Source organism: Tenrec ecaudatus, chromosome 16, assembly GCF_050624435.1.
Source record: "Tenrec ecaudatus isolate mTenEca1 chromosome 16, mTenEca1.hap1, whole genome shotgun sequence".
Classification (NCBI taxonomy): Eukaryota; Metazoa; Chordata; class Mammalia; order Afrosoricida; family Tenrecidae; genus Tenrec; species Tenrec ecaudatus.
Window position 1 is genome coordinate 14730591 of NC_134545.1, and position 140314 is coordinate 14870904.

General features: G+C 57.7%; 1 protein-coding gene across 2 annotated transcripts; it reads left to right on the forward strand.

The window, feature by feature from the left end:
• The first annotated feature begins 33564 nt into the window (after positions 1 to 33564).
• RBM19 (RNA binding motif protein 19) lies at positions 33565 to 106635 on the forward strand. Of its 2 annotated transcripts, none has more exons than XM_075534082.1 (25): positions 33565 to 33709; positions 36699 to 36881; positions 37710 to 37829; positions 38023 to 38061; positions 38258 to 38450; positions 39859 to 40115; positions 41905 to 41988; positions 42569 to 42647; positions 43249 to 43320; positions 44468 to 44671; positions 45548 to 45678; positions 47603 to 47724; positions 48538 to 48634; positions 49248 to 49358; positions 50021 to 50221; positions 51089 to 51212; positions 56219 to 56367; positions 57583 to 57643; positions 59728 to 59807; positions 61131 to 61186; positions 62526 to 62642; positions 83894 to 83999; positions 92988 to 93108; positions 104117 to 104229; positions 104719 to 106635. In XM_075534082.1, exons 1-24 carry the CDS (start codon positions 33674 to 33676, stop codon positions 104194 to 104196), a joined length of 2823 nt encoding a protein of 940 aa, XP_075390197.1. In that variant the 5' UTR covers positions 33565 to 33673; the 3' UTR covers positions 104197 to 104229; positions 104719 to 106635. The 2 variants fall into 2 exon arrangements, with proteins under 2 accessions (XP_075390197.1, XP_075390198.1); XM_075534083.1 differs by having other exon boundaries at positions 41908 to 41988.
• The last annotated feature ends 33679 nt before the right edge of the window (positions 106636 to 140314 follow it).

The window sequence follows — 140314 nt, forward strand, 5'->3', positions numbered from 1 at the left end:
TTCTCATTGTTGGGGTGAATCAAAGGACTCTAGAAGATTCTAGCCCGTCTGCTTCCCAAGCCTGGGAAGGGGGCCAAACAACCTCCCCAGCTGGGGCCTAATTGCCTCTGATAAGAAGGATGCAGAGAGGTGAATTCTGAAAATTACACTAATTCTGGGGTCCTTGAGAGGTCACCTGGCTCAAGGTTGACGTCCTGCTTGGGGATGACTGCAGGGCTGGCCAGCAGGAAGCTGAGTGGAGACTTGGGATGAGGGTCCAGGGAAATCGGAGTCTGGCACACCCAGAGCATCTAGGTCTCCTGATGCTGCTGTAACAGAAATCCCAAGAGTGAGTGGCTTTAAAGAACAGACCTGGACTTCCTCAGTTCTGGAGGCTAGACGTCCCAAATGAGGGCTGTGTGAACTCCTTTCTTGTGGGTGGTGGTTGAATAGAACTGCCCCCACTAGGTTTCCTGCGCTCTGATCTTTACAGGAGCAGATTGCCAGGTGTCTTGATTTCATGTTGCTGTGAGAGACTTAATACTGCAAGAGGGTAAATTTAACAACCAGAACTTTATTCCCAGTTTAGGAGCCTAGAAGTCCAAAGCCCAGGTCTCTCTAGCTCTTGGGGAAAGCCATCCCTCTCTGTTGGCTCTAGGGGAGGAGGTCCTGGACTCTGTTCAATAGCTGCAGCTCTGGAAATCTCCATATGTCTCAGAAATAATCCCTGGGTCTAGGAGGTTCTGGGCACATGGACCCCCAGGTCCAAGGGACATGCTCTACTCCTGGCGCTGCTGGGGTTGCTCCTTCTCCCCCCTCACTTTTCTCATAAGGTAAGGCAGGCCACACCTGAGAGAGGGGTCACCTTTACATTGGCTCACAGCCCAGACCTGGGGGGAGGAGCTCGCGAGGAACTTGCATCTGGATCAAGAGGCAGCTCTGCAAACAGAACAAGGGACTCTGATGTGTGGTCTAAAATCAGGAAAGGTGTGTCAGGGTTGCATCCGCTCAGTTTATTCAATCTGCCTGCTGAGCCCAAATGGGAGGAGCTGGCTAATCTGAAGAAGATTGCAGCGTCAGGATGGGAGGGAGGCTTACGAACAAGCTGCAGTGTGCAGATGACACAACCCTGCTTGCTGAGAGTGAGGAGGACTTGAAGCCCTTGCTAATGAAGATCAAGGATAGCAGCCTTCAGGATGGATCGCAATTCCACTTCAGAAGACTAAACTCCTCATAATAGATACCAGTTGGACCATGGGCTAAGAGGACAACCAGATCTGTCTTGGCAGAAGTACAGCCAGACAGCGTTCCTTGGAGACCATCAAGGATTGCAGCCTGGCCGGATTACAACGCGGTGTCAGGAGGACACAGACTGCTGCTACCGCCGCCACAGTGTTTCCTTCTGTTGAGGGTCACTGGACTCAAGGGCCTCTAACAACAACACTCTAATCTTCTTACAACTGCTTGGCCATTCACAGCAGATTCTATGAGGCCAGGGGAGAGGGGGGATTACATTGTGTGAGATCTCAGCACGGGGGGAATTACTGCTTCTTAATAGCCAAACCACGGAGAATTCTGGCCCAGGCAAGTTGACACAAAACCTATCCCAGAATGCAAGGCCCTAGGATATTCCTCTCTGCAGGTAAGCAGCCATAGGTTGTGGGGACCTCCCCCGAAATTTCACACCTACTATATGCATCCACAGCTCTAGAATACCTACTATGTGCATGCACAGCTCTAGGACACCTACTATGTGCATGCACTGCTCTAGGGTGCCTACTAGGTGCACATATTGCACCTATATGCATGCACTATTCTAGAGTGCCTACTATGTGTATGTACAGCACCTACTGTGTGCCACCACTGCGCTAGAGCACCTACTGTGTGTCCATACTCAGCACAGTTCCCAAAGGAGCTGGCCGAACAGGATTCTGGCTTTCAACGTCAGGCTTCTGATCTCTCAATGGGAACACACCGAGAGGACATGACTCTGGGCTCTGCTGATGCTGCTGGGGGCCATTCCTTTTCACAGGTCCTCCAGCAGAGTCACCATCACCATCAGCTTCTAAATGTGCACAAAGGTCCGGAGTGCTAGACAAGGCAGGTGGCGTCCATCCTTCCAGCTGCCCCTTCAAAGGGGAGGATGAGGCGCCCACCCTATGGACCTTGGCGAGCCCAGGGCAGGGGAGGGAGGATGGTGCCATGCAATGCGGCGATTGCAGAGAGAGAAGGGTGCCTGGCTTGAAAACCTCCCTGGTCGTGGCTGGACCAGAGTGGCTGGCATGCCTGATAACATCCCATCCTGAAAGCAACACCCATTTGCCAGCTTGTCACCCTGTGGCGCTGGCTGTCCTGCGAGGTCGCCGGGGCTGGACAGGTCTCAGCGGCACTTCTAGACAGACAAGCTGAGGAGGGAGGAGAGAAGTCTGATCTACTTGTGGAAACTGTCTCCAGGTGCCGTGGTTCCGACTCATAACCACCCTAAGAATCACAGGAGGGAATAGCGCTCAGTCCCCGGGAGCTGGAATCCTGGTTTGGGTTGTAAGCAGAGGGGGGGGGTGGGCAGAGGGGCATCTTGGGTTGTGAGCAGGGAAGGGGCAGATGGGGAGTCGCCCAGCCCCTAGCTGCAGCTCCCCTGCCTCCACCTGTGGCTCCCGCCGCCCCCTGGCTGGGCCTGACAAGCTTTGCATGTTAGCACTTTTCCAAAGCACTGTCCACTTTGGGCCTGGTGGCGAGGCCCCTGAGTGGTCATGTCCTTTGACAAATGCCAGTGCTGACAGCCGAGTGCTGTTCTACAAACCTGGCCTCCTGTCGCTACCCGGTGATGCTGGTGAAGCTGGGGGAGGGGGGTGGTCTGAGGGAAGTCATTGACCAAGGGCAGAGAGAAGGTGGGGGGGGCGTGTCACTGGGTGGGCCAGTTCTGGGGCCTGGCAGTCCTGGGTTCAATGCCTCTCTCTGCTTGTTCTCCCTTCACTGTGTCTTAGCTATGCTCCTTAGGCAAACTCACTTTTTTGGACCTCCATCCCCCCTAATTCTTAGTGATTACCTGCTGTGCCGTGGCTAAGATGGTGTGTGGGCCCAGCTGGTCTGTGACCGCTCAGGGGTTCCGCAGTTAGAGTGATGTGGTCTGGCAGTTAGATGATGATGTGGTTGCCCCCCTGCCCCCACCATGCTATATCTAATATAATCAGCCAATCGTGGCAGGTGGGGTGGGTGAGATGCTTTGGGGGAGGGGGTGGGCAGCAGGGCTGTAGAGATGGGAGAAGCTACTCGCTCATGGCTGCCACCCACTTCGGACTCTTGAACCCTGATCCCTTCCCTCCTCCCAGCTGTCAGGCAGCACCCCCCACCCCCGGGCCCAGCTCATCCATCACTCCGTCCGTCTCTCATCCATCTTCCCTGGCACCACCCACATCCATCATCTGTGCAGGGACCATGAGCCCGGCGATGAGAGTGTGGTCCTCACCGGGCTGCTGTCTGCTCCACCTGCCTCTCCTCACAGCCTCCCAGCCCCAGGACCTGCTCTCCCTCCTACATTTCCTCAGCGGCCCCCAGAGAGAGGATGCAGGTGCTGCTGGGGCAGAGATGGGTGGTCCTACTTCCCATCACAGGACCCCAGGGTCTAGGGGTGAGTGGGTGAAATATCCTTCCTTTGAGTTCTCTGCGCTGTCAGAATGCTTCCAAGCTGACACCAGAGGCAAACCACACACAGGCATTGAGAAGAGACTGGTATCCTACCCTGGATAGAGCCAGTGGGTGTATTTCCTCTTTGCCAGGGGTGTCTGGGTAAGAGCAGGTGGGGGGAGATGCTAATAAGCTTATCATGGGCTCCCAAACTGATCAGGCGCGCCTCTCTCTCTCTCTCTCTCTCTCTCTCTCTCTCTCTCTCTCTCTCTCTCAACCTTGGAGTTGATGCTGACTCATAGCGACCCCCAGGAGGAGAGTGAGACTGGGACTGTTGGCAGGCGTGGAAAACCTTGTCTTTCTCCCAAGGGAGAAGGCAGTCCCCTTCCCCCTTTTCACAAAGCTACTCAGCACATTCCTCCTGACAATGAAGAGCGTGGGGCCTGGGGCCCGTTATCCAGGCTAAAGTAGTGGAAGGAGCTACTTTGATAGAACTTGCTCCTCGCCCAAAGATGTCCCTAGCACCTCCCCGGGGGGTGGCTTCGCCCACTGTGGGAAATGCCGGGCTGTTAACAGGGCTAACCCTAACCGTGGTTGTGAAAACCTGAAACTAGTGTGTGTGTGTGGGGGGGGGGGTTGATGTTTGCCACCGTGCTCAGCAACATGGGGAAGGGGGTATCTCGTTCCTCTGGAGAGGAGGGCCAGGCATGCAGTGTGTCCTTTGAGGCTGAGGTCTCTGTGCATGGAAGCTCCCTGGAGCAGAAACAGAAAGATTGGACACCAGACGTGGGGTGAAGGAGCAACAGAACCAAAAAGGCAGAGCAGGGCGCTCCCCAGCCCAGATGGCAAGGACCTCCCATCAAGAGGGAACGCCTCCTGGGTAGTACTTAACTGGGAAGCTCAGTTTGCTGGCAGGGGGAGCTAGAGCCAAATGCCTTTGGAGTGAGGTTGATGGTGGAGTGGTGTGCCCTGGGGGTATTTATTGGCAGTGCAAAGAAAGCTCTGTCCCATTGCCTGAGCAGGACAAGAGGCCCAGGCTTAGAAGCCAAGGACCACAAAGCTGCTTGCCGCCAGCTGGGTCCCAACCAAAGAACTGTATCTTGAGCATCTCTCATCCTGAATTGTAACCTATCGACTTCCCAATAAGCTTCCTCATGAGGACCGTTTGAGTTCTTTGTGGTCACTACAATAAATGTTGAACCAGCTGAGAGGCAGGGAGGGGGGGTGACGGACCAGGAGATGTCACAATTGGCAAAGGAGAAAAGGGGGCGGAGGCGCACCTGACCCCGCCACGCTAGAATGGGCTGGTTCCGAGTTGGACCCTCCTTTGCCCTTATGCAGTCGGAGAAGCTCGCATGCCACCACCAGGTCACGTGGGACAGAGCGACTGTCATCCACAGGATCCAGGAAGCCTGGGCACTTAAAATTTCACACACAAACACAGATGGACAGAGAATTCTTTCTCATGCTTAATCAGGCTGTGGGGAGGGGCAGACACTTCAGGGGACTATTGAAGGAGAAATGCCGGAACCCTTTAAGAGGGCTGGGCGGTTCAGTAAAGTGCTAAATACCAGATACCTCCGCACACAGGCCTGGCACTCTGCTTCGGAAAGGCCACCGCTTAGAACTGCTCCATAGGGCTTCCTATCTGCACACGGGGACACCGTGTCAAATTGACTACAGGGCAGCAACCAAGGGCCTGATCTCCTGCAATCCCTAAATTGGGCGGCCTTTATCGCTCTCTGACTCTATCCCGGCGGAAACGTTAATGCAGCGACAGACCTAGAGACGGCCCCCAGGCGTGGACGGTGGGACACTGACCATCTCACACTCCCAGTCACACCCTGACCATCTCACACCCCCAGTCACACCCTGACCATCTCACACCCCCGGTCACACCCTGACCATCTCACACCCCTGGTCACACCCTGCATCGCTGTCGCCAGCGGAAAGTGACTGTACTCCGTGTGCATTCACAGAAGCCCCGGTGGGTTATGCTAACTGCAGAGTCAGCAGTTCCAACCCGCCAGCCGCTCCGCGAAAGATAGATGAGGCTGTCTACTCCCATAAAGAAACTCATGGGGTGGGGGGCGCGGGAGCTCAGTTCTACCCGAACTCGCGTCCATGGAGCTATTTGAGATTCGAGGTGACTCTCTGGGACGCTGGAGTGGTCTGAGCTGTATTGAAAGTCATGCCCCCTGCCCTGGGGTCTATGCTGAGCCCTTGAGCCCCCATGTGTTCCAGAGTGGAACTGCAGGCTGCCAGGTTGGCTTGGCTGGTGGTCTTCGTGGGAAGCAGACTGGTAGAGCCATAGGGCTGCAGGGGGCTGGTGGTCCCATGCACACCCTTTGTGCCACCACCCAGAGGGTTTAAAGAACGTGTGACCAATTCATTTGAACTTGGAAATACGCATAGCCAGGATATAATGAGCCCCGATGGTGTCATGGGTACGTCTTGGGCTACTAAAGGCAAGGTCAACAGTTCGAAACTCCCAGCCTCTCTGCGGGGAGAAGACGAGGTTTTCTACTGTAAAGAGCTCATCTCAGGAACTGACGGGGCAGTTCTGCCTCTCTTAAGAGTCTCCACGAATCAGAATTGATGCAAGGGCAGTGATTTTGTTTGGTTTGTTGATGCCCATAAGGAGTTTGTCTCGAAGACCCACAGGGACTGTCCTATAGGGCTACGGCTATGAGTCGGCATTTTCTTGAGGGCGGTGAGTGTTTGCTTTTTACCCAGGAAAAGTTCATGAGAAATGTACCTTGTTGATGAATCATAAACTGAAAAGCCCAACTCACTGCCAACCGGTCAACACCTGGAGACCGCAGAGGCTGAGGCAGAGCTGGCCCAAGGGGCTTCCAAGACTGTTGTATTTGATACACACTCGCCACCTCTGTCTGCCACTGAGCAGCTGGTGGGCTCGAACCACCGACTTTTGGGTGACAAGCGGAGTGTTCACCCCTGAGCCTCCAGGGCTCGTTGATGAATAATTCAAAGGCGGAAGGAAACCACTTGGTCTCAGGTTCTGTTTGTTTGTTTGTGAAAAGGTGTCCGCTCTGTGTGGAGATAGTTTGCCCTGTTCCTTAGAAGGATAGAGCAACTTGGTTCTGAATCTGGGAGATTTGGGAGGTGCTGTTTAGCTCCGGAAGGCCTAACACCCCCTTTGGGGTGCTCCTGCCTTTAAGAACACCCCCTCGGGACTATCCAAAGTTACGTTTAAGTGTTGAAGCTAGCACCTCTTAGAGCTGCTGCGGAGTGTAGGGAAGACAGCCCGTGCCCTTGCCCACCTCAGCCCCTCTATCCTCCCAGGCCAGCACATGGGACCCACAGCATCCCCAAGCTCCAACCGCCCCTCCCATCGGCCCTCCTGGGATGTCTCACGTTGACATGGCCCATGCTGCCCAGCCCAGCGGGCGCTCAGCAGGCCTGCTGCCCTGGCCCTGACCCCAGCTCTCAGAGAGGTTGAAAGGCCACCCTGAGATAACCCAGCCTCTGGCCCCCACCCTGCAGAAGATCAGTTTAAAAGGATGAAGGACCCCACCAGCAGCAGCAGCAGTGGCGGCGGCCTAGTTAGGGTCCCATCAGAGTGTCCGTGAAGGCAGCTGCCCACTGAGCGTGTCTGGGGCAGGGCAGAGCCCACCGTGTGCTGTGACTTGTAGCTAGGCCACAGCTAGGAAGGGAGCCCCGAAGTCAGGCCTGAGCCCCTTGGAGCCTCAGCTGTGAAGTGGGGGTGATATGCTACCAGTGCCTTCCTCCCAAGGCGTGCGAGAGGATTCGAAAATATGACAATGTGCGCACAAACACAGAGCTGTGGTCACTCGTTGGACTGCTAACTGGTAGGGTAGCAACTTGAAACCACAGGAGAAAGATGGGTTTCTACTCCCATAAAGATTGATCATCTCAGAAACCCATGGGGGCAGTTCTACCCGGGCCTGTAGGGTTGCTTTGAGTGGGCATTGACTTGCTGGCAGGGAATAAGTATAGATGTATACACTATATATATAAAATGTATGCTGTATATATAATTAAAATATATGTGTATACACAAATAAAATATAGTATATATAATATACTGTATATTTACGTATAAATAACATATACACTCTATATGTTTATATATAAGTAAAGTATATAATAGATACTGCATATATGATATATAGAAAACAAAAACACCCAAACCACTACCATCAAGCTGTTTCCGACTACCAGAAACCCTGCTTCTGGGGCTCTAAATCTTTACAGAAACAAATAGTCCCTTCTTTCTCGCTTCGAGCAGCTGGTGGGCTTGAACCAACAGTCTTGTGGTTAGCAATGCAACGCTTGCTTGACAGCGTCACCGGGGTGGCTCCTGTATTTGTGTCGGAACGCACATGTATTATATACTCCTATCAGTGTACCCACACATGGTTGTACCTATATATGCTCACCTGCACCTGCCCTGTCTGCTGTACTGCGGAGGCTTGCATGTTGCTATGTTGCTATGGTGCCGGCAGCCGTACGTATTTGAAAAGGGCCATTCAAATGCCAGCAGGGTCACCCACTGTGGAAAGGTGAGCCCTGAGATTGAAAAGCAATTTCACATGACAGAAGCAGAAATGACCGACCGGACATGCCTGAGGGCCAGGGAATGCTTGATTCAGGGAATGCTTGATTCTGGTGTCCGGTGTCCGGAGGGGGGGGGTGTGGGTGGGTGTGTGGGGGGGGGGAAGAGAATCAGGTACCCCGAGTAGTAGCCCGCTGGATGGAGACTCGCAAGAGCATGCAGGTGTCCGCACAGGTGAGAACAGGGCTGGTAGTTATAGTGAGCAGACTCTTCCCTGATGATCCAGTCTCTCCAGCTTGCTGGGAGAGTGTCACCCAGTTAGAGAGGCCGGGTGTCGGATGGGACGTACTCTTGCGATGAGTAATCAGGGTGCAAGTTCCCAGAAGCGAAGAAAGCATGGCTGGGACTGTGGAAGCCGAGGGGGCGTGGTCTTGTGGATCTTCTTGCCACGCACCTCCAGGGGGCGCTGTGCACGGCAGGCGCGTGCGTGCGTGCGTGCAATAGCAGTCAGCATGGCGGCCGTCCCCACTTTCTCAAGGGTGATGGGGAGAAGGGCGTTGGGCTTGAGGGTGTGGGGGCCCAGGTGCACCCAAAGTCACTGTGCTTTCTAGCCTGCTAAGCCTTTTCTTAAAGTGGCATCATTCATCGATCGCGATGATCCTTTGCCATCCTCAGAAGACCAGCTAGCCGTGGTTCAAAAGCTTCCGAATTCAATTGAAGGAAACTCTCCAGCAGGCCCTTTGGGGGGGTGTTGGGGTGTCTTCAGTCTGCTCCGCCATTCCTGTTGTGATTTGTATGTTTCTGAAAGGGGGAGAGAGACGAGAGACGAGAGACTTGATGGCCTTGTGACAAATTCTTCACTGCCCGTGATGTGTGTCTCTCGCAAGGCTGCTGAGAACCCTGGGCCGTCGTGTTCTCCCCAATTCTCGGGCGGGGAAAACGGAGGAGGCAAGGACAAAAGGACACACCGCTGCCTGTCCAAGGTCACTGGCGGCAGAGCTGGGCATTGAGCAAGATTTCCAGGGCCTGAATGGCGGGCAAGTGGGTGCCTTTTCCGGAAGAGTGAGAGCGACCCCTTGTGGCAAGGACTGCTCTGTGGAAGGTAATTTCTACAGAAGGGCAAGTGTGCTAGGAGCCAGGGAAGACAATTTCCCGGCATATATATATATAAACACCCATGGGGCAGGATCATGGTTTCAATGCGTGGCTGCTAACTGCAAGGTCTGCAGTTTGAGTCCGCAGGCCGCTCCGAGGGAGGAGGAGGAGGCTGTGCCCGCTGCTCTGTCATCCAGGATGGCTTCTAGAGCATGTTAAACGAAGTCACGACCCAGGGCTGCCGCACCTAGTCTTCAAAAGTGGTTCTTCTCCTCACGTCTGTGCCAACTCGATCATCTTCCATGACACACTGTACTTGGAGTTGGGTTTATTTTTTTTATTCCAAATCCCACTGGAATGAGCTGAGACAAGCCTGAGCCCCCACCCAGAGCCACCTGCTTGAATGCTTCTGAAGTACTCTTCCGATTTCACCAGGTGTGTCTCGGCATCCCAAGGGTTCACAGCCAGTAAGATGGAATCCTTGTGTGTTAGTCTGGGTAGACTAGAGAAACAAATTCATAGACATTCATGTGTATAAGAAAGCTTAATATACCAGATCAGTTGAATATTGAGGAAACCTCCTAGTCCAGATCAAGTCCATATGTCTAATATTGGCCCATATGTCCAATACCAATCTGTAAGGCCCTCTTCAGACTCCCAAAACACATGCAATGATGCCAAAGGCAGGAAGATCACAGGCCAGTGGGTGGAAAGCCTTGTGGATCCAGTGGTGGTGGAAGAATCTCAGCACTGGCGTGGCTCTCCACGTGGCTCCTCCAGATCCAAGGCTCCGGCTGCCATCAGCCTAGCTCCATGTGGCTTGTCTGGAGGAAGATGAAGCAGAGTCTGTCGATCTGGCCTCCAGTGAGTTATTACCTTAGCGGCTCCAGATGAGGTCATCAAGCTGTGACCTGATTGACAGGCTAAACCCCACCCCTTCACTCTTAAATCTCAAGTTGACAACAGATTATATAACTACCACACCTAGGCAACGCGTGCAGGGTTTGGGGGGGGTGTCTCTTTATTTTGGGGTTTACTTAGGCTCATACTGTGCAAGACTTTCTTATCTTAGCCTTTTCTTCACTCTCCTACTCCTCAAAACCAAGGAGGTCAATATCTTCATCACTGCCCTTACTGTGTGCTGCTCTGCTTCCTGGGGTATCCTCCCCATCGCTGTCACCATACTTGCCCAAAGCGTTTTTCACTCTTGACAAGTCGGCCTTGTCCTGTTCATAATGCTTGCTGTGATTGTACCAATGTTACGACATGGCTACAGGTTGGCAGGTGGTGGGCTTCAAACACTGTCCCATCTACCTGTGATGGATGACACTTGCCCCCTCGATGTAGCGCCTGTCAGCCAGGTAACCACTGAGCACCTGGGGGGGAAGGGGGAGGGTACGGTTTTATGTCCCTGAAACCTATGGTCCTAGCTGTCTCGGGAGCTGGGTGGCAGCAGAGAGAGGGGAGGGGTGCAAGCAATCAGGGCCCAACATTAAGAAGGGACAAACATGGTGTCTGTTGGTTTTATGGAGAGAAGAGAGTCCTCATGGCTGATGGGGAAGGGCTCGGCAGTTCTAATCCACCCAGCGGTGCCAAGAGACACCTGGTGACTAGGGTACAAAGATGATAACCAAGAATATTCAGGGGTGGGGGGCTGGTGGTGGTGAAGTTCTACTGTCTCACAGGGACAGTGGGAGTCCGAATGGACTTGAGGATACCCACAGCAGTCACATGCAGGGAGAAAGGGAGCCGCCACCTCCCCAAAGGGACATAACTGTTTCATCTTGGCATCACTGCACCTTAAAAAAAACAACAGAAAAGTCCAAAGGCGCCATTGGGTAACCGCAGTCATTCACATCATGCAATAGATGAGCCCACTGAAGGCCATGCCAAAGGACATGAAGCAATTGGGGGAAGAAAATGTTCAAAAGGTTGATGAGAACACAGGCTGAACCAATCATGAAAGACCCAATTCGTCTTTTGATTAAAAAAAGCAAACGGGGCATGTCGGGCCCTTGCAGCCGTGGACTGAAGCCACGCTGCGTGGTTCTCGTTGTGGGGCATGGGCAATTATTGCCAACCTTTCCAAGGTTTTGTTCTTGTTCGTGCTCCCCAAGTGGTGGTCACATTGAGCAGTGGCTCTCAACTTTCCTAATGCAGCGGCCCTTTCATGCAGTTCCTCCATGTTGTGGTGACCCCTCCAACCACAAAATTATGTTCGTTGCTACTTCATCACTGTCATTTTGCTACTGTTAGGAGTCGTCATGTAAATATCTGGATGTATTAGGCGACCCCTGTGAAAGAAAGGGTCGTTCAACCCTCAAAGGGGTCGCAACCCACAGGTTGAGAACCACTGACCTACAGGCCTTTTATTTTTTTTCTCTCGTGAGAAAAATACTGTCCTATAAAAACAAAGCCTCCCAAACCCTTTTGTAATCAGACTATTGGTCCCTCTAAGAAAGTATCTCTTTGGATCTCGGTCCCCCTACCTATAAAAGGAGATTGGGTTGAAGCTTATAAATAGTCCCCATTCCGACTCACGATGACATCACACACCCACACCTCTTCTCCACCCCGTGGTCCAAGGAGAAGTGAACTTCCTAGAGTGGCCCATGGCTGATGTTGCGGGGAGGGGGGCGGGTTGGAGTAGATGGCTAGACCTTTCTTCTGAGGTGCTCCTTGAGTCGATTCAAACTGCCCTTTCCATTAGCAGCCCAGAGCTGAGCCATTTGTGCCACCTGGGGGCCGGCGAGGCTGGACCAGAAGACCTTGAAAGGACTCGATGTGACCCATCACTACCCACATGGCTCATGTTTCAGAAAGTCCTAGAAAATAAAAAGTATTTCTAGTGGGGAGTCAAGTCACTCCTCTGGTGCATTTTCAACCCCTTCTGAAGAAAACTGATAGTTGATTCTGCCCACTTCACAGATGGCCAAGACACTGTCTATGGGAGGTCCTGGAACCTGGTCCTGCGCTGTGGCTAGAATGCCTAGAGACAGGGACTTTGCTGCCTGTCCAAGAGCAGGGTGGCCTGAGGGTAGACCCTTCCAGGGGTTGTGATTATGTCTCTGATCTGTGTCTTCCCAAGGATTTAAATCTTACAGGCACACGTACAAATAATTTTAGAAAGAGCGGTACAAAGCTGGTTCCTAAGAGACAGAGGTTTACATACGTCCCAGGTAGCCAACTTTTCCAAAGTTACCTCCTCATTCTCTCTAGTATCAACTCCCTCTCCTCCTCCCAACTTTGAGTCCCACAATTCAGATGTGCTGCAACATCTGGGAACTCAAGGCAATGGCTCACATGGATGTGTGGGGAGGCGGGCAAGTCCCAACGCCATGGCTCATGTGTCGGGCTGGAGGCTGCTTCTGACTTGAGCGATTGCAGAGGCTGCTGAACACAGATTGGCAGGTCAGATGATAGGCTGCTGGCTCAAGTTCCATGAGCTGGGAGCCAGATGCAAGAGCCAGAGCATTCTCACCTGTCATTGGCCCCATTCTACTTGAGCAAGGCAGTCTGAGGATCTAAAGTTGTGGGTGAGGATGGTGACTTGAATCAGGCCCTATTCCTGCCTCATTAACGTAACACTTTCAAATGGGGCAGTCATCACAGGCCTAGACACTTCACCCAATGAGCGATCATTACATCGGTCTCTAAACTGCCTCATTAGTCGCATAACTGCCAAACCACTGAAAGCCATGATCCAGTTAGGTGGACACATAACCTTCACCATCAGAGGCTTTATACATCTTATTTGCATAGCCCCACCCACTAGCTTTATCTCTTCCTCCCAGGACCCCCACACACAGTCCTCGTGGGAGTCCCAAAGGCTAAGGCGAGAAGGGCCCCCTTGAAGTATTCAGGGTACAGCAGTGCAGCCTGCCTCAATATTGCTCTGTGGGAAAACGGAGCAATAGCAACCTACTTTGACCCTAAGGAGCCCTGGTGGCACAGTGGCTAAAGCACTGTCACCGCCAAACTGAAGGTGCATGGTTCGAACCGACCAGCCACCGGTGTACAAAGGATGTGGCCGTTGGCTTCCAGAGGGATGACAGGCTTGGGAACCCTCTGGGGTACTTCGACTCAGTCCTGCAGAGTCGCTGTGACGTGAACCTGACAGAAACGAGGATCTTTAAATCCTACTCATTGGGTTGGGCTGGGGAGGTGACAAAGGTACAGTGGATGCTCCTAGACCACCCTGAGCCTGTTCCTAGGACAGGAGGGGGACTGAGTCTATAGAGGAGGTACCTGTTGACCAGTCCCTGAGCCTGGGAAAGTGCCTCCAGCCAGAATGTCCCACCGACTCGGACATCTTCCTCCCTCCCTGGAGGAGCAGTCCCATCCAGATGGTTAGATAGGCTTTTGGTGACTCTAGCCTGGGGCCTCCTTCAGCAGCATTTTCAATCGACCCACTTTGGTTTCTCCAGCACACCTGCGAGGGACAGGAGCCCGGACCTGGGCCCAGCTCTGCCCCTAGTTCCTAGGAGACCTTGGGCAGTGGCAGGATGTGTCCCATCGCAAGAAACTACGGCTCAGAGAGGGGCAGTGATGGCCCAGAGGCCACATGGCCAGTCAGCACTCCGTCAACCTTCACTCACTCTCTCTCTCTCTCTGCCACGCCGCCCTCTGCCCCAGGTGTAGGCCGGGACCCTGACTGGGATGTACAAAGGCCCCCACCATGGGCCATGCCAGGTTTGCTGAGGCTTGGGGTGGTGGCAAGGTCTGATATTGCCCGCCCCCACCGATGTCTCTGCCAACAGCTGCCCAGCGAGTTAGGCATGAGATGATCCTCAGTCTGTGGCCCACGGGGCAGAGTCCCAGGCCCTGTTCAGATGCCCTGCACCCAGACCTGTCCTCTAACAGGCTCCCAGGTGCCCTGCACGCTGCTCTGGGCCCCAGAAGCTGAAATGCTGGCCGGCACAGATTGATTTCTTACAAGAAGGGGATATGAGGGGTCCTTGTTGTTGATGCGAGGAGATGTCCGTGAACTTGGGGACCCAGTGGGGAGTAGAAGCGTTTTCTAGACTGATGTCCTGCTGACAGCAGACCACCAGCTACCCGCTGGGTTGGAGCTGTCAGCCTTTGTAGTCACAAGCAGCTAACCACCGCACCACCAGGACCCCCTTGAGTCCTAAATGTATCTCAAGGAGCCACGTATGGAACTCGAGGAGGCCTGGTGGTGCGGCAGTTAAAGCACATGGCTGCTTTGAACCTGTGTGGTTTCTCCAGTGGGCAATACCTTGGTTCTTGCTTTGCACAAGGGTCTTTAATGAAGGACAGGAGAAGTTTCAGGTTTTACAGTCTCAAAAGGGCACATGCTATTTTAGGGAAGCATGCCAAGCCGCGTGGAAGTCGTGCTGGGGTTCACCGCTAGACACGAGCAACCTCGGGGAACAGCACATCCACACGTGCAGAACTGAGGCCAGGGAAGCATCGGGGCTCTAGTGGACACTGGGGCGGGAGGCAGTGAAAGGAGGGACACTGTGGGCCCTGAACCCTGGTGTGACCTGAACCCTAAATAGGCCTGGTGCAGGCGCTGAGAGTGCCCGCCCAGGTGGCATGTGTGGGCCTCCTACCTCCACCAGCCTCTGACCAAGCAGCAGGGTAAAAAGAGAAGCCAGGGTATTTCAAACCTCAGGCTGGGGAGACATGCTCAAAAGTATTATTGGTCGACCTCATTGGCTGAATTAAGCCCACCTGGGCCTGTTTGGGCCACCCTGGTGTACTGCCCACCTGGCTGGGGGCTTGAATTGGAGCATGCTCAGATAAGGGGTCCTCCTAGGTGTTTAATGCTCACCCGATTCCTTCCCAACCTCCTCTATGGGGGAGCCTTGGCAAGCATGTCCCTAGCTACCTAACAAACCCATCAGTGGCTCTGTAGGCAGATGAGGCTGTCAACTCGCTGCCATAGAGATTTCGAGCCTTGGAAACCCAATGGGTCCGTTCTACTCTGTCCTTGCAAAAAAGCCACCATGCTGCCAACGAGTCAGTTTTGACTCCTGGGGGTCCTAGAGGACGGGGTACCACCGCCCCTGGGGGTTTCTGAAGCGAAGTCTTGACAGAAGTAGAAAGGTTCACCTGTCTTCCCTCAGAGCGGCTTGTGGTTTCGAACTACTGACCTCGTGATTAGTGGCCCAAAGCATCACCGCTCCTCCCCCAGGCTTCCCATAAGATCACAGTGAGTCAGCATGTACTTGATGGCAATGGGTTTTTAACAGATGTGGGACCCAAGCATACTTCAGAGAATTCGCTCTTCTACCACGACACCAAAACCTCACTGCACCCAGGTCAACTCTGCCTCGGGCGACCCCTACAGCACAGCATAGAACTGTCCCCTGTGGGTTTCCGAGATCGGAACTGCTCACAGGAGTGGAAAGCCTCATCTTTCTCCCTGGGAGGAGGCTGGTGGTTTTGAACTGCTGATTGTGAGGTTAGCAGCCCAACAGGGGACCCACTGGGCCACCAGGGCTGCTAGATGTCACCTAACACCACCCCCACCTGGTGAACTTTCGGGAGACCGGTCATTGCAAACTCTCAGGAGGTCAGTTGTACTCTGAAGTACGAGGGGCGGGGGGAGGGGCTGTGAGTCCCACGGAAAGTTGGTTCTTTGGGCACCCAGGGGAGAGTCAGAGCACCTTGTAGGGCTGTGGAGAGGGCTGACCAGCAGTGAGTGGGCATAGCCATTCACAGGGGTCCGGTGCTTACGACTAGTGTCTGGGGTTGACAAATATTGTTCGCTGTTGTTCCTTGGGTTCCCCAACAAGCAGAGCCTATGACCAAGGTGGGGTCAGCTAGGATGTGATTCTGGGGGTTTGGGGAGGGAGGACGAGAACACAGAGAAGGAGACGCAGTCAAGTCCAAGGGGGTATGAGAGAGCCGGGTACCACCAACGACCCTCTAAGGAACCACATGGATGTCACTTCAAATGTTTTCAGCCAAGACGTGAGGGATGGCACGGGGTGTCTCAGTGAGCCGGCTCCTGCCCCCAAGTGGTCATTTGCTAACATTTGCCTGGGTTAGGAGGATAGGGGACCCTAGTGCAGTGGGCAGAGTCAACAAAGCAGGTCTGAGTGACTCAGAGGGCAGAGAACTGAGCATCTGTCTGCTTGTGGCTGCTCTCCATAGTTGAGGCATCTGGAGTCCAAAGAATGAGGGAGGAGCTGGAGGGGACAGGGGACAGAGAAGGAGCTTGGTCCCTCTGCGGGCTTTATTGGAGCCACTTGTACCTTTTGTCTCTGAAATGCCTGAGACTAATGAGGGGGGTCTGCCCCTAGGGAGCTGAGGAGGCCATCCAAGGTGAAGACACTCCCCCATGCTATTGTGTAATGTGCTGACCAGAGGCCCCCCTTACTGCATAACCCCCTGGTAGAATAAACACCTGTCTCTTCTCCCTACAGAGGAGATGAGACCCCGGTGCCCTGTGGTTCTGTGTCTTTGTTTACCATAACTGCACGCACCCTCGTTCCTAAGGACCCCTTCGGATGTGGAGCTGGATCCCCACAACTAGATGGTTGCTGAGGAGCCCTGGTGGCATGGCGGTGAAGCACCTGGCTTTGCCCCCAAAAGGCTGGTGGTTCAAGCCTACCCAGCCAGCCTGTGAGAGAAAGAGCTGGTCTGGTCTTCTCTGTCCATTAAGTCTAGCCAACCCTCGGGCAGCTCTCCTGAGTTGAAATCGACACCCAGCATCAACTGTGATTGGCGATGATGACGTCAGCTTCCGGCTCATGTGGCCTCACGCACAGCAGGAGGAGACCTCGCCCGGTCCTGTGCCATCCTCACCATCGCTGTGAGGTTTGAGCCCATCGTGGCGGCCACAGTGCCCTTCTCCCTCCTTGAGGGGGCAGGTTCTATAAGGCGGTTGGCAAGTGTGAGATGACGTCATCCATGCAAAGTGCTTGGCAGGCTGCTAAAAGGAAGTCCCAAACTCAACTGTTACCGTAGGAGAACACTCGGCCCTGGGAGTAGTAGGGTCCACCTTAAAACGAGGCATCAGGCCCTGGTGGGGGTGTGGTTACCTGGGGCTGCTAACCTCTTAAGGTCAGTAGTTTGAAACTGAGGTTTCTCCAGCGGGTAACACTTCGGATCTTGGCTTTTCACAAGAAACAATTCACGTGAGACCCATGTGGAATCCAAGTGGGTTATGAAGGATGGAAGAAGTTTCAGGTTTTGCTGTCTCAAAGGCATAGGAGCTATGTCGGGGATGCGTGACAAGCCTCGAAGCCACGCGGGGGGCTCAACTGGTCACCAGTGACCTCGGAACAGCGCACCCACACGTGCAGAATGAGCACAAGCAGGGGAAGCGAGGCTGTGGGCCAGAGTAGGCACACGTGTGCCTGCTGGCAGGAAACCTCGCCCTCCGACCTGCCACTGACCAGGAGCCAGGGTATTGCAAACTTCTGGCTGGCGAGGCATGGTCAAAGGTACTCCATTGGTTGAATTAAGCCCACCTAGGCCTAGTTTGGGCCACCCAAGAGTACCGCCCACCTGGCTGGGGGCTTGACTTGGAGCATGCTCAGTTAAGGGGTCTTCAGCAGTATTTAATGCTCACCAAATTCCTTCCCAACTTCTACTTTGGGGGCCTTTGCAGGCATGGGAGGGACAAGCCCTTGTCCCTAGCTATCTAACAAACCCACCTGCCACTTCTCAGGAGAAAGACGGGGTTTTCTACTCCTGTGAAGAGCTATAGTTCCAGAAACGCACAGGGACAGTTCTATCCTGTCCTAGTGGGTCCGTTACTATGAGTCGGCATTGGCTCAGTGGCAGTGAGTTTGCTTTGGGTTTGGGTAAAACAAGCTCAAACTCACGGCCATGGAGTAGATTCTGACTCTCATAGCAACCCTGCAGGACAGCGGAGAACTGCCCCAGTGGGTTTCCAAGACTGTAACTCTTTATTGGAATAGAAAGCCTCTTTTTTCTCCCAAGGAGTGGCTGGTGGTTTCCAACTGCTGATCTTATGATTAGTAGCCCAATGTGTAACCACTAAGCCACCAGGGTCTCCCTTCCAGGTCCCTTAGGATTTGGACATTATCATTTGGGAACCACTATGAATCCACTAGAAGGTCCCTGGGTGAAACAAGTTATTTATACACAGCTTGGACTGCTAACTTCAAGGTCAGCAGTTTGAAAGCACCAGCCACATCTTGGGAGAAAGATGAGGCTTTCTACTCTCCTAAAGAGTTAGTTTCAGAAACTCACTGGCAGTTCTACCCTGCCCTATAGGGTCGCTATGAGTCAGCATCCACTTGATGGCAGTGAATTTGGCTGTTTTGGTTTGGATAACCTAAAAGTTGGCAGTTCAAGTCCACCCAGAGGCACCAGAGAAGAGAGGTGCCTTTATGCCAATGTTGGCCATGGACACCTAGTGCAACTTATGGGGTGGCAACCCCACGTGCAGCCGAGCAGGACCATGTTCCGCAGGGTTTTTTCAGTGGTGGGATTTTAAGAGTAGATTGACAGCCCCCCCATTGTGTGTAAACAGTGTCCAGGCACTTAAGGGTTTAATCTGTACAAGCCAGCAATTCGCGTGTCGTGCTTCAGAGTCAGCCTATGCTTGTGTAATTTCCTGTTCTCAATTAAACATACATATTTTTTAATTGCCAGACCTTTCTTCTTAGGCACCTTGGGGTAAAGGTCAACCTCCAGCCTTTCAGTAGCAGCCTTATGGTTCACCATGACCTGATGGCACCCCCTGACCTACCTATAAACACACCAAAGCCATGACTACAAACAGGTCGCCGGAGATCGGACGGGCAGCAATGCCATGTGCTGCAGAAGAAGGCTGAGCTCCGAGGATTCCCTTGGCTGTGATGCTTGTGGAAGGAGAGACTCTGGGCCTTTCCTCCCAGCCCTGCCAGGTGGGGTCAAAATGCCAACCTTTGCACAGGTACTTGATCACAAGTCAGCTGAGATGATCGAGAGTTCTCCATGTAGACCCATATGGGTGGGGGCAGGGGGCACTGAACTATAGTCTCTCCAGGATCCAGAGATGGGGAGGAAAGGATTAAGGGCAATATAAATCTTCCCCCAAAATTGGGAGCTGAAAACCAAGTTCCCGTAGTTTCCCCCCCTCTCTCTACCACCTTGCCCTCACAGGGCTACCACTACCACCTCCAGGAAACTGTTTTTGGAAAAGAAGTAGAGTTACAAAAACTACCAGATGTTGGCAAGAAGCCTTGGTGCTTGAACCAGATTAGTAGGTGGTGTTGTCCAGCCCCCCCCCCCCCAGCAGGAGTGCCCTTGGCTGGGGATGAGAAAGGGAGGTCAGGGATCAGGGCAGAGTAGCCTCGGGACCACCCTGGGAAGAGCTGGGGGTTACAGCTCACTGTGACTTGTTCTCCCAGGACAGCTGGACCACCAGGCTAGGAGATGGATACTTGGCAAAATCTTGGTCCAATTAAGGGTAGGGTCTGTGAAAGCATCACTTCCCAGGGACAATTACAGCTCCTGTCCTTGCTCAGGGAAGAAGGCCAATATCGGGTGGGCTCCCAGGTTGCTGGCAAATGGGATCTAGTCTGTCACTCTACTCAGAGACAGAAATGTCTCAGGTTAGAGAGGTGTGACAGTTGGGTATTTGGGTGCCAACATGGCACCCATAAGAAGATATGGGTGGAGTCTGGCCTGTCAATCAGGTCACAGCCTGATGGTACCTCCTGGTGGGTGTGGCCTTCTCATAAGAAGGATCCTGGGATCTCCTCTCTCTCTTCCTTCCTCCCCTCTTCTACCCCCCACCCCCTGCCCCACTTCACCTTCCTGTTGGTGAGCCACATGGTTGAGACCTTCCAGAGCCTTGTGATGTTTCCGCCGCCATTGGATCCACAAGACTACACCCACCAGCCTGCAACCAGCCTACATTCCACATCATTGCATTTGGCCGCTTGAATCTGAAGAGGGACTTATGGACTCGTATCAGACTTATGGAGTAGTATTGGACATCTGGACCAGGTTGGGATGGTTTTTCTGATATAGAACCACTTCTTGATATAAAGCTCTCATACATGTGTGTCTCTGAATTCCTTTCTCTAGTCAACCCAGCCAAACACAAGAGGTGCGTGATGAAGGCAGGCTACTTCCACTCGCTGTGATTGTGGCCATTTCAGCTGGCTGCACACAAGCCCCGTGTGACAGACTAGAGCTGTGGTATGGAGTTTCCTGGGCTGTAATCTTTGTGGAAGCAGATCACCAAATCTCATTGCCATGGGGGTCCCTGGCTGGGCTTGAATTGCCAAACTAGGTTGGCAGCCGGGCACTTCACTGTTACGCCACCAGGATCCCTCCTAATTCCTCACAGAAGTCAGAAAGCCGTGGTAGGGGCATGGCAGTCATGCGACTTGGGCTTGGAACATCTAAGTGGTTGGGGTCTCCCCGTCTTCAAACTCAAGCTCTGGTTCAACTGCCACCCAACAACCATGGCAATGATACAAAAACCAGAAACACAAACTCGCAGCCATCAAGCTGATGCTGACACAGAGCAGCCCTGTAGGGTGGGATAGAACTGCCCTGTGAGTTTCTGACATGGTAACTCTTGATGGGAGCAGACAGCTCTGCATGTCTCCTGTGGATTGACTGGTGGTTTCGAACTGCTGACCTTGTGGATTGTAGCCAGTACAAATGAGGCAAATTAGTCCTACCTGGCAAACACGCAGGCCCCCAGCTGGCCTGTCAATCACCATGTGCACATGAGAACTAGAACTCATAAAGGGTTGCCACCTGCAGTGTGAAAGGGAAACCCAGGTGCTGACATCCTTCCGCATGGGTGCCTTCAGCACACGTCCGCAGGATAAACTTGGGACTCGTCTGGGTTTAGTACGGAATAGCCTGCAATCCCGGAGGCTCCTTCCTGCTGGGAAAAGAACACACACATCCCACATCCCCTTCCTGACCTTTTTTAAGGCTATGGCTGATGACAGGCCTTGGAGCATTGAAGCCTCACCAACACCTCACCTGCCCAGGTGTGTGCAGCCTTGGGCCAGAGACGTGGAGGCGTTGTGCCTCCGCATCTCTGCTTTACAGGTGAGGACACTAACAGTGGAGGCTGTAGAGCGTCGTCTATAGATGACAACCTGCTAAGAGTGTCACTCCAATGGTGAGGCCATGTGGGGTAACCCAACCAGCAGATAAGCTCAGACTGTCTTGTGCTTACTTATCTGTTGTGAACTACTTCACTTTTTTTGTTCGCTCCTCTCCAAGAGTCTGCTCAGGAGCTCAGCAGCACTCAAGCGATCGAAGGATGCGTTGCATTGAGTCCATCTGCCCCCCACAAGGTCTCTTTAAGGTGTGGAAGAGCAAGGGGGTTCCTTGGAGGACTAAAGTGCGCCTGGCCACCACGACCCTCAAAGATAATAATAAGCTTTCCGGGAGAGCATTCAGCGAACATCGACATTCAAGCCGGGTTCAGGGAAGGATGTCATCCAGGGATATCAATACTGGTGTCAGATGGGTGTTGTCTGAAAGAGAAGATCAGAGAGATGTTTACTTGTGTCTTATTGACTAAGTTATTCAACTGTGTGGCCCTCTGCCGACAATGGCTATCCTTGAGAAGAAGGGGAATTCCAGAACGCTTCGCTGGGCTCATACCGAACTTGGACGACGGATGCAGAGGAAGTCAGGTGGACAGAACAAGGGGACGCTGCATGGTTTAAAATCAGGAAAGGTGTGCATCTCACCAGACCTCTTCGATCTGTGTGCTGAGCAATCTGAGAAGCTGGACGATATGAAGAATGTAACATCAGAACGGAGGAAGGCTCACTAGCAATCTGATTATCTACATGAGAGAGAGTATGCCCTGGTCGTGTAGGTTACACGGTGGTCTGCTCATTGCAAGGTCAGCAGTTTGAAACCACCAGCCGCTCCTCGGGAGAAAGACGGGGCTTTCTACGCCCGTAAAGAGTGACAGTCTCAGAAACTCACAGGGCAGTGTTACCCGGTCCCATCAGGTCAACATCGACCTGATGGCAGTGAGTTTGGGTGTCCATGCAGGTGACACAACCTGGAGTACCGAAAACCAAGAACATGAAGTCCTTGGAGATGCAGATCAAAGACCCGACAGCCTTCGGTGGATTACAACCCGGCAGAAAGGAAACAAAGCCCTCTGGACGAGACGCGTAAGCAACTCTGTGATGAACCAAGAGAAGGTTGACCTTGTCGGGGACTGCATGCTCCTCGTGCAGTCCAGTCTTGCTTGACCAGAGGGGCCGTGACGTTGCCTTGGGCACATCGGCTGCACAAAGCCTCGTTACAGTGTTTGAGGGCTAAGATGTCACTTTGCCGACAAGTGAGCCTGACCCAAGCCACGGTCGGTCCTGGCAACCATCTCCTATGCATGTGAGAGCTGGGCGCCGAATAGGGAAGATTGCAGAAGAGTGGCTGCCTTTCGGTGGCCGTGCTGCAAACACCATGAGGATTGAGGAGACCAGGGACAGCCGGAGGCACAAACTCATGTGACTTAGAGGAAGGACGGCCAGGAGGCTCCTTGGTAGTGACACTGATGAGACCTCATCTCGTGTGTCTTCAGAAGAAGACCAGCCCCTGGAGGACAGCCTGTTTTAGTAAAGTGCAGGGCCAATGGAAGAGAGGAAGACCTGCCAGGAGATGGACGACCCTGTGGCTGCGACCACAGGCCTACACGGAAGAGCCAATTGTGAGGCTGGTGCAGGACTGGGCGGTGATTCGTTCTGTTGAGCATGAGGTCGCTATGAGCCGGAACCCGCTCTTCAACACTTGACGACCACCCCCATGACAAAGCAATGTGGAAGGAGGACCAGGGGTGCGACGGTTAGGCTAACCAGGACATAACTGGTGATTCGCTCCTATAAAGATAGTGGTGATGTGGTGGTGGTGGTTGTGGTCACACAGGTCATTCACGATGCATTGGAAACAGCTAGGCGGCAGCTGGTTTGGTTTGGGTAAAAGGTTCGACAACACAAAGGTGAATGCTCAGCCGCAAAGCTGAAGGATCGCTTTTGAATCGACCCAGCAGCTCAGCGGAACAAAGGCCTGGCCACTGGCTTCCATAAAGAACCCAGCCCCCAAACCCTCAGGGGCCATTCTACTGTCACATGGGCTCACTATTAGAGCACAGTCACAAAGGGGGTGGAGTCAGGGGGCAGTGGTGGGTCAGTGGTAGAGTCCTCGCCCTCCATGCAAGAGACCAGGGTTTGATTCCCAGCCCTGTACTCCATGCCCCTCATGCCCCTCATGCCCCTCATGCCCCTCATGCCCCTCATGCCCCTCATGCCCCTCATGCCCCTCATGCCCCTCATGCCCCTCATGCCCCTCATGCCCCTCATGCCCCTCATGCCCCTCATGCCCCTCATGCCCCTCATGCCCAGTGGAGCTTCTGATGGGCTAGAGAGAAAGGCTTGATGATCGCCTTCCAAAACCCACCAGGAGGGACCCTCTGGATCCCGATGGCTTGATCCCTCTGTGCTCGCAGTTGCCATGAGTGGGGACAGATTTTGGAAGTTCACAGGCCCTGCCCTTCACTCCCCAGCCAGGCTCCAGGGACAAGGCTCAAGGCGTGGGCGGTGACAGCAGCTGGTCTCTGTGAGCTCTCCCCGCCACTGCCCCTATCCCCCGTGGGAAGAAATCTCATTACCCCCACTTTACAGAGGAGGAAACTGAGGCACTGGAGGCAAGCCCACGCCCCTCACTTCCACCCTCCTGGTCCGACCAGACCAGTGTGGATGGGTGGGTGGCTTCCCATCCTTCCCCCTCCCCCAGCCCGAGCGTTTCCCCCCCCCCCCCCCCCGAGCTGGGTCCCTGCCAAGTCTTGGCTGTCACCCGGGCGCACCTTTGATCACCAGTCAGCGTTCTTGAAGTGCCCAGCCTCCCAGATGTTGAGCTGATCAAAGGCAGCTGTTGCCTGGGCTCCCCCAGAGCCCACACTTAGACACACACGAGGCAGGGCAGGGCCCTGATGGATGGGAGTCCAGTCGGCAGGCGGAGCCTGGCCCTGGGTGTCTCCCTGTCCCTGCAGGGCTCAGAAGATGCTAAGCTGTCCCTGCAGCAAAGATGCTGAAGCTGGGGACCCAAGTGTGCCGGGCTGAATGGCTGGATGCGGCATCCAGGTGCCCAGTGGGGAAGGAAGCATGACCTCAGGGTGGCTGTAGAGGGGCTGCCTCTGGTTTCCACGACAACGGGGGCTGCCTGCAGTCCCCGGCCCTTGCCTCGGGTCTCTGCCTTCTGTCCTGGCCGCAGATGGCCAAGGGCTGGTGTCTGTGGGTGTAATGGACGAGCCTCAGCAGGACCACACCTTTCCGAGAAGCACTGCTCCCCAGTGGGTTTCCCACCCTGTGAACTCTACAGAAGGCCAGCACGAGCAAGCACTGGCTTCCGTATGCCTTACTTCTCAGTCTGCAGTGGAGGCTTGGGTTCCCTGAGGAAGGAGCCTGGGGGCGCAGAGAAGCAGGTCCTCTGATAGAGTGGATGGAACATGTGAGCCTGTCCTTGCAAAAGGAAGCGCGGAGCCGGCTGGGTGCTCCCCTGGCTCGCTGTGTCCTCTGGCCCTGACAAGAGGTACCCTGGTGTCACAGTGCTCAAAGCACCCAGCTGCTGACTGCTGAGCGCACAGTGGGTGGTTTGAACCTACCAGCCGCTCCAAGAAGCACAGGAGAAGCCAGCCGTATGCTTCCAAAAGGATCCAAACAAGGAAATGCCAAACCACCCACTGACCTCAGGGGGGAGGGGATGCGGGCTCAGGGACCTTTTGGGTTTAAAGGTCCAGGGCTTTCCCCCACAGCACCCCTAGGGCATCTCCCAGAAAGAGGTCCACATTGGGATCCCTGCCACGGTGACAGTTGCGCTCTGCCGCAATGGGGTCACTGGATCAGAACAGCCTGTAGGGCAGTGGGCAGCAGAAACAGGGAGGCCTGGGGAAAATGGGGCATGGGAGAGCAGGTGCACAGTGCGGGCCTGGGAAACAGGAACAGAAGCCAGAAGGGGTGAGGACACAGGGTGCACACGGACTGAGGAGTGTAGCATCCAGCCCCGCAGGGAGAGGGCAAGCGCTTTTTCTTCTCTCACCCATTCCGCAGATACACAGGGCACATGTTTGGGTCACAGAACCTCATGTGCATGACAGGAGCCCTGGGGGTGGGGGGTGCCATGGGTCACACCTGCATTGGCCTGCCAACCACAAGGTCATCGGTTCAAACCCGCCAGACCCCCCAACCCCACTCTCACGGGGGGATAGGGGAGGTGGGGGAAGATCTGCTCTCCATAAAGATTCAGTCTTGGAAAATCCCGAAGGGGATTGGACTCGGGTGGCAGCGGGGCGGTTGTCTGGGTTTGTGAGGAGCGTCACCACCTCCAGGGAGGCCAGGTGCTAGCAGGAGCATCCAAGTGCAGAGAGACTAGCAAGCAAGGCCTGGTGATCGCCCCCAGAAAAGCAGCCACGGAAAGTCCTGCAGACCACAGTTCTACGCTGGCTCACAGAGGGGGTCACTGTCAGGGTCCCCTCGGTGCTCAGCTCCAAGCCCATCATGGTGCAGACATAATATCCTTCCCAACCGAGGGTGCTGTAGGTGGCAGTGGCCTGGTTTCAATAGCTGAGGACACAGGGACCCAAAACACGGCCTGTTTGCTCTGGCTCATCCTAGCTGTCAAGCTAGCCACAGTTCAGACGTGTGCAGGCCAGGTGGTCCACACAGCTCTGATCGTAGACTCCAGTGGTTATCAGTGTAGACCCCATCAGCCCCATTAAGAATGAAGGCAAGGCATACTCACATCTTGGCACTTCCTTATTAGTCTGCCGTTCAAAACCACCAGCAGCCCGCTGAGGGAACGAGGAGGCTTGGTCCTCAGAGAGGTACAGTCTCAGAAACCCACATGGGGCAGTTCTACTCTGTCCTCTAGGGTCACTGCATCGGAGCGGACTCGGTAGCCCAGAGTGGGCTTGGTCTGAGGGTGGCGAAACGACGGACCAGGGTGCTTGGGTGGCACAAGCAATGAAGCCCATGGCTGTGGGCTGAAAGGTTACAGGGACGAGTTCACCTGGAGATACCTTAGAGGAAAGACCTGTTGGATTACTGCGAACATCAGAACCGCTGACACCAGCCAACCGGTTTTTGTTTGCTGTCTGTCTGCCCGCCCAACTGGACATCCACGGTATACAAGAAGTCTCCCTGGGAGTGTTTACACTGCGGTTCACTGTTTAACAATAGAGTCTTTACTCTGCCCATGACGGTAGTGTAAACACTCCACTGTCAGTGACCAACACACCCTGCAGTGAATGGTGGCCTTTTCAATGGGATCACCTGCTTCCCAAACCTGGGCTCTGAACACCTGGCCCCCATCAGTTTCCCCGCTGCTGTCTAAGGCTGCCCTCAAAGCCACCAAATCCTCAGGGTACCAAAAGAGAAAAGGAAATGCAAATCTCACGGGAGCAGAAACGGGTGGTTCTACTTGGAAGGAGCAGTGCGTGAGCCAGGCCATATTGTGTGGGTGGAGCTTCATCCCTCCCTACCCACCTGCCGGCTGGCATGTCCTTCTGTGGGGGCATCCCTCTTGTGAGTGTTTCAGATACCATGAGGGTCCCCCCATCCTGGGCAGGGCTCAACAAAGCTTGCAGACGGGTACCGTGAAGAAGCCTGGCGGCTCTCCAGGGTTCAGAGAATACCGCCAAAGACATCTCCGTACTCACTTCAGTCATGCCACCAGGAAGGACTGATCCCTGGCGGGGGGTGTTGTGTTTGACTAAGCGGGAGGTCAGTGGACAATGAGAGGAACACCCAATGAGACAGGTGGACTCAGTGGCTGCAATAATGAACTTGAACCCACCAACGATCTTCCGGAAAGTGCAGGACCGGGCAGTGGTTCATCCTGTCGGGCATCAGGTCACCATGGCAACTAGCAATGATCTGATCCCGCCCCAGCAAACGTCCCAGGCCTTCGGAGGCCAAGCCCTCCCACCCAAGCTGTTCTTCCTCAGCACTCGCTGCCATCACCCTCCTCCTCTTCCTCCTCCGCCTCCTTCTCTTCCCAGCCTCACTCCTGATACTTTCCTTTCAGCTCTGTTTATCTTTCCGGAGTTCTTCATATCAACCAGCAGGAGGCTATTCAGAAGAGCTAACCACCAGTAAGGCTGGGCACATGGCCCATCGGATGGGGGCTGGGCCCAACTGGCTGGAGCTTTCCAGAAACACTGAGTGCTGAGCAGCATCTCTGCTCAGCCACGCCTTGAGCCCTCCCCGCTCCAGCATGCACGTGACTCCCCTGAACATTACGGCTAATTGGAGGGGAGGGTCTGGGTCCCACTCCCTGAGTGCGGAATGGTTCCCCCACCCACTCCACCACTCACACTGTGCTCCCAGCCTCATCTGTAACATGGGTCCTCACGGACGCGGGCCTGACCTGCGGCTTCACAGGGACACGGCATGTGCAAACAGAACTCAACTCAAGGCCGAGCGGATGCTGACTCACAGCAGCCCTGCAGGACAGGGCAGAACTGCCCCCTGTGGGCTTCCGAACCTGCCCATCTTTAGGGGAATCGATGGGCTCATCTTTCACCCCAAGGAGCGGCTGATGGAGTTGAACTGCTGTCCCGGTGGTTAGCAGGCTGGCACATAGCCCACTGTGGTACCAGGGCTCCTCACACCTGTGCAGTGCTCAGCAGAGACTAGCCCCCAGCGGCCATTCAACAAATGTGTGTGTCTGTCTGTGTGTCTGTGTCTGTCTGTGTGCTCCAAAGGGCTTTTCCAGGGCTCCCTTTTCAGAAGTACATCACCAGACGGTTTTTCTGAGAAACCTGGGTGGGTCTCAAACCTTCCGCCTTGGGTTAGCTGCCAACTGCTGAACTGCCTGCGCCCCGGGTCTGCCCCGGATGCAGGGGAGCCGAGCGGGCAGTGCAGAGGGCCCTTCCAGAGGCAGCGTGTCCCCGCCCCTCCCTAGGCCCCGGCCGGAGGGGAGCCTGGGACAGAGAGGGGCCGATCAATCACCGTGACTTTAAAGCCAGCCTGCTGTCCGGTGCCCCGTCTTCCCAATGTTTCTCTTAGCTACATGGTAACACCCGTTTGTTTAGAACTCGCAGCACATACATCTTGGCAGGGGCTTTGATCCCTGGCAGCTGTGTACGTGTGAGTGAGGCCGGGTCCCAGGGGCACACATAGTCAGCGGCGCTGGAGCCAGGCTGGGTAGGCCTCTCTCATGCCCTCTGCGCCTGGTGAGTCCACCCCAGTGAGGGGCGTCTGGAGGCAGAATTTGGAGCGAAGGCCTGCTCCCCAAGTCAGATCCAGACACGCTCTGATCCGGGTGCACCAGCTTTGCAGCAGCCCTCTCTGGGCCTCACTTAGCTTGTCTGTGAAATGGGCAGCCAACGAGCCCCTGAGGCCAATGAACCAACCCAAACTCATGGCCATCGAGTCGATGCCGACTCACAGCGACCTCACAGGACAGGGTAGAACTGTCCCTGAAACTTTTTTTGTGATTCAAGTGGGTTTTTATGAAGGACGGGACAAGTTTTAGGTTTTATCATTTCAAAGGGCATCAGCAACCTTGTGGAAAAGAGCACCCACATGTGTGGAACTGGGAGGGCATTCCCTGGAGGATCCCAGGGACTGAGGGGTCAAAGGGAGCAAGGGGCAAGAGGGCGCAGAGGAGGGAGCAAGGGGGCCAAGTGTGGGGTTAAGAGAGGCTGTGGGCCCTGAGTAGGCTTGGATCAGGCCCGGATCGGGTGCATGAGGGCCTCAAGCAGGCCCAGATTGGGCCCTGAGGGGGCACACCCAGGCGGTGCATGTGCACCCCACCCTCAGACCTGATACTGACCAGGAGCAGGGTTAAGAGAGTAGGAGAGAGTCCAAGAGTGTGCTCCCTGCCTTTATTCTAGCCCAGCCTCTAGCTGGGGGGAGGCAGGGTTGAAGGTACTGGTTGACCCCATTGCTGGGTGTTGAGCACAGCTGGGTGCTGAGACTGAAACTCTATAAGGGACTTAGAAAGCCCCAACTTTCTTTGTCCCACGATATTCGCTATCACAACAACAAAGTAAGTGGAAACCCCCCCCACCAAGTAACTCACGGCTATCGAGTCAGGGCAACCCTACAGGACAGTGTAGAACTGCCCCTGTGGGTTTCCAAGACTGTAACTCTTTATGGGAGCGAACAGCCTCATCTTTCTCCTGAGGAGCAGCTGGTGGTTTCGAACCGCTGACGTTCCAGGTAGGAACCCAATACATCACCACGACGCCATCAGGATCCTGAAGTAAAATAATGCTCAGGAGAACACTTTGAGTCTTGCACTCAAGTGAGGTCGCAGAGCCGAGGTGCTAGGGACAAGTGCCCAGTCCTCCTGGTCAGCAGCAGGCCCGGAGGCACAGCGACTACATGCACCATCCTCCAAGTCTCTGACCAGCTTCCCCTCTGAGCCTGAGGGTGACACCTGTCGCCCTGAGTTGACTCGGGATTAACTGACCTCCCTGAGGCGAAGCGAGGCGAGGCCAGCACCGAGGACAGATGGAGTGGTGGGCTATAGTCAAGTCATTGGCTTGGGTGGGGCTTGGGTGGGGCTGCACAAGGTGGTGGGAGTGGGGGCAGGTGAGCAGGGAGGCAGGGACCTTGAAGTTGACTTGGAGATCTCGGAGCCCTGGTGGTGTAGTGGTTAAGCATTGGGTGCTAATTGCAAGGTCGGCAGTTAGAAACCACCAGCCACTCCTCAGGAAAAACACAGGACTTTCTGCGCACAGAAAGAGTGACAGCCTCAGGAACCCACAGGGGCCGTTCTACCCTGTCCTCTAGGGTCGCTATGTGTCAGCATTCACTCGATGGCTGTGAATTTCTTCTCTCCCCCTCCCTCCTTTTCTTTAAACTACTTACTGACCAAGTACAGTCAAGGGTTATGCTGAGCAGGCTCCAGCTGGCAAGAAAACCGGGTTCACTTGGGATCCCTGGGTTGTCCAAATGCCTTGTCAACAACCTAACTGACACTGGGAGGCCTGGTGCTGCAGCTGTTCTGAGTTGGGCTGCCATGCACAGGGTAGGCAGTTCAAAACCACCAGCCCCCCAGGTCTTCCTATTCCTGTAAAGTCTCAGAAGCCCACAGGGGGCAGCTCTACAGTGTCCTCTACGGTCACCACGAGTCTCCGTGGGCTCCGTAGCAGCGACTTCGAGTTCCTTGTGTATGTTGTTGCCCTGCCTCCAGGCAGGCACACTGTGAACGTGCGGTGCTCTGCCGCCCTCTGACGGCCCATCTCTAGAATTGCAGGCAGTCGTCCAATGCAGGACCGCGCAGGCCTCCTTTGGCATTTAGCAAGGCCTTCAAAGGTAAATTTGCAAGCAAGGAGGCAGAAAGGCAGTGTGGATGGCAGCTCCTGTGGGCTCTTAGCTTCACCCCGTACTTCCTGGCTCAGTGCACTCGGGGAAGTGACTGCGCATCTCTGTGCTGGCTTCCTCACCTGTGAAAGGTGCGTTGTCATTGCATCCTGGCTTACTGTGAGAGTTACGTGAGCTGCTGGTCCATCTAGAGCCAGGGCCGGCACCTCAAACTCTGGTTTTGGGACCAATGTTAATGATTGGGTTCAAATCCAGGTCTGCACCACGGCACTATCAAAGAGGTCGATTTACAGAATAAATGATACATTATCAAGAGTTCATGGGGAAGGGAGGATAAAATAAAGGGCTGATACCAAGGGCTCAAGTAGAAAGAAAATGTTAAACAGATAATGGCAACACACGTACAGATGTACTTGACACGATAGATACATGTATGAACTGTGATAAGAGCTGTAAGTACCCCCTATAAAATTATAATATACATATATAAAATTATGTTACATATACGTATATAAAGAAACCAGTTACCAAAGACCACCTATTGCAGTGGTTCTCCACCTTCCTAATGCCAAGACCCTTTCATACAGTGCCTCATGTTGTGGTGACACCCCTTCCCCCATGCCATAAAATTATTTTTGTTGCTACTTCACTGTAATTTTGCTACTGCTATGAATCGGGTAACTCCTGTGAAAGAATTGTTTGACCCCCAAAGGGGTCAGGATCCACAGGTTGAGAACCGCTGATCTATTATATGATTCCATTAATATGAATATCCAGACTAGGTAGAATTATGAGGGAGATGGGGAAATATGTCTAAAGTGTCTGATATTTCTTTCTGTGGCGATGGGAATATTCTAAAATTCATTGTGGTGATGGTTACACCTATCTGTGAATCTAAGCGATTGTGGAATTATATACAAAAGTGAAGTGTATGATGTGTGAACTCTATCTCAATAAAGTTGTTGGGGGGAAAAAAAACAAGTCGATTTCTCTCCCCAGAGGACGCGTCTCCACAGATCAAGTTCGCGTGGGAAATCTCAACAATCCAAACAGACTGAGAGTCTCAGCAACCCTGATAAGATGGCATAGAACTGCCCTTCTGAGTTTCCAAGACTATTCTTCTTTATTGGAGTAAAAAGCCTCATCTTTCTCCCCAACAGTGGCTAGTGATCTTGAACTGCCGACCTTGTGGTTAGCAGCACAACACGTAAGACACACATACATAGAAAGCAGATGGTCATCAGGTGGGGAGTTGCCGTGTAATGGATACAAAGTTTCTGTTTGGGGTGATGAAAACCTTTGGAAATGATACAGGCAGGCCCCAGATCACAGATGTGTTCCAGTCTTACATCCTTCTTCAAATCCATTTTGTATCCTAGCTGGGGCGATGATACAGTTGCAAGGATGGCTGTCACATCCCTCTGTGGGTTACCAAATCATGAAAGAATGCCCTCCAGAGCCATAAAAACGTTTTGAACATAGTAACACTTAAGTAAAAAAGTATCGCTATAAGGGGTCTAGCTCCGGCATGAAAGGCTTTATTCCAAACAAAACCTGTTAGAACAGTCTCTGGTCTCCCATCTGTGGGTGGCTACAGACCTGTCCTTTCAGCCACACCCTTGTCTTCCATCTCGTTAGGGGGTCTTACACATCAAAGTCCTTTCAAACCAGTGACTTCTGAGGGAACCTGCAGGGCCAGGTCAATGCAAAGCCCAGAAGTCCACTCAGGAGGTGATGGCAACTGGGTGGGTTTTTTGGGGGTGGTGGTGAGGGGAGGCGGTGATGGTGGCAAAAGGGGGGTCTCTTGATAGATTTTCTCAAAGGATGATTATGGGGGTTTATTAAGAAGAAATTTTAAGAAAATAGAAGACTGCATTGGTGGAAGAAATGCCCAGCAAGTTACACTGAGGATGGTTTTTGTTTGTTCGTTTGTTTTCTTTCATGATAATACAGGGTTGTTCTATAATGATTTTTTCCTTAAGAAACCTGACCCCACCCCACCCTACCTACAGCCCCAATCCTGCACCTTCAGATGTCTTTTCGTTCCCCAAATGCAAAGAATGTTTCAAAGAAACAAAATTAAGAGACCTAGGGGGATGCTCAAGGTGCCGTTTTTGACGCAGTGTAAATCAACGAGCCCAGAATCCCTTGGGGGAAGAGATGGGCCTGTGATTGGGACACATAGATTAGGCTAGACAGAAGAATCCCCAAGAGGCACAACTCAAGACTGTGCCATCCCAGAGCCACCATCTCCATCAAGGAAGGGTGATGTTGATTCCAACTCAGAGGGACGAAACAGGACAGTGAAGAACTGCCCCACGGGGTCCCCAAAGCTGGCATCTTTATGGAAACGGGACTGGAACATCTTTCTGCAGGCTGGGTCAAAGGGCTGACCTCTCCGTTTGCAGCCCAGGGCTTTAACCGCTGTGCCTCCAGCATGCTTTAATTAATCCTGTTCATCCTAATCGAAGAACACAAAACAGCTCACAAGAGGGAAAGTTAGCCAGGATCTGGCTCGCACGTGGCTGACTGGCGAGGGCTTAGAGACTTGGCCAGGCTGCAGCACCGGTGCTGTGAGGTTGGGGATGGGGGGCAGGTCTTGGTGGCAGGGTTGAGTGTCCGCCTAAGCTGAAGCGCTGGCTTCATACTCTGCAGACCGGCGGCGACTCTGGGCAGGTGCAGCTTCAAAACGGGGTGTTTACATCCAATGCATTGTGAGAGTTAGCCATGCTTGCTATCAATCCAGGAATTCCTGGTGAATGGCCTCTGGGTGTCAGTTTCCCCATCTCTAACCGGGAAGCCGGAGTCCCCAACTCTTGGGGCTGTCTGCGGACTTACCGCAATAGTAAAACAGAGTAAGGGCTCCCCGGCCAGGCAATGGTGGGACACACGTGTCAGCTCGCGCCAATATCAGTAAGTGGCGCCCTCTACCGATCGCCGCCGCCTAGGTGGCCGGCCTAAGGGTCTGCGCCTGCGCAGAACGGGAGCGCTCCGGCCGGCGACTTCCTGGTTTGGCCACGCCTGCTTCCGGTCGTGCCGGGCGGGGCGGGGCGCGGCGCGGCGCCTGACTTCCTTCCGGGTTGTCCAACATGGCGGCGCCCACAGCGAGAGCGTGAGTGTGGTTGGTGGAAGCCGCTGTCAAGTTGTGGCAAATTCAGAAGAGGATTCACCGCGCGCCATGTCACGACTGATCGTGAAGAACCTCCCGAATGGGGTGAGTGTCGCGTCTGGACGTGGGGGGTGAAACTCGGACCGCCTTGGAGTTGGAGGGGGCGGTGTCGGCCGGGCATCCTCGGGCTCCCTCTCCGGGGCAGGACTCCGAAGGAAGGAATTCTCCGTCCCAAAGGGCCAGGATCCGTGGCTCGTCCTCACCAGCAATCGGCGATCGACAGGGACTCCTCAGACCCTTAATCCTTAATTCTAATTCTCACTCTCGTCTTTTGCTGCACTCGGTTAACGTCGGGGCAAGCAGGAGCTGTGTTAAACCATGGAGGGGGATGAAGGCTTGGAGCCAGTTAACCTCTAAGCAGCCCAGGCTGGCTTGCCTCTGTTCGGCTCCTGCCCATGGTAGAAACCGGCCCATGACCAGCATTCAGTAAATGAGTCGGAGTGGGTGAGTGGATGTGGTGCTCAGATGCTGGGTCATCAGTACCTGGATCTGTGTAACTGTCCTTGGATGGAGAGCTTCAGCACCACGTGATGGTGGTCTGAGCGCGCATCCCTGAAGTATAAAGTGTGCCATTTGGCTGGAATGAAAGGTCCTGGGTACTCTTGACTCTGGCCCCTGGGAGTCCCAATGGAGAAAAGTGAAGACCGTAAGCCGTGTGTTTATTGCTGTGGGTGTTTATTTTAATTCGGGTGTGAAGGGTAGCCTATTATATGCGATTTTAACATTTCAAAGTCTTTTGCTCCATCCTATAGTGTCTCTCTCTCCTTCTCATTCCCTCGTTCTCACTGGCTTACAGAGTCATCCTCTTTGGTGGCTTGTTTTCAGGACCCCTCTTGCTCCATCCTAGTGTGTCTCTGTCTCTCTCTGGACCCCTCTTGCCCCATCCTATAGTTTCTCTCTCTCTCTCTCTCTCTCTCTCTCTCTCTCTCTCTCTCTCTCTCTCTCTCTCTCTCTCCCTCTCCCTCTCCCTCTCCCTCTCTCCCTCTCTCCCCCTCTCCCTCTCCCTCTCCCTCCCTCCCTCCCTCCCTTCCTCCCTCTCCCTCATTGTCACTGACATCTCTGTCCAAATTAATGTGCTTATTCCTTGTCTTGGGCCATTTGTTCCATGGAGGTTTGGTTCCCCACCCCTATCCCGATGAAAGATGAGCCCAGCTCATTTCTTTCAAAGATCTGTTATTCAGCCCTCCCTCAGCTTTAGATGTTGTCTCTGGTGCTTCACTTGGATGGATAAGGATCTTAAGACCCCCTGCCCAACCAGCTTATTGTACTTCTCAGTGTGTTCAAGTCTCTTACCATTGCTTGTATTACCTAATAGGTGAGAGAAGTCATAGACGTGTTGAATAAGGTAGCTAGCCCTTTGATAAACTTACTGTGTATCAAAGACCCTTTTCTAGGTGCTGGTGAGTCAGCTCCAACTCACCAGAGGAAACATGGGCAGTCCTGTGCCATTGTTGGTTGAGCCCATTGTTGAAGGCATGTTGTCAATCCACCTCCTGACTGGTGGGGGAGGGGGGGCTCCTCTTTTTTGTTGACCCTTTACCAATCACGATGTCCTTTTCCAGTACTTTGCAAAACTCAATGCCATCCAATCATTCAGACTCACAGCGATTCCATAGAACAAGGGAGAACTGCCCTTGTGGGTTTCCAACACTCTTAACTCTTTAAGGGAATAGAAAGCTTGGTCTTTCACTCACAGATCAGGAAGTGGTTTTGAACTGCTGGCCTTGCGGGTTAACAGCCCAAAGTGTGTAGTCACCTTATAGGACAGGGTAGATTTCTCCATGGGGTTTCCAAGGCTGTGAATCTTTATGGAAGCCAACTGCCACACTTTTCTGTCTTCCTTGAAGCTGTTGATGTGTTCAGAACACCACCCTCTTGTTAGCAGCTGAGCACCCACGGCCACTGTGCTAACAGGGTCCCTCCCTGTGGGTAAAAACAAAAACCTGTTTGCTCACCATAACTGTATGAGGTGAGTTTCGTGATTGTACTAAAGGTTTTAAAAAATCCAAAGTACAGAGTCTCTCAATAATATCAAGTCCCCTATATCATCCACTATAACGCTGCCATCTCAGTCCTTAATTGCACCTGGGACGTCCTTTTGTCGTGTAGGGTAACATCAAGGGACTAAGACATGAGCATCTTGTGGGGGGGATGGGATTTTTCTGCCTACTTCAATTAACCACCATTACGTAACTTACCAGGAGCCCTGATGGCTGAGTGATTACACATTAGGCTGTGATCCACAGGGTCAGCAGTTCGAGACCACCTGCCTATCCTTGGGAGAAAGATGAGCTTTCTAAAGTTATGGTCTTGGAAACTCACAGGGACTGCTCTACCCCATCCTATAGAGTTGCTATGAGTCTACATCGACTAGATGGCAGTGGGTTTTTGGTGTAATTCATCAAAAGCCCTCATTAAGTCTCTACTGTGTGCCAAGTTTGGGAGAAAGATGACGCATTCTGTTCCCACAAAGACTGGCAGCCTCTAAAACCCTAGGGAGCAGTCAGTCCTCTGTCCTGCAGGGCCTCTATGAGTCAGAATCAATTCGGTGGCAATGGGTGGCCTCGGGGCCCTTGTGGTGTGCCGGGTAAGCGCCAGGTCACAAACTGACTGGTCAACAGTTCAAACCTACCAGTCACTCCCCAGGAGAAAAATGCAACAGGTCCCGTGAAGTTTGACGACCTTGGAAACCCAATGGGACAGTCTGCCCCCTAGGAATGCTATGGGTTGGAATCGACTGGACAGTGCCCTTTGGTACAAAGGACAATGCTGGACTCCTTTCATGACTGGTCTCCTTATCCTCACAGCAGCCGCTAGGGCAGGGCGATGACATTTCAGCAGCTACTGAGTTGATTTCATTGTCGGTGCACCAGGGTAGGGACTTGCTTAAGCCACACAGGCTGGAAGTGTGGGGGCCAGAGCCCAAGCCGGGTCTCACACCGGACACCCTTCCCGCCACCTCATCTATGAGAGTCCTTGGGAGAGTCTTGTCCCCAGCCACCTCCCCCTCCTCCCGTCACTCCTTTTGTTGTAGATGAAGGAGGAGCGCTTCAAGCAGCTGTTTGCCGCCTTTGGCACACTGACAGACTGCAGCCTGAAGTTCACCAAGGATGGCAAATTCCGCAAGTTTGGCTTCATCGGCTTCAAGTCCGAGGAGGAGGCGCAGACAGCACTGAACCATTTCAACAAGAGTTTCGTCGACACGTCCCGCATCACGGTGCGTTGGCCCCGGGCCAGCCCATCCACTGGACACTGCACGCTGCACGTGGCTCCATGAGACTATCGTTTTCCCCATGGTCACCAGTGGCACCTAGAGAATGCCTTACACCATGTCCTGGGAACAGAGAGAGGGAAGGGCTGAGATACTGAGGAGGGGTGGAGCAGGATAGGGGGTGGCAGAGAACCACATAGAGGGCAGCTTTAAGAGCGTATCATTAATTTCAGTTTGTGAGATGGCCTGTGGAAATATATTCAGTGTGTTTATTTTAAACAGCCCACTCCCAAAAAAAATCCCTCCTTTTAAGACCTCAACAGTGGTCCGAGTGGCCTTAAGAAAGAGGAAGAGGAAGACTGAAGTGGATTTGGAGTCTTCAGGGGCAAACTAGTCCTGGACCCCGTCCCCAGAGATCCTGGTTGGTGGGCGGTGCAGGGTACAGTGCCAGGGGCTGGAGTGTGCATGCCCAACAAGCTGCTGGGTGGAGACAGACCGGTCTGTAGCATTCACTGACTCCGCCCCCGCTTCTCTGTGTGGCATTGGGAAGTCCAAGCATGGTGGCTGCCAGCCTACATGGCCTCCTGTGGGTGCAGTGATGGGGAACACACAGAAGGCCCCAGCTTAGCCTGGGAGAGGGGCTGGGGAGGACTGGGCAGGGAGAGATCCTGGAGGAGGAGAGCTCAGGTTAAAGCTGAGAAGTCATTGGCTAATTAACCAATTGAATGTGCCGCACGGAGACCCCCCTCCCCCCAGCTTGCAGTTGCTGCAGAGCCAGCCCCGTGCTGAGCACCAGGGTCAGAGTGACCGCCCCCATCCCTTTCTCCCACATAGGTGGAATTCTGCAAGTCGTTCGGGGACCCGACAAAGCCCCGAGCCTGGAGCAGACATGCCCAGAAGCCCAGCCTGCCTGAGCCTCCTTCCAAAGGCCCCGTCGCCTCAGAAACAAAGCAAGTATGTCCAAGATCACCCCAGCCTGTTGTCGTTGGCAGGGTGGGCACTGCCCTGGAGGGTGATGAAGCAGGAACCGTGTGGGAACCCCTCTGACGGTCCCGGGAGGAAGCAGCCCCATCTCTCACCTCCCTTCCTCCCCCTCCACCTCCCCCCCACCCCCCGCGGCCCTCACAGCCTCTGCTTCTCTCTGCAGGACGATGGGAAGAAAAAGGTCGCCTGTGAGCTGGAGAAGGTGAGGGCCTTGGTGCTTGGTGACCAGGAAGCAGTGGGGTGGTACTGGGAGGGCGCACAGAGCCCCTGTCTCTTGCGACACCCCCCATTGTCCCCATGGTTCCTTGAGCCTCCCAGACAGGAAGACCCACCCCCCTCTGCCTCTGCCTTCCTCAGAGCCTCACTCCTTCTGACCTTCCCCGCTCCTCTCCCACCAGCTGAAGGAAGACAGCGAGTTCCAGGAGTTCCTGTCGGCCCACCAGAGACGGTCGCAGGCTGCCACCTGGGCCAACGATGCCCTGCCCACTCAGCCCGAGAAAGGGAGGGCCAAGCCTGCTGGCGACTATCTTAACTTCGACTCGGACTCGGGCCAGGAGAGTGAGGAGGAGGGGCCCGAGGAGGGCCAGGAAGGTGAGCGCAGCCTCGGAGCTGGGCCACCATATAAGGGCCCTCGGTGGCAGGTGCTGGGGCACAAGCACCTCGTCACTGCCTCAGCTGATCTTTCCACCTCGTCTGCTCGTCCTTCGTTTGTTAATGAGCCTGTCCGTGTTGATTGAGAGCCGGCTGGCTGGCTGGCAGGCAGGTGTGTGAGGCATTGTGGGCATACTTGCTGAGGGAAAGACCAGGCCACCATGCTGCCCACGGAGCTGTCACTCAGCGAGGTGTCAGTGGTAAATGAGAAGTCAGTCACACGGGCCGTTCTATCATGGCAAGTGGCAGGGCACCAGGAGAGCTGCCAGGGAAGCCTGCGGCAAGCCCCAGGGCCCACTGCTCTCTAAGGGACGCGCAGGGCCAGAGGTGCTGAGGTGAGAATGGAAACGGATCCTGGGCGAGGGCCTGGAGGATGTGAAGTTCTTTCCCACGTCTTCTTGTTTCAAGGAGACGTGAGAACACATGTAACAAACGCACCCTCACGCCCACTTCTGCCTGCGCCTCTGGGGGGCTTTTGTGTCGAGGCATGTGGCCGCGCTTGCTGTCCTTTCCCTGGTCGTTCCATCCCCCTTGGGAATGTGAGCTGGCCGTGGGTCTGCTTCGGGGCTGAGCAGAGACCCGGGGTCTCCCACCTGGCGAGTGGTCTCCAGGGAGAGGGAAGGCTGAGGTTGGGTTCTTGAGCCTCTGGGAACCCCCAGCCACCCAAGGTTTGGTTTGGTTTTTTATTATCGTGGGTTTGGCGGAAGGTCCCACAGTTTTGACCCAGATTGCTCAAGTGGCTTAGACTGTGTCCACTCTGCCTGCTCTGCTTCCAGGAGCCGTGTTTTCCTGCCCCACCCCACCCTGCCACCACCCCAAACTTGTTTGGCCCGACGCTTCCCTTTCAGAAGCGAAAGGACTCAGCACCCCCTGATGGTTGCCACTGAGTCAGTTCTGACTTAGCAACCAGCACCCCCCGTGACAGTGAAAGTGCTCGTTCTGAGTTAAAATCCGGGATAGTGTGGGGAACACTGCTCTGGGCTGATCCTTGGCCTCGTGGTCCCACAGCACCCCAGTCCTCGCAGGTGTTTCCTTATTGAACGGCTGCTCTGCTCTTCAGCTCCCAGGAGACCTTGGGAGAGCCGCTGCAGGGTTTCAAGAGTGTCGTCTCTGGGGCCTGTCCGGGACACCGGGGCCTTTGGAAAGTATGAGGCCCGCAGCTGGGCACTATCGAGTCCCTCGGGCTCCCCTGAGGACTTGCGTCTGGTACAGCGACCTCAGAAGGGGAGTCCAGCCCGAGTGACGCTGCCTGTAGGAGGAGCCGTCCGATGTGGAAGAGGCCCTTCAGGGCAGCCCCCGGGGAGGAAGCGGGAGCCTTCCCGACCTGACCCCCACCTTGTTTCCCTAGACCTCCCCGCAAAGACGGCTGTGCAGAAGGGGCTGTCTGACATGGACTACCTGAAATCCAAGGTGGTGTCAGCAGAGCTAATGTCGTCTTCTGAGGAAGAGGGGGAGAGTGAAGATGAAGCCGTGAACTGTGAGGAGGGCAGCGAGGACCAGGATGCTTCCCCCAGCCCCACCAAGCCCGCTGTGCAGAAGAAGGGGGCCAGCCGGGAGCAAGGGACCGCAGCCGGGAAGGAGTGCCCACAGGAAGCCCGAGTGGAGGTTTGTGGGCACCCAAGGGGCAGTGCTCCTGTGGTTGGGCCCACTCCTCTGTAGGGGTGTGGCAGGCAGAGCGGGGAGCCGAGCTGTGCAGCCCAGAGGGCGTCTCAGGCTGCTGTGTGACGGGACTCAGACTCGCAGGCTCTAAACCCAGAGTTAGGAGTCTTAGCCTTAGTTGGGACACCTAGGGCTGCAAACCTCAAGGTGATTAGTTCAAAACCTCCAGCCACTCTATAGAAGGAAGAGGAGGCTCTCCGCTTCCGTCAAGATTTACTGTCTCAGAAACACTCAGGGGAAGTGCTACTCCTCCTGGAGGGTCACTCTGAGTCAAGATCCTCTGACGGGGCATCCACGGGGCGGAGGGGGGGGGGGTTGGGGTGTTAAACCCATCATTTTCATAGGATTGTCGGAAGGATACCACAGGCCAGAGTCTGCAGCATGCTTGGTGCAACTCCAAACCAAACCCCCTGCCAGCACATGGATTCTGGCTCATGGCAACCCTCTGTGGGGTTTCTGAGGCTGTAGAGCTTTATGGGAGTAAACAGCCCTGATAATCTCCCACCTAATGTCTGGTGGGTTTGAACAGCCAACCTTGTGGTTGGCATCCTATTATCACCCAACAGCGTCTCCATGGCTCCCCTAAATCAACAGCAGCACAGCCCCCTGGGCTTCAGGTCTCCTGCTTACTACCTCTGCCCACCCTGTAGCCTAGGCCCAGACCTCACACTAAACATTTATATTTCCTGGGCCCTGACCTCATCGCAGCTCAGGTGTAAATGGGGGCTTGGACTCTTCCCCCCTCGGCCCAGATTCTGCCTCTGACAGGCACAGACCAGGATGGGCAGTTGCAGGGTGTCAGGCCCTAAGGCAGCTGTGTTCAGTAGTGCATTGCCGCAGCCACACAGAACTCACAGACAACGCTCCAGAGGATGGGGTTTCCCAGGGATGTTAACTGGCTACAACTGAGGTGAGAAATTAAGGGTGCATTTATTCAGTCAGGGTGGTTTCTTCTGTGCTGTGCCCTCAGGCTTCTTGCTGGCACTCAGCCTCTTGGCCTGGCCCAGCCCTGCTCAGACAAAGCTCTCTTAGCATTGCCAGTACATGCCCAGAGGGCATCCCACTCTGCTGTAAGCCTCAGCCTGCAGGCGCTCGCCTCCAGTTCTGTGGGTCAGCAAACCCAGCTCCTCCAGTTAGTGCCCAGAGGCTCCCCACTCCTGAAGCCAGCCTGCTGCCCTCCAGCACCCGGCCTTACTTGCTCTGTGACTGGAAGTCCACCACTCTGTCACATGATATGTCTCCTGGTTCTATGGCTGATGCTCCTCTGGTGTCACAGCCATCACCTGGACCAAGGAGGTCCAGTCTACATGGATCTCAGGGTCCAAAGGACCTACTCCAAACTTGACTCTGCTCTCACTGGTAATGAGATCCCCCTGCCACTGCTCAGTTTACCCCCAGCAGGACTTCAGTCACTCAGGGCTGGATTGTAACATCCAATCAGTTTCGTCCCCTCCTTATACAGACTTATCAGGAAAATGGGGGCCATTTTGTGGGAGCAGTAAAGCCTTTGGCTGGAAGAGCCAGTTTAACACTTACTGACCCACGTAGTTCAGGCCCAAAACATCCCATTCAGCTGGTTCCTCCTATAAAGGCTTATTCTGCTTCCAGGTTCAGCTAACGCGAGTGCGGCCGAGTTTGGGCAGGAAAGCAGGAGTGTGCTAGCCGGTCAGCAGTGTGTTCTATCACCCCCTGGGCTGCCGGGAGCTCACTGTGTCGTTCTGTCTTCTCTGGTCAGCAGATGGAAAAGCCAGCCATCCAAAAGGAGCCCACCACGCCCCACACCGTGAAGCTGCGAGGAGCCCCGTTCAATGTCACCGAGGTACGTGCTCTCCAAGGACAGAGACATGCAGCTACTTGGGCCGGAGGCGAGGGGGCTGCTAGGGCCGCCCCAGCTCAGCCAAGAGCTGGGGGGACCTGGGGGCCAGAACCAGGATGGAGGAACCAGGGCAGTGCGCAGGACGGCGGGGCTCACTCCCCATCAGCTGCACCAGGGCTCAGCAGGCTGCTGTGCTCACGGGAAAAGGCACGCTGCTGTTAGTGGTGCAGGGTCTGTGGTCCTCGAGGGGAGCCCTCGTGGCACAGAGATGAGGCACTCGCTGCCAGCCAGCCAAAACTTTGCGCTTGGGACCCACCCGCTGCTCCGAGAGAGGGACATGGCACCAGGGTCTGTGAAGGTGCCGGCCTTGGAAACCTTCAAGGCTAGTTGAGGTTGGCTGTCCCTGCTCTGTAGGAGCCCGCTGTGGTCCTTGTCACAACTGAGCGCCACCCAGAGGCTCCTGCCAGGGGCAGAACAGGCAGCAAAGGAACAGGCGTGCCCTTTGCTTGCAGGTCTGTCTGAACCAAACTTGTCCCTCTTTCGTGGGATTGATAACAGGGATGACCTTGGTTTCTCCTGACAGAAAAACGTTACAGAATTCCTAGCACCCCTGAAGCCGGTGGCCATTCGGATCGTGAGAAACGCCCACGGGAACAAGACCGGTACGGAAGGGTTGGCGGGGGAAGATGGACCAGTCAGATGAGTGGGGAAGGACAGGGTTAAGGGCAACCATTCCCCCTCGCTTGTGGACCTTGCATCTGTGAGCACAGGACCCCATTTCCCTGGGCTTCCCACTCGGGGGGGAAAGGTCAGCAGGGTTTGGGGGCTGCTGGGCCTGTCCATCAGCAATAGTGAGTGCTGGGGTGTGGGCGGGCGAGTGTCCTTTTCCCGAGTGTCCTCTTGGTACTGCAGCCCCACCAGCCGGGCCATGTCCGGAGCGCTGAGGCAGAGCTGTCTCACTGAGCTGTGTGGATTCGCTGTTAACACGCAAAGGGGACCTCGAGCAGGGGCCCGGCCCAGGGTGAGCATACAGGAAGGCAGAGGGCTCCTGTGGGTGTGACTCCAGATGGAGGAGCTTATCCACAAGCCACGCGCACCGCACTCCACGCTCCTCGCCAAGGGAAGGTGGGCTGGAGGACGGCAGGAATAAGAGAGCGCTTCTCCCCGGTTTGGGTCCGGTCTCCTCGCGCCCCCAGCACAGTGAGTATGTCTGTCTTGGGAGGGTCCCCCACAGCCTTCACCTGTGTCATTTCCACCCCTCAGGGTATATCTTTGTGGATTTCAACAGCGAGGAGGAAGTGAAGAAGGCGCTGAAATGCAACAGGGAGTACATGGGTAAGGGAGCCCGGCGGGCAGAGGCTGGCCGGTAGGGAGGCGGGTTTGAGTGTACCGCTGAGCGCCAGGCCCTGGGCTGGGCTGGGAGACAGCTGGGAGCAGGCAGGTCCAGACAATAGGTGACTGGAGCTGGCACAGGAAGCCACAGAGCAGCGAGCGGCAGGCCAAGCAAATGTGAAACAGAGGTTTGGGCCTCTAAGAGGCAGGAGGCCTAGTGGCGCAGTAGGCTATGCATTGGGCTGCTAACCACCAGGTCAGCGGTTCACACCCTCCAGTTGCTCTCGGGGAGCAAGATGAGGCTGTCTGTTCTCAGGAAGATTCACAGCCTGGGACACCCGCAGGGGCAATACTGCTCTGTCCTCTAGGGTCACTGTGAGTCAGAGACAGCTGCTCGGTCAGAGTGAGTTGGGTTTTTTGAGGCCAAGAGGCAGAGGGCGCAGGCCTTTGTCACCTCCCACTGATGGACATCGGGGACGGGGACACCTCGGGCCCTGGCCTCTGGGCTGTGCAGACCAAAGAGCTGGCCATCTGGCCTCCTGGTCATTTCCAGAAGAGTTTACATTTTCTAAAGTGGGAGAAGGGGGAGCAAGTTTCTGAAAGGACCAGGAGGTGGAGGTGGTGGTTTTAAGTGGCGTGTGGCGTCTCTGTCCCCACAGAGAAGGTGACATTGGGACAAAACCTGACGGACTCGAGGGAGCAGGCCCCTAGGCCGTGGGGGGGGCGGGGGACGGGTTCCCCTAGAGGGGGCGGCACGGGGACACGGGCTTTGACAGGAGATTTGGGCTCTGTCAGGGCAGGTGCAGCAACTGTGGGCAGGGGTCTGGGCAGTAGGTCCAAGGGTGAGTGTGGGGTGTGCACGTGGCAGATATGGGTACCATCAGCAGGACAAGGGGGGCAGCACTGACTGGTAGGTGGGGAGGGCCCAGAATCCTTAGGCTGTGTATCTGTAGTCTGAGCCGGACCAGCCACACATCTGAAACTGAAGTTGAAGAGTAAGAGAGGTTTGAGAACCTTGCGGTTCAGCCCAGTGGTATCCAGTGTGGTCATGTAGGCGCCCTGGCCACGGCGTCTGGGAGAGCCACAGAGAAGAGCTGGAATGCCCAGGCAAGGCCCCCCATGACCTCTGACCCACCATCTCCTCATGCAGGTGGCCGCTACATCGAGGTGTTCCGGGAGAAGAGCGGCCCCGCGGCCCAGGGGCCCCTGAGGAGCAGTGGTCAACCCTGGCAGGGCCGGGCCCTCGGGGAGCACGAGGAGGAGGAGGACCTGGCCGACTCCGGGAGGCTCTTTGTGCGCAACCTGCCCTACAGCAGCAGCGAGGAGGACCTGCAGCTGCTCTTCTCCGCATACGGTACACCCTTCCACACCCCCGCGACCCTCTCGAAGCCCTCTCAAATTTAAGGGGTCGCCTCAGACAAGCCCCCTTTGCTGTTCAGCCTCCCTGCACCCCCACCCTCCCGCCGCACGCCCAGATGCAGAGCAATGTGCGGGCGCTTTGCTGAACTGAGCCAGCTCGGCATCCTACCTTTGCCCTCTGAGGGAAAGCGGGACCCATCTTGGTCTCTGAGCTAACCCACTGGATAGTCGGGGCTGCTGGGGTCAGCGTCGCTGTTGTCACCTGTGAGTCCCCTGTAGGGCGGTCATGTCACAGGAGCCTGCGTGTGTCTGTGGGGTCCCCGATGCCGAGGGGAAAGAGTCAGGGTTCAAATGAGTGTGAGGTTGGGATGCTTCTGGAATCTGTGCCCACAGGCCAGCACCAGGAGGGCTCTGTAACCTGCTCCTGAAGACGGAGTCCCAGGAAATGGGGGTGTGGCGTGGGGGGGGCGGGCATGAAGAAAGGGGGCATGTCTTAGCCAGGTGCCAGGTCCTGTTCAGTATATGCATGCAAGTAACTCCCCGCCGTCATTGGACAGAGGATCAGACTGAGACTTGTGGAGGCCAAGATCTGGACCCAAGACCGGGCTTCAGCCCAGGTTCCTTGGCTTCGAAAGGCTGGTGGGAAAGTGGAATTACAAGGTCATGGCATTTTGTCCATGACCATCACAGCCCCCCTCAGACGGACTTTGGTGGGTGGGGTGCCTCTCAGCAGGCAGAGGCCAGGGCTGCCCCAGAGCAGTTGTTCCGTGCTCTGCCCAGTTACAAAAGCAGCTGCCATTGTACACAGCACTTTCTTACCTGGCACTCAGGCCTGACCTGCGGGAGACTGACACTCCCCTCTTGCCCTCAGGTCCCCTGTCTGAGCTCCATTACCCCATCGACAGCCTGACCAAGAAACCCAAGGGCTTTGCCTTCGTCACCTTCATGTTTCCCGAGCACGCGGTGAAGGCCTACGCTGAGATCGACGGGCAGGTGTTCCAGGTGAGTGCTCGCCAACCGTCCATGGACATGCAGGTGTGGGGGGGACAGAGACCTTGGCCTCAGGCCCGAGGATTCTCTTGGTGATGGCGTGCCAAGCCACCACCTCACGTGAGCTCCTCGTGCGGAAGCACCACAGGGGCAGGGCATTTGGGTCCACCCCTTTCACCAGTCTGCCTCGAGCTCCGACAACTGCCTGGCACAACAGGCACGCACCCGGTCAAATGAGTAACGGCTCCCCATCTCCAGAAACGCCTCCTTCGGAGAGCAGTAAGGAGGAACAGAGAAAGGATGGGGCACAAGCACATGGCCACAGTCGAGTGCTCTCTCTTGACTGTACCAGGCACTGGGATCGCTGGGTCATGTACAGAGTCTCCCCTTACCGTCTTGTTGAATAAGAGACAGCGCAAGAGGATCTGGTCTCTTCTACGCCCTCACCCACATTTGTTCTATTTTGAACCCGGCTGTTAGTGCTGGGGTGAGGCGATGGCTCACCTTTCAAGTGACTCTTTGTTCGTGTGAAGGGATCCCGCTGACTTTTGTCTGTTGATCTTGTACCCTGCCGCCTTGCTGAATTCTAATAACGTTCAGATCCTTGTTAGCAAACCTTTAGGTGATTGCCAGCAAATGCAGTTGTGCTTCTTCCTTGCTAATTCGGCCGTCTTCGTTTCCTTTTCTTCCTGAAAGCTCTGGCTAAGACTTCAAGCATGCCATTAATAAGAGTGGTGGTAAGCCGGCATCTTTGGTTCCTGCCTGCAGGGGGCGTCCTTTCAGTTTCTCGCCATTGGGAGTAGCATTGGCCACTGTATCTGTGTCTGTATCTGTGTATTGTTAGGGGTTTCTCTCCTGTTCCTACTCTGTTGAGTGTTTGTGTCGGGAATGGGTACAGGAGTTGATCAGACGCATTCTCTGTTTTAATTGACGTGCCCATGTGGTTCTTCCCTCTGTCTTATGTACGTGACGGAGTACACTGCTTGTCTGAGGTTGAGCCACTCCATCTTTGCATACCTGGGCCGCCTCCACCTTGGTCACGATGTGTTATATTTCTGGATCCCATTGGCTAGGATCTTGTGGCGTTTGGCCACCTATGTCTATGAGGGGGGTCTGGCTCTCCAATCTCCTGTTTAGTGTTGCCTTTGCCTGGTTTGGGTCTCAGGGTTATGTGTGCTGCATAAACTGAACTCGGGAGTTTGCCGTCCTTTTCTGTCCCCTGGAATAATAGCCGGAGTAGAATTGGTGACAGCTCTTCTCCGAATGTTTGGTGAAACCATCTGGACCTGGACTTTTTCTGTTGTCCTTTTAGGGGTCTGTCTGTTCGGGTTTTCTACTTCAATCTGTATATGATTTTGTAGTGTGTGTCCAGAAATCTATTTCCTCAAGGTTTTCAAATTTGTTACACAGTATTCTCTCTTCTACACCGTATCCTCCCGGGATCCTTTTTATTACAGCGGGTCCTCTGTTGATGTCACCTATCGCATATTCAGCTCGCCATTGGCTTGTAATCTTACCAATCCTTTCAAAGAACTTCTTGAGGATTCTTTTTACTGGCTTTCCATTTCATCGATTTCTACTCTATAATCTTTATTTCTTCTTTGCTAGTGACTAGGTTTATTTTGCTGCTCTTTTGCTAATTGTGTGTGGTGTTGTGGGAAGGTGTTGAATTGTTTTGTTTTTATTTTTATTTTTTGAATTGTTTTTAGTGTGCGCATTTATTACTATGAATTTCCCTCTGAGCAGTTTTTGCGATGTCCCAAAGGTGTTGGTATGTTGTGTTTACATTCTTGTATGATTCACCAGAGTTTTTAAATTTCCTTGTTTGTTTCTTCTATTGCCCAGTATTTTTAGACAGGGTCTTATTCAATTTCCATGTGCTTGATTTTTTATTTTTTTCTCTCTCTTAGTCCACCATCCTCTTGTCTTCCTCCAGGGCAGGATGCTCCATGTGTTACCATCCACCATCAAGAAAGAAGCCAGCGAGGACACCAGCACCCCAGGGTCGTCATCGTACAAGAAGAAGAAGGAGGTCAAGGACAAAGCCAACAGCTCCAGGTCTGTCTCACCTGCTCTGGCCACTCCCAACGGCCTTGCCTCTCACCATACTCTCACTGAGGCCCTTTCCTGATATGCAAACTGGGAAGAATCCTGAGCCCTCACCTCTGAGTTCTTGTAAGAGCGCAATGCAAGGTGCTTAGTTGGCGGCACCGAGCTAGGGCTTGACAAATGTTCCTTGTGACATTAGCAGCTGTCGAGTGGGCCTGATTCTTGGTCACCCCACACACAAAAAAACAAACAGTTGCTCAGCCTCGCCGCAGCCTGACTATTGCACACTGCTTCTTGATCTCTAGGAATCTGGCCTGGAAGGTAGAGCAGTGGTGATTTGGGGCCGGAATTCTTGATCCCCGGGCAGCAGACCTGGGTGGGATTAGCTACCACCCACCTACAGTGGCATAGTGGTATGCATTGGCCCGATAACTAAAAGGTCAGCAGTTCGAAACCACCAGCCGCTCCACAGGAGATAAACAGGGCTTTCTACTCCCTAGTAGAGTGACAGTCTTGGAAATTGACAGGGCAGTTCTACCCTGTCCTGTAGGGTCACTATGCCTTGGACGATGGTGGTGAGTTTCCCTGCAATGGAAGCTTGTGTGCTCCTCTGGCAAAAGTCAGGGTTTACTAATCCTGTCATCTCTGTCATGTAGTCTTTGGGCCCTGGGTGCTTGGCTCCTGGAAGGAGCCTTGGATGGAGTGGGTAGCTCGCCGTGCTCAGAAAGGTCTGCCTGTGAGCCTGCTTTTCCAAGGCCCCGGTTCTGGCTCCAGTTCCCCTGTGGCATGCTGTGACCTCATTGCCCCACCTCTTCCCTTCAGCTCTCACAACTGGAACACGCTGTTCATGGGGCCCAACGCGGTGGCCGACGCCATCGCCCAGAAGTACAACGCCACCAAGAGCCAAGTCTTTGACCATGTGAGTGAGCCCCCGCCCAGCCCCTCAGACTCTGGGCCTGGCTCAGGAGGTGGGACCGAGCCAGTCCAAAGGCAGCAGGAAGCGGGTGGTCCCTCAGCCTCCCCAAGCCCTCCCCCGTCCGTATGGTGCCTTCTCGGGGGGTAGAGGGCGCTGCTGTGCAGGAGGCGGTGCTGATGGGAGCAGTCCTATTCCCCCAGCATACCTGCCTGCCGCTCCCCACAGCTGTCCTAGAACATAGGGGCTGGTATGTGTGCCCCCCTTTCCCCCACACTTCCCAGGTGACGAGACCAAGGCCCCAGGGGCAGGAAGTAGCCCCGGCGCCCTCACTCTGCTCTGTCCCTGGCACACCCCCCTGCAAGAGGCACCCAGCCCTGTGACTCACTCTGCCACCCGTCCCCAGGGCCTGATAGGAGGGACTCTGCTCACTGGCCTACCCCTCCTCTGGGACATGGCTGGTTCTGGCTCGGCCAGGACCTGTGCTTCCAGAGGCTGCTTCTCACACGTGGCTGTCCAGACCTTTCTTCTGCTGCACCCAGGGTGGGGTGGGGAGGGCCACTGAGGAGACCAATGGGAAGACAGAGCACCAAATTCCCCCTGCTTGCCTGATCCACAGGAAACCAAGGGCAGTGTGGCTGTGCGCGTGGCCCTGGGCGAAACCCAGCTCGTCCAAGAAGTGCGGCGCTTCCTTGTGGACAACGGGGTCTGCCTGGACTCCTTCAGCCAGGTGGGTCTCCCTGCCCCGCTCAGCCCCGCTGGTGGGGAATGGCCCAGGGGCTGAGATTTCAGTCTGTCCCCAGGCACTAGGAGTAACCCAGGGTCTCCCCACTCAGATCCTTGTCCCCACTGCCTGCCAGCTACTGCCCATGAACACCTTGCTTCCCTCTGGGGATCCTCACTTTTCTGGACTTGTACTGGAGGTGCTGACCCTCCCCCAGTAGTAACTCCTAGAGCGGGGGGTGGTCCCTGTCATTTCACAGGCTCGGACACAGGCCCAAAGGAGGAGGGTAGCTGGTTGGGACCTGAGTCTGTGGCGGGAGCGTAGACTGAAGCTCTGACTCCCAGAGCAGCTCTCCACGAGCCTATGGTTTTCACCTTAGAATGATGGGTGGGCCCGTGGATGGATGGATGGATGGATGGATGGATGGATGGATGGATGGATGGAAGGAAAAACAGAGACCACTGGTTAGAGGTATGGATGGATGAGTGGGTGGGTTGTTACATGCTGGACCGGCTAGTATAGATGGATAACGGTTGGTTACGTGGCTGGGTAAGTGATGAGATAGGTAGATTAAATAAACACACCAAGGTGGGGTCTCTCAGCTGCAGGTAACCCACCCTGTGCCACTGGTCTGTCACCCCATGGGTGTCTACTCCCTATCCCTGCAGGCTGCCGCCGAACGGAGCAAGACAGTCATGCTCGTGAAGAACCTCCCGGCTGGCACGCTGGCAGCGGAGCTACAGGAGCTCTTCGGCCGTTTCGGCAGCCTGGGCCGCGTGCTGCTGCCGGAAGGTGGCGTCACCGCCCTCGTGGAGTTCCTGGAGCCTCTGGAGGCGCGCAGAGCCTTCCGGCAGCTGGCCTACTCCAAGGTGGCGTCCCCCAGCCCCAGGGCTGAGAGCTCCAGTCGGGGAGGGGGGTGAATAGACCATTGCTCTCATGACCACCCGGCTTCCTCCTGGGGGTGACTGACCCCTGCTGCTCCCCTCTGAGGACAGCAGAGCACCCTCAGTGTCCCCATCTCACTTGGGTCTTGATCCCTGACCAGTAAGATGGTGGTCCCAGGGTTGGGGGGCGGTGGGGGGAGCGCCGCTGCTGTCCTTGGAGGTGGCCAGCTTCCTGCAGCTGGTGTGTGGCTTATTGCAGCTACTTTGTGGTTCTGGGTGGCTGAGCCCACGGCGGCCATGTGGCTCCAGGGCAGGCGCCTGCATTGCCCTATCCCATCCTGGGCCGTGGTGGCGCCCCTCCAGTCTGCTCCTGTCTTCTCGTGGCCTTTCCTCTCTCCCTGTCTGTGAATAGAGCGTTGTAGGAAGAGGAACCTTCCTCCCACGTGATCCAGGATGAGCTCATCATCCTTGGCTTAGTGGTATCTGCAGAGACTCCTTCCCCAAAAGAGCCCCATCCCCAGGCTCTGGGCATTACAACAGAAAATGAGGTCACACACACCAACCCCACCCCAAACGTGCACCTGGCTCAGGGTTCTGCACCAAGCTAGCGGAGCCCGCACAGGCTCCCATTCTGTGAGCAGAATGCCGCCCCCCCTCGCACTCCAGGCCTTGTGTTCTGACGTAGCACGAGGGTGACCTCACCCCGGGGCCCCGAGTGTTGGCACAGGATCAGCCTCAGGATGGACTCCGGGCCCGGCTTCTCCCAGCTCCACACCTTCACGTCTTCATCAGCCAAGCCCCCTCCCAGCCTTGGCTTGGGAAGCCCACACCCTGGCTCCCCTGTCCCTGCAGTTCCACCACGTGCCCCTGTACCTGGAATGGGCCCCGATGGGCGTCTTCTCCAGCCCGACCCCGCAAAAGGGAGCGTCCCAGGACAACACGCCCTCAGACACAGACAAGGCGGAGCCAGAAGAGGGTAAGAGTCTGGCTGAACTCGGTCTGTTGGGGTGGGGAAGGTAAGAGCAGGGGAACCCTCCCATCAGGTATTTGTTCATGTGGTAGAGTGGTAGATCGCAAACGCTTGGATTTTCCTGGGCATATACGTTGTGTAAAGGAGTCCTGATGGCATGGGAGTTCCTCATTGGGCCGCTAACTGCAACATTGGCAGTTTGAAACCACCAGCCGCTCCATGGGAGAAAGATTAGGCTGTCTGCTCCCGGAAAGATTTACAGCTTCAGAAACCCACAGGAGCAGTTCTGTCTTGTCCTGTAGGGTCACTGTGAGTCAGAATCCACTTAGGGTCAGTGAGTTTGGCTTGGGAGTTTGGGCACAGTGTTTTCAATGAAGCTTTAAAACGATGGGCGTTAATTAAATCAGTGTAGAGTTTTGGTAAAAAATGAAACTAGACCTTGGTGTGAAACAGCGCCCCTGGTGTCTGGCGACTGCAAAGACAGGAAAGGGAGCAGAGATTGCCACCAAGCGCCAGACAGGGCCCCCACACCACCCCTTTCTAGTGTGGGGGTGAGTGGCTGACAGGTAGGCTTGTGTGGGTTTTCCTTGCCTGAAGTTGTTGTTGAAGTGGCAGGGCTGACCCTCAGACCCCAGTCTTCCCAAAGACCCTCTGCAGGGGGCACAGCCCCCAAGTCAGAACCCCTTATTCTGGGGACCGTGACTGAGTGTCGGAATGAAAGGCCTGTCATTTTCTGAAACTTGAAAAGGACCATGAGGTCATTTTACCCGGACTCTGCAGTTCCTGCCACTGGCACTGCGTGTGTGTACACGTGTGCATGTCCGCCCGCCCCCACCTGGGTTACTAGGGGCTCTGTGAAATGAGAACGCCGGGTACCGGGCGGATGATAACCTCTCTTCCCATCTTCATTGATCTCATGGAAGGAAGGGGATTTCATTCAAAGAGCAGCAGCGAGGGCGGGACGGGGAGAGAGAGAGAGACAGAAATTGAGACAGATGCTGAGCATTTAGGAGCAAACCTCTGCGGTTGTGAACAGCCCTTTCAATTGTGAGGCTTTTCAGAAAGGGAACCCCCCCCCCAATAAGTTAAGGGCAAGCCTTTCTCTTCCTTACATTCCCCCTCCCAAATGGCAGCCCCAATGTCCTGGTATGGAGAACCCCTGGCCTGAGAGGTTCCCTCCTGTGGGGATGTGCAGTCCCTTGGGAGTCTAAGGCAGGCCTGGCGATGGGGGTTGACAGCCGTGGTGTAAGCCCTCCAGGAGTACCCCCACCAGCCCCCCATCTGTGAGTGAGCCCCGCAGGCTGTCTTCACTTCCCCTTCATGCCTCAAAACTGTCGCCTAAACCCTTCTCTCCAAGAGCCCGCTTTCTTCTGGATCCACACAGTCCCCCATGCTGGGCTACCTTGCCTGCCACTGCAGTCACTGCCCTTGAACCTTAGTGGTCACCCACTGTTCAGCCGGGGGGGCGGTCCTCCCTGACCAACTTGCCCAGCTTGTCGGGGACAGTCTCTGGGGGAGGACACACCCTCCCCAGGTGGCTGCTCTGAGGTGGCCCCAGCCTTCTACCTTGAGCTCCCATACCAACTGCCACCACATGCGTCTGCTCTGTCTGAGTGTCTGTCTGTCTCCAGTGCCCATCTCCTCTGAGCTACCTTGTTCACTGCCAGGTGCCACACTGGCAGAGACCAGAGCCCCGAGGGTCTGTGGAAAAGGAGGGGATGGGGGTCGGGGAGCTGTTGGGGCGGGGTCTTGTGACCACAGGCAGACGCACAGGTGTCATGGGAGTGCCATCAGTACAGGGTGGCCAGGGGCTGGGGTCTCCCACGGTTTTTGCCAGGGCTTTCTTCTCAGGCACCTCTCGGTGGATCCCAGCCTCCCACCTTCCCTTCATCCACAGAGCCTGCAAACTGTCTCTGCCTCCCCCAGCTCAGCGTAGGTGCTTGGTGGGAGCAGCTACACCCTGGACTGGGGGTCAGGCACAGCTGAGGGTCACCACAGGTGGCCCCAGCAGCAGTGTTGCAGGACGCTGAGATGGGAGACTTCTCTGCTTCCACCCTACCCTAGACCCACCCCTCCTCAGCCCCATGTTTGGGTTTGGGGCCCCTACATGTTTCATGAAAGGCCCCTTCTCTAGAGGTCAGTCTGTGGTGGATACAAAGGCAATTTCAGTACTAGAAAGAGGGACCCCCCACTCACACTCACCCCCAGCAACTAATTCCCAGCCCTGCTGAGCCCTCTCAGGCCCTCTGGGTGCCCTGTCTGGTCGTCCCACACCTCTCTCAGGCAGCCCTCTCCCCACTGCCTGTTGGCATGGCCCCCGCACCTCCCCCCACTGTGGCGATCCCCAGCTCCTATGAGCTGGGAGGGAGGAAGCCAGCAGGAAGGCAGAATGGAGATACACCCCCCCCTTTTTTCTTTTTTCCTAGAAAGCTCTCTTGTTCCCTCCTCATCTCAGGGGAAGGGGACAGCGTGTTTTATCTCCCCTCTACCAAGACCCTCACTCACCTCCAAATAAAGGGCTCCAAGTCGGGGGAGGTCCCGAAAAGCTGCTGGCAGCTGATAACAGTCTGTACAGCCAGCAGCCTCTGGGAGGGGGGCGCCCGGGGAGGTCTGCGGCTGATTACAACACAGCCGTCCCTAGGAGGCCTCTGGCCTGGAAGCCCAGCCTGCCCGCCCCTCCTCCTGCTCTGTCTCTGCTTCCTCAGGAGCCTGTGGAGCTTCTCAGGTTCCCTGGTCTTCCCTCTCGGGCGGGAGCAGAGGTGCTTTGTCACATGCCCTGGTCCTGTCACCTTGTGCTATAACTTTCAGGACACTGGGGTGGCCCCTGTAGGGGCAGGGTGGGGGCTCCTCCCAGGAAGCCCCCCTCGTCAAGGCAGTGGTCCTGGGGACCCCCAGACTTGGACATGTGGGGCTGGCTGGCCGTAGAGTAAGAGTGAGAGTGGAGAGGTGGGGGAATGCATTCTCTCTTACCAGACATGCCCACCAGGCCTCCTGCAGAGACCAGGTCCCCACGGACCCCCGGCCACCAGGGCTTTGCCTGCAGGCCTGCCGTGTGCACTGGGGGACCTCTGCCTTGAGAGGTCTCGGACTCGGCCCCAAGGGGGCACTGTGTGGACAGGCCCCTGTTTAGGTGGAAGGAGGGTGCCCAGAGAGGCTGAGTGACTTGCCCAAGGTCACTTCCCTCAGTCCTTTGCCACCTTCATCCTGGTTCCTCCGGCTTTCTGAGAGGCTCAGGGGAGCTACCAGGGCCTGTGCTGAGTTCTAGAACCTTCCCTACTGCTCTGCCTGGTTCTACCCCCACCATCCCCTCCCCCAGCCATGTCAGCTTGTCACAAGCAGGAGAAGCCCGTCAGCCTGGCCAGTACTGTCAGTTCACAGTCCTGGTCGGCCCCAGGCTCCTGGCTCATTCTTCCTGGACTGGGGTTCAGCCAGTCCCCGCGCCCCATCCCTAAACCCAGGCTTTGTGGTGGGATGAGCTCTGTGAGCCGGATTTCATGCATCCCTGCAGAGCCCAGGCCCCCAGGCAGAGGACAAGGGGGGTCCACTGCCTCTCCACTGACCACTGTGCATAGAGATAGTTGCCACACTCCAGAGCCTGTGGAGCTTCTACTGGACGTTGTCCAAACAGGCCAGCCTGCAGTGTTCACGGGATCGCTCTGCTCTCTGGCAGTCTTTCCACCTCTGTCTCTCGTTCCGAAGGAGTCCTGGTGGTGCACTGTTTAAATCACCCCACTGTTGGCAGCAAGGTCAGTGGTTCAAGCCCACCAGTTGGAGCAGGGTGTGGCCATCTACTCCCAAAAGATGGGAGCCCTCTGGGCATCTCTGCTCAGTCCGTGGATTCTCTGAGCTGGGGTTAACTTGGCGATGGTGAGTGGGGTGGGGTTGATCTCGATGGCTTGGGCTGTCTGTGGCTTGGGTTACAGTGGGTGGCGTTGCTCTGCATACAGCTGCTGATCAGAGGGTTGGAAGTTCAATCCAGCCATGGATGTGATAGAAGAAAGGCCCGGCAGAGGACTCTGGAAATCCTCCCACTGGCTGACCACACAGGTCCCCAGGACTCAGAGCTGGGGCACTCCTTCCCCCACTGGACTCCAGCAGTGGGAAGCCAGGGAGCGGGCAGAGGGGCAGGGATGGCATTGCCTCTGAAGGTCAAGGCCCCCTTTCCATTGGTGTGCTCACCGGGCTGGGTATTGGCCGCTGTGTGAGGCGCCATGTCTGCCCCACTTGCCCAAGGAGCTGGGAAGGAGAGGAGCCTTTGTGCAGACAGTCCCTTTGTGTCCTGGGATGGGAGTCTGGCCGTGCATCTGAGGTTCAGAAGAGCCTGTTAGCTGCACGGCCATGCCCATGGCTTTTCAGAGAAGACAGAGCAGCTGGCGTGGGGCGCGCACACACCAGACTGGTGCCGGGAAGGCCAGGCTTCAGGATTGGGTGGAGGGTGGATTTCATCAGTGAGCATCTGGTTGTGCAGAAGTGGAGGTGTGGAGGACGAACGGCTAGTGTGTCAGAGGGCCTGGGAAGAAAGGTCGGGCCATCAGATGCGGCCCCCGGAGTGCTCTGGCACGTGCTCACTGTCTCCAGGTTCAGGGGCCCTGCTGGCTAGGCAGGTAGGGTTTTGCTCAGTGACAGGTGATCAGCTGCCAGCATGAGGCTGAGGGCACGGGGCAGGCTGACACTGCTCTGAAGAGTCTCTGAGCTACGGTTCAGGGGGCTTGTGTGGCTTGGGGTAGGCATAGCACAGGGGGTCCTATAATTTATGAATTCACAGTGGCAGATCCTCCCCCCGCCCCCCTACAGGAGCTGCCCTTGAGGCCGATGGTCAGCCCTGTGAGGAGCAGGCTCCAGAGCGCGTGTGTGGGGAAATGTTATCCTCTCACACCGTTGGAAGCCCCCTCTTCGCACTGCTGCAGAAGGAGCCATCCTGGGTCCTCTGCCGTCCCCACACCCTTCAGCAGGAGTGAGCCCGTCATTGCGAACCAGACATCATTTAACGGGGTTGTTGTTGGGGGGCCTAGTACCAACAGGTGAGACCCCAGCAGAGGACGAGGCAGAGGGCTCTTCTGCGAAGGAAGAGGAGGAAGAGGAAGAAGAAGAGAGCCTTCCAGGTTGCACCCTGTTCATCAAAAACCTCAACTTCAACACGACAGAGGCGACCCTGGAGGAGGTGGGTGCCTGGCCCCCGGAGGAGGGGGACCCTGTGTGCACGGCTGTGTGGCTGCCTCAGCACACATGACCCAGGGTGGCTGACACCTTGGCCTGTTAAATGGAAGCCCGCAGCCACTGCCTTTCGGGATGGCGACACCTCATACACCCATGGGGGCGGGTCAGCAGGTCTCGGGGCACATGGAATCTAGCCCGTGTCATTGTCAGTGTTAGGGGCCTGTGGTCACATGTTAAGGGTCCATAAGGCCACCTCAGTGCTCCTTTGGGAACAGGTGGGAGTCAGGGCAGTGGGGGGTGGGGGCCCTGAGGGCAGAGGGAGAAAGGATGGGAACATGGAGTGGAGAGAGTGGGGTCAGAAGATTCTAGAACGAATCAAGCCTCCATTCTGGCTCCCAGCAGTTACAGTTGAGGTCCATGGGCATAGAAGATGGGGGTCTGCACTGCCCTACTGGACTGGGACCTCCAAGCTGAGTGTTGGAAAGAATCCCCTTTGTGTTGAGGGGCGCTGAGTGGGTGGGAAGGAGGCGGGGGGAGTGGACAGGCAGTATCAGGTTGACGGCCAGGAGCAGGTCCTGGGGAGAAAGATGGCCCAGAAGCTCCCCTCTGAAGGTCTGGTGGTGGGCTCAGTGGACCAAAGATGGTGTCCCCTGAGCCCTGGCATCAGGGTCAAGCTGTCCTTGCAGGAACTTGTGGGGCTGCACAGGTTTCTGAGAGCAGGCTGTCATCTGGCCTTTAAATGGGGAGCCCAAGAGGGCAAATTTGGGGGTCCACAGGATCTTATCAAGGAGTCCCAACTGCTCGGCTGTGAACGGACAGGCCAGTAGTTTGAACCCACCTATCACTCCGTGGGAGAAGCTTGAAGCTGTCTACTTCATAGATTTATGGCCCTGGAAGCCCTAGGAGGCCATGTTCTCTGCTGGGGCCTCTGAGATCAGAATGAGAGCGGGCTCTGTGGCAAGGCCTCTGGGTGTGGAGGTGCCATCAGGGTCCTCGCCCAGATGCTGGCTAAAGGCGTGGGTTTACTTCCTCGCCCTTCCGGCTTCTGTGTCTCTCTGAGCCTCAACTTTCCCATCTTGAGAAGCGCAGCCGTGCAGACTGCGTGAGGCAGTGCAGGGCCCGGCCTTGTCCCCAGCTCCAGCTTGGATCCGTGGCCCGGTGCGCTGGCAGCAGGCTTTGCCCGGCAGCACTGCTGATTCCCGCTGGCCTTCTTTTCCAGGTGTTCTCCAAGGTGGGCGTGGTGAAGAGCTGCTCGGTGTCCAGGAAGAAGGACAAAGCAGGTAGAGCCTCCCTCAGAGAGCTAAGCCACACAGAACCCTTCACAGGGTGAGGGAGCCTGTTTTTGTTGTCACCCACAAGGAGCTAGCATGCAGGGAAGACCCTGCCCACCCAGTCCTACTCCTGCCCCTGCAGGTCAGGGAGAGTGCATGCACTCTGACTGTTGACACCCCCCGACCCCACCCTCGTGCTTACCCCCTCTGCTGAACCTGTTGAAGGTGTGGCATCCACACCCCGACACTCCCTCTGGCTTGTCCTCGAGGTCCCCAAGGCCCTGGACTGTGGCAGACAAGCATCCAGGTGGACCAACGGGGGACACTACCCAGGAAGGACTGATCCGAGCTTGTCCTTGCCTCTCCCAAGGGAAGCAGGCATATGGCTAGGAGCCAGACTGTCTCTGACAGCTCCGCCGGACTCCAGCCACCAGCCTGGGCCTCAGTCCTTCTCTACCCCGGGTTCCTGAAGATGCCGGCACCATGCTTTCTCCTGGCCCCCTGCCACAACCCCGTCAGCCCACTCTGTAGCCTGGCCTCCAGCCAAGTGGGTGCACAGCGCTGGTGCCTGGCCCACATGACCCCCAGGCAGGCGCACTGGGCTTCAGTGGAAGCAGATTGCCACAGCTCTCCAGGGAGCAGTTCAGGGGTCTGGACTGCTATCTTTAAGACAGCTGAGTGCTTGACCACTGGGCTTCTAAGGCTTCTGCCCAAGAGGCCACCACTCAGTGCTAAGTGAGACAGTGTTGTGGGGCTCAGGTGGCCCCTGGGGGGCAGGAGCATTCAGGGCATTGGAAGGGTAGGTGGGAGGCGGGGACAAGGAAGGGCTGCAGAGGCCTCGAGGGGGTTATAGGGACACATGGCATGGGATTAGGGACTCTTTGCTCCAGGAAAAAACCCTGGGTGGCATATGGTTTGCACTCAACTACCAACCAGTAGGTTGGCAGTTCCAGGTCACCCAGAGGTGCCTCCAAGGAAAGGGCTGGCGATCGCTACCTAGAAAACTGCAGAAAAGCTCTGCTTTACACACAGGGGTCTCCACCCAATGGGCCAACCCAAAGACACCGAGTTTGCCTTTGTTCTGGCTCTGGAGGGGCGGGAGCCGTGCTTGGGATGCAGGGGGCGGGGGGTCAGGAGGGGGTGGCCCCAGGGTCTAGGGGTAAGCTGGGCTGCACAAAGCTGGCACCCCGACTAGTGGCCCGCCCTTGCTGGCTGGAAGGTCTCTCTGGGCCTTCAGGTGCCCAGGAGCCTGGGGTCCTTCAGACACACACCTGGTGCTAAGGGGTCCTATGGGATACCCAGATCCAGGGTCAACAGCGAGCCACTGGGGCTCCACGGGTGCAGAGAGAAGCCCTGTGCCGCACTGAGCCCTAGAGCCAGTGGCCTGGGAGGGAGGGAGAGGGTTGGAGCCCCAGGTGCAGCTGTCAAGGCAAAAGCACACTCAGGGGAGAGGCTGGCAAGGTGGAAGGACTCGTGCTGTCGGCACCCCAGCCTCCTGCACTGACAGGCTCAGGTCCCAGCTTCTCTCTGGCTGAACCCCCAGATGTAGAGGGACTGGGCTCCATCTCTGGCCATCCTAGCACGCTTTCCCAGTCAGGCCCAGGCACCAGCCCCATCCGCCTCCACTGAGGGAAGTCCTATGTGGACGGAGGAGCAAACCCTCAAGTCTCCACAGGGTGGTGCTGTCGGTCCCTCCAGGCCATCAGCCAAGTGGGCTAGTTCTCAGCATCTCTGGATTTGGCCCTGGCTTTCTAACCGGAGGTTGTGGGGGAGGTGGGGGTGCACTGGATGGAAGCACTCAGGAATGGCCCACCTAGGGGTTTCGCTGCTTGTTGCAGTAGATAGCAGTGGTCAGCCCCTGGTCCCCCGCCCTCCCAGAGGCAGGATTCCATCATGAAGTTAATTATCATGTCACTCACGTGTTAATTACCAGTATGGGGCCTCAGGTGCTGCTGGGGAACCTGGGGACTGCTGCTTTGTGATGACAAGGATGAAAGGCCAGCCAGGAAGAAGCCCATGGTGGGGGTGGGGATGGGGGGCCCAGGGTGCGTGTCAGCCTGCTCACCGCCAGCCCTCTTCCACCTCTCCTCCAGGAGCACTGCTGTCCATGGGGTTTGGCTTTGTGGAGTACCGGAAACCAGAGCAGGCACAGAAAGCCCTTCGGCAGCTCCAGGTACCACGGGCGCCCCACGCCCAGGGTGGGCTTCCCACTAGCGTCCCAGTAAAACCACAAGGAAGACCCTCCCTGCACACCCGCTCGGCACTGTAGCTCACTCCTTCTGTCCAAGATGACCCACGCCAGCCAGGTCCCTGACCAAGTCCAGCAGAGCAGGCCACTGGGTGAACTCAAAACAGCCAGCAAGCACGTTATTAGCTCCAGCGACTCCACGGGAGGAAGAGGAGACTGCCTGCTCCCTTAAAGAGTGACAGCCTCAGAAACCCACAGGGGCAGTTCGACCCTGTCCTGTAGGGTCGCTGAGTCGGCACCCACTGGAGGCAGTGAGCGTGGTTTTCAATTATGTTCACTATTCTTGGACCTGAGACTCTCCACCAGGGGGTGCAGGCTCCGGTGCTCCCAGGGCCCCGGGGACCGTGTGCATCAGGGGGCCAGACCCACCTGAACCAGAGCAATACTACTTGGGCCTTGTGGGAAAATGGGCCCCAAAGCTCACCCATGGCTTTTTTGTTGTAGTATCATTTATGTTGCCTGGTACTGTTTAAGAGAGACTGAGAATTTATCTTCCAGGGGAACGGGTCACATTTGTTGGCCTGTCTGTCTGTCTCTCTCATATGCTGCCCCCAAATACAAAAGACTAAACTCAACTGCCATCCAGCCAGCCAATGCTGACTCAACAGTGATTCCACAGGACTCCTGTGGGTTTCCGAGACAGTAACTCTTGACCGGAGTAGAAAGCCTGGCTTTCTCCTGAGGAGCTGCTGGTGGTTTCAAACTGTGCACCTTGTAGTTAGCCACCCAGCGCAGATGCCGGCTCCTAAGAAATTCCATCCTGTGCCCTCGGTGACCGGCAGTGTGTTTGGTGGAGCTGTGAGGAATTTCTGGGGGGTAATGGTGCTTCCACGCCAAGACCGGCCTTCCGGGACCAACCCAGGAGCCCAGGTCTCATGGTAACCCGACTGCCGTTCCGAGTTTTCTTTTTTTTTAATAAGAGCATCCCAACACAACCAAACTCGTGTCCGCCAGCCAGGCTGCTGCGGCTCCCTGAGCCTGCAGACGTCACTCGCTGGTGGAGGATTGTAGCCTCCTGAACACCCTGAAGGTCAGGGCCCCATCAGCCACTCGAGCAGAGTGGAGGGCTGGTGTTCCCTGACCACAGCTGCGGCCCAGTGGCTCTCAGCAGAGCTGACCCCTGTGCTTGGTCCAGCCGGGAACAGCCCGTGCGCTTGCCCCTCTGCGAAACTTCGCTCCGATTAAGGTCGAGGACATGGGTGGGTGTTCCAGGACAGCGAGACGAGCGTGTCCCCTCTCCATCCACAGGGTCACGTTGTGGACAGCCATAAGCTGGAAGTTCGGATTTCAGAGCGAGCCCTCAAGTAAGTCCCTGGTACCCCATGTGTCTTGCCTGACCCTCCGTACCCCTCCTCCCTGCACCCCACCCCCCAGAGTCTGCTCGGGCCCTCATCACCTGAGGCTCGTCCTCACAGAGGGAGCCTCACATGTGCCTTGCTGGGCAGGCAGGGACAGGCCTTGGGTGCGAACGTTTTGATGCCCATGCAGTAGATGAACAAAAGCAGGACGAACCGTCAGATGGGGCTCCTCTTGGCGGCATGAAGAAGCCAGGGCTAAGCCCCAGGCTGCCAGACTCGGGCTCTAGGGAGCTGCCCACGGGGCCCCAAGCCAGCCTCCGGCTCAAGAGAGAGGGGTGACATAAATGCTGGAAGGAACCGGACCAGAGCAAGCCAGTCACCCGATGGCCAGCTGCTGGAAGCATGGAGGGTGTTTTGTTTCAGGGTGGGGGGGGTAGGTTGACACTGGCCTCCCCACCCACCTGCGTGTATGTCTCCACGGCCAGCATACTTGAGCTGCTTTCAACAATGTCCGGCACGCTGTCACTGCCGTTTATTCAGGTGACAGCCTGGCCAGGATCATTACTGGCCCAGCCACAGCCAGCCGGTCATTGGCATGGTCCTTCAGTAGTGGATTGACCCAGAGCAGCTGCCACCTCTAACGTCCTCTCTAACGTGGCAGGCGTCTGGCATGGGCCCTCCCTGGTGGCATCAGCCATCACGGGCTGTGGCTCGAGAAGGTTCCAGAGCAGGCTGCTGACAGGCGTGGGCTGGGCACTGCCCTTGCACGTGGGGTCAAGCACACCTACTTGGGTTGTGTGTGCTGTGCCAGCACCCTGTGCTCTCGGCCAGTGGGAAGCTCCCTTTTCTGTACGCCTCGGGGCGTACTCCGCAGTTGCAGTTAGCCTCACGAACCCTTGCTGCCTGCAGGCATGGGCTCAGCCAGAACCATCGAGGCCAGGCTGGGCGGGTGTGGCCCATGTTCTGGAGCAGCACTGGGAAGGGGGGACGGGGTGCACATGCTGGGCCTGCCTGCCCCCATCTGCAGCTGCTGCCCTCCCTGGTCACTAAGCCCACGGAACGTGCCCAGAGCTTAGGGGCTCTTAGCGTCAGGATCTCTGTCGGGAAACCTTCCACAGGAGCCCGGGTATGTCTGCGGAGCCTTTGCAGCTGTTTTGGGTCCAAGAAGTTTCTGACTCATGTCACCCAGGGGACAAATCCTTTCCTCCGAGTTCACCCCCAGGAGTGTTCTACAGACCTAAGACAAGCCAGGGTTCTGGGGAGGAAAAGGGTACAGTCGGGGTAAGGCAGGAGCAGCCACCACTCCACCCCCACCCCCCCATAAGCGGTACCCTCTGCCCTGCAGGCCAGCCACGACATCCTCAAGAAAAAAGCAAGTGTCTAGAAAACAGACAACCTCCAAGATCCTGGTGCGGAACATCCCCTTCCAGGCCAACAGCCGGGAGATCCGAGAGCTCTTCAGGTAGGTGCATGCGGTGGGCAGAATGCCAGCCAGAGGCCAGCAAAGCGGTGGTCTTTGAGAAGTCGCCTTCGGGCTGCCTGTGATGGATCATCCTGCGTCTCAGAGGCTGCTGCCCACAGCCCTGGGCAGAGGCAAGTCTGGCCAGCTGCGCTGCTCGCCCTGAGCCCGAGCCAGGGAGGGCTGGCAGCCAGCTCCCAGGTACCTCCGTCCTTCCAAATGCCTTTGCTGCCCATTCTGATGGCCAGAGAATTTTTTAAACTGGCCTTTGCTGTGGCAGCAGCTGTTCACGGAGCCCTGGGGCTGAGTCTGTGTGGTGACAGAACTCTCTTAGGGTCCTCTTGTCCAGTCTCTCTCCCTCAGGGCCACTGGGTGAGTTTGACCTACGGCCTTTGAGTCAGCAGTCCAAGAGCCCACTCTCCACGTGCCCCCAGGTGCCAGCATTGGGATCAACACTCCGGGGCCTGATGTCCCCGCCACCACCATCTCCATTGCTGCCCGTGGAGAGCCCATTTGAAGGGAAAGTGTAGGCTCCACATGGTGCAAGGACTCTCAGGCTGTCTCAGGTTCCACTGCCCAGCACCAGCAGGCCTGTCTGCGGTCTGAACAGCCCCAGGGCAAGAGGCCCCTACCCCTGTGCCAGTCACTGGTTCGTTTTCCCAGGGTGTTAGGGGTCACCTGGCACCAAGTCCAGAGGCGGAAGCTCTTTTGGGTCCTGGTGGGACCACCGTGTAATGTCAAGTGGGGAAGTGCAGGCTGCCACTGGCTTGGCCTCCTGCCTCCCTGTGTCTAAGGAGGGAGGGGACGCGCTGCTAGAGTCCCCGTGCGTGAGTCAGACACGTGGTCAGAGGAGTCTGCACCGGAGTCTCCTCTCTGCCTTCCCACCTGCTGTCTTAGAGTACCCCCGCCCTCTGCAGCCTGCGGGGCTGGGCCCAGCTGAGTTCTTGGTCAGGGCTTGATATCCAGGGAGTGGAGGGTAACTGGAGCTGCCGCCGGGGGTGGGGGCAGTGTTCTCCGTCTCCCCACACTGGTTGAGCCGTGATCCACCAAGCAGAATGCATGGTGTTGTCCTTAGGCTGGGTGTGCGTCTGCTTTCTCTAAAGTGTCTGTGAGAACCTCCCGGTCCAAACAGGCCTGCGCAGAGGACACTGTCCCACGGAGGCAGCAGTGTGCCTGGCCCTGCATTTCACCTCGGGGGTGGGAGGGGTGACAATAACCAGGAGACAAAGCCCGCTGCCCTGGGGTCAGTGGGTGCTCTGCCCTGTCTTTTGGTCACATTTGCTTTCAGACGCAGGGAATCACCACCCGGCCGTTCATCCTCCTGTCTCAGTCACACTGCTTCGCCCTGCCCTTGTTGGGTGGTGGTTTTCGTAAACCCCCCAAAGGGAAGCCCTGCTTTTGTTGTGGGCTCTGCAGGGGCCATGCCCGTGGCGGCCAGCAGGGGGCGCTGGGAGCCTGCTCCATGAGACAAAGCTTTTCCCAGGGAAGCTGCAGCCCGCGTGGCAGACAAAGCCACAGAAGGGCTCCGAGTGCAGTGCGCCAGCATGGCCCACATTGCTGGGCAGGTCTGGATGGGTCTCCTTACCAGGGGCAACAGCTCCCTTTTCTGGGGTGCCTCAGCAGTCCTCTGTCCCCACTGCTGGCCCAGAGGGAAGCGGGGACTCAGGCCAAGGTGAGGGCACCTGGCATGCCAAGCCTTGATCTCTAGAGAGAGCTGGTGCCTAGCCCTGGGCAGGTGCTGGCCATGCAGAGGACAGCACGACCTCTCACAGAGCTCTCTGGTGCTTCCGGGCAGTGGTGGTACCGAGGAGGTGTGTGGGTAGCCGGGCAAGATCTGACCATGACTGCTGCAGGTGGCAGCTCCCTGGTGCTGGTGGTCAACTGCTCTCATGTTGGCTCCAGCTCCTGGCGACCCCCCACACGCACAGGGACCTGGTCCTGTGCCGCCCCCGTGATCGGATGCAGATGAGACAGGCCTTTGGGATCCAGGGAGCGTCTAGCAGCCAGTTTTCAGACATGGGCTACCAAGCCTCTTATCTAGTCCGTTGTAGGCTGGAAGTCCACCAATACCTGCTCATCCCTGCAAGTGGGGAGGAGGTGTGGTGGTGGTTTTAATCGCAGAAACATGAAAATAAGGCACTGTTGGCTTCTGCCCTGGGGGATGTTTGGAGTCCCTGGCTGTCTGGTACACACTAGTTGGGAGCCAGCAAAGGTCAGAGGTTGGCGCTGCCCCATGGGAGAGCAAGTGCAGGTTAAAGTGACTGTCAGTTATAACCGGCTGTTGAAAGCAGGATTCCTGGTGCAGAGGCCAGGCCCCTTCCCGTGCAACTCCCACTGGTGTAGCCTGGCTTTGGGGACAGGCAGTGGGTGGTCAGGCCTTTCGTCAGGAGGAGACTAACCCTCTGTAGCCACACGGCCGGGGGGAGATTACCCGGCCCTGCTTCCATGTGCAGCATAAACAGTTAAACGCTGTCTGGCTTAATCGAGGCTAATGGAGCCCAGGGAGATGATGAGTAAAAAGGCTGGCCTAGAAACTTCATTTTATCTGCCAGCGTCTATTTTTGTGTGGGCACATGAGCCCAGGGCTGTAGAGGATGAAGGGAAATAGCTGAGCCCCCAGAACTGAGACCTGGCCCCACGGCGTGGTTTGCTCCCCACCAGGAACCTCAAGGTGGGTGGTTGGAGCCCGCCCCGGGCGGAAGGCCTGGCGGTCCTCTGCCAAGGAAGCGCACTGGGGCAGCCCCATCCCCTCACCCTTGGGCACTCCACAAGTCAGAGGTCACCGGGGCTGAGGCACATTTGACTTTCTGCCCCCAACCTGAGCATAGAAAGCTGGCCATCTGGGTTCCAGTCGCACCTGAACTTTTGTTCTTCCCACCCTGGAGGCTGACTCCACGATGCTCGCAGGCCAGGCTGCGAGCGGGGTCTGTCCTGCAGTCCCAGGCTGCGCCGCCCTGCGAGCCACCCCCCTGCCATTCACGCCTCCGTACGAGGCCAGCGCGGGTTCTGTCTGGGCTTGTTGGGCAGGCCGCCACTGGCTCATGGTGGGAGCTGATAATTGTGGCATACACAGCCCAGCACCCCCCGGGGTGTGCGTGGAGGCAGCAGGGAGCCCCAGTGTCCCGGGATCCGTCTGAGCAGGAGCAGAGGCTGTCTGCAGCAAAGAGAGAGCCTCTCCAGAGAGCTGGGGTGCTGGGTTACAGAAGCCAGCCAGCTCTCTGGGAAAGCAAAAGCCTGTCTGAGCGCAGGGGTAGGGGGGCCACAGGGAGGTCAGCTGCCCACTGTACAGACAGACCCTCAGTGGTGGGATAGGGTCAGCTGGGACAGTCTGCACTAGACTGTCCCCTTAGGCAAGAACATCGTGTCTAAGCTCTCCGGGTCTTGCCGTCTGTCCTTGCGTCGTAGTAGCCGTGGTAGCTGTGTCTGTGCCTTTGTCAGGAGCAAGGTCAACGGTGCTGGCATTGGACAGGCGTTTCTCCTGGCCTAGCGTGTCCTTGCTCTTTCCGAGGCTCTGAGAACATGCCAGGCCCGCACCAGGAAACCTCGGGCAAAACCCACCACCATCGAGTCGGCTCCGACACCTGTCACCCGAGCGTGCACCGTCAGAGTGGAACTGGGCTTTGGAGGATGGCCTAGGAGCCAGGACTATGAGCTCTGCTCCCACTGTGCCCAAATTGACTGTGTGCTCTTTGGAAGACGACCTTCCCCCTTTCTGGTCTCCACTTACCGTGGTAGCTTGGAAAGGAGCTGATGCTCCAGAACAATGACTCGGAGCCCCCTTAGCGATGAGATCCGTTGGTACCCTCGCCCCCCCACCCCCCGTCCGGGATAAAGTGTGGGCATCTGCTTGTGCAGCCCTTCTGGACTGTTCCATGGCCCTGTGCCGGGGCAGGTGGGGGAGCAGAGAATGTTTCCTAAGATCTCGCAGCGCCATCTTGGTTTTCTTCAAGCTTGAAGGAGAGAGAGAAAATCTCATGTGAATATCGATGTTTCTCATCATATTTTACCTGAATGAGTAGCAATGAAAACGCGAGACAAGACTGACAGTTCAGGCTCCTCCTGGCTTCAGAGAGCACAGCGTGTTTTCAGAGCGTAAACACAGCATGACTGTGACCAGCAACAGAATCCCACTGAGCCAGCTTGCTGTCGGGGGTTGGGTGCTGCCGCCGTGTTGCCCAGACCCCGTCCTCCCGGCTGCTGGGGTCACCATTAGAAAGACACCCCAATTTGGGTCTGTGATGACTGTCACTTGGGTCGGCCTTTCCCTTCCCCCCCCCCCCCCCCCGGCAACCCCCACTCCCATTGAAAGGAGTTCCCAGTGATGTGGACAAAAGGGGACTGGGGAAGACTAGAGGCAGCCCTGGGACTGGGGAGTCTGGTGCTGAGTGGCTGACGATCCGGAGGTGACTCAGAGCACATGCCGTCCTGACGCTGTCTGTTCTCAGTGGCGGGAGGGACTTCCTGGCCACTGTCCTGTGCGCGCATTGAGGAAGGCCTTTATCAGCATGGGGTGGCCTCCCCACCCCTTGCAGTACAGGCTAGGGCTCTGGTCAGACAGCCCAGCTGTGAGTCCTGGCCCAGACTTGCCCTGGTTTGTGCCAGTGGGTAAACCTGGACTCACAGCAGTGAAATGGGCATGAAGGGTGCTAAAGCCCCAGCCTAGCTCTCCAGTGCTGCTGTGACAGGAGCACCCGGTGGATTTCCTCACTTCAAAGCGCCTCCCACTCGCAGGCCCCATGGAACAGAGCAGGCCTGCCTCTGGGTCGCCAAGGCTGTCGATGCTTACGGGAACAGAAAGCCTCCGCTCTCTCTCGGGGTGGTTTCTACCTGCTGGCCCCCTCTCTGTCTTTCTCTCCTCCTGGGGTAAGTTGTTCCCTGGTTCCTTGGTGAGTGTCTCCAAGAGGGTTGGCTCTGCCTCCTGTTGTCTCCACTTCTGTTTGCAGTCTCATTGTCCTGGTCCTTGTCATGGAACCGAGGCAGCCATTCCCGGGGGACTACGACCGAGGGCGGGTGTTGGGTGGCTCAGCACACTGTCCCATGTGGGGGACCCCGAGGCTTGGTGTTGGGCAGGAGCAGGCAGCCTTGTCTTACTCCTGTGGTTTCCACCAGACCGGCTGTCGGCAGCCCCACACCTAACCCTCAGCGCCACCAGGCATCCCAGCCACGGTGTCCAGGTTCGGGGGTTACATCACCCTGACTTTGTCAATATCAAGTCGAAGATTCATGTTAGCATTCTCTCCACCTGTGGCCACAGAGCCAGCCCCCACGCCAGACAGCTCCAGGTGTGTCACGATGCGGATGTGCTCTGTATGGGTCTCTAAACCGCCTGCAGAAGCCTTGGTGGCGTAGCAGTTAGGCACGTTGAGCGACTAACCACAAGGTCAGCAGTTCAAAACTACCAGCGGCACCTTAGGGAAAAGATGAGGCTTTCTACCCTATAAAGAGTTATAGTCTCAGAAACCCACAGGGGCAGTTCTGCCCTGTCCTGTAGGGTCGCTATGAGTCGGCACCACCTCAGAGGCAGCAAGCTGCACCTCCTGGGATATGTGGTCAAGTCCTGGAATTTCAGGGTGAGCTGCGGCTTCCCACCCCTTACTTTCCCATAGACAGCTCCAGCCCCACCTGGTACCCTCGGGCTCTGCCTTGACAAGCCACATTCTCCGGAGCCAGAGCCGGGGAGGAGGAGGCTGAGGCACTGCCTGGCTCCCTGCCGGCTGACCACCCCAGGAAGCCACTGCTGAGAATTTGCTGACCACACACACTGTGGTCTCCGGGGCTTATCTGTGCTTTTCTAAACAAGTGTGCTAATGTTGGCTGCCCCAGGGGAAAGGCAGCCCGGATCTTTGGAGAAGAGCAGGATGGATAAAAACAGCCCGCTGCCTGGCAGAGGGAGAAGGGAGGGGACGAGGGGTTGGCCTGATGTACCCTGGGAGGGAGTCCAGCATTCTCTCGCTTTGGGGGGTTCCTGATGCATCACCCCACCCCACCCCCGCTGTCTGAGGCCGGTGCTGTTTCCCCTTAAGATCCCATCAGCAGCCTGGGGTGGGTGACATCCCTGCGGAGAGGGGTTCTGGAGTTCTGTGGGGCCTTTTCAGGGGCTGGGGGGTGAGCCTGCCCTGTCTCTCATCTTGAGCTCCCTGTGGCCCCCAGCGTGGGGGTCTGGGGGGGAGCCTGCTCCCACTCACGAGGGGCCGCTCATTTGTGTCTCATTTTCAAGTTATTATCGAGCTGCGGGTCGGGCGGTGTTTTGACAGCGCCTGTCAGCAAGGTGCGAGCGACTGCCATCACCTCCGGTTGGCTGAAGACACCTCTGGCAGTGCGGCGAATAGTGCGCAGGCACCCTTACCCCCACACCCTGCCCTGCCAGGAGGGGAGGCAGGGGCAGGGGCGCTAGAGTGGCGGGGGGAGGGGGGACACAGCCGCAGCCTCTGAGCTCGGGCTTGCTTCTGTTTGACTGCTTAGCCCAGGGACGAGAGTCGGGGGTGCATTTGGGGGTTTTGTTTCTTTTTATTTCTCTTGAGGGAGTAAGCAGCGAGGGGGCTGAGGAGGGGAAGGGACCCCTCCGAGCCAGCTTGCAGGCGTGTCAGCGTTGTTCATGAGATGGAATCAGCAAGGTTCGCACTCCTGGGCCCCGAGCTCCCCGCTCTGCCAGAGTGGGGACACAGCATCAGGTCCCTGTGGGCAGGGGTGGCAGCACCCTGCTCTCCATTCTGCCCTTCAGCAAATCGCTTCGAGGATGCTGGTGTTTCCAAGGGAGCAGAGATGCTCTAAGAAACAGCAGCTCACAGTGTCGAAGACAAACACGTCCCCCACCCCCGCCCCCAGAAGATGCCCTTGGTGTCTCTGCCCCCAGCGAGGCGACAGCTTCACTGCAGGCGAGGAGGGCACTGACCCCAGTGGCCCTTAGCCCCACGGTCACTTAAAGAACCGGTTGCCGCCCGAGTCGGCGCCCTCCCGGTGGCCCCAGGTGTGTTGGTACAACTCTCTGTCCCCTGGGCTTTTCGGCGGCTGGTTTTTCCAAAGCAGATTGCTGGAGTCTCCTTCCAAGGCTCCCCTGGATGGGTTTCAACAGCCGACCTTCTGGTTGCTAGCTAACCACTTCAGTCTCTGTGCCTCCCCAGGGACGAGGGGAGACCCACAAGTGTCCAGCTGTAGGCCAAGTTTACAGGGCTCCTCCATGCTCCCCGCTACCCCTGGGCAGCTCCCGCTCTGCCTGGGCCACCGGCACATGGTGTGGTCCCAACACCGGAGCAGGTGTCTCCTTGTCCTCTTCATCGTCAGCTCCCGGCTATGGGCCTGACCCCTCTCCTTGTCTGGTTGCCAGTTGGCTCTTTGTGACCCCCATGGGGTTTTCGTTGCCTGATTCTCAGAAGTGGGTCACCAGGCCTTTCTTCCTGGCACCTCATAAGTGCTCAGTGTGGAAGGAGGGAGAGAGAAAATGTCAAAAATAGAACAGAGTTGCAAGCGGCCGCCCCCAAGAGCCCTCATTTTCCTGGGCCGTCCCGGGTCGTTTTCCTGGGCCATTCCCACGTGGCTTCCGAAGGGCGCTGGCAATTGGAAGCTTCTGCGCGCTTCCTGTGCCGCCCAGATGCTGGAGCGTCCCGGGAAAGCCCCTCCAGCTGACCCGTAGAGCCGCTTCCTGTGCCCTGGTGACGGAGGGATCCAGCACCAGGGCATGAAACCAGAGCCGGTGATCTGCTCCCAAGAAGCCGTGGGCACGCAGTGTGGCAGCTCTGCTGTGTCATGCCAGGGTGCCCAGCTCGACGTGACTCGGTGGCACCCGGCACGGTTTCTATCTGGAAAAGAACAGAGAACTCGCCGGGAGGGGTGGCTCCCAAGGGCCTGCACTTGAGTTTGCTCCCTGCAGTGGTGGGGGGCATGCAGAGTCCCTGGAAACGGTCTGGGGAACACCAGCCAAGCGGGTGTTGGCTGCAGGCAGATCTCCCTGCGGCCCAGGGCTGGTGGTGGGTGGCCGGGACACATGATTCAGAAACTAGACGGGCCTGTGTTCACGTCCCGGCGTTGGCCCCGTCAACTGTGGTGCATGACGTAGAGGTGTTTGCTGTCCTCGTGGATGGGATCTGGGGTCACATATCTTGCGTGCTCCTGTCGAGATCCTTGACCTTAAGCGAGTTTCTTGCTCTCTCCGTGCCTCGGTTTTCTCGTCTGTACTATGGGGGGGTGATAGTTTACCGACGCCCACGTGCGCCATTGTGAAAACTGAAAGCACCAATGTTCACAATAGCCCACAGATGCGACCAAGCCCAGTGTCCCTCAAGGGGTGTCCAGGCACACCAGGCAGGATGCGGCCACCCCGTGGCCCATGGCCCAGCACCATGATGTGACCAGAATTTAGTGTCACACAGTATGGGGGCCACAAGTCCAACCCCAATATGCTAGTGAGGCCCGGCTCTCTCCCCTAAGCCCGAGTCCCCCTCATCTCAGCCAGTTTCTGAGACCCCAAGCATACCTTGGCCTGCGGCTGCAGCCTTACCCTGGTCTGCCTTCATGGGCACCCAGCTACCTGCCCTCCCTGTGCATCTATTTTTTCTCGGTTATCAGGACTAGGGCCACCCTGCTACCTCCTGCGAGTCAACAACAGAGCCACCTTCACCGAGATAAGGCCTGTCTTGGGGGGACCGGGCGGACGCCGTTCCCTCCAGACCAAGGATGAAGCCAATCGAAGAGTTGTTTTGCTTTTTAAACACTGAGTCAATGCTGACTCACAGGACAGGGTGGAATTGTTTCCAGGAGTAGAAAGCCCCCCCTCTGGCAGAGAGGCTGGTGGTTTTGAACTGCTGACCTTGCGCTTAGCTGCCCCACACATAACGACTCTGCCCCAGGGTTCCTCTTTTCCCCACCTCGCTGTTGCTTTAGAGAACAGTCCTGGTCTGCAAACACAAGGAGCAGCCCAGGGTCCCCGGACTGGTGGTTCCTCCCCAGGAGCTGGCTGTGCCTGCAGCCTTTCTAGCCCCCTTGTTTCTCTCCCACGAAGGAAAGCCCACGGTGAGACCTGTTTAAAAAAATCTTGCTCTTCCAGCCCCCCCACCAGGAGCTACCTCCAGCCTCAGGAACGCAAGATGAATCTTTTGGGAGGAGGCGGCGGGGGGGGGGGTGCATCAAGCCACACGACACTTGTCGTCCTCCTTCCTCCCTTCCCATGACAGACTGTGAAATTATTCCAAGGGACCCAAGTGCGGCAGTGAAATTACCAGGCTGGCCGTATCATGGCAACTGTGCCTGTCTCAGGCTCGGCGCCTTCTTCTGCAGCTGAGGAACTGGCTTGAGAAAAGTCAATTACCGGGACCAGGTAGGGGACCCAAGACAAGAAGTGTTTCCGAGCCCCTCCTGGCTCCCCAAACCCATTAGAGCAGTGGCCCAGGTTGGGGCAAGCCTTGGGCTTGCAGGGAAGCCAACTGGGGAGGGGGCGAGGCGGCCCCCAACTCCAGCAGCATGTGCCACCTGGTACCAGAGCAGGATTCAAGGGCGGCGGTAGTCGGCCAGAGCAGAGGTAGGGAGACCTTCCCTTTGGGCTGTCTTTCTGTTTGCATTCCTGATTTCTGCCCTGACCCGTTCTTGCCTTGAACTATGGTGGGGCACATGGGAGGGGCCCAGGCCCCCCATTTGCCTCGTGTCCAGCAGAACGGAGCACCAAGCCCATGGTCACCAGTCACTTGAGTAAGGATGAGGAAACCCAGAGTTAGGAGTCCTGGTGGCACCACCATTTAAGCCAGCACTCACTACCCAGGAGGTTGGAGGTTCAAACCCACCCAGAGACTCCAGGGGAAAGACCTGGTGGCCGGCTATAAAGATGGTCCATGTAGTCACGGGAGCTGACTTTAGACAGGAGGCACAAATGACGAGGCAGGTGCAGAGCTCCTCGACAGCCGCTGGCAGATCCTTCTGACTCTGCTGCCCATCGGGCTGGTCTTCAGGGAAGCAGACTGCCCGTCTCTCCCACAGAGCAGCTGGTGGTTCCGAACGCCCCCCTCCCTTAGCAGCCCAGCGGTTAAGGAGTGTTCCCTAAGGAGTATGCCCGCCTGGCTTGGGCTCCTCCATCAGTCTCGCCAGGACCCTGGTGTGCTGGCACTGTCCTTGGTGCTGACACTGAGGACAAGGTGGGGTGCGGGGTGACACCTAGTGGCGGTCATGGGAAGGAAGGCCCTTGGGTGCTTCATTCCTCTCCGGCTGGTGACTGGGTTGATTGGACTCCTCCCCGGGGTCCAGGGGGTTCCTGTGCTCCCTGCTAACTGGAAGATCAGAGGCTCGAGTCCACCCAGGGGCCCCTTCAAAGAAAATCCTTGCAGTCTCCTCCCTGAATCAGCTTTGTGACCTTGTGCCCCTCCACCAGGGTCAGCATGGAGAACCCCCCGTGTAGCGCACTGTGCACGGACACGGGACTGCCTCCAGCCTGGTCTGACTCAACAGCACCTTGTCTGATTGGGTTTGTTGGTGGGTTGGGGTCTTGACTGGGGCGATGGGCGATGGGCCCCGTGGGTCGCTAAGCTGATGATAAACTGTGGCACTGGGTTCTCTGAAGCCTGGTGTCCACCTTGAGGCCTGGATGTGTCATAATTCACCTTGTCACCCACTACAGTGTGCCTTATCTGCCCTGTCCCACCCACCTCCAGCCCCCACTGAGGGATGTGTCCCAGCAAGGTGGTGTGTCTCCATCTGTGGTCTTTCAGCCTAAATCTGCACCATCAATGCTGGCCACGCAGTGGACGTCCCTCTGAAGCCCACGGCTTCCCCACCTAGGGAAGGGTGTCGGGCCCAGGCTTCAGTGCAGGCCTTCAGCCCAAGCGATTGACGTGTCCCCAGCTGGCCCTGCACTCAGTGGCCCTGGATTCTGGGCTTTTCTAGTTATGTCAATATTGCATGTGGGTCCCAGAGCCCTGGTGGCACAGAGGGTCACACACTAGGTTGCTGACCACAAGGTCAGTAGTTTGAACCCACTGTCCACCCAGGGAGAAAGATGAGGCTTTCTACTCCCATAAATAGCTACAGCTTCGGAACCCACAGGGCAGCTCTACCCCGTCTACCCTGTAGGGGTCGCTGTGAGTCAGATGATGATGACAGTTTGGTGGGGGGCCTGCTCCAAGGGACAGCACACTGAGGCTCAAGGTCAGGCACCTGGTCTCTGAAATAAAGTTTTATTGGAACACAGCCACATACATCCTCCACAACTCAAATCGTGGCATTGGCAAAACACATTGCATGTACCACGGACTGCCAGAACCAAAAACCGAACTCACTGCAACCCTCTAGAACAGGGTAGGACTGCCCCTGTGGGTTCAGAGACTAACTTTTTATGAGAGTAGAAAGCCAAGTCTTTCTCCCCTGGAGCAGCCAGTAGTTTTGAACTGCCAACCTTGCAGAGCTCAGCCCAAGGTATAACCACTGCACCCCCGGGGCTCCTCCACAGACTGCCAGGCGGGCAGGAGCTGAGCAGGTGGGCAAAGGGACTCTGTGTTGTCTGCCTCACTCCCACCATTGAGTCAATTCCGGCTCCAGGTGACCCGAGGGTCACCAAGGCTGTGGGTCCTTGGTGGTGGGAGCAAGCAGCCTCCTCTTTCTCCCATGGGACCGCTGGTGAGTTCGAGTAGCTGACCTTGCTATTAGCAGCCTAGCTTGTAACCAGCGAAGGATAGGGTTTCCCTTCCTTCTGGATGCTGAGCTCTGCAGGAGTGCAAGGCACTGTCCCCGTGGGGTCACGGGCCCTGGGGCAGTGAGATCATGCAGCTGGCTTGGCTCACCTTCTCTCCTGCCCCCACAGATGGCACGGGCACCCTGGTGTTGTGGGCTGAGTTCTATTCCCACTCGGTCTGTCTGTGTCGGAATCCTAACCCCTCTACCCATGGCTATAGCCGTGTGGGCACGGACATCTCTGGGTCCGTACAGCATGAAAAAGGCAGGTGAGACACAGCACAGGGGGCGTTCTGGGCCTGCTGGAGGTCACCAGACCCCAGGGGCAAGGGGGCTGCAGAAGAGGATGAAAGTCCTTCCCCAGAGTCGGCCTACAGAGGGAGCGCCCTGCGACTGAGCAGGTAGGCCCCTGGATTTCCCAAGTTCAGACCCAGTCACATGACTGCAGGCCCCTGGTCTGGACCCGGCTGGCAGCCTGTGGAAAAAAGGCCTGGCATTCCCTGCCTCTGCCACCCGTGCCCCAGCTCTGCTGTCACGGGGGTGGCATGGACCCTGTGGCTGTGGATCTGGGGTGGGGTTTGGTTCAGGGCGGACAGAAGGGAGGATTGCTGGACGTTGTCCTGGGTGCTCTCCCCCTTCCCTCTTGCAATCCGGCGTTACCGTGGTGATAGCAAGCCTGGCAGTGAGGGAGCCGCAGGCCAGCGACCCAGGGATTCCTATTCCCACAGAGAAACGGGTTCATGTTGTTTTATGTGGGTTTTTTCTTTCTGCTTTGGTTGTTTTTTCTTCCCCTCTTCAACACCCTCCTGTACTGAGCGTAATGACTCCAAAGGGGGTTCCGTTGGTTTTGAATGCCCACCTCTGACTGGCCACGTCCCTGCAACCATTTCATTAGCCGTAATCGTCCACTTTATTCTCTGGTAATGGGATTAGCTGTACACTCCGGGCCGCCGACAACCGGAGGGGGGCGGGCAGCCAACGGGGTTCTATTAACTCACTCTGGCCAGTGGGGCAGCTCCCGGCTCTCTGCCCCTCCACCCACAGAGAGACGCTGCCCCACTGCGTGCCCCATCTCTGGCTGCCTTGTGGGACTCCAGGGAGCTCAGTGATGTGGAGCCCCGCGTCTTTCCTCGGAGTCCCGGGTTGTCGCAGGATCCTATCTCCCAGCCCCTGGGGTCACTGCTGTCTGATCGTGGCTGGAACCCCCTGGGGAGTGATCACCAGGTGGGGCCTGTCGTCTGTGCTCTGCAGCTCCATGAGTGAGGGTGGGTGTCAGAGATGGGACCTACCTACCCCTACCCCCCCCTCTCTCTTTCTTTCTCTGTCTCTCTCCCTCTCCCACTTCTCTCTCTTACACACACACACACACACAAGTCTGTGTAGAGAGGACCTAGAGGCTACAACTTATGAATCAGAAGGGAACCCAGGAGGACCCGCAGCCACACTCAGGAGCTCCAGAGGACAGGACGGACGCTGTGACCGGGTCTCTAAGCCACGGGTCCCTGGCGTCACCCTAATGATGTGGCCTCGTGGTCACCTGCCGATGGAAGGCTCCCATGTCTCCAGGTCCTACTGACATGTCCTGAGGCTGCTGTACTCTGTTCTCTGCCACCTTGCCCCTCCCGGGTGTGTGTGTGATACTGGTCTCTGGAGAGCTGCCCACAGAGTTGTCAGAGGCATGCAGTGGGCTGGATCCCGAGTGGGGAGCACCAAAGCTCTGTCTCTGGCAGCTGGACCAGCCCTGTGGTCGGGGCCTGGGGCCTGCAGCCACCCTGCCGGGCTCTGGTGCACACTGTGTGGAGTCATTGAGTCTCTGGCCAACTTGGGGTTTTGAGCGCCTTCTGGCCTCGGGGGCGGGACTCTGGTGGTCACAGGACTGTCTGTCATCTGCTGGAGTTTGAGTCTCGGGGGTCATCTCCCAGTGCCCTTTGGGCAAGGTGTTGTGATGCTCCACAGGATTTTCATCGACCGGCTTTTGGAAGCCGGTCCCCTAGACTTCCTGCCTCATCTGCCTTCTTTAGGAAGCTCCACGGAATCCATGTGTCCTGGGTGGGGACCTGGCCTACTGGTCCTTGGGTCAGCAACAACCCACGTGCAGGCAGGGTATGTCTCCCATCTTCCAGTTCCGTGTGCACCTCTCACCTGGCGTGTCACATGTATAAGCCACCAAGGGATAGAAAGTGTGCCTGCAGTGGGGGTGCGTGACCCGTGGAAGGACCAAACAAGTAGGGACCCCTTCCCCGAGGCCAGGTGTGTTTGGCCCCTGATTCTTCCCCCCACTGCAAAATGCTGGCAAAAGTGGGCCCCAGGGCCCCTGAGTGACAGGCCACGGGGCTTCAGGTCTGGACCTGCTGCCGGGGCATGGGGGACAGGGGCAGGGAGCTCATGCATCTGCGGCATGGGTCGTGTGCGGGGTGTTGAATAGGATCCTCCCTGCTCTCAAGGCCTTCAGTACTGGCCGAGACCATGTCCTGTGAGTGCTGACCGGCCAGGGGCTCAGGTCAGCACTTCCTGCAGCCTGCCCAGAGCCCCAGGAAGAAGGAGGGGTTGCGGGGAGCCAGCCCTCCTGGCTGAGTTTGTAGAACCAGATGAGCTGGGGCCTCAGGTGTGGCGTCCCCTGTCCCCCAGGCCACAGCTGTCACACCCGCCCAACAGTAATGCTCATGCTTGGACTCATTGCCAGTCTCTTAGAATCTCATTTCTCAGAGGAATCTGGAGTGCCGCTGCTTCTGAAGGGGACAGTCTGCCCATTCTGGCCATCAGCTGATCCCACAAGTACCTGAGGCCCAGCACAGCCAGCTCGCCACCCACCCACCCCACCCCCGACTGCCCCTTCAGGCCGCTGCCTCAGCAAGATTGGCTGCTGCTCCAGGGGCCCCAGCACAGTAGAGCAAAGGCCGCTGCCCTCAGACTTGCTGGCATTGTAGGCTCTGCCTTGAGCAGCACAACCAACTCAGCAGTTCAAAACCACGAGCCGCTCCTCAGGAGACAGATGAGGCTTTCTCCTCCGTAATGCGTCTCACTCTTGGAGCCACGGGGGCAGTTCCATCCTGTCCTGTGGGGTCGCTGTGCACCCACACCGACTCGATGGCAGTGGCTGTGGTCTGGGACATCGTCCCTATAAAGTTACAGCCTAGAGGACCCACCCCCAGGGAGGCAGTTCTGCCCACAGGGATTTGCTGTGGGTCAGAATCGACCCAAAGCAGCCGCTCCCAGGCCTTCACTTTCACAAGCCCCCGCAGTCACTAGTTGATACTATGTCCATTTCACGGCACCTTTCCACGGGACTGCAGGATGGCCTCAAGCACAGACCCCTCATGGACCCAGGACTCTCTTCATCGAGTAGGGACGCCCCTCTTCCCCTTGCTGTTGGGGCTGCAGCCTCAGGGCTAACTCCAGCCAGGGGGCTCCTTAGAGGCAGGCGGGCAAGACTTCGCCTCACGACCTTTAGACACAGTCTGGAGAGGCTGGCCCCTGGAGAAGTCCGTCCATCATGCTCCGTAGAGTAGAGGGCCATCGGAAAGGAGGAAGGCCCTCAGCGAGAGGGATGTACACGGCAGCTACAGCAGTGGGCACTGGCCAAGCATCAGCGGTGAGGAGGATGCAGGACGGGAGGTACTGCCTTCTGTTGTACCCCAGGTCGCTGTGGGTCGGAGCTGACTCAAGGGCACTAAACAACAAAGGGTTAAACTGGGGACTCTGAAAGCACCATTGGCCCCCTGCTGCCGCCACAGGGCCGGGCACCCAGAGAGAGTCCAGGAAATGCCAACTGAGCGCGTGCGTGCGTGCATGCGTGTGGCTAGAGCACAGTCCTGGGTTCTGCGGCCGGGAGAGACGTAGACCCCGCGTGTTGGGTGGGGCTGTGTGCGTTCTATTTCTCGCCAAGGGACAGAAAATCCGTTACAAACTGTTTCTGGTTTGTGTGCCTGACAGTGACCTCCAGGGTGGCTGTAGGAAGTCCCTGGGACGGCGGCATTTCAGCTGGGGACTGAGTGACACGGAGTCGATGGTGGGGTTATGTAAGGAAAGGAGGGTCCCAGCACCCCGGAGAAGCAGGTGCAGAGGCTGCAGGGACAGGAGCAAACCCGTGTGGCACCACAGAACAAGTGAGGAGAGACAGGGTGGAGCAGGGCAAGGACCACCTCGGGCACCTGGAATGCTAGGCCCGAAGTTGGAATTTCATTCCTGGGGGTGAACGTTATGAGAGAGTTTAAGCAGGGAAGCCACGTGGATGTGCCGGTAAGGGGGCACAAACACAGGGCGCTCCGTGCCATAGAGATCATTGAGATCCACTGGAATGCACACACGGAGCCCCGGGCCAGGAGCCCAGGGAGGCGCACCGAGAGTCAGAATGGACAGCGAGGTGTTTGTGTGAAGTGGCCGTGGAGATGGCTGACAAACTGGGGCAGGGAATGGTCCCCATGTATGTGAGGACTGAGGGGCAGCCCCCCAGGGCCAGTCCTCCTGAGAACTTAGCAGTGAGCCCTTGCGGCTGCAGTTCCCCACCTGGGCCTGCCTCTTCTACAGAAACCGCCAACAACGGCCAAGTGGTTTCCTAGTGCCACCATAGCGGAAACCCACTAGAGGTAGCTTTCCCAAAAAGATCTGCCATCCCCCTGTCCCACCCATCTGGCTTAAGGGCACTGACTTGGGGAGAAGGCCTTTGTCTCCCCCCATCTTGGCCTCCGTCTTGCCCCATCTGTGCAAGCTGCTTTGTGCTGCCTATTTCTGCCCGTTTATTGCTCCGTGCCGATTGGCTTAGTGCACACCCCTGAGTGTGGCCTCATTAGCATAACAGAAACGGCTCGTTCCCAGATGGGCGTGCAACCCCAGGTTAGTTGGGGTTCCCAGGCCATAGTCCATCCCACAAAACTGTCCAGTCAGTGCATGGGACACCCCCACCTGGTCCTATCAGGGTGCCCCGGCCACACAGGACCCTGTAAGGAGACTGCCTCTGAGTCGACTCCTATTCCTAAGACCCTGCAGAACAGCAGCAGTGCCGCCAAGGTCCGAGCGTGTGAATCTTTATGGGAACAGAAATCCCCTCTCCCATGCAGTGGCTGGTGGGTTCGAACGACTTTGTGGCTGACAGTCCAAGGAGTAAACCCACTGTGAGGTATTTTGGAGTCGTGTGTGCATCGGAGGTGGGGAGTGAGCCTCCTTTAGGACAGTGGGACCTCAGTTCTAGCCCCTAAAGGCTTGGGGTATGTGGCTGCTTTATCCCAATCATCCTGTGTCCGGCATGCGGTGGGTGGGGGGAGGGCATTCTGCCAGCTCTGAGACCACCCATGGCGCTCTTCCCCTGAGGGCAGGCTGGGTCAGTAAGGAATCTGGGCCACAGGTTGTGAGGGTGGGCCACTGAATTGTGGCTCTGGCGCTAGAACCACGTGCCTGGGGAAGGGTGGGGGGTGTCCCTTCATCCCCTGTGCACAGTTGTGACTAGCTGAGTGGCCTTGGACGAAGTTACCTCTCTCTTCTTGAAGCCTCAGTTGCAAGTCTGTAAACTGGGACTCACAATGCCTCGTGCGTAAGGCAGATGGTGGAAGCCTGACCACCACTGACCGACTGCAGCAGGAGCTGTGCGTGCCCCTGCGGTTCCCACTTGCAAGTTGGTTTCCCGGCCTCTCTTCTGAGCCACCTCTGACTGGGCATGAACCTCAGACCTCTCAGCTAGTGGCCAAGCACCTCCCAGGCCCCAGGAAGCCCTGGGTGGATGGAGAGGTCATTGCCTGTGCGGGCTCCTGAGAGCCCCCGGGCACTGGTGGCAGTGTCCCTGACAGGCTTTGTGATACCAAACGCTGTCGCGTGACTGCACCTGCAGGAGGAACTGAGAGAGGCCTGCAGCTCGTCCTTATCACGGAACCCCCCACCCCCCTTCATCCTGTGCCCACCACCACACTGTTCCAACTCCACTCCCTGGGGCAGCGCTTCTGTTTGTTTGCCTTTTCTCTCCGCCGCCGGTGCCTGTGGGAGAAGTTATGCCAACGAGCCCGGCCCCACGTGACTGACGTGGCAGTTCTGCTGCAGCTCCAAAGGAGGGTGATGGGGACACCCAAATCCCAGGCTCCTTGGGGTGTCGGCGTGCTTGCGGGTAGGATATGGGGCCAGGCCCCTTTCCCTGCCTTTCTTCTGCCTTTCTCCCCCCCCCCCCCCCGCCCAGCTTCCATTACTCTCATAGGGGAGGGGTTTGAGGTGAGGGGGGCTGCATCACACACACACCCTGTGCAGTAGCAGAGCCAAACTCCAAGCCCACACAAGCCTGGGCCACTGCGGCTCCAGCCAGGTGACGGCACCACCGGTATATATATATATATTTGTGTGTGTGTGTGTGTGTGTGTGTGTGTGTGTCCCCTTGCACTCCCTGGGCCCCCCAGGTCTTGTGTCTGCCCAGATCTGTGTGCAAACACCATCTGCATTCCCCCAACTTGTTTATGAGGGCCTCAACTAATTGGCTTGCTGCCAGCAACACCTCTGAGCCCCCCCACCCTCTGCCCCCCTCCCACGCTCACACACCTTGAAAGAAATTAGAAACGTGACAACAAACTCCGGTTGTCAGAAGGGACAGGGCTGGCACTAATCACTGGGCGGCGGCGGGCGTGGGGGAGGGGGCCTGGCATGGGGTAGTAATTGGTGAACCCAAGGTGAATGAAATAATTGGAAAAGTGAGGTGTGAGTTTGTTACTAAAGTGCGTGCGAGGGGGGGGGGCGAGAAGGGCCCTGTTTAAAAGCCCAGTACGTCCTCTGTATTCACAGCTTCGGATACAGTAATTGCTATTTTGTGGTTTCTATTATCTGCACGGTGGGGGGCGAGTCCAACTCCTTCCCCGAGCGCCGCAGCCTGGGCGCAGGAGGAGGCCAGGGCGCCCCATGACACCCCTTCCTCCCTAGGACCCTGACCTGGCCCTGCCGCACCCAGTTCCGCTCCTGGAAAGCCAGGCCCTCCCCAAGCTGCTTCCAGAAACAGCCCTCGCGCCCTCGCTGGCAGATAGGACCCTTAATAATGGCTGGTATTTATATGTCGCTTATCTCCAAGGAGCTAAAGGGACTTCATCGATTTCTCCCTCCTCCAACCCTTTCTCCCTCATTCTAATTCTCCTCTGGTATCTCCCTGAGATCAGCAGCATTGGCCTCGTGTTACGATCCCCGGCCATCAAAGCCACCAGCGCCGTCCACGGGGCCAGCATTGTTCTTGGTCGGGAGAGGTGGCAGCAGTCTCCGTGCACAGGTCACTGTGCTGCCCAGGCCTGCAGTATTCTCATTTCACTGTATTTCAAAGGCCTCGCGTGTTGCTGGCCGCAGCCCCCGTGCTGCCTTGGTGAAGCACACGGTGGCTCTGCCCTGTCCAGCGAGTCTGGGGTCTCTGGGTTGGCACTGGCTGACTGGCACCCAGCACCCCACAGCTGAGTTATCAAGTGCAGACCCACCTAGGGGTACCTCACAGGACAGGTCCAGCACCCTGCTGCTGGGGAGTGACGTGGAGTGACTGCACACCTGGGGTCACCCTGAGCTGGAATCAACTCAACAACTCAGTTATTGGGGGGGTCAGGAAGTTCCCTGTCAATTCTAACCCGCATTCTCCTAGCTGCTCATTAAGCCTCAAGCTTTTCCTTCCAGAAGAGAAGGTGAGCACCCTCAGGGCAGATGTGGGACTTTAGAAGCTACCATGGTTTGGGGACAGAGGGTCCTCTGTGCACACATCTGCCTGGAAACCCCAGTGAGGACTGTGGCCCTCCCGCCCACCTCCAGACACCACACTTTCCCAGGCCCTCTGGCACTGCTTCCCCACCCCCACCCCATCTTCACTTTCTTCTTCACCTTTCCATTCTCCAGACCCTAAGCTGCTCACCCAATGGAGGCGTGTAGCTGTGGGCAGGCAAGGAGATGTGGACCCTCTGGGGTGGGGGGGAGGTCTGCTATCAACATCCGGCTCCAACCCTGCTAGCATGCCCTCCCGCTTCCCTGTGCCTTGGTTTCCTCTTCTCTGAACAGGGTGATGTTCACGTATGTTGGTGCTGTGTGCACTACCCCACGAGTTCGTTCATTACTCCTTCCTTACACACACACACACACACACACAGAGAGAGAGAGAGAGGTATAACCCACAGGCCTCTTCACATCCCCAGAGAGCAGGCATAATCCTTACCCCCAGGGCTGGAATAATGCATCAACAGTGTGCCTCCCTCCCTGGTTGCCTGTGTTCATCCCCAAAACTACTTGCAAGGAATCCCTGCCAGCCAGACCCCGGATCCCTGCTGTCAACCCCTGCTGGAGGTCTGGTTCCCACTGTGGCCCCAGGGGGTGGTCACACAGCTTGATGACTTAGACGTGCAATAGGTCTCTCAGTGCTGCGCCCCCACCCCCACCCCAACCACCATGACCATCTCATCACAAAAAGGCACCAAACACACAGTATGACTGCAGCCAGTTGTGCTCCACGGGGGGTGGTGCACCAGCCACTGTCTACACTGGGGTAGACACACACACCACACACACCCCTCCATACCCCCAGCAGCAGTGTCTGCAGGAAACTCAGTCCCCACCTGCCCTGGTTCAGAGCAGCGGCACATCTGCCATGGGCCTCGCTGGCCTGTAGGTGGCAGCATGGAGCTGGGTTTGCAGCCTTGCCTTGGTGACCCTGCCCCAGCCCTGCCAGTGGGGCTCCGGCCTTCTGCGCCCAGGGAGCTGGCCTGTCTCCCAGCCCGCAGGGGTCCACTGACCGGGCCCCAGTTGGCCTGAAGCGAGCTGGCTGGCGCAAGGAGGTGGAGCCGAGCTTGGAGGGGCCGTGCAGATGGGCTCCCGGGCCTCATCACGCTGCGTTCCCGCACGGGCTGCCTTCAGAAATTGGGCCGGCAGATGCCTCGTCATGCTGGCAGGGCTGGGGGACACCGCCTCGATGAAGCTACTGCCATCATTTGCGGACACCCGCCGGCCTTCACGGTGTATCTCACCCAGGCAGTCCCTCGCCCCGCAGTCTCTGAGGCCAGCAGGTGCCTGCATGAGGGTCCAAGTGCACACCAGCCTGTGTCGATTTTCGAATAAAATAACACCTCTTCTCAGACGCCAGGCACGTTAAATATTTATCAGCAGCACTCTGCGCTCATAGGTTTGATCAGCAGACACAAGGGAGATGGGCAGGCGAGGGGCCCGCCTGCAGACAGCACAGGCCTTTTGTCCGGGAAGCCCTCAAATGCCTGGGCAGCAGAGGAGAGCAGGGTGGTGGGGTGGTCGCCACCCTCTGCTGGCCTGAGCCCCGCTGGGAAGATCCTTGTCATGGGCTCCGGCTGCCTGGCTAGCCAGCAGAGGCCCTCAGAGGAGAGGCAGGTGTGTGGGAGCCACGTCACCTCTGCACACTGGACTGGGACTGGGCTCCATCCCGGATGGCAGCCAGGTTAGGTGGGTGGGCAGGAGAGGAGCCGAGAGTTCTGCCTCCAGCCTGACCAGCTCCTCCCCTGCCCAGCTAGATGGCCGGGCCCAGGGAGAGAGGGTCGAATATGCCCTGAGCTCACATGGATGTGTGTGCACACATGCTGCGCTCGTGTGTCCTGCACAACCTGAAGGGCACCCGCTAGCTGGCCTCAGCCCCTAACCTCGGTATTCTCTTATTCCAGCACCTTCGGAGAGCTGAAGACGGTACGTCTGCCCAAGAAGCTGGCCGGGACAGGTGCCCACCGAGGGTTCGGCTTTGTTGACTTCCTCACCAAGCAGGACGCAAAGGTCAGTCGCCCAGCGCCTTGCTGGGGCTCCACCCCCATGCTGCCCCCCACTGTGCCCTGGGAGGAAGGAGCCGAGCAGGTTTTGTTAAGTGGGAAAGGCTGTCTTTAATCCTTAACCCCCATGTCACCTATTCAGGAGACCTGTGAGAGCCAAATGGGGGGGGACCCAATCCGGGCAGGGACCCCCCTGCTCACATCAGGGGCTCTGAGTGTGCTGGGTGGGTACACTGGCCTCCCTTTGTGCCCTTTGGCCGCCCCTCTGGGACACAGCGCCTCAAAGGAAAACCAGGCCCCTTTGCCCCCGGGGAAGCGTCAGAGGGTGAGTCAGCCTTCTTTGTGGGACCTGGGAACATGCACAGACGGGGTGCACCAGGCCCTTGAGCGCCCCAGCCCCGTCTGTCCTCGGCAGGGGCTGGTTGCATGGGAGCTCAAGTGCCTGTTTTGTTACCACGCTCGCCAGCCTGCCCGCACACCTGCTCCCCTCCCCCAGCTGGCAGCCTTCCCCTCGCCGCCCGCCTGCCAGCACCCCATAACCACATGCCCATCTCAGGGTGCCAGCCTACGAATCAGAGGTGGCCTTGAGTGTCACCTCCCCCGAGGGGGCAGGTGCCTGGGGCCGAGGCAGCGCCTCAGGTGCGTGCTCGCAGACTCGGTGTGGCACCGTGGGGACTGGCAGAGGCCACCCCTCCCCGGCCTGCATTCGGGACTCCAGGAAGGAGGAGGGAGGGTGGCTGAGAACAGCGCCGGCTCCCGGCAGCCCCCCACCTCCCACCGGCCTGCCCCAGAAGCCCCCAAGCTCTTTCTGGCTCTGCTACCCCCTCAGCAGGGCAGACAGAGCAGCTCTCCCTCCCCGCACAGGGACATGGGCCCTTTGTGGCAGCTGCCAGAGAGCCTTCCCCCTGAACGCAGGAGCCCACCATGTGCATGCCTCTCCTGCGAAGATCCCTTGCTCTTTTCACCTCCCCGGAAGCCGCCATTGCTTCCTCTCTCCTCCTCCCCGTGTGAAGAAGCCATTGTCTCCTGAGTGGAGCTCCGCACACTCGGCGCTGACCCGCGGGACGCGTGCTCAGCCTGTGGGTGAAGGAGATCTGAGCGTTGTAAATCATCTCGTTAACTCGGGGGGGGGGCAGCGTGGGCGGGGGGTACCGTGCTGCTGGAGATGCATAGAGAGGGACACGGCTCTCATTCTTGGCGTGGCAGGCCAGCCGGAGCGACTGCCCCCTGGAGGGGCTTTGGGGCCCTGGTGCCTGGACACACTCCCCCCAAGCTTTTCTTTCTGTGAGCCACTCTGAGGATGGAGGCTGTTGTCCGGCCTGGGCCAGTGGAATACTGCCCCCGGTTTCCCACCCAGGCTTGGTCCAGGCTCCCTCCGCAGCAGGCAGGTGGCTGTTTCTGCCACGAGGGACGCAGACTAGAGACCACAGCCAGGAAATCGGAGCCTAAAAGGTTTGCATGCAACTGCTTACCTAAAGGGTGGCTGTTCTGACACGTCCAGTGGTGCCACGGGAGCAAGCCCTGGCTCCCCGCTTCCTGAAGCCGACAGCCGAGGAAATCCCACAGGGGCAGCGGACGGGGCGGGGTGCAGTTCTTCTCTGTCTCCAGCATGTGGGGGGCGGGGGTCAGGTTGCTTTGATTCAGAATAGGGCTCGATGGCAGTAGGTTGTTGAGGGCGTGGGGGGCGGGAGTGAAAGGGAAGGGAAGGGCAGTGTTAGGAGACAGAAGGGAAGAGAATTTGTGGGAGAAACAAACGGACTCCCACTGTAGTGCTTTCTCCCTGGCGCCCACCTGGCCACCTCCCCAGCTGGCAGGGGTCGAAGAATGTGAGGGCCTGGTCAGCCCCCAAACGAATCCCCTCCACACTCCCATCTCTGCTCTGGCCCTAAACGCAGACACCCACTGTCTGCCACTGGACTGTGTTCCATTAAATCTCTATGGGTCAAACCCACACCCCCCACCAAACTGGGAGGCTCCCAGGTGGAAGCCCCTCAAGGGTCATCACGGGTACAAGGCTCCACTGTCACCCAGTTTGTATGGGCCCCCATGTGCCCCCCTCCCCCCTGCCACAGCCTGTTAGCTGCACAAGGTGGGCAGCGCACTGCTGTTCAGAGCCCCTCTCCATCCCCTCAGGTGGATGGGAGGCCAGGCCAGCCCCTGGCTCTGTTCAGGAGACACAGTGGCAACCTGGGGCAGGGACGTGGCCATGCGCCCGCATCAATCATGGACCCTAGGTGGCCATTCATTAAGCGAGCACATTCTCCCCACCCAGGACACTTTATGCGTCTCCCCCCCACCCCCAACACTCCGTCTCGTCCCAGACGTAAAACTTCAGTCCCAGGAGAGCACTGGTGTTCTCTGAGCCTCCAGGCATGATGAGCAGGCGTTTCATACTCGCCCTCCCCTGGGCGGGCATCGGGAAGCAGGTCCCGGGGTTGGGACCTGGGTCCACAGCCTTACTTGCAGCCTTTTGTGCAGTGACGTGTCTGCCAGGATGGCTCACGGTGGTGGGTTAAAGATCTGCTGGGGACCCCTGTGCGTGGACTGAGTCCAGGCCATGCATGTGTCCACTCCGCTGCGGGACGGCAGGGGTGGGGCGAGGCGGGGAGTGAGGTAGGCAGAGGCCCAAAGGAAAGTCGCTGCAGGCCGAGGTTGGTGATTGCCAGCCCTTGGCTGAGGCAGGGATGCCCACAGGTCACTGATCCCAAAGTTGGGGACTTAAGGACCCCACCTGCCCATCGTGTGTGTGTCGCGCACGCTAAGCCCACCCAGCACCCGCCCCTCCTCTCCCATCACCCAAGGTCTTCCCTCACTCACAGGGAATTGCCAGTCACAGGCCGCCTCAAGGTTGAAATCTACCACCTTCACCCACCAAGGACGTTGGCAGCCCCACTCCAGAGAGTTGTGGCGGTCCACGCACCCCCAGGTTCTCTGTTGTCGAGCTCCTCCCGCCCCACCCCCACATCGGTCAGGGAGGCCAGGTTGAGTGCACGCACTGACGGCTGAAGGTTTAGACCAAGCCAGACTAGGAAGAAAGGCCTGGCAATCTGTTTCCAAAGACCAGCCGTGGAAACCCTGTGGGACCAGTAATCTGAGCCCCAGCCAATGGTGGGTCTGGCACCGGGCAGAGCAGCATTCCGTGTGGGGGGTGCATGGGATCACAGGGAGTTGGGCCCACAGAGGCAGACCAGCAGGTGCTGCTGTGTCTGTTCCCAGCCCCTACCCTCCCCCAGCAGCAGCAGATACCTGGGCAGGTGAGCTGGGGACTCCTAGCCAGGTGTGCCTGTCCTCATTGGCTGAGACCACTGCTAAGCCACTGGGGTTCCATTCAGGAGTGCCTGCCTCCTGCTCCCCTCCCAGCCCCAGCAGACCACAGAGGGACGAGCAGAGAGGCCCGAGGAGGATGGGCCAGGCAGGACACCACCCCCCAGCAGCCACCCGCAGGGTCCCCTCCCCCCTGCCTCCCCTTTGTACTTCTGCAGTTGCAGCTGTTTTTATTTGCCACCGCTGCTGTTGTTCTAAAAGGTCTATTTTCACATGGAATGTTATCCAATTAGCAGAGCAATGTGCTGGCTTAAATAAACACTGGGGGGGGCAGCAGTCGGGACTCGGTGGCGGCTGTCAGCGTTGGCAGGCAGAGCCGTTCCAGCCGCCGCTGTAAACGAGGGCAGCTCGAACTGTTGGGTGTCTCTTTCCCTACTTCCCACGGGGCCGGGTGGGACCCAGCGTCCCAGGAGACCCCAGGAGGTCCATGGTGGGAACAGCTGGCCAGACGTGGTGGTGGTGGTGGTGGTGTCGTCGTTGTCTTCGGTGTGAGGGCAGCGGTGTTGGGCAGCAGTGACAGTGGGCCTTGCCGCGGTCAGTTTCCTGGCGAGATCTGGGCCTTCCTCCCTCGGCGCTGTTGAGGGAATCTGCAGTGCTAGCCCTCCTGTGGCTGCCCAGCGTGTCACCGAGGTGCCACTGGAGCCTCCTGGTGGCCGGGAGGGCAGGCATGGTGCAATGGGGTGGCCAGGACACTACCTTGGGAACAGTCACAGCTGCACTCTCGGTGGGCACTCCGCTTCCTGGGCTTAGGTGAGGCAGGACCTCATGGGCCCGCCAGACGGCCTCGGCCATCCTCTTCCCGGGGCAGATGGCCAAACCCTCCTCCTCAGTGCTGCTGACCTCTCTGTCCACAGTAGGAGCTTCAGCTGCTGGCCCTAGCACGCTGCTGGCCTGACACTCAGAGCCCGCTGTTGCCAGTGACTGAAAACAGCTTCAGAAATGGCTTTGTCCCCACCTCACTTGTCGGGGGAGGAGGGAGAGCATATGTGTGGTTGTATGTGCCTATGTGTTTGCACACGAGGGTACACGCTCTGCCTTAAAGAGGGTTTTGCCCACTCGATGTGACTTGATCCCAGTCCCTGCGTCTTGAGGCAGGGGCTTGACCTGGCTGGCATGCGTGTAGTCCGAGAGCCTGGGGGAGGACTTGTCTGCCCGGGCATCGTCCACCAGATCAGAGAGGGGGTGGGCTTCTGTAGGATATGCACTCGTGTCAGGCTGTGGACATGAGCTGAACAGCCTTCCCATCTCGGCTGCCATCGTGACAGACAGATGGGAGCCCAGCCCCTGGCAGCCCGAGCAGGCCCAGAGCACTGGCCGCGCGCTCCGTGTTTCAGCAGCACATCAGTCCTCTGCCTCGCTGCCCTCTTCCCCCAGCCATGCTGCTTGTGAGGGGCCAGGCCACCCACCCGGTCACCTCCCCCATTCTGAGCACACTCATCCCAGCCACCACTCCTCAGAGTGGCCCGAGTGTGAGGTGTCCCTCTGGGCTAGAGCCGAGTTGGCCGACCACCACCCACCACTGCTGCCCCTGCTCACGAAGGTGGATAGCAGCCGCTTGCTCAGCCTGGGCAGGTCCCTGGTCCCACGTCCACCTCTGCTCCTTCTGAGTCAGACCAGGAGTCTTTCTATCAGGGCCTGTCACCTTCATTTGGGTGTCAAGTGACTGCTGCTCAGCGCAGTACAGCCCATCCCCACCAACTAGCTGCTTCTTGAGCCCCAGCCTGCTGGGCCCTTGGAGTGGGGGGGCGTTCCCAGCACACCGTGCACTTCCAGACCCAAGGTGCAAGAGGGTGGGTCCTCCCATTGAGGATAACAGAGAGTGAACACATCAGGCCATCCAGAGCAGGGCTTGGACAGAGATTTTCTGTGTGTCTGTACCCCCAGCCAGCTGGTCACCTGGACAGAAGGTTGGAAGGAAATGTGAGAAAGAGGCCAAGCTATAGACATATGGACCTCGGCTCAGGCCGGGTGCTTGGACTCTTGGGGTTTGGGGAAGAAACAAAGGGGCCAGGAAGCTCCTGGGGGCATCCTCACGGCCCTCTCCCCTCCAGGCCCTATGGTGTCCACAGGCACCAAGCCTGCAGAGAAGTGAGAATATTTCCCTGGGGGTAGGTTGGGATACATCTTGGGACCAGGTGGGCAGAAGGTAGCCAGCGGACAGACCAGAGACTGGAGCCTGTGGCTGCCCTGTCCTCTCCCGGCCTTCCTGTGCCCCTAGTCCTGTCCTGGTCCTCAGTGTCTCCCGCAGACAGGCCCAGGGTTATGTCTTTTTCTGCCCCAGCCCCTCCTCAGAGGTCGCCACTATAACTGGCTCTCATTAAACCCTTTGAATGGAATGTGATTACTCTGGACTGTCCAAGGCTGGTTTTAGCTGCAAAGCACTGTCCCCAGGCTGCCGGCGACAGTTTGAGGCCACCCCGTTCCAGCCACCCGGGGAGTGGCCACTCAGGGATGCAGCCTGGTTTCCTGTGAACCTACAGGGACTCGAACTTGGGAGGGGTTCTCGCTGCTGTTCCTGGAGACCCACAGACTGTGCTCACTCGGAATACAGAAGCTCCTTTGTGTCCTACCAACCATTGTTCCCTGTTCTCCGTGAGAACAGCACGTCAAGGACGGGCATCGCTGTAATAATGGCAGTGGAGGACGTGTGGTGCGCCTGGCCGGCAGCCGCCCAGGTGCCAGGCTCAGCCGGGCCTAGAAGGCTCCCAGCCCCACTTGGCTGCTGCCCCTCTTGCACTCAGAGGGGCCAAGCAGCTTGCCCACGATCCCACAGCGCTCGCTCCAGAGCCACCTTCTTAAGAGCCCGGAGCGTTCGTGCCACGTTGGGTGGTAACCACAGGGTCGGGGCTGAGCCTGCCAGTCTGCCAGAGAGGGACAGGACTTTCTGCGCCCATAAAGATGGAGGCGCCATCCGGTCCTGTAGGGTTGCCATGCATCAGAATCGCCTGGGGGAGGGGGCTGTGAGGTTGTTGCGTCTGGGCCGTGTCAGTGCCCCCCAACCCTATGTCTGTCAGCGTGTTGTGCCACGGGGATTGCGTGTTGTTATGATGCTGGAAGGCATGTCGCAGGAGTTTCCTGGACAAGCCAGGGCTGGGTGGTGGATGGTTTCCGGGAAAGCCAACCGACCCAGACAGACTAGGAAGAAAGGCTGGTGGTCTGCCGCTAAGACATAGCCCCCGGCAGCCCTGAGGCTGGCTCACAGCAGAATGTTCTGGAAAGGCCAGAGATGGCACCGTGTGAAGTAGAGGGAGCCCCCTGGTGAGGTGGGGGGCCACGGTTGTCACATCGGGGGACTGGTACCTTGCGGCTGACATGGGGCGGCTGTTGTACATGTGGGCCGTCCGTCTACTCTCTGTGGGGGCAGGTGTGGGATGGCTGACACAGGCCCTGGAGAAGGACATCTCTCTTGAAAAGTGGGGGGGCCCTTGACAGGGTGGGTGACCATAGCTGTAGCAGTGGGCTCGGGCATGGGAGCAGTGTTAGGGGCAGGGCTTTGCTTGACTGTAGGGTGGGTTGCTGGTGGGTTGGCAGCATCCCGATGGCCCCCAGCCACAGCAGCAGTGTGTGGTGGACTCTCGGTCGAGGAAAAAGTGAACAGCGTGCTGGTCGCAGCAGAGGTCGGGAGACGGCGGGGGATGCCTGGACCCACCTCTCGGGGCTGCCTTCCCATCTTGCTGAGTGGTGGGTTGGGCACGCAGATGAGTGTCCCCGGGGGCCCTGGCACCAGGATGGCATCTCCGTGGCTGTGCCAGGCGTCCCGCCGGCTCCTCTCTCTCGGCCGGGCGGCTCCCCCGCCTCACCAGCTGAGCGCGCATGTGTTGTAAAGCTCTGAGCGGGCCGTTTCGGCTCAGGGTCCAGATGCAGTTTTATATCTGCGTGGAAAAGACAGGCAGCAGCTCTGCTGGCAGCCAGGCAGAGTTTTTAAATTAAAAGTTTAGGGGAAAAAAAATAAATGGATGGAGAAAGTTTGCTGCACCTGGCCCCCCTGGGGCAGTGCGGAGGATGAAGCACGCCTGCCTGCGTGTCTGCTGGTTACAAGCTCCACACCGCCGACGCCCTCCCCTGGTGCCAGCATTGAAGGCGCGCAGTGAGGCCCGTTGGACAGAGGAGGAGACAGAGGCTCAGAGTGGGGCCCGCAACTGGCCAAGCTCCGGAAGTCCCCGTGTGATGCCCCCTTCCCAGCACAGAGCATCCAGGGGCCTCACTGCTGCCAGGCCAGGTGAGGCCGCCTCAGGCCGCCTATGCTCCACACACTCTCCAGGGCCTGCTTTCTTCTCAGGTGCCCCTGGGGGCTGGGCTGGAGGCCCCAGCCTTGTAGTTGGCAGCGGAGTGTGTTAGCCGTCTGTGTCCCGCGGGGCCTCCTGCTGGTGGTGGTCTTGGGCTGACCCACGGTGACCCTGTGACAGAGGAGAAGCCCCCATGGGTTTTCTAGGCTCTCCAGGAGCTGTGTCGGAGCCTCCAAACCTGCGGTTTGTGACCAGGTGCTTAACCACTGTGCCACCTGGACACTCCAACCCCTGCGGAGGGCCTGCCCTCTCCCCAGGGAGTCCCCCCTCTGCGAGTGGACTGCAGGCGTGGAGCCTGCAGCAGCAGCAGGAAACCTGTATGCACGTACTGCAGCCCTGTCGAACCTCAGGCCGGAGGGCTGGTGAGGTTCCTATCACCCAGGTGGTTTAACTGGCACTAAGTCATGAGAAGCACCCCAAACTTGGGCAAGGTGGCCCCAGATCCCAGCTCCCTAAGCTCTGTGACATCCATGCCCCACGGGAGCATTTCTACTGGAGCCCAGACTCCACTGACAAGAACCCTCTAGCACAGGCAAGTCCCCGAGACAGAGACTAGACTAGGGGGTCACCTGGGGCTGGGTCCACAGAGGCCTCCGGGGCTGGTGGGTTGCCATCCAGCAGACTGGGACTGGGCAGCCCCAGCCTCATGGGGCAGCCCCACGCAGCGAGACAAGAACTTTGCCCCGCTGCGTCTGTAACAGCTATTGGTTGCAACCTGTGTTGCCAGACCTTTCTTCCAAGGCACCCAGAACGGATTCCACACCCCACCCTTTCTGTGAGCAGCCAGGGCGCGTTCACCCTTGGTTTGCATCCCCAGGGATTCTGACAAAGGGATGGGGCTTTCTGGGAGGGGCTGGCATGTTGGAGATCCAGCGCTAACCCCCTCTCTGGGTGGGTGCTGAAGAGCATGAGTGGTATGCCGTAATGAATGTTTGAATTCACCCTCTTGGCGGTTGAGAAGTCTATTGAAAATAAAGCTTATGGAGCGGGCAGGACCAGGCGGGGTCAGTGACCCTAGAGCTGGAATGACCATTGCTAAGCTCCTGAGGGGAGGGAATGGGAATAGTGGTGCTGGAGGCCGGGGTGGGCGTGGTGTGGGGGTGGGGGTCCCGGAGAGACGGGCAGAAGCAGCAGGGAGGAGGGACAACTTTGTAGTGGTCATCACATGGCCTGACTGCCCCACACAGCCACTGATAGTGGGCCGATGCCCACCTTGGCCCAGGCTCGGCCCAGCCCCTCCCAGGAACAGACCAGCCACGCCCAGCAGCACCCTGGGCCTCACCAGAGATGTGTTAGCCGTCGGTGTCCTCGCCAGAGGCAGGGCGGGCAGCTGAGTTACCTGTGTCCAGTTGTAGCTAACACTTGTTCCTTTCTTGTCCCCGCAGAGAGCCTTCCAGGCCCTCTGCCACAGCACCCATCTGTACGGCCGGAGGCTGGTGCTGGAGTGGGCAGACTCCGAGGTGACCGTGCAGGCACTGCGACGCAGGACGGCGGAGCACTTCCACGGTGAGCATCTGCCGCGGGCGGGGGCGTCCGCGGGCGGGGGGCAGCTCCACGTGTGGGAACCAGCCTGCTCTGCCATGGCCAGGAGCTTAAAAAGGCGAGCCATGCTCCCGGGGCTACACAGTCCCAGAGTTTGCTGGGAGGCTGCCTCTCTCCCCCACAGGCCCGCACCCCACCTCTGGAGGCGGGGTGGCATGAGAAAGATAGGCAATGCAGAGCACGTGAGGGTGAGACGTGTGTCTCAGGGGGTGGGGTGTGGAAGGGGGGGCGTCCATGGTCTGGGTCAGCAGACAAGACAGGCACGCCGCCCTCGGCCCTGGCTGGAGCACTGGGCAACCCTCCACGATAGTGTCCCCTCCATAGCTCCCCACCCTGAGCGCGCTCCCTGGGTTTCTGAAATGGGGTCCGCCTGGCTCACCTGCAAGGCCCCACTCAGTGACATCTACAGCCGGTGAGCCCTGCCCGCTCCCACCTCCTCTGTCGTCTGTTTTCTTTTCTGTCTGGGTGCCCGCCGGACATGCTGCCCTGCGTCGCCTCCTCTGCCCACAGTCGTGCCATCTGGGTCGGGTGCCTGGCGGGCATGGCGCCAGGTGTGTGTCAGACCCTGGAACAGGACAAGCCAAGGCAGCCCAGGGCCAGGGCCAGGCGCCAGTCCAGCTCCCAGCTCAATAAGTCCCCGAGTCATGGCACACGGGGAACAGGCCCGTCCCATCGCCAGGCTGACTGCACTCATCAGCCAAGGTTTATACAAGGGCCTCGTGGGATGGTTTGGAGGTACAGGCCCAGCAAGCCTGACCATCTGAGGGAGGGGGCCTCCGATAAATGGAGGACCATAGGAAGCACTGGACCTTCCTGGGGGTGGAGTGGGGGGCGCTGGGGGCCAGCCCCAGCCGCAGACAGTACTGCTCCCTGATTTGCACCTTCTTGTACATCTTCCTGTTAGCCCCCGAGGGGACAAGATGGGTGTGCTTAGCCCCACTAGACAGGGGAGGGAAGTGAGGCTGACCATAGGTGGGGCTGGTGACGCAGTGGTCCTGGGGCCATCGTGGGCACTGTGGCCCCACCCAGTTGCTACAGGTGAAGGAGCAAAGGCAGACCCTTGCCCTCCGGTGATGGCACACGGCGGGTCTGACACAGAGCAGCTGCTTTGAAAAGTCAGCTCCCCAGCCCACCCCTGTGTTAGTCATCCGACCTGGCTAGGACACAGGTGCCCACGGGCCACCCCAGCTGGCCTCCTGCCTGACTCCTGGGCCATCTCCCGCCAGTGTGCCACTGCCCAGCCCATTGGTGTTCAAGACTGCATTGTCCTGCACTGCTGGGCCCATGGGCTGCGTGCCCAGCTCCCTCCCCCACTCTGACCTGGGCCCTGGACGCTGCCAGCACAGCACTCAGGTCACGGTGGGGGCCGAGTCAACAAAGGGCTCCTGCAGAATGGAAATGGGGCGCAGCATGGAGCCTCAGAGCTGCCCTGTAGGGCAGGCAGGCAGCGGCAGAGGAGCAGAGCCCTGGCACTGGCCAGGACCTTGTGGACTGGCAATCTGCACTGCTGTCCCTGAGCGCCAGTGGCCACTCCCCTGATGCTCTCCTCCAATCAAGCCCCTGTCCTGGGCAGTTCGGAGAGGATTGGGTCACTCTGCAAGTGCCAGGCAGACCCTGTGGTGCTGCTGTGGATGTGGGCCCGCACAGGGCAGGCCTGCTGTCTTCCCACAAGCAGAATGCCAGGCCTTCCTGGTGCTGCCCAACAGGGTGGGTGCAAGCACCCACTTTCTGTTCTTAGGCACAAACCAGGTCCAGTGCTGTCAAGTCGGTTCTGACTCGAGCTGCCCCCATGGGTGCCACGGCTCTGGGTCTTGAAGGAATCAGAAAACCCCACGGTTCTCCCAGGGACCACAGATGGTATAAACTACTGACCAGTGGGCCACCAGGCTCCCAAGCCGACAGCACCCGGCATTCTCAGGCAGTCAATCTCCCACCCAGTCGCTAGACTGGCCCAACCCTGCTCAGCTTCTGAGATCAGACCAGGTCAGATGCCTTCTGGGAAATATGGTTTTTAGCTGAGCATAAGCCCCACCCAGGCTTCTAACCCAGTGAAGTGGGTTCCCACCGAGGACCTTCCGTGTGTGCACAGTAGGACTGCACTCTGTCTGGGTCTCCCAGTGGGGTCATCGGGCAGTGGAAGGCCAAGCCTTTCTTCTGCAGCACCTTCAGGTGCACAGCGACCTCCGGCCTTTCTGGCTGGTGGTTGGGCTCTCAGCAGCTTGCACTGCACAGGGCCCCCTGCCTGGTACAGCAGGAGCTTATTGGCTGTGTCAGCTACCATGGCGGTGCTGCTCAGTGAAGGGAATCACTGCCAGTGTGCTCCTTGCCCCTCGTCTAGCTTCCCTTGTGGGAGGGCCCCCACCCCACCCAGCAGCTCAGAAATGCAAGCTCACTGCCACGGAGTCGGTGCCAACTTAAAGTGGCCCGTTAGGACAGGGCAAAGCTGCCCCCGTGGGTCTCTGAGACTGAAACCCTGGGGCAGCAGCTGCTGGTTTCGAACTGCTGACCTTACAGTTAGCAGCCCCAGGCACCACCACCCGCTGCACCACCAGGGCTCCTGGTAACAGCCTCAGAGGTGCTGCCCGAGTGGGCAAACACCATGGCCTAGGACAAGGCAGACGGCCCTCTGCCCCTGCCCGCCTGCCCGCCTGCCCTTAGGTCAGAATCGGAATTCCCATTTCGCACTCGCCTTCGGGCACAGATGAAGTGCCATTCTTTGGCGCCATGCTCGTGGGAAGGTGAAAAGAGAGCCAGGTAGGGAGGCCGCGATAAGCCCGCCTCCGGCTGTGCCCCTGTCTTCCGGGATGTGTTGCAAAGCAGCAGGGTCGAGGCACGGAGACGCTAGCGGGCGCCGGCAGGCCTTGGTCCCCTCGCGCGCGAGGCCCGGATAAGATAATGGCACTGCAGAGACTCGGCCGCACAGCCCTGCGTCTGGCAGCGCTCACAGCCGGGAGGCCGAGCAAGCCGGCTTTTATTTGGCCGGAAGCGCGGCGCTGCTTCCCGGTGTTGTCTTACTCCAGCTGGGGAGGACTGATGGGCTGTGGTTAGCGGCTGCACCTTTCGCCTCCGGAGCTGGGAGCGCGGACATGACCGGCATGGTAAGTGGCTGGTAGCGCTGGCTCCTGCTCAGGCCCAGCTGCCGCCAACAGGCTCTGCTCGGGCACAGAGGTGTGGCTCACTTAACCACCTGCCTCTGGGCAGTGCCAGGAGGGAACCCATGGCAGGACACATCTTCCCTGCACCCCCGCCCCCACCTTCGGGTCTCAAGGCCTGACAGCAGTATGAACTGGCCAGCCAGACCCTGGACCTTCTGCCCCCAGCACCCCACCTGCCACCAGGTCTGTCTTGTGCAGCCATTGCCTGGCATGTGGCTGGTGCCCCACTCCTGTAGCAGGCAGCCTCGGATTCTAAGGTCCCCACCCCCACGCTAGTTCTTCTCTCTCCCTGGGAAGGAGGCCCTCTGCCTGCTGTGTTTCTCACCCGTTCTACGTGCTCGTTCACCAACCTCCCTGAGCTTATCAAGCTGCCTTCTGGGGACATAAGTTCCCAGACTTACTGCGCCCACGGCTCCCTTTTCGTGGGGGGAGAAAAAAATAGACTCAACACCTCCCTGGGAACCAGCAGCTTCTATACCTGTCATCCAGGACAGTGTAGGGTGAAATCTGCTCTTAGAGCCCCTCCCTCTATCATCCCAGCATCCCCCAGGGGGAAGTATTGCCTACTGTCCTACCCAGCAGGGGGTGAGGCCACCACCACATCCAGGGGAGAAGGGATAGCCCCCATGCACTTAGGACACCACCTTGAATCACAACCACGGGGACTGTGTAAGCATAAACCATATGTTCATATTCTTCAGTCTCTTGAAAGGGGGCAGCAGGCCTAAGTTCAGAAACCTCCACTCTAGGCCGAGGAGTGGGGGAGGGAGGGGTGGCACACCCACCTACCTGACCACTCTCCATAAGAAGGGCTGGCAGGCCAGGCAGTTGGCCCTATACTCTGAGAAGCACAGGTGTAGTGGTGGCAGGTATTATGAAGGGGCAGCTTCAATCATGGGGGCCTAGAAAGTCTGGGAGCATGCCAGGCAGAGGGACCCATGGGTGCAAAGGCCCTGGGGCTGGAGGAACAGGTCCAGGGTGCAGAGATGCTGGCAGAGACCCAATGTGTTGCTTTGTGTGGGGTGGGAACCCTGTGCCAAGGGAGCACCTTGGAGACTGAAAGGAAGGCATGCCTTATGGGTCCACCCTGAAGCTTGGGGGGCCCTGCACTTTTGAAGGGAAGAGGGGGTGGTCTTGGCCAGGGATCTGGGACCAGCCAGGTCCTTGTGGAGAAGACAGACGCCCCAAGCTCCCGCACATCTGCATGGTGCTCAGAGCCACCCAGAGGCTGGCAGCGCCCTATTGCACCCAGCTCAAGACCCTAGGGAAGAGCAGGTGGGGGCAGGGCCCTCCCCATGCCCCTCCCCCCACCATGGGGACAGCAAGCCCCCGTATATATGCGAGTGCAGGGCTCAGGGCAAAGTCAGGGCTGAGAGAGAAATTTGAAAGTCATCAGCATACAGATGATATTTAAAGCCTGCCATAGCCCCCCCACACACACCTCCCTTGCTCTTCCTTCACTTAATCGTCCCCTGGACAGCACATTTCCCTAGCTCAGGGCCCCAGAGAGCCCGTGATCCCCACACCAGCTCCAGTGAAGACGCTGCCTTGATCTTGGCCACGAACACATAATCATCGGGCTTTAAAAGCCACGGTCGGGAAAGTTCCGGCAAGTGTGTGAAGTCAGACTTAATTATTCAAAACATCCTTTGTCAGCCTTCCTCCGGCTTTCTGTAAGCTCCGCTTGCCGCCCCTGTATTCCCCTGCTGGGGCTTCTCAGCCCTCTCCTAGGGCCCTTTGGCGGAGTGGGTTACTCATCAGGCTGCTGATCTTCAAGGTCAATGGTTCAAACCCACCAGCTGCTCTGAGGTGGGCGTAGTGAGGCTGCTGCTCCTGTGGGGTCACGGGTCGAGAGTCAGGCTCAAATAGCATAGCAAGTGCCCTCCCCTGACAGCCTGCCTGCCTGGGGGTCACAGGGAGCCCCGTGGACAGGTAACAACGTGTGGCAGCCCTGGGCCACCCCCACCATCCACAAGGTTTCCACCAGTGATGGCCTTTCTCCCAATGTCATCCTAGCCTGGAAGCTCCGCCAAAAGTGCTCAGCATCCTCCCCCAACACTCAGGCCAGGTCTCCCACAGGGACTGGATAACCTCGCCCCTGAACTGATGGTCGCCCATGGGCAGTGGGGGGGACTGGGCTGGGCTGCTTTCTGCTGCCCTCCACATGGTGAGCGAGTTGCCTGACCCACCAGCCTCTCCTGGGGAGGAAGCAGAGGCTGACTGCTCCCATCCAGACCTGTAGTCTGTCTGGTGGGGTCACTGGAAGTCAGATTGAGTAGAAGGGCTTGCTTCCCTGGTTGCTCGCTGGCTCCCGGTCTCACTCATTCACGGGTGATGGCATCTGGGTGAAATGGGGCGGTCCCAAGAGTGAGGCTTCTCAGATGCCCGGGGCCTCCTACGGAGACAATGTCTGAAGCAGGAGTGGTGTGGGTCCAGCCCCCGCCCGGCCAGGGTGCCCACAGACAGAGGCCATGAGCGGGGCTTAGGCACGCTGGCAACAGAGTCGCCCTGGTCACCCGCCGTCCCTCCCTCCTTCCCCCTGCCCCTCCATCCCCCGCGCCCCTGCCTCGCTGAGTGCTGTTTTGGAAATATTTCCGAGTGCTCTAGCAATATCCTGCACACTCTGGCCCCCTCCCCCGGGAGTGGCTGTCCGTGCAGGGAAGGTACTTGCTCCCAATCCCGCTAAATTGTTATTGACTTGTGTTCTCTGCGTTCCACAAACATTTCACTCGGCCGTCGCCAGTGAGGCTGGGGATCCCTGCTAGGGCTAACGGGAGCGCCAGCTGTGCCGGGCCATTCCTCCCGCTCATCCCCATCGATCACCACATTAGACTGACAGGAGGGGACCCCAGGCCCGACCCGGGATTGGACAAGGGCTCGGGGGCCTGGGGGCCCCAAGCCTGGAAATTGAGGCCAAGAAGACTGGCGGCAGGGGGTGGCCGGCTTCTCTGTGGAACCGCAGGCTGGGTGGGCCATGCTCACGCGTGCCCTTCACCCTCCTGACCTAGGGAGAGGTGTCACATACACGTTTTCCCTCAAGGGCCCCGGTGGCCCCTGTCAGCACGGGGCTATAACCCAGAGGTCAGCAGCTCAAGCCCATGCAGCAGCTCCCTCTGCTCCCAAGACTCGGGCCGCCCACCAGTCACTGTCCACCGGTCGCTCAGAGTTGAGACCCAAGAGCAGTAGCGTGTCCACTAGCTGGCCTGGAGACGCAGCAGTCTGTCGAGCCCGCCCTGCTTGTGGGAAGCACAGGCCTCTGTTTGTCACAGCCCAAGACACTCCGCCATCCCCTCCCAGGCCTTCTGCACTTGGAGCTACCCTGCACTTAGCATTGCTACCCTGAGCCCTGGGGGAGATGGGGGGGGGCAGCACTGCCACCTCCCCTTCTGCCTCCTTCAGGCTGGGCCTGTGCAAGGAAGGGAGAGCCAGGTTGTTCTCTAAACCCAAGGCGGGCAAGTGGGGGTCCACCCCCCTCCTCCCATCCCTGTTTGACTTTCCCTCTGCTGGCACCCAGCCTGCGGCCCACACAGACCCAGCACCTCTAAGTAATGCAGGCGCACGCAGGCTCAGCCCCAGCTCAGCACAGCCCCCACCGCGGCGTAGCCTTAGGATCAGTCCCACTAATCTGGGGCAGCTGCCCAGGCCTCACCCCAGCCCCCACCAAGGGAACCGAGTCCTGAGCACGGCAGTCGGGGCAGCCCAGGCCCTTCGTACAGAACCCCCGGGACAGGTGGGACCCCAGCTCAGGTGTTCCAGATGGTTCTAGGCAGGTGTGTGCAGAACGAAGGCCCTTCGTGAGAAGTCTGATGCCAGTGGTTGGGGGGCTTGGGGGCTGAGGGTGGGCAGTGCTAGGTTCCTGGGGGACAGTTCTCTGCTCACCCCTCCTGGCATGGATGCACCTTGGGGCAGTGAGAACTTGGGTGTGTTGGCTCTGATGTGACCAGGAGGCCCCCCAGAGGGGACTCTGGGTCACAGGCTTTCCCCAGAGCCCGACACCAGTTGTGTCTTCACCAAAAAAGACCAGGGCAGGGCCACACCGTACCCCAGGCAGCCAGGTTTCAGAAAAAAAGACCCTGTCCCCAGCGGCACCCCGAGTCACCCCTGCTGCCCCTCCCCTTACTGCTGTTGGCAGGTGAGCCCCCTGAGTCCCAAGGACAGTTGCACAAAAGAGCCAGGCGCCCCCCTCACCTGTCCCCTCCCCGCCCCCTCAGAGGATCGAAGTCCACAGGGGGGTTGTTGGCTAATTCAGGGGCCAGATCTCCAGGCCTTTCTTTCTGCTCTGGTCTGGACACTCCAGTGGGAATGTTCGGAGCTGAATCCCAGACTCCCATGGAGGGCACAATGCTACAGCAAAGCCACTATGGCCTGACTTTTTTAAAAGCAAAAAAGGAAATATTATTCACACACCCCAGCTTGATGCCCACACGTCTCAACTGTGCAAGCCCAGGCAGAGCAGCCCCATCAGGTGTCCACGGCCAGTGGCCCCCACAGGAGCTGACTCCCAAGGTGTTCGTAGGTTTCAACAGCCAATAGCTGCTGCCCCACCAGGCGCCTTTAGAAAAAAATCATCCAACCCCACCTCCAACGAGTCCATGCGGGCAGTGTAGAGCTGCCCCTGTGGGGGTCTGAGACTGACCTACAGGACAGGGGAGAGCTGCCCCTGTGGGTGTCTAAGACATCATGATCTCCTGAACCAGACACCCCAGGTGGTTTCCAACTGCTGGCCTTGAGGACAGCAGCCAGTGGCGACCCCCTGTGCCGCCAGGCTCTCTCTCATAAGGGCGGTGGGTATATTTACTGCTCTGGACTGTGGTATTCATAGCCAATTCCTCACTGCGGCCACCAGGCACGGAGGACTGGCCCTGGCAGCCCACCTCCCCTCCCTGGGTGTCCCTGCCCCCACTTCTTGGGGTTCCTGCCAGAACACCCCTATTCCAGGCTTGCCTTTCCTTAACATTCTGCCTAGAGAACAAAAACCTCTGAAAGCTCCATCTCTTGCACACACACCCCATCCCTCCGCCCCTCTCTGTGCCCGCCTTGCAGGGAGGGCGCTAGCCCAGCCGGGGAAGAGAGCTCGGCGCGGGCTGGCATCCTGTCAAGGAATTAATTGAAAAATAAAATCATTAGATGGGAACTCCAGAAATGTGAGATGGTGGGTGGGTGGAGGGGCAGGGCGGTGGCTGTCGGGGGCGGCCGAGCTTTGTGCGAGGTTCACCGTCCGGGTACGGGTGTCTGCTGACACTCCCTCCTGTGTATCTGCGGGGAGAAAAGGCGCAGCGTGTCCCGCGTGTTTACATCACACCTATCCTCAGCACCGCTTTGTGCTCGTCTGCTGGAAACCCACTGAGGCTTTGATGTCGGGGAGGGCAGGCTTCTGCAGCTGTTCCCAGCAAGCAGGGTGCTTCCCGTGGGTGGCAGCGGGGCCGGGGAGAACCAGGGGTAGGGTGGAGGGGTAGTGGAGGAGGCTTGGGCCACCGACCCAGGTCTCCAGCATTGAGGTAAGCGAGGTCCCACGAACAGTGATGAGACAGTGACTCACAGCTGCCCTTGAGATGGTCCCATGTTTCTTCCCACTGTACAGAGGGGCAAGCCAAGGCCCAGAGGACTGGCCCAGGGATACTCAGCGGGTCCACAGGAGGGCTGGGCCCCCTGATGGTCTTTCAAGACTGCAGCAACCAGTCGCTAAGCCCACCCCACTAAGAAGTCAGTGGGGATTTCTGAGCCTCTGTGGTCCAGCCTGCAAACTCGAGAAACCAGGTCCCTTTACCTGATGACTGGGGGTCTGCCACCTCCCTCTGGCCATCCGTCACAGGACAGGCAGAGAGTCACAGCAGTAGCGACCAGGAGGCCCTGCCTGGAGCCGGTCACCCAGCAGGCCCTGGGAAGAAAGGCCTGCCTGGGGGATGGACGGGCCAGCCTTTGAAAGCCCTGTGGGCCACAGGCCCTCCTCAACATCCGGGAGATCACACTGGGATCCCCCCCCAGGTGCACGGGCCCCAGTGTGCACCTATCACTGTGCCCTTACAACAGCGATTCCCCACTCAGAGCAGGGATCGTCAGTGCCGAGTAAACCGCTCAAAAGGAGCCGTGGTGGGGAGCGTTGGCGCTTACCCCAAGGTCAGCCATCTGAGCTCACCAGCCCACACAGGGAGTAAAGGCAAGGCGCCCCTGAGACCCACGGGGGCTGCCCTGCCCTTCCCTGGGGCAACTGAGTTTAATCCGCTCCACAGCCAGACCTTCCAAAGACTGGAATCAGGTTTGAGGGCACCTCACCTTCTGACACTGTGAGCACTGTCCGCCGTCCCACCGAGGATCAGAGGCGCCCAGGGCACAGTCGGTCTGCACTCCAGGGACTTCACCGCAGGGGTACCGCTGCTGGTGCCCTTCCTCCATCTGCCCCTAGGGGGGAACCAGAGGAGGCCACCCTGCCCTGCCTGTGGTCAGCATATGGGGGTTACAGACCCTGCTTCTTGCCCCTTCCCTTTCCCAGCTCCCATTTCCTGCCCACAGATTCACTTTCCCCAGGCCATTGTGCAGCACAGGAGCCTGAGAGGATGGGGGCGGGAGGAAGCTGGAACGGAGACTGGTGTAGGAGCCCCCTGGGGATGGGGATGGGGGGTGGTGGCTCCCTTTTCATGATTTACAATAATGGACGCAGCTGCCAGGTCTTGAGCCTCCCAGCGTGCGGACGGCTGGCTACCGCTGCGAGTCTCCCACGCCTCCCCCCTCATCTCCCCACCATTCACTCGTCTGCATTCAGAGCCAGGCTGGGGTAAGGGGGGCGCGGCGTGGCACTATCCCAGCGCCCGAGGATCAGTGGGAAGATGGAAGCAAAGGATAATGGGAACCTGGATCCCCCCAGAAGGGTTCCCAAACGGGGCGTTTGAGCCACGGGAGGTGCAGCTCTGAACGTGGCATGTCTCCACCGTCACCTCCAAAGGCCAGGCCTCGCTGAGAGTGGTCAGAGTGGCAGTGGGATGGACCATCATGGACTGTGGGTGAGTGGTGGGTGTAGCTGCTGCCCCTGGGCCTCAGCCCTGCAAGAGCCCATCCCAACAGCAGCCAGCAGGGCTGAGGAGAGGGGCAGAGAGATGGCGCATAGAAGGGCCTTAGCCAAGCATGTGTGTGCATTTTGCTGCTGGCAGACACTCCCAGGTGCCATGCTCTGCTTATGCCTGCTCCTGTCACAACCCCCCAGAGAACTCAACTCCTCGGAGTGCCTCAAAGCCCAAGTCAAATAGCCCCTCTTCTCGAAAGCCACCGCTAATCTCTCCCTCCAGGCAGGGCCGATCCTCTCCCTCCCCTGGAATTCTGGGGGTCGCATCCGTTCACGCGGCGTCTGTGGGGCGCCTCTCGGGTGCCAGCCACTTACAGTGCGGTGCTGGCCTGCCCACTGCCATGGGGTCCACGCTAGCTCAGAGCGTGCCTGTGGGACAGGGCAGGACTGCCCCCGTGCATTTCAGAGGCCCTCACTCATTACCGGAGTAAAGCCTCATCTTTCTCGTGAAGTGACCGGTGGTTTCGAACTGTCCACCTTGTGGTTAGCAGCCCCAGCACATAACCCACTGCACCACCAGGGCTGTCCCTGTTTCCTATTGTCAGGCTCAGGGCCCCTGTGGGCCAGGTGAAGGTGTGTTCAGTAAGCCTTACCCTTCCCCCAGGTGAGGAGGGCCTGCATGGAGCCCTGGGGTGAGCTTGAGACTGACCACCATGTTGCTCTCTCCCTTCCCCCTCTTCTTGCCCGTTCTTCCTCCCGTGCTTATCTCCTCTCCCATCCTGCCCACCAACCCTCTCGGCTGCTACTCCCCTCTCCCCAGAGCCCCCGAAGAAAAAGCAGTCTGTGGTGTTGGATGAGATCTTGGAGCAGCTGGGAGACAGTGATGACGGCAACGAGTAGCAGGCCCTTCAGCTACGAGCTGGCGACGTGCAGGTACGTGGCTCCAGAGCTCGGGACCAGGGACAGCCACACTGGCTTCAGCACGCCTGCCCTGTGTGGAGGGCTCAGGGTGGGGGAGGAACAGGCCCTTCTGGGTCAAGGTCACTCCTGGTGCTGATGACAGCATCCTGAGCACCCAACACCATGTCCACAGGCTCACGTTCTGCCTGCATGGCGCTGGCAGGGCAGTGAGGTCAGGGTAGGGGTGGGTGCATTGGGTGCCCCTCAGGGTAGCAAACCAGCTTGGTCCCCTCGGGTCCATTGGTCATCCCTCGTCCCAGCAGCCCTGAGCAGTGGGCGGCACGGTCAGGCACAGGGTCACTCATCCACACACAAGCCCCGGCTCAGGTGGCCACTCCCCTCACTTCCTGTCCTCCAGCTGGCTCATTCCTGCCTCGGGGCCTTGGTCCTGGCCAGTCCCTCTGACAGGACACCCTTCCCCCCGCCTCTTTCCTGACTGACATTTACCCCCCCCCCCTTCAGCTGCCAGTCCACGTCCCACCTGCCCACAGATGGACATCAGGCCGCACACTCTGAAGGAGAACCTCGGCCCCCTGCCCCCAGCCTGCCTCAGCGCCCATCCCTGTCAGATGGATGCAGCCCCTGTCGGGAGGAACTTGGGGTTTGGCAGCATCTTGGAAGCGTGTCTACCTTGTGGAACATTCTGGAACTATGACAGGCGTCATCCTTATGACCACTCTGGGCCAAGTTGACTCAGGGACCCACGTGACAAGCACATACGCCCCCAGGAGAGTGGCCACACATGGGCAGACACCACCCAGAAGCACCTGCGTCTCGCTGCTGGGTCCTTTGGCAGTTACTGCCTCCCCCGCATGGCGGGTCACCAGAGGGATTTTGGAATTGGGTGGGGATGTATTTGCAGCCAGGGTGGGACGGACATCAGACACCAGACAACTTGGAGACACGATCCTGAGAGGTTCCAGAAGGCTGCCGGGCATGGCGCTGCGGGCTTGCAGGAGACGGACCCCAGGTCATCAGGCCCACCCTGGCTGCCTGCTTTTGAACCTCGGCTCGGCTCCACCGCCCACTTGTCACCAGCAGCAGGGCCCTTGGGGGGTGCCCCTGAGCCTGTCTCCACGTCTTTAAGATGGGCACAGGACCGCCTACCTCTCGCTGTGCTGTTTTCCGTGGCAGGTGGCGGTGACACGCCCTTGGCAGGTCTTCCCACCCTCTGGGGACCGTGCGCCTGGTTCTCGTCATTGTGATGTGGCCGCGGTGAGGGGCGCTTGTGGGCCGGCCCAGCGAGTGCCTGTGGAAGTCACAGGACCCGCCCTGGACACACAGGCAGGGCTGAGGGTCACTAGGCGGCAGAAAGCCTGTGCCCAGCCCAACTGAGAGGGCCTGCTAGCCTCTGCGGCGGTCAGTGGGCAGTGAGGCCAGCCCTGCCTACCCCAGGGCCACCCCACGTGGCTGACAATGGGCCTTTCTGAAGGGCAGGGTAGCGAAGCCCAGCAGCCCGCCAGTGACAGAGAGAGGGCCTGGCTCCTTGGTCCTTGGGAACGGGCGCTCGCCGACTGCAGCCCCCTGGCAGGCTTGTCCGCAGAGGGTGAAAGAGCAGTCAGTTACCCGCTCAGGAGAAACAGGACGCTTTTCTGCTCCCACAGAGATGCCACCGGCCATTCTCCCTGTTCTGCACTGACTCCATCGCAGTAGGTTTGGTTTGGGTGGTTTGGAATGACAGGGTGTAAGCACCTGGTCTTGGTGGGTGGGGCCCCTCCCCACCCCGTGCCTCGTGCTCACCTGTGGGCCTGCATGTGCCGCACCCCCACCCCCACCCCATGGCCTCCGCCCGTGCCTGGGCCCTGCTCCCCGGCCTGTTTTGTCTTCCGCGGCCCCGCCATCTCTGCGGGGCCCGGGCTGTGCAGCAGCGGCGGTGGCGGGGAAGGGATTAGCGGCAGCCGAGCATGCCGGCTTTGGTGAACAGAGCTGAGTTTGGTCTCAACATCTAATTCAATTTGTTCTGCCGAGATTGAAATATGAAATGGTTACCAGTCAGACGTTCAAAGGCGGCCGGGGGCCGGGGAAGGGAGGGCGAGCGCTGCACAGGCTGAAATTTAAATTTTAATGAAAATCACTTTAACCCTTTGGTGGCACCTGAGGAAATGGGGGGCGCGCACACACACCACACCACACCCCCATCCCAGGGAAAAAGCCTCTTGGTTGTTGGGATCCCACGGCCACATCTCTGACCGAGTGTCGCTGGCCTTGGGCCCTGTCCCTTCAGCAGCATTAATTGGCACGGAGGCCACAGCACAGAGGGCAAGGGGCCAGGCTGCTCTCCAGACCCTGGGCTGTGGGATCCACAGTCCCCACCGGCCAGAGAAAGACCAGGAAGAGGGACGGTCCTGCTCAGCAGATCCTCGGGGGCCACCGTCAGTCAGACTGAGCAGCAGTGGGCTTGGTCGTCCACAGGGAAAGACTGCTGGATCCACAGTGATACCTCCACCTTCATCGCCACAGCCACTGAAATAGGTCCCTCCCCCGGAAGGACTTGGAAAGCTTCGGCAACACCCCCACACACACACACACACACACACCCCAAAGGGTCTGGGTCAGGCCGATGGGGTGCACCGGGGCCGGAGCGCAGCAGGTGGTGTCAGGTACAGCTGCTGCACCCATCCTGACTCCCTGTGTGGCAGCAGGGGCCAGTCCCCAAGTGTGTTCTCCCTGGGACCGCATGGGAGCTGCTGCGTGGGTGTGAACCACCAGCCTTAAACATTTATTACCTAGGCCTTCCCAGGTCTAAGATCTGACCTGCAGCAACCCCGCTGCCTGGCAGGGGGAGACTGCCTCATCTTTCTCCCAAGGAGCAGCTGGTAGGTCTGAACCCCTGGCCTGGTCAGCAACTAGATGCGTGGCCCACTCAGGCTCTTTCAGATCTAAGACAGCAGGCCTTACAGGCTGTGGGGAACGTGGCCACCGCCACCAGATTCGAGCCCTTTGTGTGTATTGTAAAATTACGTCATGTAATTGAAAGAAGGGGGAAAGGAGTCCTGGTTGCCTGGCGGTGAAGCCCCCAAGGCCTGACTGCAGACCCCACAGAAGGTGAGCCTCACTGTCCCTTCACGGCTCTGAGGCCGCTCCTCACTGGGTGTTGATCCTCAGAATGAACTTGACCTTGAGGTGCCCAGTTGTCTTCCTCCTACGGGAGGGAGGGCAGAGAACAATAGGGGCCCAGCCTGTGCAGACATCACAGGGATGAGGGAGACTGGCTTTGTCAGGGTGTTAGTGACTGCCGGTCTGCCCTCTCCCCACCTCCACCCATCATGGGGCGTGTCCCCTGGCCACCCAGGAGGCTGGAGGTCAGCGGCTCAGTGGCAGGGCCCTGCTATCTAATTGTAGCATTGCCAGAAGCCAGGGCTGCGCCCCTCCAGCTCCCCTTAATAAACCCCACTTCCCTTAATTGCAGCTCTCCTTGGGCCATCAGCATCAGTTTCCCATGGCAGCTGCCCCCTTGCCCCTTTCCCCCACTTCCCTAGGAACTGTTAGGAGCCATCCTTCATCCCTGTCCCAGCATTCGTCTTCCCCAGATGGACATCTATATGGCCCTGCCCTGCCCACCCGGGCTTCACAGAGCACCCTGAAGCTGGGAGGGTCGCCGGGCGGGGACTGTCACCCCATTCTGCAAGGGCGGAAGCTAAGGCTTGGGAGATGCTGGGACCAACCACAGGCTACTGCTCCAGGAAGGGGCTACGAAGGCTGGCCCCCGCCACAGCATGACTAGTGAGACCAGCATCCCGCTCCCTGAGGTCATGTGTGAGAGGGGACCACCTTCCATGATCCCCACCCCAGGGTCTCAGACTGCATCCCGAGAGGCGCAGGAGCTGGGCTGCAGATCCAAAGGTGGGTGGGTCACATCTTCCCAGAGGCACTCGGAAGAAAGACCTGGCAGGCAGCATCTGCAGAGCAGCCTGTGGAGATGCTCACGGTTATAGCGTGTACAGTGACTGCCCACCAAAGGGAAGCAAGTGTAGCACTCCCACCACCAAGAGACAGTTAGTTTCTTGGGACGGGAGGGGGGCGTCCCACCCCACAAAGGGTTAAAGTCATCATGGAAGTGCAGGGTGACCAAGGCATGTGGACGCTTTCATAACCGTCATAGACGTCCAGCAGAAGGAAAGAAAAAGCTGCCCACTAAGACAGCCAGCCGTGCCTCTGCACTTCCCAGGCTGGAAATCTTTGCGGGAGTAGAAAGCTGCTGATCTCGAACTGCTGACCTTACAGTTAGCCCAGTGGGTAACCCGTAACTCCACCAGGGCCCCACCACCCTAGAAGAACCTGCAAATGGAAGAGTCCACGCGTGTGTGTGATACTAGAACCCCTCGGAGCGCTGTCTGCATTGTCACCTGGCCCCGGGCAGCTAGCGGGGGACTCCCCAGAGCATGTGGGAGTTAGTTGGGGTGTGTTCCCGCCGGCCCGTGGCACCAGGGATTCCATTGAAGCCCACCACCACCACAGGGTGGGAAGGCCGGCAAGTTCCCTGCTGTGGGTCCTCAGCCACAACTCCCACAGGAGGTCCCCCTTCATGGAAGGTTCTGGCACCACTTGTGCCCACAGTCACGAGGTCACACCTCACTGCAGGGCGCCCTGAGACCGAGGTCTCTCCTGGGACCACTAATTTGTAGGAAGCAGAGGGTAAGCCTTGGGAAACCACAGGAGCATGGCCTAGAGCCAACCAAGGGCATGTTCAAGGTCAACAGTGTCCACCTGTAGAGCTGATTTGGTCAAGAAAGCACCAGGATAAAGTTGCACTGAAGGCGGACTTCCCACACCCACAGCTGTTTCAGACCCACGGCCTTAGACCCAGAAGCCCTGGTGGCATAGGGGTTACGCTCTGGGTCAGCAGATGAGGCTGTCTACATAGTAAAAGGGACAGCAAAGGGGTCCCCCAGGCCAGGCCCTGCAAGGTCACTAGGAGCCAGCATGGACTCAGCAGCAGTGGGTTGGGCCTAGTGTGGTCCTCTAGGTCCTTTGTTCCCAACCCCCAAACCAGCGCAGGTGGCGTGAAGCAGCTCCCAGCACCCCCACATGAAGGGCAACTGCCCTCGGGCTTCCAGGGTGGGTGACCTCGAAACTAATCACCTGGCCTTTCTCCCACACCTCTGGGAATGTTCTAATTGGCACTACCAGGCCCCCCGTGTCTGCCTGCATGTTCCCAGGGCGATCTCACCGTCTCTCACAAGCACACCTGCCATTAGGTTTAGGGCCCTGAATAACCCGGGACAACCTACCGCCAAACTCCTGCCGGTCACAGCAACCCAAGGGACAGGGCAGCACCACACCCGTGGCTCGCCAGGACATTCCCTCTTCATAGGAGTGGAAAGCCTCGTCTCTCTCCACACCTCTCAACCGTAATTGCCTCCACAGTGACCCTTCTCCCAAATAAGGTCACTTCCACAGGCAGGCGCGTCTGGGGGCTGTGGCTGAGCCTCCCCGTGGAGCATCGAGGAAGTTCCGTCTATTGTCAGGCCTGAGCTAGCAGCCGAGGACCATGGCCAATGAGGAAGGAAGCCAAGCTCCTGGCCTCATAACATTTAGTGTCGGCCCAGAGACGGGCCTGGATCACCTGGCCATCCAGGTGGTCAGAGAGAGGTGAGGAGCCCAGGTCAGTAGGGCCCCAGTGGAGGTGCTGGGAAGCAGCAGATACACTGAGGCCTGCCAAACTCGACATGAATCTAGAACGACGTCAGGTGCTGTGAAGTGGATCCTAGCCTGGCCCCGTGCTGTCCTCACATTGGTAGCAGCCACTGGGTCCATCCATCCCATCAAGGGCCTTCCTCTTGTCTCTGCCCCTCTGCTTCACCAAGCGTGGTGTCCTCTAGGGACGGGTGTCTCGGGATAAATACAGAAGATGCCGCCTTCTTAAACAGTCACGGAACCAACTCACACTCAACATCGAGTGGATGCCGGCCCACAGAGACTAGGACAGGGCAGAACTGCCCCTGTGGGATTCCGAGACTCACTCTGCGGGGAGTCAAAAAGCCCCATCTTTCTCCCGAGGGGCAGCTGATGGTATCGAAATGCTGACCTTAGGGGTCGCAGCCCAGTGAGGAGCCAGTGTGTCCCCAGGCCACCCCAAAGGCCTCAACGAATCCTAACAAGCGAAAACACTACTGACCAGAGACTGCAGCCACGACGTGACCGAGGGGAAATAGTCATCAAAACGAGAGACCCCTGGAACCCCTGCGGCCTCTTGGGAACCTGGCCCTTGATGGAAATAGGACCGGGAGGCCTGCCGGGCTCACCGCGGGGCCCAGAGGGATTGTGGGAATATCCGCGTTAGGTATGCAGAGAGAGTCACAACTGATTCACCGACGGCCACAGAGCCCCGTGGCGGCAGACAGCCCGATCTCACTTAGCTCTGGATTCGGTAGATCCTCCCTCATGTCCACAGGGTCCTCCAAGCCCCTTGGGGCTGTGGCCGGGACAGGCAGCTGTGCTGACTCAGTGCCGCCCATCCTCCCGCTGGCTCGCCCAGACACGGAAGCCCAGGGCCCGGAGGGAAAGAGCCTATTTAAGCTGCTGCCCCATTGGCCAGCGAGAGAAAAGAGGCCAGGAGGGGGGGTTCCCCAAGGGGGTTGTGAAAACTTGGGGATACGAATGCTGTCTGGGACTCACCGGCATGTGTTCCTCAGGACAGATGTAAACCACAGCCTTGCTGCCAGCGAGGAAGGCAGCCCTGGTGGTGCCGTCGCTTAAGTGCTTGCAGGTGGCCAGGGGGTGGGGGTCAGATGAGGCTGGATAGGGTCATATGAATCCAGCCTAGAAAACCCCAGAGGGGGCTTGAGTGGGGCAGGTGGCCGCGGGGGTTGGGGGGCAGGAAGGAGGAAGGCTGTAATCCCATCAGAATGGATGGTTCAGGGTGTCTCCTGAGCCCATCTCTTTGGAGACATAAAGAGATTAAACAAGCCACCCAGAGACGGCATCAAAGATCAAGGTCAAGCCTCTGGGGAACCAGGCTACAAGAGCAAGAGAGAAGGGACCTGCCAGCACCCTGAGGCCGGGCCTGTAGCACCTGAAAGGCGTGTCTGTTGAAGCCACCTGCTGCTAGGGGCGGCACACAAACCCTAGACCAGCGGTTCTCAACCTGTGGGTCGCAACCCCTTTGGGGGTCTAACTACCCTTTCAGAGGGGTCACCTAATACATCCTACATGTTAGATATTTACATTATCATTCATAATGGCAGCAAAATGACAATGATGAACTAACAAAAATAATTTTGTGGTTTTGGGGGGTGGGCGTATCACCATTACATGAACTGTATTAAAAGGTCAAGGCATTAGGAAGGTTGAGAACCACTGCCCTAAACAGACCTGGCCTGCACCCCATCTGCTGCCTGGATTCTTGAGGCAACCTGCTATCCGGCTACCACCTGCTTCTTCACCCTCAGGTGTGATGACACCACTTCAGCTGAGCCAGCTCTGCCCCTGGCTTCCACCAGCAGCCACCACAGTGGCGCCCCTCCCCCCAAGTCCTCTGCGGTCTGCCCGCTCCCTCTCCAGCTGCCAGCCAGCCAGGACGCACCCCTGCACCTAAGGGAGCCCCCGCAGTCCACATATGGGCTCCACAGAGACTGCCCACAACCCAAACCAAAGGCCGTCTAAGCCAGCCAGCCCTGAGGGATCAGAGTGCACGCTTCCCAGCCATGACCTTTCAGGATGGTCTCCCAAAGCCCCGTGCCTGGGCTCCAGCCACCTCCCTCCCTGTAGGATCAAGCAGTGAAGCGTCTTACTCCCCCAGCGCCCACCCAAGACTGGGAAGGTGGGTTCAGCCACCTGTCTTCCAGATTCACCCTTCTGGGCTCAGCCAGTACTGCCAAGGGGCCCAGATGGCCTCCAACCTTCCCACTTCATCCCCTCCTTCTGGAAGGCCCTGTGCTCTCTTTTGAGCTCTGGTCCACCTGCCTGGTGGTCCCAGCCAGGTGGGGCCCGGATTGCCCCAGGGCCCTGGCGGCTTCCCTCCAGCTGGGGGGCTTCTAGCCACCACTCCCTTGCCCAATGGGCGGCCAGTCCCATAAATGCTCTGGACATGTCCCCGCCACCCGACCTGGTTTAGAAGGCATAGGGGGGGTGCCTCTCCCACATTCCAGTCCCAAGGTTACATCCCACCCAGTGATCCCATGGGGAACTTCTGTGTTTGCTGCTGCGAGGTTGGGCTGCAGCCTGGTACCTCTCCAAGCCTCACGGCCGCCGGGCCCTCCCCATGGATCCCAGAGCAGCACAGGTCTCCACTCACCATCCGGCTAGGGGCAGAGTGGAAGGGCAGCTCTCCTGGTGCCGGAAGCCAGAATCATCGTGGCCACTGCTTGGAAGCTCAGAGCAATTCCCGCCCACCTCCACCTCCTGTCTGTCCCCCTGGGTGGGTGATCACTTCGAAGAGGGCACCTTCATCTCTACCCACACCTGCTCCCCGTCCCTCTGGGGTCGCCCCTTCTGTCAAAGTGGAGGGGGCTGAATGGGGGTGGGGGGAGCTCCTTGTGCTCGGCCATGAGTTGGGAGCTTTTGTGTTTGCTCTGAATTGACTCTCCACCACCTGTGCCTTTGAACGGCATCTCGCCCTGTAGTCTTAGCTCCTAGGGCAAAAGCCCCGTGGCCCACAAGATGGGGTTCCTTCCAAGAAGCAGAACCCTGTGGGGTAATCAGTTAAGCCTCTCCTTGAACCCCGGGAAGCAGGACTTGAGAATCACTCCTTGCACACTGGGCTGCTTGCTAACAGCAAGGTCAGCAGTTTGAAACCACCAGCCGCTCTGAGGGAGAAAGACAAGGTTGTATGTTCACAGAAACAGTTGCAGCCCCGGAGAGCCCACGGGGGCAGTCCTGCCCTGTCCCCTGGGGTCACTCACGGTGGCAGTGAGGAGTAGCCCCACGTTCTGCTTGGAGCTGCCACCCAAAAGGTTGAGGTTTCAAGTCCACCCAAGAGGCCTCAGAAGAAAGGTCTGGCGGTCCCTTTCGGCTCAGACACACCGAGCTGGGCCCACCTTTCTTTGGAGGTAATGCATCTCTGGTGAGGTCCTGGGGGCAGGTCCTGGGTGCTGCTTCTGCCAACAGGGAAAATAGGTCCACTCCCTCCCCCAAAGACAGGCATCAGCCACCCATCCCCTGGCCTCCCATGGTGCCCACGCAGAGAGGGGGTGATCATGGGGGGAGGGAGGTGCAAGTCCAGATCCTTAGGGAACTCACACCACACTCCCTGCAAGAGGTCACAGATTGGGCCAGGAGAGAGCCTTGAGGGGTGGAGGGTGGGACTGGTTGCAGTGAATATATGAGGGCTTCTCGGAGGAGGAGGCCTTCAGGCTGCTGGTGGTAGGAGCCAGTAGCCGAGGAGCCAAGGGGAAGAAGAGGCTGGGACAGAAGGATGGCGGCCCATCATTCCCCTGCACCCCCTCCCACCTCCTCTGAGCAGGTCTGCCTCGGGCAGCCGCAGTCACGTGGTGACTGGGGTTTCAGATGTAGCCGCTCATGAATATCAATCAGGCCTGGTAATTCACAGTAAGTGGGATCCAGATTGACTAATAAGCAAGGCTTTCACCCCAAACCAAGCCGGGGGGGAGGCGAAGGCGGTGGGCAGGTGCGAGCACCATGTGACCAGAATCCAAAGAGCTGGTGGCATGGCAGGGCCGGGATGGACGGCAAGGCAGCCAGTACTGCCTGCTCACCCAGCCACCCCAGCAGCCCCTGGGTGAGGATATGCCAGAGAGGCAGCAGGCTGCCTGACCCTGCTGGGGCAAGGCTTTTGGGGGCCTCTGGTGCCCATCTGCTTCTGGTTGGGAGTCCAGTGGAGGTACCCAAGGGCCTGGACTCCTGACCACAGTTGTGGGTAGGCTCAGGGGGAGACTGCTCCAGGTGGGGCAGAGCGTGCTCCTGCAGTGGGGAAGGCGTGGCCTGTACCATTCAGCCAGGGCAACTCAGGCCTGTCCCTGGGTGCAGGTGAGTAGTACTCTCCTTGTCTCACCCCCACCCCCCAACATACATAACAAGGGCCAGGAGTCCAGGGGCCATGACCTTGGGAACATCACCAAAATTGGGGGGATACAGGCATGAAGTGGTTGGCTTACAAACTTTCATAGGTGGGGATATATATTCATAGGCTTATATGATCCGGATGTAGGTGTTACTTAAATGCAGTTATTAGGCATTTGGAGTATTTTTGTTTTGTTCACTTATAAAATGTTACGTTCAAATGACGGTGACCCATGTTGAATTGTATGCAGTTTGGTTTTATCCTGTCAGGTACAGATAGGATTTAATTATTGTTTGTTTGAAAATTACATATGGCTACAGTTATGTGAAAGTGTCAAACTGACAAGGGGTGGCCTGTGATAGTTACATAATTGTCAATTTAAGGATTGAGTGTGTAGGGGTGAAGTCTAGCCTGTCAATCAGGTCATAGCCAATGAGGCTTCTGTGTGGGCATGGCCTTCACCTGAGGATTCTGGGAAATCTGGTACTTCCTCCTTGGAGGTGGGAGACTCCCTGCTCACACCCTGGGAGACATAGCAGCTGACAAGACACATGGGCCCACCCTGATGCAGAGACCCCTGCCAGCGCTGAGATGTTTCCAATGCCACTGGATTCAAAGACTTTCCACCCACTGGCCTGTGATCTTCTACATTTGGTGTCATGGCATGCGTTTCACAAGTCTGAAGAGGACTTTATAGATTGATATCGGACATACGGTCTAATATCAGACGTATGCACTTGATTTGGATTGGGCTGGGGTGTTTTCTCAATGTTCAATTGCTCTAGTGTATAAATCTTTTTCATATACACATATGTGTGTCCATGGATTTGTTTCTCTACCCAGACGAACACATTCTGGTACCAGGAGTGGGGTCTGTAGAATGGGCCAGTGGGATCCCAGCTCAAAGGGCTCACTGAGTGAGCCTGCCCGCTGGGGCTGTTGAGACCGCAGATGGGCAGAGATGCCCACTGTGGGCTCAGACCAGACGAGAGCCCCCTTCCTCCCCCACCTCACCTCCCTCACAGTCATCCTGGTCAGTGGTCACCAGGGCCATAGCTGACCCCCAAGTAGAGCCTTTAACCCTTCAGCCACATGCCGAAGTGGGTCACTAGTGTCATTGTCCTCTCTGAAGAGAAGTGGGGACCCAGCAGTTAGGTCACCTGACTGAGCCTGCCGGGCAGTGGGATTCAGACTCGCTCATCACCCCCATGCAGGACCCCGGAGGCACCATCCCTAATCCTTAGGACAAGACCAGCTCCAAGAGGCAGTGCCCTGGTCACAAGGAGTGGGGCAAGGGCAACCCCCTGAGACCACTTAGCCAGGGAGGGTGGCCAGTCTGAGGCTTGGCCAATGGCCACAGAGCCATAAGGACGTTTCTGGGGGCTGAGAGCCTGCTGGTGGCAAAGGGATTGGGTATTGCACTGAGAGATCCACCAGGTCAATTGTTTGAAACCTCCAGCCACTCTGTGGCCAAAGAGGGGCTTTCTACTCCCAAGGAGAAGTCAGTCTTGGGAAATCCTGGGGCAGTTCTACCCTGTGCTGTTGGGTCCTGGTGAGTGGGCATCCACTGGCCGTGAGCGTGGTTTGTTTTTAGAGCTTGGTGGTGGCAGCCACCCTTCTGAGAGGGCCAAGTTCTAGACACCGGGGCTCAAGTGTTCCAATGGCAAAGCACTGACTCCCCACCACCAACTTGGGACTCGGGCATTCTGCTGCTTCAAACCAGACCCTTGGAGACTGTCACTTGTGCAGAGTAGAAAGCCTCCTCTTTCACCTGAGGAGCGATCCAGGTAATTCCAAACTGCTGAGCTCTTGGTTAGTGGCCACTGTGGAACCACGGTGCCGCTCAGCGCCCTGTTACAGGGCCTATTTCACAGGTGGCTCAGGGCAGAAGGGGCTCCCCAGACTAGACCGTCTGAGGCAAGGCAGCTGCCCACACTTGCCCAACTCCAACCCCAAGGGTGTGCCCCCCCGAACCCCCCCACCAAAAAAAAACCAGTGAGTTGATTCCTTCCATGAAATGTTTGCTTCCTGGCAGGCGCTTTCATCCGGGGCAGCCTGCACCCTCTCTCTGCGGAGGCCTGGCTGGGACCCCATGGTGCAGGGAGTCAGCGGGGCAAGGCCCCTGGGCCAACTGTGCTGAGGGTCCAGGGGGTCGGATCAAGCCGGGCTGACTGGAAACTGACACGGTCAGTTTGGACTCAGCTGAGGCCCCGCCTCCAGGAAGGTGGTGGACCGTGTTCTGCCTGCTTGTGGCGCTCAGAACGCCCAGTTCTGCCCCACCAGGACCAGGAATCCTTGTGCCCAAAAGAGGAGGATGACGAGGTCTGTGTGTTCTCTTAGTCACAGCCCACTGCGGCTCCAGTCACACACCCCACTCACTGAAGCAGGCCCTCTGCCTGAGAACCCCCAGCCCCCACCCCCACGCCTTCGAACCAATGTAAAACCAACTGTGACTGGTGACATCCCCCTCCGAGACGGGCCCTCCATCCTCCATAGGGTCTTCAGTGGCTGGTTCTTCGTGAGCACCGGGCCTGTCTTCCGCAGGTCCTGTGGGTGGGCTGCAGTCTGTCTGAAGTCAAGCGGGCGAACTGTGTGCACTAAGGCCCCAGGGACCCGGAGTCCCCAGGAGATGCGCTGCGGACGCACGCAGAGCTTGCGCGCAGGCGGCTGGGTCTGCCCGCTGCCAGAAGGGTGTGCGCCCCAGGTTCACAAAACCTTCCGGGGAGGGGCCGGGCGGGCTCCAGACACCACTTACTGAAGACCAATGACATCCGCGGACGGCCCGGGAAGCGGGTTCCAGCCCAGTTCTGCCCCACCAGGACCAAGAGGAGGGTTCCGTGTGTTCACGGGGCTGGAAACAGAGCCCCTGCCCTTCCTACCTCCCATCCCCGAATCTTAACCCTGCGTGGGCGAGGCAGACGCCAGCAATTAACTATGTAAGGCGGTATCAGGCAGAGAGGAGGCGCGAGGGCACAGATGGGGGTCGGGGGGAGCCGGGGGACCGGACCGCACTCCCGGCTAGGACACACACTCGCATTACACGTAGTGCTGGGGGCGGCGGCGGGCAAGGTTGTGCGCGTTACTGCGGTCGGAGGCGTGGGTCCAGGCTGCGCAGCCCGGCGGGATTCCCGGGAAGCAGCGAGCCGCCCCTGCCGCGCGCCCGCTTTTGCATCTCCAGGGGCCCCGCCCCCCTCCCGGGCCGGCCTGCCGCGGGGGTGGGGACGGCCCTGCCAGGCCCCGCCCCCAGCCGCTCCCTGGGGGTGGGGGAGGGCTCGCCGTCGGAGCCCGGAGCTGCGAGGCCCGACCCACGGCCCCCCATGAAACACTGGGTGGTTTCTCATTTTCCCCTCGAGTGGTTTCACGGCCCAGTTAGATCCGCAGCGAAGGCTCCAGGCGACGACGGAGACCCGGGCCGGGGTGGGGAGAGGGGAGGGGGGCTGGGCAAAGGGGGAGGGGGAAGGGGGGCTGGAGACACCCAGCCCTGCGCCCTGCCCCCACCCAAACACCAGCGATCGCCAGGAGAAAGGTGGTGGACGCGTGGAACGAATGCACCAGCCACCTTGCAAAGGGAGCGGCGGGCTGCACAGAGCCCCGAGCGCAAGCTTGCCCCTAACCCGTTTCCCCTAAGCATCGTGGGCTTGGGGAACTCAGGATAGTGGGGGCAGCAGCCAGGTAGAGTCTGATGGTCTCTGTCTACAGGGCTGTCGGAGGTGCGGGTACCTCTGCTGAGAGTATTCTCTGTCCCAGGCCTGGGGTGAGGTGGGGGCTCCTGCACCTATTTTTCAAATGTGTAAACTGGGGCTCAGAGAAGTGTGGTGACTCGAAAACCAGTGCTCGATCCAGAAGACACCCTGGGGAGGTGGACCCCTGGGGCCAGTGAGGGAGAGAAGGGATCCTGTGAAAGACGCTGGTCTCCTAGACCCCCTCCCTCCATTCTGCCAGCACCCCAGCTGCCCCGTGGTTTCTTCACTTCGCGCTTGTCAGTCAGAGGACTCGCAGCCCCCAACAAGGACCCCCTCACCGGCACAGCCCAGGCCACAGGCAGGTGTGGCCTCAACCCTTAGGACCTTGGGAGCAGAGTGAACAGCACTGTCCAGTCTCCCTGGGTCCTCAGAGCATCTGGGGAGGGGGACAGGGGGCCTGGGAAACCCCGCCTGCCTTTGCTGCATCCTCTGTAGCCTGGTGGTCATTGTGGCAGTCAGCTTGTCAATTAGCGCTAGTGGAGGGTGGAGCCCAACTTGCCAATCACTAACATCACAGCCTGATGATGCCTCCTGGGAGGCGTGGCCTCTTTAAAAGGGACACACTGGGACCTCTCCTCTCTCCCCGCTCCCGCTTGCTGGGGGCTCTGTGCCTGCCTCCAGGGCTGGCCCCATGTGGACTACTCAACCCTGAGAGCTGCCAGCGCCCTGCCACGTCCCCACTGACCTTGGTTCCACGTGACTCTGTACCCACCGGGCTCCCTGCTTCCTGGTTCACCATTCTGCATGATCGGCCTGCAGCCACATGAGTCTCAGGAGAGATGGGGCCACCATCGGACCTGCAGATTTCAGTGGGACCCCACTGGGATGCCTCCGATGTAAGATTCCTTCTTGATAGAAAGCTCCTTACACATATTTGTAAGCCTCGCTGGTCTTATTTCTCTAAACAACCCAGCCTAACACAATCATTTTGGTTTGTCATCCCCCCCCACCACCACTCCCACCACCCTGGCTGCCCAGAACCCCTGAGACTTAGAGCTGAACCCTGATGGAGAACCCTATACCCCGCTACTCACCCCCCGTATCTTCTCAGGCAGATCTTCATGGCCCCCTTATAAAGCCATGCTCCGGACATGCTGCCCGTTCTGCCAAGCACCACGCCAGTTGCTACCAAGCCCACCCAGACTCCCGGCGACCCTGCGCCTGTCTAAACAGAATTGTGCTCATGTAAGGGCTTTCTTCCCAGGCCCCTTCTGGGGGGACTCAAACCCCCTTTCAGTTAGTAACCCAGTATGTGCACCCCTTGCACCCCTTCTGCCGTACTCTATACGCCCATGTGTATTATCTGCCCGTGCCCTGGCCACCAGCTAGTTCCACAAGGGCTGTGTCTGAGTGGGCGCTGCCTGGTGCCTGGGGCTGAGCAAAGGCCCGGGGATCATTGTGGAGGGGCTGAACCTGTCATACAGAGAAAGCCACACACCATTCCTCTGACCCCACTGGGACAACCCACTGAGAGAAGCATCCTGGCCCCCAGGGCACAGATGAAGAGCCTGAGGCTCTAGGATGGAAGAACACATCCCCCCACCCACCCACCCACCATGGACAACCCACATCCTGCAGTGGCGGCAACGGGTGCTAGTTAAAGCCCGGTCCTCCGAGAATGAGCAAAGGGCAGCTCTGGGCAAGTTGCCTCTTTCAAATGCCCCTGACCCAGACGGGCAAGCCCACTGCCCCAGAGCAAGAGTGTGGTCTCTGCAGAAACTAGGCTTCCCCCACCCCCGAGATGCTGCCCAGTGGATCCCAACCTGCCGCCTTGAGGTTCGATTGCGCACGGTCGGCACCTCCCTGGAGAAGAACCAGGAGGTCTGAGGCAAGCTGAGGGAAGCTGAAGCTGGAGGCTTGGTAAGGCCTGGCTGGCGCCCGGCCCCCAGCAACCGAGGCCGCAGCCGCTGTCTGTGGCTGAGATGAGAGGGGCAGCGAGGCCACGGGGGCTGGGAGCTCACTGGCAGCTCCCGCTTCGTTAGAATGCAGCCGTCGACCTGCTCCTCTCTCTGATGGCTGCCAATGATTGACACTTACAAATTACCCAGCCGAAAGTGTCGAGTCTTTGACCCCTGAGTAACATCTTTGGCAAGCTTGAGATTTGCCAGCATTTTGTCATCTAATTACGACAAATCCCTTGAAAATTCACTGGCTGGTGAATTTTTAATGCGGGGCAATTTCAATGTGCTGCGTGGCCCAGATGGGTTCTTGCGTTTCTCACCTCTCTCTCTCTTTCTCTCTCTTTCCCCCTGTCCCCCGCAACTCAGTGTAACTTTCCTTCTTGCAAACCTCCCAAACCTCTGAATGCACCTGTATCAGGAGTCCCAGGCCAAGCGTCGGAGACAGAGGTGTGGTGAGGTGCACAAAGACCTGGCTGTCCGTTTCATAAAGACCTCCCCCAGCAACAACAACAAAAGAAACAAACCCTCACTGCCACCAGGTCGATTACCTCCCATGACAACCCTCCAGGATAGGGTTGAACCTCCCCTGGGGGGTTCTGAGACTGGCACTCTTTATAGGAGTAGAAAGCCTCCTCTTTCTGTAGAGGAGCGGCTGGTTGTTTCGAACTACCAGCCTTGTGGTTATCAGCCCAGTGAGGAACCACTAGGCCACCAGGGCTCCTTTCTACATGTGCCCATGCGGTCTCGCTCTGTAACAGCGGTTCTCAACCTGTGGGTCATGACCCCTTTGGGGGTCGAAGGACCCTTTCACAGGGGTCGCCTGATTCATCACAGTAGCAAAATGACAGTGATGAAGCAGCAACGAAAATAATATTATGGTTGGGGGGGGGTCCCCACCACCACAGGAGGAACTGTGTGAAAGGGTCACGGCATGAGGAAGGCTGAGAACTGCTGCTGTAACTAGTCCGTCACCGTTCCAAGTTGTCACCTACAATGCAGTAGCACTGCTGATCATGTCCATCATGCTGTTTCACCAGCGTCCAGAAGCAATCCCTCTTGTTAAGGAGCCCTGGTGGGCTGTGAACCACAGCGTCAGCAGTTCAAGACCGCCAGCTGCCCCTAGGGAGGAAGATGGGGCTCTCTACCTCCGTAAAGCGTGACAGTCTCAGAAACCCACAGGGACAGCTCTCGATGTCCTGCAGGGTCTCCATGAGTCGGCATCGACTCACTGGCAGTCCGGTTTCTCCTGTGTATTAACTGTGGTCAGATAAACAAGTGGTTAGAACACTGGCCTTGTTGACCGGGCGGTCTGGTAAGCGGGATACGGTCACATGGGGAGCGGCCCTGCCACGCTGCCCATCATGGCCATAAACAAACTCACGGCCCCTGGCACAGTGACTGCCCGCCCCCTCCCTCCCTGTTTGTTGCCCTGGTCACCTTCTGCCTCAGTACGTGCCCGATCTCGCTGTTTCTCTAAGTGGGACAGGATGCTCTTTGCCTGGGTTCACTCAGCAGCTTGGTGTCAGGGCTTCACCAGGCTGAGGCAGGCCCTGTAGGGCCTGTGGGGCGCTAGCCCATTGTGCAGCAAGGCCTGGGCCTGTGCATTGGTCCTGGGGCATTGGGGGTGTTTCCGCCCTTAGAGAATCACGCCCCTTCCCTTCACTGTGTTGTTTGATTTTGCCTCCGTGTTTAGGGCCGCCTGCCTGTGGCTGCCTTTGGGAAGGGGGTGCCATGCACCCCTATAGACATGGGCATTCAATGCCTCCTGCCTCGTTGTGATCCTGGGCTTTCCCATCTGTCTGTTCAGAGTCATGCCAACCCTGGGCTGCCACACTCACCTGCCTGAGCACGCATTGCTTCTCCTACCTGGAGATGGGGGCTCTCAGTCCCATTCTCGAAAGAGCCCCTACCCCCATGCCCGCATCCTTGGAAACTTTGAAAATAGTCATTACTATTTTATTCCCACCACCACCACCCCAACCACTTTTTATGTACATAGGAATTTTTAAAAAATCATTTTATCAGGGGATCGTACACCTCTCATCACAATCCATACATTCATCCATTGTATCAAGCACATTTGTGCATTTGTTGCCATCATCATTCTCAAAACATTTGCTTTCTACTTGAGCCCTTGGTATCAGCTCCTCATTTCCCCCCACTCCCTCCCCCAGCCTCCCTCCCTCTCTAACCCTTGATAATTTATAAAGGATTTTTTTCTTCATGTCTTATACTTACCGGTGTCTCCCTTCACCCACTTTTCTGTTGTCTATCCCCCCAGGGAGGGGGGTACATAAGAATTTTTATGTCTAGATATAGAACTCAGGTCCCTTGTGGTTAGGCCAGCGCCGACTACTGTGGCCACCCCACGTGTGACAGAGGGGAACTGTCCCCTTGACGTTCCTTTTGGCCTTGCAGATGCAGGCCGCCCCGCCTGGCCTCTGCGGAGCTACCAGGCAGTCTCCAACCACCAGGCTTCAGACTGGCAGCCGAGGGTCTCACGGGCAGCCTCAGTGGTCCCTGCACCAGTGCCTTCTCTGTGGGCGGGGTGGAGGGTGATAGTGGTGACCTGTTCTTGTTGGCCCGGTGCCGCCCACGTCCCTCCCCCCACCACCCCCGACTCGGCAGCAGGAGGCCCTGTTTCTTAGCCTGCCCTGCTGACACATGTACAGCGCTGATAGAATCTTCAACTTCACCCCCGCCCCCCACCCCCCCGGGGGACCCAAGGCCGCGCAGGAGGGGAGGGTGTGTAAGACAGCCACCGCAAGGGGCTGTGAGTGTCGCCTGGGAACCGAGCTGGCTGAGCGGCTGGCTCCCCCTCGGCTCACCATTCAAGCTCGCCATTCAGAGCCCCTCTTCTGGGGCTGTTCCTGGGGTGTGGGGAGAGGCCAGCTTCCTCCGTGGACTCTGGCCAGGCCCAGATGGCCGCGCCCCCACCCCCCGGTGCTGTTGAGGGGAAAACTGTTTGTTCCCAGGCCACGGCCGCCCACCTGGTGCAGTTCCCGAGGCCACCAGACAGGCAGCAGCGGAGGCGAGTGCCACTGGTCATACTTCCCACGTCTGCACGGAGGTGCCCGCCCATGGGGGAGCTACCCCCCTCCCCAACACCCCGAAAGCAAGCTGGTGGCCAGGGCAGAATTGGGTGGAGGGAGATGAATCTGAGAAAGTGGGCTAGGCAGGGGGCTTAAAGCCCAGTATCAGCCCAGCCGGTTCCTGCCCATGACGTCCCCCACGGTCCGAGGGGATCAGAAGAGATGCCTGCTCTGAGGGGGTCCTTGCTGTGGCCCTTACAGTAGCAGATCTCCAGGCTGGCTGTCCGCAGCCCCTCTGGCTGGATTTGAACTGCCAACCTTACCAGCAGCTGAGCATGCCGGCCCTGAGCAGCGGTGAGGTGGATGGAAGCCAGTGCTGGGTCCTCACCAGGGCTGGGCACTTGTGGGTGGCGTCTGCAGAGACCCCGTGAGCCTGGGACCAAGTGTCTTCACACCAGGCAGTTCACACTGTGAGGGCAGCCCAGCCCTCCCCTCTGTGGGCCTGCCAGCAGGGACGCCCAAGCAGGGCCTGGGATCAGGTTTCTGGTCATTTCTGTGGGTGAGCCGCAGCTGCCAGGGTCACAAGACTGGTGCAGGCAGCACAGAGGCTGCTGGGATGTTTGAGAGGGTCTCCCCCCACCCCCTTTAATGGCTGTGCTGTTCCTTCTTGTTCTGTCTTATTTTTTGGGGGGGGTGTTCACATGCTCTCGCACATGCCTGTGTACCTGCCATTGTGTCGATTCAATGCGGGTCAGAGCAACCTGCTTATGGAGACTTCAGGGACTGCTTTCTCCCAAGTAAATCTCCAGCCCTTCCTTGCAAAGCCCCTCTGAAGGGCTCGGACTGCCAACCATCTGGCCAGCCTCTGAGCAGATTCATGATTTGTACCACCCAGCCAGCATATATTCAGAGAAGCCAGGTCACTTGCCCAGGCATACACATGCACATACACACATGCATACACCTGCACGCATACACATGCATGCAAATTCACATACACATGAAAACACACATGCATATACACGCATGGTTGTGTATACACACATGAAGTTACTCACATGCATACACACGGACACAGGCATACACGCACACATGGGCAGACACAGACATGCACATGCATATTCACGTGTGTGCGCGCACACACACGCACACACACTGGCATGTTGATGTACCCAGTGAAAGTCTCAGACTGATTTAAGCCACATTCCCCACGTGGCCTCCAATCATCCAACAGATGCTTCCCCCCTGGTCCTCGCCACCTCTTCCTCCTGAGAGGCACTCATCCCACGGGACATGAAGCTAGGGCAGGAAGTTGCTCCTCTCTCCTGGGATTTCCTGGGGCAAGCCATGAAGCAGCAGCAGAGAGGTGTGATTTCGATCAGAGCTGAGGGCGGGGGCCAGGGTTGACTTTGGCAGGCGTGGCCCAGACAGACCATGCTTCAGAGCCTCTCAGGCTGACAAGAAGCCACTGTGTGTGCCCAGAGCCATGGCGGGGAGGGCAGCTGCGTCACAGGCAGGAGCCCCGCACCCTGGGACCTCCTGGACCAGGAGGATGTGGTGTCTGAGGCCCAGAAGTTGGCAAGGGCTCCTGGAAGCAGCAGAGTTTTGTAAAGAGACTTTTAGCCACATGGGAGGGACGGTGGTCGGCTTGCCATTTACTGAAGGAGGAACTAGACAGGTGACACCACAGGGTGACCTGAGGAGATGAGGTAGAATTGGATTGTGTCAGGCCCGGACGTAACCAGCTGTGTCCAGCTCCGGTGTCCCTGCAGTTCCCACTGGCTCCCTCCTGCCTCTCACAGACCATGGCAGCCAAGACCCCCTGTGGCCAATCAGACACAAGCAGAAATCGACTAGCTTTCAAGGGTCGTTTCACTTTGTTGGTCCAAAGACACGCGCGGGGCCTCCCCACTCCCCGTGTGTCCCTCGGGTGTGATGGCCAGAGAAGCGGCAGCCGTTCTGCAACCACGAGGGAAGACTCAAGACGAGCCAATGGACACTGGTACCGGCCACCTCACTCCAGGCCCAGATGCCTGCTCTCTCTCACTTGCTGTCTAAAGCATGTGTGCACGTGGAGACAGGGATCATCTGCTTGGGCCCCCAGTCAGATCAGTCCCTGGTGGGAGGTGGTGGGAGGAGGGCACCATCTAGTTCTGCTGATCTCAGGGTAGAGGAAGGTTATGTGGCTTGACCAGGTCTTACAGATTTGGGTTTATTTCCTCTCTGAGATCTTGGTCACCTTCTCCTGGCCAATAATACTTGCATCTCACAAGGCCGGTCTCACACATTTAAGACCATACGTGGAGCCATTCCTTCTACCCAGAAGCAGTGCTGTTGGTCAAACGTGGTCATTTGAGGAAGATGCTCTGCAGGAGGTTAGTTCCTGTGTATTCACGTGCCTGGTCGGGAAAGGCCCTGGGGGTGAGGGTGGGGGGGGGAGACAGATTGGGGAAGAAGCCCCCATGAACTGGGGAAGGTCCCCTTGATATTCTCAGGGCACTGAGGTCCAAAGTACAGCCTGATGGTGACAGTTTTGTAGAACAGAAAGCAATGAAGACATACCGGGAAAACCCCTCCGGACACTGGTGCTCAAGGTCAAATTTGCATCCCCCTCTCCCCTGGGAGCCTGGTCTGCATCGCCAGCATTCGGGCAGTTTGGAGGAATACCAAGTGCTGGATGCTCCAAGCTGGACAGCGGTTCCATACAGCCCCTCCTGGGTGGGAAGATGTCAGGAGTCTCACAGAGATTCCATCGCTGGGGTTTCAGCTCTATTTCCAGCCCCATGTTGGGGCTGGCCTTCCTGGGGTGACCCAACATCCCTTGCCTAACTCAACTGCAGGATGGGTGCTGACCTGTCTAGTGTTGGGAATTGGATTGGGGGCGTCCAGTAAAGGGGGGATGGACGTCAGTCGCATGAAGACACCAGCAGGCCTGCCCAAGAATGCGGTCACTGAAGCCCAGAAGGCAGGCGGTCGCAAACTGCCCAGGTCCTGCAGCACCGTGGTGGGGAGGGAGGATGCTACGCATCAAGACCAGGGTTGTAAGCATACTACATGTGATAATCAAACCCATTTCACAGACAAGGACGTGCATTCAGAGAGGTCAGGATCCTTGCCCAAAGCCACACAGCTCGGAAGTGGTGGCGCTGGGCCGGGAAGTCAGGCAGCCTCAGAGTGTAAGCAGTGATTACTCACAGATGAACCTTTGGAGGCTAAGCCTTTCCTCGTACTGATTGAAATTTGAAATAAGAAAAATAAGAGAGAGAAAGAGAGAGAGGGAGAGGGAGAGGGAGAGAGAGATCATTTTTTAACATATTCGCTCATTCAGGCCTGCTGACCTGCGGAGCAGTCCCAAGTGTGTGTGCAGGCGTGTCAGCGAATGTGCATGCATGTGCATGTGTGCTGAGGAGAGCTTCCAGAAAGGCATAGATGTGTGTGGGGGGGCGGGGGGGAGTTACCCAGGTCGTGGGCACGGTAAGGGCTGGAAGAAGCTGGGGTACACACAGGGGGACTGGGACCCTGCTGTCTGCACCCGCAAGTCCTCAAGGGGTATTATACCACGTGCGGTGGGCACTGTGGGGTCCCCAGGGAAAGCTCTGGCACTCTGGCCTCTAGGACAGGCTCCAGGCCCGCCCGCAGGTGTGAGCCCCCAGGATTCACTAGTCAGGGAGTCTCATTTTCACCCGGGAGACCAGCTGTCTGTCAGCTAGCGCCCAAGCCTCCACTTTGCTGCCTTTATTTTCCTGAATGATAATTTCCCCCCATCTTTTTTCTTCCTTTTTTTTTTTTTTTTTTTTGTAGCTAAAAATCACCCAGGCTTGTCCAGACGAGAGGGCAGAAAATTATGCGGTGAAAGAGAAGGGAAGATAATTTCTCTGGGTCGCGAGCATTCTCACTTGTCATCTGTCTGCAGGAGGGAGGCGGAGGAGGAGCGGGACGAGTGGCAGGGTGGGTGCGGACGGCGGGCGCCGCGGCAAGTAGAATGAAAACGCCGGGCTCCCCAGATCCATCACTGTCCTCGAAGCCATCCCCCCCAGTGGGGACACCCCGGGGGGGGTGACAGCACGGTGCTAGCCACTGATCCTGGGGGGACCTGGAGAAGGGGACTTGCACACCTGCTGTGGAGGACAGAGCAAGGGCCCCCCAGCTTCCACCCTTGCCCCCCCCACTGGCCCAGCCTTGCCTCCCCCACTGCACCAACCAGGACCATCATGCCCCACCTGCACACTCCGCCCCCTCTCAAGAGGAAGGATCATTCTAGAGACTCTGGACTCTGACAACACATTGAGGATGCCCCCCACCCCCATGAGGAGCTGTAGGCAAGGGCCAGGATCCCCTCTCCCTGGGAAGGTTTTGGGCAGGTGGCTTCCCCTGCCTGGGCCTCAGTGTTTCCATCTGTAAGCTGGGGAGAAGGGCAGGGCCTGTCTTCTAGGATCCCAGGGAAAAGTCTGTAGAATAACCACTCGATGACAACAGTGACAGAAATTAAAGAGACCCTCTTCACCCATCGTCTCAACACCCTGGATTTATAAATGGCTAGGGCCTCGGGCTCGCAGTTTCTCGCGGGGTAAAAACAACTGTCTCTTAAGCTCTGAAAGGGGCGGCTGGGGTGATAGGTGCCGGTGATCTGATTCCTGGTGATCTCATCAGGCAGAAGCACCTCTGGGGGCTTTGAACTACCAGCCAGCCTTACAGCTGGCTGCCAGCCCCACCTAAGGGAAACCCGGACTCTGCAGCCAGGATTGGAGGAAGGCTTTATGAACAACCTGTAATAAGCAGATGGCACAGCCTTTCTTGCTGAGAGTGAGGAGAACTTGAGGCACTTGCTGATGAAGATCAGGGCTTGCAGCCTTCAGGATGGATCACAACTCAGTGTCAAGAAGACCAAAATCCTCACAACTGTACCAGTCGGTAACGCCATGCTAAATGGAGAAAAGGTTGAAGTTGTCAAGGATTTTGTCTTGCTTGGATCCACAATCACCGCTCATGGAAGCAGCAGTCAAGAGATCAAACAATACAGTGCCTTAATCCAGTGGTTCTCAACCTTCCTAATGCCGCCCGAAACCCTTTCATACAGTCCCTCTTGTTGTGGTGACCCCCCAACCATAATATTATTTTTGTTCCTACTTCATCACTGTCATGTTGCTACTGTGATGAATCAGGCGACCCCCAAAGGGGTCAAGACCCACAGATTGAGAACTGTTGTCTTAGGCAAAGCTGCTAAACAAGTGTTGAAAAACAGGGAGGTTACTTTGAGGAATAAGGGGTGTGGCAGTGACATCATCCCCTGTCAATTTGCAAAGGGGTGGAATCTAGCTTGTCAATCAGGCCATAACCAATGAGGCCTCTGTGTGGGCATGGCCTTCTCCTGAGGATTCTGGGAACTCCTGTCTTTCTCCCCGGAGGTGGGACACTCACCCACATTCCTGTTGACAAGCCACATGGAGCTACACTGAAAGAGCCAGAGTCCTGGAACTAGAGGACCCCCAAGCCAGTGCTGAGATGCTTCCACCACCACTGGATCCACAAGACTTCCCACCCATTGGCTGTGATTTTCCTGCATTTGGCGTCATTGAATGTGTTGTGTGAGACTGAGGAGGACTTTATCGATTGGTATTGGACTTATGGGCTAATCTTGCACTATGGACTTGATCTGGACTGGGCTGGGATGTTTTCTTAATATACAATTACTCTTTTCTATCAAGCTCTTTCTTATACACATATGAGTGTCTATGAATTTGTTTCTTTAGTGCACCTGGACTAACACAGCGTGTTTGAGGACTCAGGTAGGCCTGACCGAGCCGTGGCATTTTCAGTTGCCTCATATGCATGTGAAAGTTGCATGTGGAACAAGGAAGACTGGGGAAGACTCGATGCATTTGAATTACAGTGCTGGTGAAGAATATTGGAAGTACCACAGACTGTCAAAAGACCAAACAGATCTGTCATGGAAGAAATCCATCCATAATGTTCTTTGGAAGCAAGGATGGCGAGTCATCGTCTCACGTACTAGAGACACATGGTCAGGAGGGACGTCAAGTTTGGTAAAGCGGAGGGGCAGCGAAGGAAAGCCGCCATCGACGCGATGCATTGACAGGGTGGCTGGAACAGTGGACTCAGGCATAGGAACCATTGAGGATGGAGCGGGACCAGTGTTTGGTTCTCTTGAGCATAGGGTTGCTATGGGTCAGTGTGGGTCAGATCTGTCTCAACAGCTCCTAACAACATAGGCAGACACACCTGGCCTGGTCACTCTTACCTCAGTGGGCCTCAGGGTTCCCATCTGAGACCCGACATGACATCACTATTGCTACATTCTACTGGCCAGCCAGATGTAAGAGACTGGGAAACAGGCCCCGCCTCTGGGTGGGAGGAGCTGCAAGGGGGCGGGGACTATTGTAATAGTTGGAACTCCAGGTTTGCCATGGGCCGGCCGGGATTGGAAAGATCTGCAGTTTGAAAGGACCAGTCACTCAGCAGAGAGAAAGACTTTCTACTCTGCAAGTGGGTCGCCTAGGCGGTTCTACCCTGTCCTCTAGGGTCACCATGAGTCGGCATCGACCGGATGGCAGTGATTTGGGTTTTTTGAGTCTGCCCACCATAAAACCCCTGCTAGGTTTTAAGCGGCTTAAATTTGTAAATCTGGCTTGCTCGGGCTGCCGGGGCAGGACTAGACGACCCGGCAGGTGCAGGAGGGAACCGTCGTGCCCGCTGTCGGGCCATCCACGCGGGTGATGGGCGGACCGACCACGCGGACAGCTAACCCCTCTTGGCCTTTATCGGAACCAGAATCTGGACCGCGTGAGACCTCTAGCCCAGCCGGCCGGCAGCCCCCGCCCCCGCCCCAGGAGACAGCTTCCTTCCTCCCGGAGTTTAATTAAGAGGTCTGCCTCCGTGGGGTTAATCCTGTTATCACCACCGAGCACGGACTCAGGGGGAAGCGTGGGGCCCAGCAAACGCCCACTGTCTGGCGGGCCCCTGAAAGCCCCCGGAATGTGGGGGACAGGCAGGGGGTGGAGTAGATGCCGGAGCCCCCACGGGGCCAGGACACTGGATTTGCAGACAGGATACAATGGCGCAGAGCTGGGTTTCAAACCCGCCCCCAGGAGCCGGGGTGGGGGCGGGGGGAGATGGGGTGGGGGGCTAAGAGATTTGGGATTTCAGGAGGGTTGCTTAGCCGGGCGCCACATTCCCGAAAGGACCTTCCAGCCGCACACAGCCCCCCCCCCCCCCCCCCCCGCAACCCCTGTCCCCTCCGCGCTTCCGGGACTCTGCCCGCCCTGCCCCTCTGGGGCTCCACTTCCCTCCTCTGCGCAGTGGGGTGCTGACCTCCGTCGTGCGAGGTTACCGAGAAGATGCGGGTGCTCCCAGGACGGTGCACCCCCTTGCTAATGTCCACGTTGGGTGACACCGAGCCAATTCTAACTCAGAGGCTCTGTTTGCACCCGCCCTTCAAAAACAAATAAACAAACAAAGTTGATTCCGACACCGACTGACTCGGACAGGTTAAGCCTGTCCCGGTGGGTCTCCGAGGCTGTAACTCGACCAGAGTAGAAACTTCATCTTTCTGCCGCAGAGCAGCCGGTGGTTTTGAATCGCTAACCTTGCAATTAGTAAGCCAACGAGTAACTCACCACGTCAGCAGGGCGCCTGGGCTCCACCCCCACGCCATGGTGTAATTACAGAGGAAGGGTGGACTTGCTTCCATCCGCAGAGACTCCTGGAGAGCAATGACACAGGACAGGCGGCCATTGCGTTGCTTACGGCGCCCCTACAGGCTGGGAGGCAGATAACACATGCTAGGTGGTCACCCTCACCCCAGCCCTGCTCACTGCCCAGTTCCTGCCTCTACAGGGAGGCCCAGCCACTTGACCGTGTGGACCATAATAAACTATGGATAACCTTGAAGAATGGGAATTCCGGGACGCGGGATTGTGCTTACACAGACCTTATGCCTGGAGCAAGAGGCGGTTGTGCAGACAGAGCAAGGGCACACTGCGTGGACTGAAATCAGGAAAGGTGTGGGTCAGGGTTGTATCCTCTCACCATGCTTGTTCAACAGATCACCAGAGAAGCTGGCTTCTATGAAGAAGAATGCGGCACCAGGAGCGGAGGAAGGCTTTGTAACAACCTGCGATGTGCAGATGACACAACCTTGCTTGTTGACAGCGAGGAGGACTTGAAACACTTGCTGATGGCGATCAAGGAGTGCAGCCTTCAGGATGGGTTATAACTCAATGCAAAGAAGACCAGAATATTCATAACTGGGCCAATAGGTAACGCCATGCTAAATGGAGAAGAGGTTGAAGTTGTCAAGGATTTTGTCTTACACTTGGATCCATAATCAATTCTCATGGAAGCAGTCGGCAGGAGATCAAAAGATGTGTTGCATTAGGTAAATCTGCTGCACAAGGATCTCTTAAGAGTATTGAAAAACAAGGATGTTCCTTTGAGGACCAAGGTGTGCCTGACCCAAGTCACGGTATATTATTCAGCGACCTCGCCTGCATGTGAAAGTTGGACGCTGAGTAAGGAAGACAAAAGAAGAATCGATGCATTTGAGGTGTGGTGCTGGAGAGGAATGTTGAACGTCCCGTGGACTGCTGAAAGAATAAACCGTTCTGTCTTGGAAGGAGTACGGCCAGAGTGCTCCTTAGAGGCCAGGATGGCGAGACTTCATCTTACACACTTGAGACATGTTGTCAGGAGAGACAGGCCCAGGAGATGGACAGACACAGTGGCTGCACCAACGGGCTCAGGCACAGGGACAATGGTGAGGATGGCACAGGACTGGCAGTGTTCTGGTCTGTCGGGCACAGGGTCGCTGTGAGTTGGAACTGATTTAAGCACAAGGGGAGGCCCAGTAAGGTCGTTAGTTTATTGTGCCAACCTGGCCTATAATCACACGTGGGGTTAATTGAAGGGCCGAGGGATAAATGGGTCGGTGAGCCTCACCTTTCTAGTTCTCAGGTCTCTTGCTTTGTGAGGGTTGGACCAGGGTGCAGCTGCCTTAGCCAGTTCCCTGCTTCAGCTGCTACGGCTCACTTCCTGCAAGACATCCCTGAGAAGCCGCAGGGACCTACCCCGATGCAGCCCTGGGTGCTGGAGCAGCCGTGTGGAGACTCCTGCCAGCACTGAGATGCTTACACATTCACCGACTCGGCTTTCCTCCTGCAGTCGGCATCGTAGTGTGTTTTGTGAGATGGAGGAGGACTTTGTGGATTGATGTCGGACATATGGGTTCATGTTGGACTTGTGGGCTTGGGATGTTGTCTTGATGTGCACTTACTCTTTATATAAAACTGTCTTACACATGAGTTTCTGTGGATTTGTTTCTCTAATGTACCCAGACTAATACACCCGGTGAGGGACCCAATATTGGGCCAGACAGGGCCTTCATGCTGCAGCAGCTGATGATCTGGGGGAGACAGCCCTTTCATCTTCCCCTTGTCTGTTCTCTGCCTGACACTGCCTCGAGGGGTCCTCAGGCATGAGGGGACAGGGCGCTTGCTGGGGGGGAGGGGTCTCCTGCTTAGTCTTTCTGCAGGGCAGCTTCATACTTTGGTGTCCCCACCCACCAAGGAAGACGTCAGTGCCCTCCTTGCAGACCCAGCGAGGAGGCTTGGGGTTACTGGGGAGACTGAGGCAATGGACTTATGACTTCCTGGTGGGGGCATAGGGGTGACCTCATCTCCTCAAGCAGCAGAAAAGGAACACCCAGTGTCCCCACCAACCAGGGTCATGTGTGGTACGCAGGGACAGAGAAGGCAGCTCCCACCCCTGCCTCCACCCGGGGCTGGTGAACAACGGGCCACAGCCGGGGGAGAAACAGAGCTGCCCTCTGCTAGCATGGACTCAGAAATGGTCACCCCTTTCCCCGCCCCCCCACCCCCCACTCCATAAAATCCAAGCTGTCGTTAAGCAGGACCTCTGAGTGAGTGGGGGCAATTAGTGCATCCAACTCAAATGTCAGACAATTCCAGGGCCATTAGCATGGGCCCATGCCAACGCTCATGCCAGTCTCCCTGCCGAACTTCTCCAAGGCCGCAGGAGCTGAACTGTGGCCGGAAGATGGACATCCTGCTCAGCTCAGCTCTGCTCCCCTGGGAACCACCTGGACCCTCACATTCCTTGTCTGCCCAGTGGGCTGTTTCCACCTTGGTGCGGGCATTGGTAGTTCGTGGGTAGGATTCTTGCTCTCCGTGAGGAAGACCTGGGTTCGAGTCTCAGTGAGGCCCTTCACAGGCAGCCCTCGCCCCCGCTGTCAGTGCAGTTAAGATGCTGAACTGGGCTCAGCGGATCTTCCAAACTAAAATGCAGGAGGAAGAAAGGCCTCTCCAGGCTTCCACTTCATGGTGGAACCACGGTCCACAAGAATCCGATCCACAAGGGACCACGGGCACAGGACCCAATCGTGTCTTGTACCACTGTGCATGTGCCGCAAGACTTGTATCGGCTGATTCTAGGAAGTGGTTCTCCAGGCCTTTCTTCCTAGTTCATCTTAGTCTAGAAGCGTCGAGGGACCCATTTAGCATCGTGGTTCTGCAGAACAAGAGGTCCCAGGGTGCCAGGATCAGGCCAGGGCGTGTGGCCTCAGACAATCTTGGCCCCTGAGCCTCCCTTTCCCAGTCAATAAATCAAGAGGGTCCTCCCACCTCCTGGCATTGGGAAGACAGACTAGCAGTGTCCCGGGCCATTGGCCTTGCTGTTTTGTGCCGCGGTTTCCTTGGCTGTTAGATTCAGTAGCAATGGAACCCAGTTTGTAGGGATAAGACAATTCCGTGAATTAAGTGCCAACAGCCAAGCCTGAATTTAACAGGAGCCACCCCATATGGCCAACGGGGGCAAGCTGGGGCACACTCTTCCCGTACAGAGTGACACTCTCTGAAACCCACTGTGGCGGCTCTACCTGCCCTGTAAGGTCGCTGTGAGTTGGCATCGACTCGGTGGCAATGAGTTTGGTTTGGGCTGGCAATGAGTTTGGTTTCGGCTGGATTTTGTGTTCCTACAGACACGCATAGGGGCCAGCTGTGACCTCTGAACTATATTCTCTCTGGGCCAAGGTTGCTCTCAGTCCACAGTCTCTGACCCCAGACCCACACTTGTAGTCTCTTGGAACACCAAATCCATCACCCCCTCCCCTGGCCTTTCCTACCACCCAATGCAGGATGTCTCTCCAAGGCATCTTGTCACCTGCCCACAGTGTGGACTCAGCTTGGCAGGGTGCCTGGGGTGGGGTCGGCCAGGGCAAGGGAGAGCCCAAGCAGGGCAGGAGGGCGCTCTGTCTCTGGGCGGAAGACTGATGGCATGGCAGGTTTTCAGACAGGGAGTCGGGCTGGGGGCTGCCCTGCAGGGTAACGATGGTGGCGGGGCTGAGATGGCAGGGACAGTGGAAGGAGGCATTGCTGGTGCGCAGGAGGTAAGGGGGGAGCAGAGAGTCTCAATAAGGGGGTCCTCTTCCCAAGTGGTTCCCCGTTCCCCCACCCCACCCCGGCTCTCACCAGGGCGAAGGAGACTCTTCTCCCCTTGCCTCCACCCTGGGGGACCAGAACTTGATCATACACAGGAAAGATGGCCCTCACCCTGCCCCATCGCCCACCCCCAATGTTGCTGCTGCTGTGGTGGCATGCCACCAAGTCACTTTGACCCCAGTGACCCCACGTGGCAGGGCAGAGCTTTCCCATGGAGCTCCTGGGCTGCCATCCGTATGGAAAGGAGCGCGGTGGGCAGAGCGGCTATGTGAGAACCGGGGGTTGGAGCCCACCCCTGGCTCTGCAGGAGACAGATGAGGCAGTCTGCTTCCATCGAGAACCCCCGGGAGGCTGTCCTCCTCCATCCCAGGGGCTCAGTGTGTTGGTCCAGGAGGACTAGAGAAAAATCCAGAGACACTCATCTGTGTGTAAGAGAGAGTTTTTATATCAAGGAATAATTGTATATTAAGAAACATCCCAGCCCAGACAAGATCAAGTCCGTAAGTCTGACATTACCCCCTATGTCCGATACTAATCTTTAAATTCCTCTGCAGATTCACGCAACACATGCAATGACACTGAATGCAGGAAGATCACAGGCCTGTGGGTGGAAAGTCCTGTGGATCCAGTGGCGGTGGAAGCATCTCAGCGCTGGCGTGGGTCTCCACGTGGCTCCTCCCGCTCCAGGGCCCTGGCTCTATCAGCCTCGCTCCATCTGTCTTGTCAACAGGAAAACCAAGCAGAGAGTATGACTCTGGCCTCCAGTGAGCTATTTATCTCCATGGCGCCTCCAAATGAGGTCATCAAGCTGTGACCTGATTGACAGGCTAGACTCCACCCCTTCCCTCTCAATAGTCTCAAATGGACACCACATGATGTAACGACCACAGTCGGTAGGAGTTTGGATCAACTGGCTGGCAGTCGGTTTCACTGTGCTGTTTTGTTTTGTTCTTATCTTTCCAGTTCAGACTTGGGAAGTGGAAAGGCAGAAGGGAGGGAGGGAGGGAGGGAAGAATGGGGGTGGAAAAGGTGGGGATTCCTGACGGATCCGGTCCTCGAGGGCCTACCTTCTACCTCACCTCAGCCGTGGAAGACAGCAGGCGTGTCCAGGGAGGTGGCAGGCGAGCAGGGAGGAGTGTAGGGGGCCAGGACCCGGCTAGCACCTCTTGGGGCATCAGATGTGGGCCTTGGAGGCTCAGAGGCCTGAGTTCAGATCTGGTCTCCGTTGCTCCTTTGCTGGGCACCCCCAGGATGGTTACATGCCCTCTCTGAGCACCAGGTCCTCCCCTGCACAGCTGGGGAGCAGGAGGGCTCTGAAGGGGGTGCCCACCGGTTCAAAACCGAGCCCCTGGTGAACACTTCACAACGTAGGTGATGACTGCTTAGGTAGGTGATGACTGCTAGGTAGGTGATGACTGCTTACTCTTACGGGCTTGAAGGGGGAGCGGTGTGTGTGTGTGGGAGGGTGTGTGTGTGCGTTTGTGCACAGTCCCCTCTGCCTGCCATTGGAGGCTTCTGCTGCTGGACTGGTTTCAGTAGGGCTTCCAGGCTAACACCAGGAAGAAAGGTCTGGTGAGTGCCTTCCAAAGATCAGCATCTCTTCTCACTGGGAGCGGTGGGGGGGCATGAGTCAGGGGCGGGTCTTATGTGCCCAGGACCCAATCTGAGGGTGCCCCTGAGGCAACCGTGGGGATGGCACTGTCACCAGCTCACAGACTTGGGAGAGGGACTCAGAATGAGGACAGACGTGTAGCTGGGTTAGAGTCTGCTGCACCCTCAGGCCTGGGGGCACTGGGCCCCCGGCGCCCCCAGCTGAGGCAGCCCTCATGGGCGGGCTTTCTCTCCAGACCCATGGGCTCTTCCTGCTCTGGGCAGGGCCTGCTGGAGGCCTTGATCGGGGGCCAGGGATTCACTGGCAGCACTCGGGGCGAGAGGGAGCGAAAGGACACGTCAGATCAATCATATTTAAACAAAAGCCTCTCCCGCCCAAGGGCCCTTTTAAAAGCTGCTTATTTAATTAAAAGTCCCATTTTCCATATTTATGGCCCTTATTCAGTTAAATATTAACCGCTGGGGCCAGGGCGGGTGTGTGCTTTGGAGAGCGGCATGCGGGGAGGTTCATTACGCGGCCGATTTATCAGGTGGCGGCCGGCGGCCAGCGGAAGGGATCAATGGAGCCTCCATCCTGGACAAACAGGCAGACGCCCCGGTGGGCAGGCCAGGGCCCCTCCACCACCATTCATTCGTCCTCTGTCTCTCTCTGCTGCATTCAGTCTCTGATCTCCTTTTGTCCACACAGACAGAGAGAGATGTACTGAGCCAGGGACAGAGACAGTGAGAGATCGAGAGAGGTAGTGAGAGGAGACCCCGAGGGACAAAGCGGGAAAGACCCTCACTCACTGCCCTGGACTCCATGCTGCCTCCTAGCAAACCCCTGTGGGTTTCCGGGAAGGTAACTAGTTAGGGAACAGGAAGCCCAGTCTTTCTCCTGAGGAGCTGCTGGTGGTTTCGAACTGCTGACCAGGCGGATCACAGCCCAATGCGTAACCACTATGCCACCAGGGCTCCTAAGGAAGAGACAGGGAACGTCAGTGAGAGACCCAGAGAGACAGTGAGAGATGAGCAAGAGGGCAGATGGAAGCCACAGAGAGACTCGGCCCGGCGAGAGAGGGAGGGAACGGGTGGGCTTCTCCGGCGAGTTGTGTCTGGGTCAGAACCAGGCACATACTTTGTGGGGCCTCAGGCAGAGTGAGAATGTGGGGTTCCTTGTTGAAAAATTGTGAAACATGTCGAAAAGGGCCCTTCGTGACTGCAGCAGGGGTTACACACCCTGATCCCTCTCAGCCGGTGCGTGTGTGAGTGTGGGACCACGTGTGTGACCGTGTGTGTATGCATGTGGATGTGTGTGACTGTGGGTGGGTGAGTGTGTGTGTGGATGTGTGATGGTAAGACTGAGTGTGTCACTGTGTGGTTACATGACTGTGTGTGACTGACTACAAGGCTGGGTGTGTGTGTAACTGTGACTAGGTGTGTGTGGCTGTGTGACTGGCTGTGTGTGTGAGACTGGGTGTGGTGCGCTGTCTCAGGATGGCAGAGGTCCCAGGTATGGGGAAGGCTCCCCGCTCTTTGACCCCTTCCCTGGGAAATGACCAGAAAGAAGTAGAAAAACTGGCATGTAGGCTCCTGGAAGTGAGCCCGCCCTGCTGAACACAATCATTAGAGAGGAGGGAGTCACCTGACTGACAGGGGGAGTGTGGGGGACCCTGTGGGGGGACAGGGGGCTCACCTGACAGTGGGAGGGAAGGCCTGTGTGGGGCAGGGGGTTCACTTGACAGAGAGTGGGGGGATCCTGTGTGGGGCAGGGGGCTCACCTGACTGACAGTGGAGGGGAGATCCTGTATGGGTCAGGAGGTCCAGTTGACAGACAGTGGGGATATCCTGTGTGGGGTAGGGGCTCACCTGACTGACAGACAGTGGGAAGACCCTATGTGGGGCAGGGGGCTCACCCGACAGCAGGGTAAGACCACCGGCTTGGTTGGGAGGTCTTGGGTTCAAGTCCTAGTCCCAGTGCTACTGTGATCTCAGACTGAGTAGGTCACTGCCCTCCTGGAACCTCGGTCACCCTCCTGAGGGCCAGAGCCAGTCCCCATGGGTGCAGGGCTCACTGTCTCAGCAGGGGAAGGCCCTGGGCCGATTGTGACCCTTTGGGTTCAGGGAGGACCGTGAGAGGACTGAGCAGGAGCACAGCCTTCGGAATTGTCACTTAGGTGCCAAAAACCAGGCCAGGGAAGCGCTCTCTCTCTCACTCTCTCACACGCACGCGCTTCACATGCCTACAACAACGCACACACAAGCACTTGCACCTGCACACGTGCATGGATCACGGGGGGCAGACGCATTCATGCATGTGACCTAGGCTCACACACATATGCATGCATGTACACATGTGCAAATGCACACACGCAGAGGCGAGCAGGCACATGTACAAGCATACACACAGGCGCACCCAGATAAGCAGGTCCACAGGCACACCTGGGAGTGCCACAGGCCCACGCGCACGCCCACACACACACGCACACAGGTGCCCACGCACATCCACATCCACATGCAGGATGCCCCCCCAACACACACACACACACACACACACACACACACACACACACACACACACACACACACTGGCCCCTGCTTTCCCTCCATTTACAGTACGCTCAGAATTTGGTTCCTCCCACCACCGCCCCCTCCCCAAAAGGAAAAAAAAAAATCTGAACAGCCAGATTAGAACTTCACCCCCACATCGCAGGGAAATCTATGTCTCATTTCCATATCTCGCAAAATAAAATGACGCCAGGGCCGGAGCCAACCCCCAGAGGGGAGCGTGTCTGCAGAAGGCGAGGGGGAGGGGAGGCACCTTTCCCAAAGGGGGAGGCCCGGGGCCAGCAATATGGGGTGAGGGGGGACGCCATCCAGCAGGCCAGCTCCTCCTGGGGTGGGGTGGGGGGAGTCGGGTCCTGGGGAGAGTTTGGGAGGACGGCTGGAAGGAGGTGGGAGGGGAGGGCCGGCATCTGGGGGCTGGTGGTGTTGGTGAGGGAGAGGCACCAGGTTATCAGACAAGTGTGAAGACAATAATACAATCTGACATTTCTGAAACAAGACCCCCCGGTTTCCATGGCAACGTCTCATGAGGGAGCAGCTCCCGGGAGAGGGCTCCGCGATGTACTATAAATGATGTTTGATTAGAATTTAAATCATTTAGGCAGAGAGAATATAGGCCTTTTGTCAGCAAGGGGACCTGGGGGGGGCAGTGGGCGGCCAGGGGGGTGCAGCCAGGGACCGCGGGTCTCAGCGCCACCGCCAGCCGGGGCGTGGGGAGCCGGGTCAGGGGTCAGGCATCAGGTTGATTACTTTTGCCCTGGGCTTCATGCCCGTTTACAGTAACCTTTCCACGGTGGCCGTGGGGACTCCAGGGCAGGAGAGGAGAGGCTGGGGTGGGGGTAGGGGTGGGAGGGGGACGGGCAATGGGAGGGGAGCGAGTGAGAGGGACAGACACCGAGCCGGAGAGACAGGGAGAGACAGAAGGAGACAAGGGTGGGGAGAGAGCGAGGACGGGGTCCGGAGGCAGAGACTGCAGTGGGACAGACAGACAGACTGACCATGGGACAGCAGGGCTGCACGGGGAGTGTCAGGGATGGGAGGAGACTGATGGTTTGAGAGACGGAGACTCAGGCCGGAGGTGGCTGCCTCTGGGGCTCAGAGAGACCAGGAGAAACAGAGGAGACGAGGCAGTGCTGGGAAGTCTGATCCTGGAGAAGGTTGTTCAGGCTCTGGGCCCGTCCTTTCCATGACTAAAAATCAATCAAACAACTGAACAAAAAACCCACAGCGCCATGGAGTTCATCCGACTCACGGCGACCCTTCAGGACAGGGTAGAACTGCGGGTTTCCAAGACCATGACACTTTACAGGAGTAGAAACCCTCCTCTTCCCCCAGGGGGCTGCGAGGTAGGTTTGAACTACTGACCTTGGGTTAGCAGTGCAGCGTGTAACCCACTCCGCCATCAGGGCGCCCTCCACAGGGTCGCTGTGAGTCAGAGTCAACCTGAGGGCAGTGGGTGTGGACTGGCAGCTGTCTCTGGTGGCAGCCGGCTGCTGGAGATGGGACACTGGGCCTTCAGCTCGCTGCAGTCCCCACCACTCCCTGTGGTCTTACACCTGCCCACACGCCCCTCCTGTGTCCTGTGTCCTGTGTCCTGCCTGGCTGCCAGGGTTGCTTGAACTTGCAAAACAGAACCTGATGTTCCAATCTCCAGCCCCTCCCCTCCCCGCAGCCCCACCACCTGCTCCCTGATGCCCACTCACTGTGACCAAATAGGACAGGAGAGAGCTGGCCCATGGGGGTCCCCTCAGGGGGGGTGGTAATCTTTCAGCCACATATTTATTCTGCCGAGCGG

Excerpts from the sequence above, each read along its gene's own strand:
- RBM19 (XM_075534082.1), top strand. The coding sequence starts at position 33,674 with ATGTCACGACTGATCGTGAAGAACCTCCCGAATGGG. Across the intron at positions 51,213-56,218 it reads CAAGGCGGAGCCAGAAGAGG|TACCAACAGGTGAGACCCCA; the intron begins GTAAGAGTCTGG and ends TGGGGGGCCTAG. Across the intron at positions 59,808-61,130 it reads AAGCCCTTCGGCAGCTCCAG|GGTCACGTTGTGGACAGCCA; the intron begins GTACCACGGGCG and ends CTCCATCCACAG.